Source organism: Loxodonta africana, chromosome 4, assembly GCF_030014295.1.
Source record: "Loxodonta africana isolate mLoxAfr1 chromosome 4, mLoxAfr1.hap2, whole genome shotgun sequence".
Classification (NCBI taxonomy): domain Eukaryota; kingdom Metazoa; phylum Chordata; class Mammalia; order Proboscidea; family Elephantidae; genus Loxodonta; species Loxodonta africana.
The window spans coordinates 137,019,412-137,141,307 of record NC_087345.1 but is presented as its reverse complement, the minus strand read 5'-3'; the positions used below and the strand labels follow the sequence as shown (position 1 = coordinate 137,141,307).

At 39.9% G+C, this 121,896-nt stretch overlaps 1 protein-coding gene across 9 annotated transcripts; it reads right to left on the bottom strand.

The window, feature by feature from the left end:
- Window positions 1–3,593: 3,593 nt before the first annotated feature.
- PARP11 (poly(ADP-ribose) polymerase family member 11) lies at window positions 3,594–63,959 on the bottom strand. 9 transcript variants are annotated; one of them, XM_064284719.1, is made up of 10 exons: window positions 63,736–63,957; window positions 44,209–44,316; window positions 37,348–37,462; window positions 35,667–35,795; window positions 34,215–34,335; window positions 28,595–28,670; window positions 20,014–20,086; window positions 19,800–19,930; window positions 10,319–10,470; window positions 3,594–8,926 (listed from the first exon to the last, which is right to left on the bottom strand). In XM_064284719.1, exons 4-10 carry the CDS (start codon window positions 35,790–35,792, stop codon window positions 8,610–8,612), a joined length of 996 nt encoding a protein of 331 aa, XP_064140789.1. In that variant the 5' UTR covers window positions 35,793–35,795; window positions 37,348–37,462; window positions 44,209–44,316; window positions 63,736–63,957; the 3' UTR covers window positions 3,594–8,609. The 9 variants fall into 9 exon arrangements, with proteins under 9 accessions (XP_064140789.1, XP_064140790.1, XP_023404799.1 ...); XM_064284720.1 differs by lacking the exons at window positions 34,215–34,335; window positions 44,209–44,316 and adding an exon at window positions 20,833–20,861 and having other exon boundaries at window positions 63,736–63,958; XM_023549031.2 differs by lacking the exon at window positions 44,209–44,316.
- Window positions 63,960–121,896: the final 57,937 nt, after the last annotated feature.

Below are 121,896 nucleotides of genomic sequence, written 5' to 3'. Positions count from 1 at the left end.
AATGCAGAACAGAATTTACGATCCTCATGGACCCCAGACTTTCTGGAGCTGTAGAGACTAGATGAGCCCCTGAAATTACTGCCCTGAGATAATCTTAACCACACCTTAAACCAAAAATATCTTCTGAAGTCTTCTTAAAATCAAATAACAGTTTAGCTTAACCAGTAAAGAATGTCTGCCTTGAGCACTGAGCTCTTCTAAGACCCAGCTATATGGGATCAAACTGATAACAGCAACTTAAAAGACAGGAAACTTAGGGGTCAGTGAGTTTATGTTAATGATGGAGGAACAACTGAGAAAATGAGGGTGAGAATGGCTGCACACCTTGAAGAATGTAATCAGTGTCACTGAATTGTACATGTAGAAATTGTTGAAGTAGTATATGTTCTGCTGTGTACATTCTTAACAAAAATAAAATAATTAAAAAATAAATTTATTAAAAATAAATGACTAAACAAGTGGTATTGATATGTCATAGGTTCTAATTTTAAGCAAAGTTTGTGACTCATCTTTTCTGACACACATTTTGCAAAGAGCATATTGTGTTCTGAGGTGTTAACTACACAGCTATAAGAAACTGAGTGTTTGATCTGTGCCAAAGAGGGTTGCACAACCTTGGGGTTCCATAATGAAGAACGACGCGAAGCACACCCAGGAGACTGCGCAGTAGGTAAACAGCTGGGGAGTAAGGCACATAAAAGAGGTTACAGCATTAGGGATTAGGGTTGTTTTTTTTTTTTTTTCTTTTTTTTTTGACCTGAAAAGTAAAGTTTAAGGGGTCATTGTCTTTGTGTTTATAGACTCAGAAAGTGCCCAAATTCTTTGCTGGATTAAATAAAATCTCATATGAAGGAAGGAAAGAAAATAAGATTGAATGATAGCAGATTGGTGGGTTATTCGGGAAGAACTTTCAACAGGCAAGATTCTAAAACATTAGAACAGACTACTACTGGGAAAAAACAGTTGCAACTGAGTTGATCCCGACTCATAGTGACCCCACGTGTGTCAGAGAACTGTGCTCCATACAGTTTTTGACAGCTGATTTTTAGGAAGCCAACTGCCAGGCCTTTCTTCAGAGGCAGCTCTGGGTGGACTCGAACCACCTATCTTTCAGTTAGCAGCTGAGTGTGTTGTTTGTACCACCCAGGGACACCTACTATTGGGTAGGGGCTGACTTTTTCCAGCAACTATTACAAATGGGATAAATACCTTCCCACGTGGGTTTGGGCAGGGACTGTCCCACCTGGCATCAAGGGAATAATTTCTTGTAATTTCTGGAGGTCTACTTTTACTCTGTTCCCTAAAATTCAGAGATATGAACTCAGCTCCCCATGAGGCTGCTGTGACAGTTCTGAAATAAGATGCTGCCATCTAGTGTTTGTTGCTCTCAACCTCAATTATACCTACTTGTCTATCCACTGATCTAATTAGCAAAATCCTCTGTGGCTTAGTCTCTGTCTTGTAAGCAAATAGACCTACATAGCAAAGCCACGCAGAAAATGGAATCAGCATTCATTTACTTGTTGAAATATTCTTTTGGGAACAATTTAAGAGTAGTTAATACAGTGTTGAAACATGAGAATCCAGGGTTCACTTTCACCTTCCCTGAACTGACTATGTGCAGGGGCACTACAGGGAGCACGTGTGGAGCTTGTTCTGTGTGTCTTTAATGGCAGACAAGGACCAAGTGGTGGAAGATACATGGAGAGAGATTACAGAGGAAAGTAAGAATCAATTTTCTGACATTCGGTGTTGTCTGGTGTGGGCAGGAGTTCCCTGTCACTGGAGTACCAGACATAGGCTAGAATACTTCTTTGTGGGAAAGCTGAAGAAGGCATTTAAACCGGCAAAATAGTTGTTGACTGAAACAGACAATGTTTAAGTCTCTTCTTGTCTGAGACTCTGAGTTCCTGGAAGGCCCAGATTTTCACCACTGAAACCTGTGTTAAGCATAGTACCTGGTATATAGTAGATACAGACACCCAGTTAGTGTTTTGTTGAATGAATAAATACATTCACTGGTAATTCCCCGGGAGGGAGAAAACGAGCATAAGTAAAAGTTATTTAACAAATTTAGAAAGAAGAGCAGTCCCTGACATTTAGAAGCTGGCCTGGCATACACAGCAAAGCTTCGTTATTCTCCTACCGAATATAAACTATCTCACAGAGTACCAACCTTAGACACGGTTATTCTGAGACTGTGATAAAATGAGACAAAGCAAGGTCACTTTCACAATTTTGTCTAAGCACAGACAAAAAAATAAGGTCACTGTGCCACCCAGAGAATAACAAACACTCCTTCTCTCAGCCAAAATGAGTGACTATGCTTCTTTACCAATTATAGCTTATTGCGGGGCTAGTCTTCCCCCTTACAGATGATTTATTGAGACACCCAATTCTAGAACTGCCCCAGCTTTCTGACAGCATTCAATCTAGAGGGAAGCCCTACTTCCTTAGACCATTCCCCAAATCACCCAACCAAAGCCCAAATCCTAGAGTAAGTCCTTTCTAACTCCTTCTTACTGGGACACTCTACAGTTCCCATAGTGAGGGTTTTCCATCATTGCAAGTAATAAGCCCCACTTGTCTAACTACAGGGTTGTTCCTGATGGCCTTTAGCTGAAGGGCATTGACCAAGCAGATGTTAAGAAAAAAAAAAAAAAAAAAGATGCCCCAACACCAAGTGCAATATGAATTCCGTATGAACCCCAGATTCATGAGGGTTTTATTAGTTACGGAATACTTCCTGAAAGGGATTGGAGGGCGTCAAATGTTAATACCCACTAACATTTGCTGAGGTGTACTTACTAGGTGCCAGGCATTATCCTAAGCATTTTACAGCCAACTAATTCTCACAACAACCCAGTGAGGTAGGCATTATTATTATCTCCACTTTACAGGTGAAGAAACAGAAGAACAGAGAGGTTAAGCACCCTCCTCGAGGTCAGACAGCTGATAAGTGGTGACCAATCAACCTGGTCATCTGAGAACATGCTTCAGAGGAATAGGACTTTGAAGGTAGAAAGGAGGCGTGTGTGTGTTCTGAGGGGAAGCAGCAAAGGCAGGGGCAAGAATGAACTCCTCTACCTAATAAGAAATTTGATTCTCTTAGTAAATTATATAAAAGCCTACATAACCCCTACTCCTCTCTCCATATGCCCCTTAGCACCAATCCTGGTTCCCTTACAGCTGGTCCCCAGGGCCTGGTGGAGAGGCTGGGGACAACATATTCTGGGTCTTTAAATGGCTGATTCTACCACCCTTAGTTTTAATGGGAAAAAAAACCCTCCAACCTGCCTCTACCCCACACCTTGTTTCTCTCATCTCTTCAAAGCCTGATATGGCACGTATGAGTAGGGACAGGAGACATAAAATCAATCCTTCACCTAATTAACACCTACTCATCTTTCAGGTCTCCGCATTCAAATGTCACTTCTAACTCCCTAAAAAAAATTAATTCCCTTTGCCACAGGCTCCAAGTAACCTGAACTTCCCCTTTGGTGAGGCTCATCACTCTCATCCTTACAGCTCAGTATCTGTCCTCCCTGATAGGCTTTAAGTTTCCTGAGAGCAGAGGCCACGTCTGACCTGCTCACTGCCTGGCACACCACAGGCACAGAGTTGTGAACGTGGAGGGGGGGTGGGGATTTAATGAGGCAGAGTTTCAGGAAGAACCAGCTCAATTCTTTTCCCTTCCTCCTTCAAGCCCTTACTTCTTTCTTAATGAAGCATGCTCCCTGCCATTGTATTTTCTTAACCCAAACTAAAAAAACAAACAGCTTCCTGAGGCAGGTCAGGTGTTGCCTAGAGAAATCTGGCCGGCTCTACTAGGTCTTTTTCTTTTAACAAGAGTCTGATCAGCCATTCACAACCTTCACCTTCTCAAAAGCAAAGCTCTCCCCTCTGGTGAGCTGTCCAAGGTCACACTGAGTCAAATAGCAAAGCCAGAAATAGAACTCAGATCAGCTGGCTCCCAACTGGATGCTTCATCTTATGCTTTAAGAAAGAAAGAGGAAGAAATGACACTGATTCTCCAAACATGGGCTTATAATGCCTGCTGCTTTCACGCGTTATCTAGGAGACATTAAAGTATAACGAGTCCCTCAGGCAAAGGTACGTTTTAAAAAGGATCAGAAAACACAATAAGTACAGTCTGAGTTTATAATTAATAATTTGAATTAAATTCTGGATTGTGACTCTCCTAAGATGGTTTACTGTAGTGAAGTTAGCATAAGTCACAGAGTCAGAATAAGTTTACTGTATAACCTCCTGGTAGATAGTATAGCAAAGGTAGAAAGCTGCAGAAAACCCCACTGTCTCTGGCATAACCCTATGCTCTAGTCTCATGAAAAGTCATTTGAAAACTAGTAAGATCAATGCTAAATTCTTAGATACATAGCCACATAGTGAGATAGTTCAAATAAAAGCGAAGCTCTTAGCCTGCAGTGCTGAGAATGAAAGCCAAGCAATTAAAGCTGAGAAATGGATTACATAATCTTGCAGAAGGAGACTTAGCTATAACAAGGCATTCACTGTCTGGGCAGTAAGAGTAACAAGACATCTTTTTACCTGGGATGAATCTAGTCCAGCCTATGAAGCGGGGTGAGGTAGGGCAAGATAGACTACATGAGCTCCAAGACCACCTTCCATCTTAGAGTCTCTGAACATGAGAAGTTAACTACCTTTGCAAGGGGTCATTGGTTGGCCTTTGAGCTTCTTTCTTAAAGATTTAGAGCTCACCTCTCCTTGTATATATCACTCACACTAACCAGGCAGCCCCCAAATAATTGTGTACTTCATTGTTCTCTGAAATGTTCACTTCTTCCATCTGTGTTGCCCCAAGCAACATCATAAAATTATTTAGTAGGAAAGTGAGGCAGGGCAGCTGGTTTCTTTAAAACTCTTCCTGCATGTAGTGCAAAGAACAAAAATAATCAGTAAAGTGTGTAAAATCACCTCGCCAAAGTTTCCAATCAAAAATAATCTTTGACAAGGCTGTTTATTTTTTCCTTTTCCTGCTATATTTTCGTTGTCTTTTATCTTTCTCTCTTAAAAGTATGGAATGTATAATTTCATCTAGAAATGGACTATTTTAAGCAAAAGAAAATATCATATTTAAAAATAAAACATCCTTCTCCAAGGACAGAGGGACATCTGGGGTCTAAAGCACGATGCTGGCCAATGGAAGACTGTTTCTAGTATCAGGCTGTTTCCTGGCCACCTGGGAGACAACCTCAAATGCTTGGATGGCCTAGGAACAAATTCTGTCATGCTTGTATATCATCAGCCAAAGCTCAATGGAATTTTTATCCCAAGAAGTCTTAAAAATTAGTCCAACATTTAGATAGACTGGGGACAGGATTTTAGTAAGTGAAAAACTTGATTTTTTCCTCCCACAGATAAGTATACATCATCCTGTCCCTCATTTTTCTCAGCTTAAAAATTAGGACATCCATTAATATCTTTCTTTTTGCCAATAGAAGCTTAAAGAGAAATGGAGCATTTCACTGGCTTCAGGAGGGGTAACTGTCAACATACCAGTGTGGTGGAGTTGTCTGGACGGCAGGATGCATGCTCCACGGGTGAGAGGCACCCCCCCCAGAGCTGCTCCTCTTAGCGGGGACGCACGTGGTAGGTCCCAGGCCTTCTTCTGCTTTGGAACTTTCGATAGCTCAGAGTGAATGATTTCCCCCCAGGTTATTTGATTTTTTTTTTTTTAGCTGTTGCTCATGATGATTCAAACTAAGAACAAGAGATTCCTCCCCTCCCCCCATCTGCAAGGGGGTTACCTAAGAGCTATAGGCAAAAAATTCCTTGAAAGCCTATTAATTTTGAGCTGAAAACCCAGGTTTACATAATGCAAGGTAGAGACGGGACACAGAAATCAGAGAAACAAATACATGGCATACACAGACAACCAAGACCTGCCAGGGAAAGCTTTAATTACCACATTTAAAAACAGCATGTTCATGTATCAAAAATGGCTCTAAATTCTTTATCATCATATCACCATCAACAATCTGGAATGAAATGTTACACTAATACAAAACTTTCCTGTTCATAACGAAAAGATTTAAGAAGCTGTTTTTTATAAACATATTTTTTACCCTGAGGCTAATACCACCAAAGTGAAAAACAAAATCTACTATCAGCTGGAAATTTTTCAATGTAGGATTTTTAAAACCATTTACTCATTCATCTGGAATGACTTCTCTTCCCTCCTCCCGCCCACACTACCTGCTGCTGAGAGGAAAAGATGGCAAATGGTTGTGTCCAGTCTTATTCCAGGGTGATTATGTGATTTTCAACTTAATCCACTGACCAAGATCAAGAAATAAGACTTTAACATCAATTAATTCTACACTGTAACATGTTAAAGAATGTATGAAATCAGTTCTTTTTTATAAAAGGGAGTTGTCAGTACACACTCAGACAAAATAACAGCACAGCACTTTCTTACAATGGCTACTGCAGTACACTCTAGAATGTTGACTACACATAAGCCAAATAGTTCAGTTTAGGGTTACATAGATTGCCTTGCAAATACTCAATTCTGGGCTCTCAGTCACCTTGAGATAAGATGTCTATAAGAATAATAACCCTAAAATGCTACAACAGTTATTCCATTCAAGTGATGGGACAAGTATTCATGTTAAATTGGAAAAAAAGACAGTCAAAGGGGGGACTCTGTTAACATTTTTTTGAATGCAAATAACCGATCAATAGAACAAAAAGATCTTCAAAACCTGAATTCCTAATATTTCTAACGTTGTTAAAGAATGTGTCGAAGTCAGCTCTCTTTATTAATGGGGAGTTGGCAGTACATGCTTAGACAAAGTAACAGCACAGTACTAACAAGACAGCCTACTAACTCTTCCTCCAATTATTTCCATGATGATCTCTGGAATGTTTTTAAAATATGTTCTTTCTAAATATTCACCACACTTCATCTAAGCCAACTGTTAGTCTGCACATCTGACTGAGGAAATCTTTGTTGCCACTTGTTTCAAAGTATTCTAAGTGCCATTTCCTCTGCACTACTTACTTTCCACTGTATAATTACAGGTAGCCTGGGCTATAATAAAGATCTGGGGAAATATGACAGTGGAAGGACTGTCAGCCCTAATCCTGCTCCAGACTCTTTACTTTTATTGTTTCTAGACGCCTTCCTAATCCAAACTATCAAATTGGACAAAATAGGCATGAACAATGGACCCTTACCGGATTTTTCTTGAGAAATTAAACTATGTTCATTAAATTTCAGCCAAAACTCAGTAAAGATAATAGAGAATTTAGTGATCAAGTGAATTAGAAAAAAGTTTTTCTGGGAAAGCCTCGATCCAAGAGCTCTCCTTTTCAGGTACAATCATGGAAAATCTAGACTGGAAAGACTCATAACAATTATATGGTCAATCCTTCAGATCATATCTGAATTCCTGTATAACATGCCTGCCAAGTTGTTGTCCAGCCTCTGCTTAGAACATCTCTAGGGTCAGGAAAGCTGTTCCAACACTACTGATTCTTCCTTACAATAGAATAGCACAACAGATGGAGCAGGTAAACAAGTTTCCATTAAATGTGGTTCTGAATTGTATCTGACTTTTCAAGAAAGTTAGTAGATTGTCAGTTGCTACTCAAAAGGTTAAATCAGGTTTGTCTCAAGCATCCTACACTTTCTGTAATGATTCATAATGTGGAGATACAACTTGGAAATGTGAATTTTAGAAATCACTGTTGATAGCTACACGGTGTGGGTAATAAGAATATCTTAGAAATGATCGTTGTAGGGACCCCAAAATGAAAGGGAAAACGAATGTTTCAAATAATAAAAGCTTCACTTTGAAGATGCAATAAATTTGTTTTTGGCGCAGAAAACTCAAGAGCCTTGGTGGATGACTTGTAGGCTAGTTAGAGTCTGCAGCACTTGTCAATCAGATGTAGGAGACAGAAGAGAATGACAGGAGCAAGTCTGAGGCTGCAGCCTGCAATCCCAAGGCAGTGAGAAGCAGGGCACTTGGCCCTGATTTTCCCCTTCTGGCTTGTTGGACAACACTGCAAACACTTTTCTTTCTGATTTCTCTCAAGGTACTCAGCCTGTTGAGGGTTTTAAATTCCCCCTTCTTCCTTCAGAAGACCAACAAAGCAACATGCTGGTGCATAATACCAGAATTCAACTTGCAAAGGATGAATTCCTCTAAAGGGACATATTTATCCCTAAATTTTTATTTTTTGAACACATATATGAATAAATCTATTTGTACTGAAAACATTTATCCTATGAATGCACACATCGACTTTAAAGGCTTGGAATGCCCATGTTATTTGAGACACAGCTGATTCAACTTTGAATGGTACCTTCCACCCCTGTGTGTAAAAATGGCAATATTGTCAATTTTTTAAAAACAGGACTATGCGTAACACACAAAAACAAAACACCAACAAAAAACCAACCTTAATGTCAGTATGTCTTTTTATATGGAGGCCACTTGTTTTTCATACCTGTTTCAAAAGTATCAGATAATTAGTGTTTAGTGGCTAGAAGACAGGAGAGCAAACCTTCCTGCAAGAAAGAATCAAACTTCCTTGACCGCTGAGATTTGACAGTGGAATCAATGAAAGTCTATTAAGTACTCAGGATAGATTTGGTTGGCATCAAAAACCACGAAGATCTTTGGATTCCAGGTGTCATCCACACAGCTGTCATATAAATTCACATAGCTCCCGTCTTTGGAAGGAGGTCGCATGTATTTGGAGTCTCCGTTTATGTAATCTCCAATTAGCACTCGAGCCAGAAACATAGATTTATATGTTCTAAACAGGTGCCGCTGTTGTAAGCTGACGCCGTGAATTTGGAATGTGTTTCCGTGCTTTATGTCATCTTTGCAGAAGCGACTGGAGTAAGCAGCATCTCTAGCAAAATAGGTTCCTTAAACAAAAGGACCCAAAAGAGCCAAGATTACTCCCGAGAATGCATTAAACACGAACAGAAACACTGTAACTGTCAGGGGAACAGACACATGGAATTGTATAACAAACAGAGATGTGGAATTTCCTCATCTGCAGATCTTTAAGAAGAGAACAGAAATCCATCTGCTAAGGACAGCTGTGGTAAAGCCTGCCACAGGGATAATTTGTTGGTATAGAGAAGCCTCCAGCCCCCAAATGCAGTTACCAAAACTGTTTTCAAAAGAAAATTTGAAAAAGAAACCCAATATATAAGACAGATAAAAACACTGTTTCTGTGGCTAAGAGTGAGACAAGGCCTCAGGCTTAACTGCCTGGACTTCCCACTCATTCCTACTTCTGCCTACCTGCCCCCCCCCCTTCTTCCTGCATCCAGCAGGGCTCTGGGGAGCACAACTGGAAAACTACTGGTCTACAGATTATTCTAAACCCCAGAAAACCATATTTCTGTGATACAAGGTAGCCAGTAATATTTCTGGAAAGAAGAGAACCCCATACATAGGAAAAGATTTCTGAGAGTGCAATGTTATTCCTATCTGAGCATTCCAAAAGAACAATTTCACTGCTTCATCTTCTAAATATAAAAACTCAAGAACGCTGCTGACTCTTCCTAAATGGGGGGCCTGAGAGAAGAACATCATCAAGAGAAGATTCACATCAATCCTGACAAGTGTTACCTAACACTTTTCTGATCGTCTTACAGTTAATAAGTGGATGGCCTTTTCCACAGTTATTTAAAATAATTAAGTGGCAGCCAGTTCTCTTGCTGGGCGTAAGGTACAAAGTAAGGACCAGAACAATCAACGTCCATCCCATACCTTTTCTCCTCATCCCTCTCCTTAATTTGCTTGAGTACCAGGCATAAATTGGAGAACCTGGACTTTCACAGCCATTAGATGTAAGGTGAGGTTTTCCACCTATTATTCCTTGTTCCTTATTTATATTCTTACCTACCATGTTCCAAAAATAAAATAAAATAAAACCTAGCACCTGTATCCATGTACAATGTAACAAATTTTTCCTATATTTGCCATAAATCAGTTTAGTGTATAGGTTTGTGCATGGAAAGGACATTGAATAAATACAATGAAAAAAATTAGCTAATACAGACATGATGTCACATCTGGGTGACTGGGACTTTGGGAGCTAGATAATCTGATGGATGTACAAAAGTCTTACTTTCATCTTGTACATGAAAGAAGTGACTTTTCTGTGACTTAAAAACTCTGAGAGTATGCCAGGAACCTAGTGTAGTGACTTTTAACGACTACCAAACTCCTGAATTATAAAACAACCAATTATCCCTCAAGAGAGAACCTAGAACTCAAATTGGACCTGGACTTCTGATAATTACCTTTTCCAAAAAGAGCACCATGTATACCATTTATTCTCCAATCAAAGTTATGAATGCAAATTGCTTCCACAAATTCACTGCTGGTTCCGTGAAATAGCATTTGTTCATTAATCTGAGGCACACCCCTTTTCTTCTTGAGCTGAGCCTTTTTCCTAAAAACACAACACACATATACACAAAAGCACATACAGAAATATACCATTAGTGGCATTTATTAATTTTTTTAAGGAGCAAAGCTCAATAGAAAAGGTGAAATAGAAAACACATCTCTTAATATAAATCATAAATGGATAAAGCAGCTCTGGAAAATAATTTCAAATGCTTCTCTTAAGATGGCACTGGGTTTTTTCTGTTTTGTGCTCTCTTAAGAGGCAGATCATCTCAGCAAATACTGATTTAATACTGAGGCTTAAAGTTGAAAATTATATCCAAAAGCTATAGTTATTCCAGAGTATACCCCAGCATAAAACGTGCTGCTGTGGAGTCAATTCCGACTCAGAGTGACCCTACAGGACAGAGCAGAACTGCTCCCATGGTTTCCAAGGAGCACTGGTGGGTTTAAACTGCGGACCCTTTGGTCAGCAGCCATTGCACTTAACCACTATGCTACCAGGGTTTTCACACCCCATCATAGTGAAGGCAATTGATTTCCAAAACCAGCTAAGCTTTACGGATACCTAAAAAATGAAACTAAAAACAAATAAGGGAATGTTCAGGATCTAAGACAGTGAGTTCCTTGAGCAGCGACCATGTCTTAATGTTTTTATCCCCAGAGACCAGAAAATATTGGTTGAACTGAACTAAAGTTTGAAATCTTAGGGCTGGAAGGGACATTAGGCCATCTAGTTCAACCCCTTTCCCAAAGGACAAATCTCTTCTAATATGTACAAGGATATTCAATGTAGGACTGATTGCAACATCAAGAAAAATCTAAAAACGGTCCAAAATTCTTTCATAAAGGGTTGAAAAATAATATTTATATATAAAAGTAAAAGTAATGAACTAAATCTACATGTATTAACATAGATAAATCTTGAAATATACTGTTGAATGTAAAAAAAGAATTTTGACAAAACAAAATGTGTAACAAAATAATACAGTGTATTGTATATCTACATAAATAGTAAAAAATATAAAAATATGGACAAAAAGGCAACACACCAACCTCAGGAAGAAGGGAGGAGAGCGGGATGGGGGATGGGTAAACCCTTCACCTGTATGTGTAATGCTATCTTAAAAAAAAAAAGACATAAAGATGAAGAAAATGTAACAAATTTAAAAATGTTAAATCTGATTGATAAATGCATGGGTATCTGTAAACTACTGCATTTTTATTTTTGAAGTATTTCATAAAAATATATTTTTAAAAATTAAAAAGAATCTCCTTCCCCCACAACATCTCTGAAAGAGAACTATTTAACACTTGCCTCAATCTGTTCCGCTGTCAGGCGCTCACTGCTTTGCAAGGCAGCACAATCTATTTGTGATCAGCTGTAATTGTTCAAAAGTATATCCATCCCGACACTGAACCACAGTCTGCCTTCCTGCTATTTCTACTGACTGGTCTTAATTATTCTTTTTTGAACAAAGAACAATGTAAACCGCTCTTACACATAACACCCCTATCTGAAAATCCAAAAATAACTACGAACACCAACTAGGCTTCCCTCTCTAGGTTAAATCTGCACCGTTCCCTCAACTCTTCCTCACGGGGCGCAGCTTCCAGGCCTTCCTCCATCCCGGGCAGTCTGTAGTTGACAAGAACCTGATGGATACCTTTCTAGTTTATAATTGGTGGCTGGAAATAGAAACGGAGCTCAGGTATCACCCGACAGCACCGGCTCCGCTGGCACCACTACGTTCATCTCTGTGGCAGTGGCAGCAGACTGCTGACTTACAGAAGCTTGTCGTCAATGAAAACTCCAAGGTCTCTTCCCCCTCACTGCTATCAAGCCAAGCCTCACTGAGCCGGCTGTATACAGCTGGTTTATAAACTAATGCAGTAGATTTATTTCAGCGAAGCTTCATCTTAATATGGTAACTTAAAAGAAATAAACTAAATAACAAAGTAAAATATCCACATCTGAGACTGACAAAATTTATAAAGACAACATTCAATTTAGTGAATGTGTTGGGAAATGAATCCTCTCATTCAGAGGATGATAGGAATGGAAGCTGATGCGATCTTTCTAGAAGGCCCTTTGGCAATATGCATCACAATTTAAAATGCGCATGCTTTGATCAGCTGGTGATAGCTTCGGAGTCCATTAGGCAGCACACTGGAAGAATGTGCACTAAACAAATATTTACATGGGAAAAAAACTGCATGTTCTCACTAAGAATGGATTATGCTAACTTTCATTTTTTAGAATTTTATGTACTTTTTTTTTTAAACAATGAACATTTGTTAGTTTTGTAACTAGGAAATAAAAAAGCTTTTTAAAAAGAGATCATCGTATTTGTTTTGATCCACCGTTTTAACTTTCCAAGGTCTTTCTGACTCCTGATTCATTCACACAATAAATAAGCTACCCCCTTCCAGTTTTCAATCTTTCAGGAATGTGACAAGCAAACCTTCTATATTTGCATCCAAGTTGTTGATAAAAATGTTGAAGGGCCCAAGAAGAAAGCATCCATACCATTCAAGCTTCTCTTTGCACAAGATTTTTAATCAGCTATCAATTTTTTTTGTTTGTACTATCACCTGACATGTATTTCTTCACCTTGTCTCTATTTTAAGAAACTTTCTCATCCACTTTATAGAAATCAAGTTTTACTGTCTAAAGGCCTCATCTATTTACTACTACGGTAATCCTATTAGCTTGGCATTAGCAAATCCATACTGTTTTTTTTTTAACCTAAGTAAACATTTGCTTAATACACATCCTTCTAATGTCAAGATTAATGGTCCGGGTAATCAATCTACTATTAGATATCAAAACAGCCACTCATTTCTACTTTTTAGGCACAGATTAAAACGAATCTTGGTTTGAAAACTCACTAGGGTCTCACGCAGATATTGTAAATGAACTGCTGGTTAAAGAGCCTGGAGTTCAGCCATTGGCAGACACTGGCAGGCATTGAAAAACTGCTCGGTTACTGGACTGGATGTAGCAGGTGCACCCGGTGAAAGCAGAGAAGGAAGGCGGTCAAAGCTTTGAATCCCCACAACACGGTTTATCCCAGGGCCCACTACAAAGGCATCCGTGAAATGTGCACTCACTGGTTTATGTCCCTGGTTTTCCAGAAAGGCTAGCGTGAGCTTCAAGGCTTCCTGGACATTAGTGAAGTCTAAGGGGAAAGTCACAGGATTCAAACTACACTAAGTTCTTCACGGTCCTGCCTACCTTTCTCCATCACCACATTAATGCTGAAACTAGTGAAAATACTGTGGCACTGTCTTCTCAAAGATGCCTCAAAACGACACACCCTCTCAGAAACTAGAGCACCAGAAGGCCTGGACTGTATGCTCCCTGTTCTAAACTGGAGCAGGAATATCTTCACACTCTGTACTAAGATAAGTTCATCGAGATTTAGACGAGGGGTTCTTGGCTGAATATCAGAATCGCTTGTAGAACTTTTTAAAGATAAAAATGTCAGAATCCAGAGATGCTGATTCAGTAGATGGGTGGGTAACAGACATCTCTGCTTGGTCAACAGCTCCACAGGTGACTTTAATATGCAGACAAGGTTGAGGATCTCTGATTCAAATCCACGTTCTTAATGACAGAGCAGCTGTCACTGCTCTTACGTCCTTGCTGCCTTATCTTTCCCAACCCTGAGCCAATCCAACCACCTCCCCTCTCTGGTCTTGCATTTGGACTCCTAAAATAAATCAGACAACATCCCCATGGTTTCCACTCCAAATTCATGTACCCCAACTTCACCTGGGTCCTCAATGCTGGTGGAAATCATATGTTTCCCAAGTTAGCACTTTTTCCTCCATTTCTCACAGTGACCATTTCAAATCTCCCTTTTCCTTTACCTTTCCTGCTTATCCACATTTCCCAATGTCTCATTCTCTGCAGGTGACCTCAGTTCTTATTTCACCAAGGAAACTGAAGGTATTAGGCGGAACTCCCTAACTCCTCCCCCACCTCCACCTCCACCTGTCTGTACATATAACCAGATCACACTTACCCTTCTCTATCTCCTTCTCACATATGTTCTTGAATTCTATCCCATCACACATGTTTAGGAGGCTTAATCCATCAATTACCCCTCCCTTCCTTCTCCTGTCTTTTAAACTCTGTGAGTGTAGGCTCTTTCTTATTACAAGTTAAACACGTTCAGATCTCTCCCATCTTTAAATTTTAAAAACACAACACAAGAAGACAAGACAAAACAAAAGCATCCTCCTCAACCCCACATTACCGGTCTTCTCACATCCCTCATCCTCTTCACTGCCAGCTTCTTAAGACTTGTCGACATTCCCTGTATACACAACATGGCTTCTACCAAAACCGCTCTCATTCAGGTTACTGATGGCTTCTTGTTCCCAAATCTAAAGGACATTTTCAATATTTATGTTACTTGGCATCTCTTCAATGTCTGATGCTGTGGATGACACCAACTGCCTTCTTCCTTTGGCTTCTGTGGCTCCACACCCCATGGATTCTCTTCTACTTTCTATGGCGGTTACTTTTCACTCTCCTCCTTGGGTTGTCTCTTCCTCTGTTGACTTCCAGAGTTTGGTCCTTGGCTTAGTCTTTTCTTAATCTACATACACTCCCTAGTCATCTTATCAGTTCTTATAGTTTCTATTACTCCACATTTCCTAACAAGTCCAAAACCTTTATCCTCAGTCTACACCACTCTCCTGTACTCTCAGCCTACATATCAACTGCCATATATTAACTGTTGTTGTTAGCTGCTGTCAAGTTGACTTGGACTCATGGTGACCTTATGTACAACAGAACAAAACACTGCCCAGTCCTGCATCATCCTCATAATCGCTAGCCATCACGTTTGGGTCCCCCATTGTGGCTACTGTGCCAATCCATCTTACTGTGGGTCTCCCATGCCCTCAGTGGCCCTCTACTTCACCAAACACTATGTCTTCCTGTAGCGACTGATTTCTCCTGATGGCATGTCCAAAGGAAACAAGTCAGACAATGTTCTGTTGTGAGCCATGAGGTTTCCATTGGCTAATTTTTGGAAGTAGATTGCCAAGCCTTTCTTCCTGGTCTTAATCTGGAAGCTCTGCTAAAACCTGTCCACCATGGGTGACCCTGTTGGTATTTGAAACACCAATGGCACAGCTTCCTGCATTATAGCGACATGCAAGCCATCACAGTAGGATAAACTGACAGATGGGTGGTGGGTACATTAACTTCTCCCTAAGCAAGAATTGAATAAAACTTTCCAGAAAGATAAAGACTAAGACTTGTTCCTATGCCTATTTCCTTAGTCAATTAAAACAAATCAGAAACTTGGGGGTTATCCTTCTCATCTCCCTTACCTACTCTGTTCCACACATCAAATCAAGCACCAAGTCCTATCACTGTACATCCTTAATATCTCAAAACTGCCCTCCAACACAGCAGATATCACTTTGTTTCAGGCCACCCAATGTCTTTCAGTTGAATGAATGAAACAATTTCCTAGATTAGTCTCTCTGCTTCTGTGATCCCTTTAAACCAGAGTTTCTCAATCTTGGCACTTTTGAAATTTTGGGCTAGATAATCTTTTGTTGTGGGAGGCTGTCCTGTGTATCATATGATGTTTAGCATCCCTGGCCTCTACCCACTAAATGCTAGTAGCAACTCCCCACCCCTCCCTATGATAATCGAAATGCCTCCAGTCATTGTCAAATGTCCCCTGGGGGACAAAATCACTCCCAGCTGAGATCTACTGCTTTATAACCACAGTATAGCCTGATGAATCTTTTTTCTAAAATAGATTAAAGTCCCAGGATGGCTTTCCACTGTTCCCAGGAAAAATTCCAAACCCCTTAGTCTGGCTTATAAGGCCCCACATGGTCTGGCCCCTGCCAACTCTCTGACCTCAACTCTGGTTCCATCCAACTCAATTAAGGCTACTGAAGAAAAGCACTTTATAACCACCCAAGTGATTCCACTATGAACTCCTGCATGCTTTGCCTCCTGCCTACCTTTCTAGCCTTCTCTCTCACCAGTCATCCTCATTTCCTATTCTCTTTGAAGTTCTCTCAGTATTTATTATATGTTCCCTTTTGTATCCAGACTATGGCCCATGCTGCTTCTGATACCTGTCATGCCCTGCCCTTCTCCTACCTTTGTATAGCTTAAATGACACCTGCTACTCTCCCCTCCACAACACACACAAGCTACACTTTTGTCTGCAAGGGTGGACGGATACCTTCATTTTGTGCTCCTACGATGCCCTTGCTCACCCTTACATTCCTATGTTATAATGGCCTGACTCCTTGTCAAAGCTGTGGTCCTGTACATTGTTATATCCCCACTGTCCAGAACAGTGCCTGTCACAAAGTAGGTGCTAAAATGTATTTGCTGGAAGGGAGGAAAGTAGGAAAGGCCCAGGCAGTGTGTAAACTAACGCCCTGTGGACTCACATGGGCCTGACTGCTTACATGGTGAGTCGCAGGTTACATGACAATGAGACTGATTGGTTATTTTAGTTCTTCAGGGAGATGTCAAAATGACAGGCTGCCCTTACAATGAGTTTCAGTACTTCCTATTGTCATAGCAGGTGGCAAGTTCAATTACCATCACGTATTTCTATAGGCTCACTACATAAAACTGTGATGGGCGTCATCGGAGTAAAATCATTTTCAATGAAATTCTTAGTATAAAATGTTTTGGGGTTCATTGGTATATTTTTACCACTGGAGTTTAATTGAGGATTCAAATTATGAGAGAAACTAATATGAACTCCATTTCAGAGGCCAGATTAAGAACAATGAATTAAATTTTCACCAGATCATTTTTAAAAAAACATACTTTATTCACTGCGAGAATAAAATAAAAGGAGCAGAGGACTTTATCCTCCCCATAAGAATTTTTTTATAAGAATTGAATAAACAAGAATTGAATAAAGCATTCTAAACTCAGTTGAACTGAGTTACTGAAGTAACAGTTGGTTGATGGAAAGACTCAAGACTATAAAGAACACAAGCTGAAAGCCCCTTATTTTACCAAAAGCTATTGTGAGATTCAAATCTGGAATGTACTCAGGCCATATTAACTGACTTACCAGAGCATGAAAGAATTTCAGGTACCATTATCAAGCAAAAGTCAGCCTAATTCTATGAGAATGAAATGAGTTAAGGTCTAGGATTTGCTTCAAAATACTTTGGCAACAGTAATAATACAAAAAATGGGATAGATGATTTGTGGTAAATCTTGATAAATGTTCAGTCAGGTACATGGGGATTCATTATATTTGACATTCTATTTTTTTGCCTATTTGAAATTTTTCTGAATTAAAAATATTAAATGTCAGCCTATATTAAAAAATTAGAAATTAAATCTCATCCAAAAATATTAATAAAAAATATTTCAGAGAACCAGTCATTTTAAGTAATATTTTTTAAAATAATTTTTATTGTGCTTTAAGTGAAAGTTTACAAATCAAGTCAGTCTGTCACATATAAGCTTATATACACCTTACTCCATACTCCCACTTACTCTCCCCCTAATGAGTCAGCCCGCTCCCTCCTTCCAGTCTCTCCTTTTGTACCGGTTTTGCCAGTTTCTAACCCTCTCTACCCTCCCATCTCCCCTCCAGACAGGAGATGCCAACACAGTCTCAAGTGTCTACCTGATACAAGTAGCTCACTCTTCATCAGCATCTCTCTCCAACCCACAGTCCAGTCCCTTCCATGTCTGATGAGTTGTCTTCGGGAATGGTTCCTGTCCTGGGCCAACAGAAGGTTTGGGGACCATGACCGCTGGGATTCTTCTAGTCTCAGTCAGGCCATTAAGCCTGGTCTTTTTATGAGAATTTGGGGTCTGCATCCCACTGTTCTCCTGCTCCCTCAGGGGTTCTCTATTGTGCTCCCTGTCAGGGCAGTCATTGGTTGTGGCTGGGCACCATCTAGTTCTTCTGGTCTCAGGATGATGTAAGTCTCTGGCTCATGTGGCCCTTTCTGTCTCTTGGGCTCATAGTTATCGTGTGACCTTGGTGATCTTCATTCTCCTTTGATCCAGGTGGGTTGAGACCAATTGATGCATCTTAGATGGCTGCTTGTTAGCATTTAAGACCTCAGATGCCACATTTTTTATAAATAAAAAATACAGCACAGCAAATTAATTTGGGCAATTCTTTGAAGTTTTCTGTAATGGGCTTTACTTTCAGGCTAAGGGTGCACTAAGCAATCTCATGGGCCATTTCCAACTTAAATCGAGTGATAAATTGAGATTTTAAATCTTACAACATAAACCCTAGGCTAAGCAGAAAATTTGAAGGTAAGGTTTTATGTGTCCTTCAAGACAAAACAAGCAAAAGACTATAGGCAAGGCAGTATGATTATTAAAAATTTACTCAACAATGTTTTCAGAAACTTCTAATTCAACATAAAAGGCTGAATTGACAAAGTCGTTTCAACCAAAATAAGCAGCTCCCCAGATTCCGTTATAATGCCAATGTAATCTTTAAGGTTGTGTGTCAACTTGGTTGGGCCATGATTCTTAGTGGTTTGGCAGTTATGATGTAGTTTAGCAGTCATAAAAGGATGTAATCACCTCCATGATGAGATGTGATACAATGTGATCACCTCCATGATGGGCTCTACCATGAGCAGCCAATCAGTTGAAAGGGAGTTTCCTTGGGGGTGTGGCCTACACCCAATATAGGTGGACTTTCTGGCAAGGCTCGCGGGCTTTTGCTCGCTCTGGATCCTGCAGCTGGTTCCTGTGCATCTGGCCTCTAGTTCTTGGAACTTGAGGCTAACAGCTTACCTGCTGAATTTAAGATCCACCAGCTTCCTCAGTCTTTGAGCCAGCAGCCTGCCAGCTCACCTGCCAATCTTGGGATTTGTCGGTCACTGCAGCTGTGTGAGTCAGGAGAAGCCTCTAACCTGACCCATGGACTTGGGGCTTTCCAGCCTCTACAACTGCGTGAGCCATTTTCTTGATATAAATCTCTCTCTGTATATATAGTTGCTTCGCTGGTTTTCCTTCTATAGAGAATCCAGCCTAAGAGAGTCAGTTTCAGCCACGATGCACAGCTCTAAACCTTGAAAGAAGAGAAAGCTTCTGGGAGTGGTGAACAGACTTTTACCTCTAACACTGCATTATAATAATGCATGCAAAATCAGTCACATTTACCTTATAGAGCAGCTTCCTTCTACTTCCTGAGAATGCTGAACAAAAGGGCTGAGAGACCAGGTTAAAATATGGCAAGAGAAAAGCACAGCACGTCTGAACAGTTCACATGGCATCATTAAAGATTAATAAAATTAACATTTGTACTTAACTGTCTTTAAGACTATAAAAGTCCTAGAGGCCAAAGAAAGGGTTCAGACTAGAAACTGTCTCACCTGCAAAAGAACTCCCACAAGTCTAGGTTTTGAATTCTCTGAATTCTTTTAATTCGGTTGCGATCCATTGTCTTCCCAAAGAGACTGGCAACTTCATTATATTCATGTGTTTGACTGTGCAAAGGAATGAGCTGGAAAAAGAAGTTTGCATAATTTCATTGGGGTCCTTTCCAAACTCTTTCAGAGTATACACTTAACTCAGTTCTGCACTCACCTGATACGGTACTTCAGTATTCACATTCTCCCAGTGTGGTGGCATGGGAATAGCCTCATTTTCACAGATATAACTTTAAAAAGCAAAAGACAAAACAAAATATTAGAAGCTGATTGTAAATTAATTGTCCCTGGTTAGTCTTTTCTCCCAAACAGAATTTTCATGTTCAGGTACTAGTACAAATATAACTAAGCGCAGCCTTTCACTTCTTTATTTAAAAATATTTATTGAATGTCTGTTGTGTGCTACTTTTTAAGTGCTGAATTGGGAACTTTGATGGAAAACACCCAACCCTAGATACTATCAAAATTTCAAAAACAGTTGTTTGTCTTGTTTTTCTGAAATGTCCAGAATTTCTTTAAAATATAAAGATGGCTTTATATGAAAAAAAAAAGAAAAAAGAAGTTTCCAAGAAGAAAATCAAATTATTGATTAAAAAACCTCTCAATATATTTATACTGCCTACTGATTTTTTTTTTTTTACTGAATTAAAAAAAAAAATCCAAATTCGTCAGCAATATATTCAATGTCCTCCAAGATCTAACTCAAACCTGAATTTGTTCATCACCCCCTATTCTCTTGGTGCAATGGTTAAGAGCTACAGTGAGCTGTGGCTGCCAACCAAGAGGTCAGCAGTTTGAATCCATCCGCTGCTCCTTGGAAACCCTGCGGGCAGTTCTACTCTGTCCTATAAGGTCGCGATGAGTAGGAATCGACTCAACAGCAACAGAGTTTTGGTTTACCACCCCCAGGCCACTGAACGTGAATACTGACAAAGACAGTAATGCTGGGGGTTTAATGGCAAAAGCTGGAACTCACACAATAATCTTCTCTGTTATTGGAGGTTCCTGGAAGAAATTCACAAATCTCAGGCTTATACTTAATTTAGCTTACTTTTTCAAACTTATTTTAATTTCTGAAAAGATAATACAATCAGAAATTAATATGTATAAAAAAAGTACACAGTGAGAAGTATCCCTTCCACTCCAGTCTGTGGGCTGCCCAATTCTTACTCCCTTGCCCCAACCCCAGGTAATCAGTATTCTTCATCTCTTGGGTATTCTTCTAGAACTTCTTTAGGTAAATACAAGCCTTTTTTTTTTTTTTTTTCCTTCTTCACTTTAAAGGTAACAAAAAACATACATTTTTGCACCTGGCTTCTTTCACTTAGCATATTTTTAGAGATCTTCCGTATCAGTACATAAAGAGCGTCCTTATTTCCAGTCCCCACAATAGAGCCTCGCCAATGGAAGACAATAAATATTGGATGAATGGATGAGCATATTCTCATTCACAGATGCATCGGATTCCACTGTACAGATGTACTATAATTTATTTAACCAGTCCTCTATTAATGGTATTTAGCTTATCTTGAGCTTTTTTGCTACTATATTAAGAATGCTTCAAAGAACAAGTCTGTCCATTTGTCTTTTTACATACAGATGAGCCTATCTATAGGATAACCTCTTAGAAATGGAATTTCTGTGTCAAAGAATATATTTATTCAGAACTTTGATAGATACTGCCCAAATGACGTCCATGGAGGTTGTACTCATTGACATTTCCACCAGAAATGTAAAGAATGACAATTTTCCAACAACTTCTCCAATAAGGTGTGTTATTTTAAGCTTTTGAATTTTTGTCAATCTGATAGGAAAAAAAAAAAAAAGGTCAGGTACTGTGCTGGATTGAATTGTATCCCCAAATATATGTGTTGTAAATCCTTACCTCTATGCTTATGGTTATAACCCCGTTCGGGAATGGGTTGCCTTTGTTATGCTAATGATACAGGATTAGTATAGTGGGTTCTTGAGTCAATCTCTTCTGAGATACAAAAGAGATTAAACAAGCAAGGGAAAGCAGCAGAAACAGGGTAAAACAGATGCCAAGACACATTGAGATCTCCAAGTAACCAGGAAATAGAAGCTGAAGAGACAAGGACCTTCCTCCAGAGCCAACAAAAAGAAAGCCTTCCCCTAGAGCCAGCACTCTTAATTTAGACTTCTAGCCTCTGTAAGTGTGAGAAAATAAATTTCTTTTTGGTAAAGCCATCCACTTGCAGGACTTCTATTACAGCAGCATTAGATAACTAAAAGAGAATTCTGTACTGGGAAGTGTGGGTGCTGCTCTAACAGATACCTAAAATGTGGAAGCAGTTTTGGAATTGGGTAGAGACTGGAAGAGTTTTAAGGTATCTAACAGCCTACATTGCCTTGAAGAGACTGTTGGTAGAACTGGACAACAAAGGCAATTCTGATGAGGGCTCAGGAGGAAGTGAGGACAGCCTTAGAGAAATTATCTCTCGTCTTAGAGAATACATATGGCACCAGCAAAAGAGCGTTGCTAGAAATGTGGATGTTAAATGTGCTTCTGATGAGGCTTCAAAAGAAAATGAACATGTGATTGGACAATGGAGGAAGGGTGATGCTTTTTATGCAGTGGCAAATAACTTGTCTGAATTATGTTCAAATACTTGGTGGAAGGTAGAACTTGTAAGTAATGAACTTGGGCATCTCGTTGACAAGATTTCTAAGCAAGATCTTAAAGGAGCCGCATGGTTTCTCCTTGTCGCTTCTAGTAAAATGCTAGAGGAAAGAGATGGACCAAGGATGTGGCTATACAATCTTTTGTTGAAGAGATTAAGCCTGTGATAGATCAAACCAATTACCACAGCAGAAAATCTATCAACTTAGACTGAAGGGGAAAGAGAAATGAATGAAAGGAATTCCTCTTGGAATTCTACAGGCAGGAAAAAGGCCAAAGGAGCTACATCTGTTGCTCTCCAAGAAAAGAAAAGGACCATCCCTGGAGCAATCTGGAGATCAGCTGAACTGTTAGAAACAGCATGGGTAACAGGGCCTTCTCAGTTTCAAAGGGTGGGGCCATGGTCTCCTGGATCTCAAAGGACGGGGTCGCCACTCAGATAGGCTAGGAGAATGGGCCCGCCTAAAACCGAAGGAGCAGAGTTGCCATCCTAGAGGGTCTGGAAGGCAGAGCTTCAGGCCAGGGCCAACAGGCCTCTACCCAGGATCCACAGGGTGTGGCCAACACCCAGAGTCTGGAGGGAGGGGCCGTTGCCTGGATGGTCTCAGAGAACAGAGGATTATTTTCAAGCCTTGAGAACTAATGTAAATTGTTCTGCTGGGTTTTCGACTTGCTTGATGCCTGTTATCCTTTCTTTCCCTCCAATTTCTCTCATTTGTAATGGAAACCTCTACCTTGTGCCTGTTCCACCATTGTACTTTGAAAGTAGATAATCTGAATTCTAGATTTCACAAGTTTACTAATGAAGAGGAATTTTGCCCCAGGATGGAATTTGGACTTGGAGTTGATTTAAGACTTTTGGGATAATGAGACAGGTGAATGTGCTTTGCATGTGACAAGGATGAGTTTGGGGGGACCAATGGATGGAGTGTTATGGATTGAATTGTGTCCCCAAAACACATGGGTTATAAATCCTAACCTCTATGCTTGTGTTTATAATCCCATTTGGGAATGGGTTGCCTTTGTTATGTTAATGATACAGGATTAGTATAGTGTGTCTTGAGTCAATCTCCTTTGAAATATAAAAGAGATTAAACACCCAAAGGAAAAGCAGCAGATACGGGATAAGATAAATGCCAAGATACATGGAGATCTTCAAGGAACCAGGAAACAAAAGCTGAAGGGACAAGGACCTCCTCCAGAGCTGATAGAGAGAGAAAACCTTCCGCTAGAGTCAGCGCTCTGAATTTAGAGTTCTAGACTTCTAAGCTGTGAGAAAATAAAATTCTGTTTGGTAAAGCCATCCACTATGGTCTTTCTGTTATGGCAGCACTAGATAACTAAGACAGGTATTAACTTGTATTTAACTTATTATAGGTGACACTGTAAACTGTCCAAATTCTTTACCCATTTTTCTAACAGGTTTTTGGTCTTTTGCTTATAGATTCCTAGGAGTACTTTATTTACTAGGGAGATTAGCACTTTCACTGTGATAATGAGTAAAAACATTTTTCCCAGTCTTGTTTTTTTTTCTTTCTTTTTTATTGTACCTGAAGTATTGCTTTGCTATGCAAAAGTTGTTATTGTTAATGTAGCCCTGAACCTTCACTAATAGTAAACTCCTTGTCAACAGGAAGCATGTCTATCTTATTTGCCATGCATATAACAAATGCTCAATACACTCCTGCAATAAATAAATGGCCTTCATCACTCAACTGTATTCTAACTAACTGGTCCTCCACTTTTGTTATCTTGCTTATTATCCTCCATTTTGGTTAATTCTGTCCCTCTCTTGTCTTGTTCTACGGTTTGTACAGTCCGTGATAGAACAAAGTGCTTGACCCAATTATGTGCTTCTTCCCCCCAACAATGTATGTCAGCTTGGACTCGCAACCCTATGTACAACAGAACAAAACACTTCCTGGTATAGCACCATCCTGACAATCATGGCTATGCTTGAGCCCATGGCTGCAGCCACTGTGTCAACCCATCTTATTGCAGGTCTTCCTCTTTTTCACTGACCCTCTACTTTACCAAGTATGATACCCTTCTCCAGGGATTGGTCCCTCTTGATAACATGTCCAAAGTACATGAGATGAAGTCTCACCATCTTTGCCTCTAAAGAGCATTCAGGTTGTACTTCCTCCAAGACAGATGTGTTCATTCTTCTGGCAGTCCATGATATATTCAATATCCTTCGCCAATATCATAATTCAAATGTATGAATTCTTCCATTTCCCTTATTCATTGCCCAGTGTTTGCATGCAAAAGAGGTCACTGAAAAAATCATTACTTGGGTCAGATGTACCTTAGTCCTGAAAGTGACATTCTTGCTTTTCAACACTTTAAAGAGGTCTTTTGCAACAGATTTGCTCAAGGCAAAAATATCATCTGACTTCTTGACTGCTGTTGATTGTGGATCTAAGTAAAATGAAATCCTTGACAACTTCAATATTTCCTCCATTTATCATGATGTTGCTTATTGGTCCAGTTATGAGGATTTCTGTTTTATCTATGTTGAAGTGTAACCTTCATCAGTAAGTGCCTCAAGTCCTCTTCACTTTCAGCAAGCAAGGTTATGTCATCTGCATATTGCAAGTTGTTAATGAGTCTTCTTCCAATCCTGATGCCCCTTCTTCTTCATACAGTCCAGCTTCTCAGATTGTTTGCTCAGCATACACACTGAATAAATACGGTGAAAGGACACACCACTGATGCACACCTTTCCTGACTTTAAACCACATAGCATCCCCTTGTTCTGTTCAAACAACTGTCTCTTGGTTGATGTACAGGTTCTGCATGAGAACAATTAAGTGTTCTGGAATTTCTATTTTTTGCAATGTTAACCATAATTTGTTATGGCCCACACAGTCAAGTGCTTTTGCATAGTCAATAAAACACAGGTAGACATCTTTCTGGCATTCTCTGCCTTAAGGCAAGATCCATCTGACATCAGCAAGGATACCCCTCATTCCACATCCTCTTGTGAATCTGACTTGAGCTTCTGACAGTCCCCTGATGATCTACTGCTGCAACCACTTGAATCATCTTCAGCAAAATTTTACTTGCACGTGATATTAATGATATCGTTCAATAATTTCTGCATTCAGTTGGATCACCTTTCTTTGGAATGGGCATAAACATGGATCTCTTCCAGTGAGTTGGCCAGGTAGCTGTCTTCCAAATTTCTTGACGTAGGCAAGTGAGCACCTTCAGTGCTGCATCCATTTTCGAAACATCTTAATTGGTACTCTGTCAATTCCTAGAGCTTTGTTTTTTGCCAATGCCTTCAGCGCAGCTTGGACATATTCAGTACCATTGGTTCTTGATCATATGCTACTTCCTGAAGTGGTTTAAGATCAACCAATTCTTTTTGGTATGGTGACTCTGTGTATTCCTTCCATCTTCCTTTGATGTTTCTTGTGTTGTTCAATATTTTCCCCATAGAATCCTTCAATACTGCAACTCAAGCCTTGAATTTTTTCTTCTTTCAGCTTGAGGATGCTGAATGTGTTCTTCCCTTTTGGTTTTCTAACTACAAGTCTTTGCACATTTTGCTATAATACTTTGTCTTCTCAAGACACCCTTTGAAATCTTCTGTTCAGCTCTTCATCATTTCTTCCCTTCATTTTCGCTACTCTCTATTCAAGAATGAGTTTCAGAGTGTCATCTGACATCCATTTTGATTTTTTCTTTCTTTCCAGTTTTTTTAATGACTTTTTGTTGTGTTCATGTATGATGGCCTTCCATAACTCGTCTGGTCTTCGTTCATTAGTGTTCAATCTGTCAAATCTATTCTTGAGATGAACTCTAAATTCAGGTGGGATATACTAAAGGTCGTATTTTGGCTCTCGTGGCCTTGCTCTAATTTTCTTCAGCTTCAACCTGAACTTGCATACGAACAACTGCTGGCCTATTCTGCCGTCAGCCCTAGCCTCGTGCTGACTGATGACGTTGAGCTTCTCCAGCATCTCTTTCCACAGATGTATTCGATTTGGTTCCTGTGTATTCCATATGGCAATTTCTGTGTGTATAGTCACCGTTTATGTTGCTAAAAAAGGTATTTGCAATGAAGAAGTTGTTCGTCTTGCAAAATTTTATCATGCGATCTCCCGCGTTGGTTCTATCACCAAGGCCATATTTTCCAGCTACCGACCTTTTTTCTTTGTTGCTAACTTTCACGTTCCAATCACTAGTAATTACCAATGAATCTTGTTTACATGTCTGATCAACTTCAGACTGCAGAAGTTGATAAAAATCTTCAATTTCCTCACCTTTGGCATTAGTGGTTGGTGTGTAAATTTGAATAATAGATGTATTAACTGGTCTTTCTTGCAAATGTATGGGTATTATCCTATCACTAACAGTATGTTATTTCAGGACAGATCTTGAAATGTTCTTTTTGACAATGAATGCAATGCTGTTCTTCTTCAATTTGTCATTTCTGGCACAGCAGACTACATGATTGTCTGATTCAAAATTGCCAATACCAGTCCATTTTAGCTTACTAACGCCTAGGATATCTATCTTTATGTGTTCCATTTAATTTTTGACGACTTACAATTTTTATAGATTCATACTTTGTATGTTCCACAGTCCGATTATTAATGGATGCTTACAGCTGTATCTTCTCATTTTGAGTACTGCCACGTCAGCGAGTGAAGGTCCAGAAAGATTGACTCCATCCACATCATTAAGATCGACTCTACTTTGAGGAGGGAGCTCTTCCCCAGACGTATTTTGAGTGCCTTCTAACCTGAGGAGCTCATCTTCCAGCACTATACCAAGCAATGTTTCGCTGCTATTCATAGGGTTTCACTTGCCAATTTTTTCAGAAGTAGACCGCCAGGTTCTTCTTCCTTATCTATCTTAGTCTGGAAGCTCCATGAAACCTGTCCATGATGGCTGGCCCTGCTGGTATATGAAATGCCGGTGGCATAGCTTCCAGCATCACAGCAACACGCAAACCACAAACTGACAGATGTGTGGGAGCAATGTATACCAGATATAATAACATACAATTACAATAACATCTTCCATTCAGATGTCACATTTTTTTTCTCCCAGATTACATATTCTTTGAAGCCAGGTAATCCCTTTATTATATTCTGTGTAGTAAAGAATAAGGATATTATGTAGCTGGTAAGGAAATAATATTCCCCTATATCTCACAGAAATGCTAGAGCATTCATAATATAAGTACTTGAATAACATTTAAATCATGATAATAAAATATAAGCCAAAAGTCTTAAGAAACTGTAAAAAACTTAAAATTTTTCTTTAATTCTTTCATACTATTTCCTTGGAAGTAGCAAATGGGTATTCCCAAAAATTCATATGTTAGCATTTGTTTGTTTCATCTTAAATTATGTGAGCAAAAGAAATTTCAATCCCTGCTTGAGGAATCATCCCAGTTAATAGGAGACATGGTATAAAAATTTTCCCTTCGATTCCATTCACAGGAAAAACAAACACTTATTTTCTCCTGGCATTTATTAACTCCCTTTGTATACTTTCTCCCTTTTCAACTTTCTTTTTCATAGCCAGACAGCAAAAAAGAAAACATGCAATGCAGATCCAGGAAACAGGGAGCTGTGCTACTGTCATATTCGGCTGCCATCTTCCTTAGGTCTTCAGTCACTTTAGGTTTGAAATTACTTCTAGGAGTTGCCCAATGGGGATTAATGGAGGTGGGGACAAAGTAGGAAGCTGCTTTGGATTTATGGCCCAAATAACTAGACGGTTCTTCAATAATTCAGACTTGTCTCAGTACTTTTTTAAAAGATTTATAGCATGGACCATAAGGCAATTTGTAATAAACATACAAAGTGTTCTAAACAATTGAAAAATATAAATATACAAGGGCAGTGCAAAAAAAAAAAAGGAAGAAAAACACTGACAGAAAATAACAACAGTGCTATTTCATCAACAAATGAGAGATTCAATATTTAAAAGATCGATATTAAGATTATTAAATAACCTATCAAAGACTTTCAGTTTATTTCCTTTTCTATCAAATAATAAGAGAAGGGAGAGGAAAAGAAAACCATATACCCTCCAATTCCCACCCTTTCTACCTCTGTTCTCTTTACAATACCTGAAAGCACTGATAGAAAAGGGGGCTCTTTTTACTAAGCGCTGTTTTCCAGTGGTAAGATTCATTTGCTTCATTTCTGTACACAAAGACAGAGATATTAGATGAGTCATAGAAACATATTGTGCTATAAATCGTCATGAAGATTTGTAGCCACACCACATGATAATCAGGAGTCACGGTGCTTTGGGAGTAGCTGACAAGCACAGTATATTAAGGAGAGTTTGCCATGTATCTATTTCTCATGTCATAAATGTGCTTTTCAACGGAGCACAGCTTCACTGCTTGATCTAAGCTCACACATAAAGATACTAATGTCACTGCTCAGTATGTAGGGTATATTCACCTCTGTATCACAATTAAGAGGTTAAACTGATGCTAAAATATACAAATTCTAATCTTAGGAAAATTAGGAGTAGCACAAAGAGAAAAAAGTCACAGTATTAAATCTTTTGGCTGGTTTATTAAGTGGAAAGATGTACTGTGATCTCTTCACAAATTTTGGAAATAAAAAAAAAAGACACATTCTCATGACAAAAATTAGAAAACTCATAGAATTTAAAAAATGGGTACATATCTTGCCTTTTCTTGAAATTGTACATCTTTAAATTGTAAATTTTCTAAATTGTATAAAAAAAAATTGTATATCTAAACAAAAAATACAGAAAACCTAGTTAGGCCCAATAAATATGTATATAAAAGACTCTAGTGATAAAAAATTAACTAGTTAACTAACTAAAGGTATTACAGGCATACCTCAATTTATTGCACTCTGCTTTACTGTGCTTCAAAGACACTGCATTTTTTTTACAAATTGAAGGTTTGTGGCAACCCTGCATCCAACAAGTCTATCAGCGCCATTTTTCCAACAGCATGTGCTCACTTTGGGTCTCTGTGTCACATTTTGGTAATTCTCACAATATTTCCAATTTTTCATTATTATTCTGTTATGGTGCTCTGTGATCAGTGATCTTTGATGTTACTATTGTAATTGTTTCGGGGCACCATGAACCTCATCCACATAAGATGGTGAACTTAATAATGTGTGTATTCTGACTGCTCCACTGACCAGCCATTCCCCATCTCTCTCCCACTCCTCAGGCCTCCCTATTCCCTGAGACATGATAATATTGAAATTAGGCCAATTAATAACCCTACAATGGCCTCTAAGTGTTCAAGTGAAAGGAAGAGCCACATGCCTTTCGCTTAAAATCAAAAGCTAGAAATGATTAAGCCTAGTGAGGAAGGCATGTCAAAATCTGAGGTAGGCCCAAAGCTAGGCCTCCTGTGCCAAAACAGCCAAGCTGCTAACGCAAAGGCAAAGTTCTTGAAGGAAACTAAGAGTGCTTCTCCAGGGAACACGTGAATAATGAAAAAGAGAAACAGCCTTATTGCTGATAGGGAGAACGTTTTAGTGGTCTGGATAGAAGATCAAAGCAGCCACAACATTCCCTTAAGCCAAAGCCTAATCCAGAGAAAGGCACTAGCTCTCTTCAATTCTATGAAGGCTGAGAGAGGCGAGGAAGCTGCAGAAGAAACGTCTGAAGTTAGTAGAGGCTGGTTCCTGAGGTTTAAGGACAGAAGCCGTCTCTGTCACAGCAAAGTGCACGGTGAAGCAGCAGGTGCTGACACAGAAGCGGCAGCACGCCATCCAGAGGGTCGAGCTGAGATAACTGGTGAAGGGACTGCCCCACAACACAGATTCTCAGTGCAGATGACACAGCCTTATACTGAAAGGGGAGGACTTCACCATCTAGGACTTCACCGCCAGGGAGAAGTCAGTGCCTGGCCTCAAGGCTTCAAGGACAGGCTGACTCTCTCGTTAGGGGCTCACGCAGCTGGTGACTTGAAGTTGAAGCCAGTGCTCATCTTCCATTCCAAAAATCCTAGGGCCTTTAAGAATTACACTACATCTACTCTGTCTGTGCTCTATAAATGGAACAACAAAGCCTGGATGATAACCCATTTGCTTACAACATGGTTTATTTAATATCTTCAGCCCACTGTTGAGGCCTACTGTTCAGAAACAAAGATTTCTTTCAAACTGTTACTACTCATTGACAGCGCATCTGGTCACCCAAGAGCTCTGATGGAGATGTATGAGGAAATCAATGTTGTTTTCGTGTCTGCCAACACAACATTCATTCTGCAGCTTATGGATTGGGGAGCAATTTCAACTTTCTAGTCTTATTATTTAAGAAATACATTTTGCAAAGGTTACACCCCAAAATAAAGAAAACAAAAATCCTCATAAATGGACTAACTAGCAACATCATGATAAACAGAGAAAATACTGAAGTTATCAAGGATTTGATTTTACTTGGACCCACAATCAACACCCACGTAAGCAGCAATCAAGGAATCAGATGATGCATTGCATTGGGCAAATCTGCTGCAAAAGACCTCTTCAAAGTGTTCAAAAGCAAAGATGTCACTTTAAGAACTAAAGTGCACCTGACCCAAGCCACGGTGTTTTCAATTGCCTCCTATGCATGTGAAAACTGGACATTGAATAAGGAAGATGGAAGAAAAATTGATGTCTTTGAATTACGGTGTTGGCAAAGAGTATTGAATATACCGTGAACTGCCTGAAGAACAAACAGATCTGTCTTGGGATAAGTACAGACACAATGGTCCTTAGAAGCAAGGATGGTGACACTTTGTCTCACATACTTTGGACATGTTATCAGCAGGAACCAGTCCCTGGAGAAGGACATCATGCTCGGTAAAGCTGAGGGTCAGTGAAAAAGAGGAAGACCCTCAATGAGATGGACTGACACAATGGCTGCAAAAATGAGTTCAAGCACAACAACGATTCTGAGAATGGTGCAGGACTGGGCAGTGTTTCATTCTGTTGTACACAGCGTCACTATGAGTTGGAATCAACTGGACGGCACCTAACAACAACAACAACATAGCTGCCATATACAGGGATTCCTCTGACAGATTTGGGCAGGTAAATTGAAAACTTTCTGGAAAGAATTCAGCATTCTAGGTGCAATTAAGAACATCTGTGATTCATGGGAGTAGATCAAAATATCAGCGTTAACAGGAGTTTTGAAGAAGTTGATTCCAACCCTTGTGGATGACTTTGAGGGGTTCAAGACTTCAGTGGAGGAAGTAACTGCAGAAGTGGAGCCTGAAGATGTGGCTGAATTGCTGTAAACTCATGAAAAAACTTTAATGGATGAGGAGTTGCTTGTTATGGATTAGCAGAGAAAGTTGTTTCTTGAGATTAAATCTACTCCTAGTGAAGATGCTGTGAATGTTGTTGAAATAACAACAAGGATTTAGAATATTACATAAGCTTAGTTGATAAAGCAGAGGCAGGGTTTGAGAGGATCGACTCCAGTTTTGAAAGAAGTTCTACTGTGGGTAAAATGCTATCAAATATCATTCCATGCTACAGAGATATCTTTCATGAAAAGAAAGGTCAATTGATGCAGCAATCTTCATCGTTTTCTTATTTTAAAAAATTGCCACAGCCACCCAACCTTCAGCAACCACCACCCTGATCAGCCAGCAGCCATCGACATCGAGGCAAGACCCTCCACCAGCAAAAAGATTACGACTCACTGAAGGCTCAGATGGTGGTTAGCATTTTTTAGCAATGAAGTATTTTTAATTAAGGTATGTACACTGTTTTTTCAGATATAATGCTATTGTACACATAACAGACTATAGTATATGTAAACATAACTTTTATATGCACTGGGAAACCAAAAAATTTGTTTGACTCATTTTATTGATATTTGCTTTATTGCAGTGGTCTCGAACTGAACCCGCAATATCTCAGAGGTATGCCTGTATTTTGTTCTTTTATCTATGATTCATCCAAGGGAATATTTACCAGATAAATCTCTTCATTTCCAAAAAGGTAAGTAGTAAGTCTTAATAGACAGTCTACCTTCTCCAATTGAAATCATTGGATTCCAAAATAAAGACTTTCACTGCCCAGGCAAATACTAGTTATAGAGGTATAAAGCACGTTCTGGCCCTTCTGTATTCTCCCAGGCTCTGCACACATTGGCATTCCACAGTGCAGAGAAAAAGCAAGATCATCTCAGCATGTGCAGCAAAACCTGTGGTGCCTTCTTCTTATGCCACCTCATTTTGAGTTTACTTTCACCATTTCTATAGAGAACTCAAGTTGACTAGTGGCTGAACTGTTGGGGCTGATAACTTTGCAAATAAAAAAATAAAATCATTGTCATCTAGTCGATTTCAACTCATAGTGACCCTATAGTACATGTAAAATGCTAATACCTACATCCTTAAAACAGTATCATTATATAGAGGGCTGGGGAACTTGAGTTATTATATACAACTCCTCTTCTATGATAAAGCTATTTTCTATTTAACCACACTGTCTGAGAGAAATCTTCCAAAAACGCAATTTATTAGAAAATGTTTCTTCAGAAATGTTTGGCTTGCTGAATTATCTACCAAATGCTTTGGCAAATTTCATCCTCTAAATGAAACCTGATGTCTGTGTATATCATTCTGCCTCAGTACTGCTCCAAAAATAGCATTTATACACAAGACTAAAAATGTCTACCAGACACCTTCTGCTCAGACTGCAGCAGAAAGACAAATGTCAGCGCCCCTACAGGCACCTTATTTGCCTAATGTCATAAAAAAAAAAAGTTACGGTTAGTCAGGCGTAAGAATCTGATAATTTTAACTCTTGTGAATAAAAACAGTAAGAGAAACAACTTCGGAGGGACAGTAACCATTAGATATTTGCTTGCATCAACCTCTGACTGGACAAATCACCTTCCCCATTTCTGGGCCTTGGCTCATCCAAAGGAATTTCCTAGGGTTTCACCCCCTACCCAACCACAACACACAAAAAACTCAGCCATAAAGGTGCTTCTCACAGAAGCTAGGAAAGAATAACTAAAACACTGAGCTGTGTAGCAACCAAAATGCACTCTTATTGAGAAAACCTCCCATCCATGCCTTGTTTGCCTCTAAGCAACAATAGCTAAAGCTAGCAGCTTGAAACCAAAAGGGTTAAATCCAACAGATTTTTCATGGGATTCCTAAAAACATGCCAATATTTTTATCACGCGAAATTCAAAGTAGGGCTGATTACCTGGCTAATACGTGAAAGAGTTAAAGAAATCAGAAAATGGAAAAAGGCAATACTCATTTAAAGAAATCATTTTCTGGCAAGGGTACCAGGGGAAGGGTCATTCAGCTGAACTTTGGTCTTGAAACTATCACCAGCTACCTATACAACTCTGACTGTCACTTAGCCTCTCAGTTTGATCCTTAAAATAAAAAGGCTCATACTTATTTCCAAAATCCTACAGAATGATGAATAAAATAAGAGCTATAAAGTGCTTTGTATTCCTTAGAAGAGAAAAATTACATAAACTCAAAATATATGAGAATCTTCACATACATTAATATCTAAAGCACATAAACACGCCTTTATAAAAGGCAATGTTGTTCAAGGAGATTTTAAATCTTGAATTTGTAGAGAGGTATTTTGTACATTACTAAAAGGATTCACTTCACTATTTGCAAATATATCAACTACTCCTGATCCTCAGAGCTATAGATTTTACCATATCAATATACTAAAAACACACAACTATTAGGGAAAAAAACATACCTGCAAAGTCTATCTTGTAGCTGAATTTGGAAGTAGTAAAAGAAATGGAGCCACAAGGGTTTGTTTTGAAGCTTTTTTCGATATCTTCACTGCTAACTGAACACTGAATGTTGGTATCCGGCTTTAAGACAAACCAGAAAGTTTCATTTACCAGCTGTTCACATTAATGGCTTGGCCACAGAAGTGGTACTATGGTCACAGAAACAGAATGGAGGGACCAGAGAAACTTACTGATCTGTTCTAATTCCCAACACACAGGGAGAATCGCAGCTAAGCCAGCATATTAAAGATGGTTTGATTTTCAGCCAGGGCTTCAAAACAGTTCGAACTGGTTCAGTCACGGACGACGAATCTAAATCGGAACAGACTCGAATTTTTTAAATTTGAATGAAGCAGAACAATAACGGGAACCAGAAAAAGTACGGGTCTTAGCCCTGGAATGGGAGGCTCAAAAGGAGCATAGTGCGCCCCTTCAGGAGCCTGACGTGAGAGACTGCGTTATTGCCAGGGCTGTGGAATGCAACACACATTCAAAGCAGTACAGTTGGCCACCACCTCTGAGCAGGGCACTGCTGTTTCTGATTCTGCCAGTTGAGAGATTTGGTTGCTATGCAACACACACACTGCCCTTGTTTTCTAAGATGGAGACTAAGTTTCTAGCAGCCCTTCGACCCATAATTTTTCCCATTCTGGTTATTGTTCTGGTTCACCCACATTTTAAAAATTTGGGTCCATTTGGGTTTCACTTCGTCAGCCATGACTGAACTGGGAAGAAATCGGTTTGAAACCCTGTCTTCAGCAAAGAAACTTCAATAACTGGTTTTAGTCACTTTTTCCAAATTATTACAACTTTTTATAGTCACCTTCCTAAGTGGAGCAAATTAACTCTTCTTTAAGCAGCCTTATAAGGTAAAAAAGAGCACAAGTCTTAGAGTCTGGCTTCAAATTTCAGCTTACCCATGAACTAGCTGTGTGGCCCTGGACAAATTACATTAGCTTTTCTGAGTTTCACTTTCCTTGACTGTAAGATGGGGTGTTAATATCTGCCTCAGAATTGTTGTGAGGATAAAGGTGAAAATATATGTACAGCACCTAACATAATACCTGGCGTACAGAAGGTGTTTACATATGGGCTTGTTTTCTTCCCTTTCTCTTTGTCCATCAAATCAAACTTGGAGTTGCTCAGATGTACTGATACCATGCAACTCTCAGTCACATCGCCCTCTGTACACACAGTAAACACATACTGTTTCTTCTAAACATATTATTGTGAAAACCTGGGGAAAAGAAAAGGAAAAGGACTAGAATTTCTAACTTTTCTTTTACTGAAGCTATCTGATTTCCTTAAGGTTTGATTTTTTTCAGACTGTACATCCATATTCATTTCATATATCAGCAAGATGATGCTAAGTGACTCAACACCCCTTCTGCGAAATCAAGGAGAGGAGATACCTGGAACATGTGCCACTTGCCACATTCCGCCAAGTAAAACCAGCCCCACTGGGTATCTGACGTGTCCATCTCATCCATCTCGCTATCTGTCGCTTTGGAGAAGAATTCTTCTGCTTTATGAAACATCTCCTGAAATGCCAGAAAGAGGCAGAGGAACAAATATTTCTATTAATAACCAATGTGCTCTTTACAGATCATTTTTCTTCTTTACAAAGAGCTATATTCCAAGTGTCTTTCCCACAATGACATTTTAAAAACTCTATTCTATCTTGCATATTGGCTCTGCAGATAAACATTTTAAAATATTGAACATGATTTTTTAAAACACAACAGACAAATGACAATACTCTTAGGTAGGATATATCAATGTCCATACAACCATTTAAGTAATCTATATCAGCATCTACAAGAACTTGAAATTCTTGGGATCATGCCAAGAAATTTCTTAGTATGTGTTCATGTATTTGGTCAAAAGGATTCATGCTATCACTAGTTAAGAACAAATACATCTGATTCTTGTTTTAACATTCATTATTTCATTCAATGGCATGGGAAGAGGTTTATAACACATGGCGCTGAGACAACAAAAAAATACAGTATGAAGCAATTTTAATAAAAAATACATCTATACCCATGAGAAAATATACATATGTATATATATATGTATGTATGTGTATAAAGTATAATTATATATACCTAGAAAGAAGTCTGGATGAATATACAACAATTTATCACAGTTATTTCTGGGTACTGGGACAATAATAATCATAGTTAACCCTTACATAGATCTTACTAAGCTCCAAGTGCTGTTCTAAGTACTATATAGAAAAATAACTCATTTAGGCCTTATAACAACCCTATAAGGTAGGTACTATTATTACCCCAAGTTTATAAATGAGGAAACTGAGGCACAGAGAGGTCATATAATAGGGACGTCAGGATTCAAAAACAGGCAGTCTGGCTCCAGGATCTGTGCTCTTAACCACCATGATATACTAGCTTATACGTCATTATCAATAATTTCATAATTTTAACTATACTGAGTAACTTATGTACACATTATCTTTGAAAAGTTTTAAATATTTTTGGGTGGACATTGTGATGGAGAGGAGGTCACTAGGAAAGGAGTAAATGGCTGGTCAAAGGAGATTAACTTTATCTGAAATGTGGCTTTCTGTCCTCATTCTTTATAAGGTTTTTTTAATTAGTAATTTAAATTTTCACAACTAATACATGAAAACATTCTCCCTGTAAAAAATCAGACCATTCAAGATAAAGCTAAAGAATTTTCTGACCTTCACTTCCACTCCTGGTACCTTCTCACCCTCCTTCTCCAAGGTTAACCAATAGTATTAATTTACTACTATGTATCTTCCAGACTTTTAGATATGTGTCTGTGTTTGTGAGTATGTGTAATCATATACACACATATGATGATTTGTTACAAATCTGAGTTTCTACATTTTTACAAAGAATATGCACTACTGGGGTAATTATTAAAATAGTTGTTTTTAATTTCATTATTTAAATGTACATCCTGTTTTTGTCACCTGGGATAAGGCCCCATTAACTTATCTAGGTCACAGTTTCCTCTTCATAAAATGGAGATTAAAGAGTCCTTCCTCATTGGGTTTGTATTAGAAATGAATGAGAGAATGCATTAAAGTATCAAGTACAGTACCTGAGCTCAATGAAGGGGGCTTGTTATTTTTTATTCATGTTTGGAAACTCTCTCCAAGGAATGCGTTATGATAATTTTCTGGATTTTTCTTTCATGTTTTAAAGTTGACTGGCTGCTGAGAAATGAAAAACAGAACATTCTAGAATCAAGAGCTTCAGGTTTAGGACCCAATATTTACCTTATATACTTTTTAACCAGAAAAATAAAGGCAATGACTTAAAATTTAGGATCAATTGTCCTGTTTAACTATTCATAATTCCTGCTTCCTCCTTCTATTATTATTCATATCTTTTGGAAATTTTACTGTTTGTGGAGAGAGAGAGCACCAGAGAGTGAGAGAGCAAGCAATTTAATAATTTAGCAACCTATAATTAATTTTTATTCTGAAAATAACACAAAAAGTCTGGAAGGATGAGTTTGAAATGAATAGTTAAATATTTGGATTTAAAAAAGAAAGAAAGAAACCCATTGTCTTCAAGTTGATTCCTTCTCATAGCGACCTTATAGGACAGAGTAGAACTGCCCTATACATAGGGTTTCCAAGGAGTGGCTGGTGGACTCAAACGGTCAGCCTTTTGGTTAGCAGCCAAATGCTTAACCACTGCGCCACCAGGGCCTTATAAAACCCAGTAAAAACCCTATAAGTTCTACATATTTTCTCTATTAGAAAAGGTAATGAGAAACAGAAAAGTATCTTTTATACAGTGTACCTGTAATATCACCACTTCTCTTCTACCTGTAATATGTGGGTTTTGGTAAGTCACACTGTCCCTAAGATCATGCTTTAGGCCCATGTTATAAGTAAAAGTATTTTACCAAAGTCCTTTAATAACTTCCTGTGATAAATAGTTTTGGGGGGAAGCTAAGACAGGGCCATACTTATTCTATTTTAAGAAGGACGGCACTACAGGCATGTACCAATGTACTAAGCATTCCTAAAGCACTTCAAATTTTTATGAAATTCCTTGTCAATTTACTAACTTTTTTCTCCACAACCTGATGTACAGGATAAGTTATTATTCTCCAAACAGAGTCAGGGGGAAAAAAAAGGAGCAGAGAATAATAAAATTATTTTGTCTAGAACCACAGAGTTACCAGTACAAAGATTAAAGGAACACCCAAGGCCTCCTGGGCATGACTTCTTCCCTAAGCTGTCAAGCCTCACTGCCTCATTTTCATATATGGACAGTTATTCCTTCTCGTCTCTGTTGCCAAGGCTTAATTTAATTGCTTAGCTTCACAGATGCTCTGGCTTTCTTTCAAAAGATTCATTTCACAAGACTAAAACTTAAGATTTTCTACAACAAGTTTCTCTTCAAACGAATGGGTATTCTGTATAATTAGGCTCAAGCAGAAAGTCAAGTTTAAATTTAAAATACTGTAACCATAGCAATAATGGCTCTAGATTAGAACACATTTACAGACAATAAAAAGAAGGTATGCAAGTTATCAGTCATTGTGTAGGCACTTAATAAATGTTAGCTGAATGAATTAGTTCAGCTACCATGCACGCCTTGATTTTCCTGTTTTTAATTGGCAGATAATGACACTTCCTGCTCATCAGGCTGCAAGAAGAAAAGCTAGTACAATGTGGCAAAGCATTTTATAAATTTTGAAGTGCTATGGGTATGCTGGTGGAGCCTGTCTGTGATGCTATCTACTCCAAAGGGAATTTTCATTTATAGAGCCTAGGGGCAGTCAGTCTATGAAAGTCTATGGGGAAAATGAGTTTAAAAGTCAAAATATCCTGGTCTATATAAAGAAAATAATGCTGCCTTCTAGACTGCTTAAAAGCTTTTTGATGTTTATTAGAATAAACACAGTATAATTAATTTTGTTAGTGCCTTGAGGAAATCACATGTGATAACGAAAACTCCCTTGGTTCTAAAAGAAGAAAATTCAAAATCTGATATTAAAAGCTTTAAAACAGGCAGACAGAGTAAGGGACTCAGTGGTCCCTCTCCCCAGGAAAATAACATCTTAATGGATGAAATTAAAAAAAAAAAAAGTTTAAAGTCTCTGGAAATTGTCCTAAGGGCATGCAGGAAGTGGAAAAATATCTCAAGATGATCTACTAAATCTCAGTAAGGACAGGGGCCCTGTGGCACCTGCACCACGGCCTGCCCCGTCACCTCCCTCCACCAGATCCGTGTTAGGGAAGCTGCGCCACTGGCATGTGCAGCCAAAGAGACAGAGGATTCCTCTCCCTCCAGCAACCAGTCTGGGGCTACAGCTGCATTCCGGGAGCAACAGAGAGTTGCCATTTCTCATCCCCTCCGGCCTTGAGGGGTACCTGGGCAGTACAAGAGTTAAGTACTGGGCTACTAGCCGAAAACCTGGTGGTTCAAACCCACTCAGAGGAGTTTCAGAAGAAAAGCCTGGAAATCTGCTTCTAAAGGGTCACAGCAATGTAAACCCTAAGGAGTGCAGCTCTACTCTGCGACACGAGGTTGCTGTGAATCAGAATAGACTCAATGGCAACTCGTTTGGTTTTTTTTTTTTATTATAAATACATTTAGAGAACTAAATGAAACCATGCTTAAAGGAACATAAGATGACAATGTCTCATTGAATAGAGAATATCAATGAAGAGTTAGAAATTATTACAAAGAACCAAATGGAAATTCTGGAGTTGAAAAGTTCAATAACCAAAATGAAAAACCCACTAGAGAGGGTCAGCAGTAGATTTGAGCTGATAAAAGAAAGAATTAGGGAATTTGATGATATATCAATATATACTTTACAGTTTGAAGAAGGAAGAGAAAAAAATCAAGAAAAATGAACAGAACCTGAGAAATGTGAGTTATCATTAAATGCACCAAGATACACATAATGCAAGTACTAGAAGGAGAGAAAAGGACAGAAAAAATTTTGGAATAAATAATGGCTAAAAACTTCCCAAATGAAAAATATTTATCTACACATTGAAGAAGCTCAACAAACTCTAATAAGGACAAACACAGAGATCCAAATGCAGGTACATCATAGTCAAAATGCTGAAAGTAAAAGATAAACATAAAATCGGCAAGAGAAAAACAAGTTACCACATAGAAGGGAACCCTAAGAAGATTAACAGTTGACTTCTCATCGGAAACAATATAGGCTAGGGGCAGTGTGGTGACATATTCAAAGTGCTAAAAGTAAAAACCTGTCAACCAAGAAACTATATCCAGCAAAACCATCTTTCAAAACATGAAGGTAAAATAAAAAATATTCCCATATAAAAACTAAGAAAATTCACTGCCAGCAGACCTGCCTTATAAGAAACACTAAAAGAAATTCTTCAGGCTGAAAGCATGGGGCACTAGACAGCAATGCACGCACGCACACACACACACACAAGAGCACCAGTAAAGCTAATCATGCAGGTAATTTAAAAGACAGTGTAATTGTATATTTCTTCTTTCATTTCTTGACTGATTTAAAAAACAATTACAAAAAACAATATGTATTTAATTACATGTTAATACAGAACTATAATATATTTGGTAATAAGAGCATGAAGGAGGTGGGTGGGAACAGAGCTATACTGGAGTAAGGAAATGATTCCAGATGGTAACTGAAATCCACAGGAAGAATGGAATGACAAAGAGTAAATAAGAAGGTTAATGTAACTAAAAATACACTTGCTTTCCTTTACTCTACCAACTTCCTTAAAAGATTTTATTAACTGAAAATAATAACAATGTATTGTTCGGTTTGTAACACATACGCATAATATGTAGAATACTAATTCAAACACACAAAAAAAGGGAAAGAATGGAGCAACATAGGAGAGAAGCTTCTGTATTTCACTGGAAATAAATCAGTATAAATCTGAAGTAGGCTCTGGTAAGTTAAGATCTATATTGTAAACCCTAGAGAGCAACCTCTAAGAAATTAACTCCAAAAAGTAATTTAAAAAAATTTTTAAAAATCAAAATGTTACACTAGAAAATATCTGCTTAATACAAAAGAATGTAATAAAAGAGGTATAAAGGACAAAAAAGACATGAGAAATATTGAAAAAAGCAAAGTGGATGTAAATCCAACCACATCAATAATAACATTAAATATGGATGAATAAGACTGCTCCTATTCATAAGGTTTTCACTGGCTAATGCTTTTCAGAAGTAGACTGCCGGGTCCTTCTTCCTAGTCTGTCTTAGTCTGGAAGCTCAGCTGAAACCTGTCCTCCATGGGTGACCCTGCTGGTATCTGAATACCGGTGGCATAGCTTCCAGCATCACAGCAACACACAAGCCCCCCGAGTACAACAAACTGACAGACACATGGGGGGAAGACCAAAGAAAAACTGACACCTTTGAATTGTGGTGTTGGAGAAGAATATTGAATATACCAAGGACTGCCAGAAGAATGAACAAATCTACTTGGAAGAAGTACAACCTTAAGTAAGAATTCTCCTTAGAAGCAAGGATGGCAACACTATGTCTCACATACTTGAAGCATGTTGTCGGGAGGGATCAGTCCCTGGAGAAGGACATCATGCCCGGTAAAGTAGAGGGTCAGCGAAAAAGAGGAAGGCCCTCAATGAAATGGTTGACACAGCGGCTGTAACAATAGGCTTAAGCATAACAACAATTGTGAGGACAGCACAGGACCAGGCAGTGTTTCGTTTTGTTGTACATGGGGTCACTATGAGTCAGAACTGACTTGATGGCAGCTAACAACAACAACAATAAAAAGACAAAGATTGTCAGAATAGATTTAAAAAAAAAAAAGATCCAACTGTTTATGAGAGACAAACTTCAGATTCAAAGGTACAAGTAGGTTGAAAATAAATGGTATACATATATATACGTACATGCTCTGTAAATGACAACCACAAGAGGTAGAGTGATATACTAGCATCAAACTAAATAGACTTAAAAAAAAAAAAAACTACTAGAGATAAATAGGTACATTTCATTACAAGAATCAATGCCCAGAAAGATACAATTACAAATATATATGTAACTAACAACAGAGTACCAAAATGTTTGAAACACACCTGACAGAATCGAAAGGAAAAATTGACAATTCAACAGTAATAACTGGAGATTTCAGTATCTCACTTTTGACAATGAAAAGAACAACTAAACAGAAGATCAGCAAAAAAGTAGGCCATTTGAACAACACTGCAAATTAACTAGACCTGTCAGGTATCTATAAACCACACAATAACAGACAGCAGAACGCACATTCTTCTTCAGTGTACACAGACTATTCTCTGAAATTAATCACATGTTTGGCCATAAAACAAGTTTCAATAAATTTAAAAGAAGTGAAATCATACAAAGTATGCTTTCTAACCACGTGGAATTAAATGAGAAATCAAGAACAGAAAAAAATATGGGAAATTCACAAATCATGTAAAAATTGAACAACATACCCCTAAATTATCAATGAGTCAAAGAAGAAATTACAGGCAAATTAGAAAATATTCTGAGATTAATAAAACAGAAATACAACATAATAAAACCTACAGCATGTTATGCAGCTAAAGCAGTGCTCAAAGGGAAATTTATAGCTGTAAATGCCTGTATTTTAAAAAGACCTCAAATCAATAGTCTAATATTTCACCTAAAGAAATGAGAAAGAAAAGAACAAACCAAGCCCAAAATAAGCAGAAGAAAGGAGATAATGAAGACTGTTGTTGTTGTTGGGTGCCTTCAAGTCAGTTCTGACTCATAGCAGCCCTATGTACAATAGGACGAAACACTGCCTGGTCTTGCACCATGCCCACAATCGCTGTTATGCTTGAGCCCACTGTTGCAGCCACTGTGTTAAATCCATCTCATGAAGGGTTTTCCTCTTTTTTACTGATCCTGTACTTTACCAAGCATGATGTCCTTTTCCAAGGAATGATCTCTCCTGACAACCTGTCCAAAGTATGTAAGGCGTAGTCTCACGATCCTTGCTTCTAAGGAGCATTCTGGTTGGACTTCTTCCAAGACATTTGTTTGTTCTTTTGGCAGCCCATTGTATATTCAATATTCTTCACCAATACCACAATTTGAAGGCGTCAATTCTTCTTCTGTCTTCCTTATTCGCTGTACAGCTTTCATATGCATATGATACTATGGAAAATACCACGGCTTGGGTCGTGCGCATCTTAGTTTTCAAGGTGACATCTTTGTTTTTCAACACTTTAAAGAAACCCTGGTGGTGTAATGGTTAAGTGCTACAGCTGATAACCAAAAGGTCAGCAGTTTGAATCCACCAGGCGCTCCTTGAAAACTCTACGGGGTAGTTCTACCCTGTCCTATAGGGTCGCTATGAGTCAGAATTGATGGCATTTTTTTTTCTTTAAAATAATCAGGATTAGAGCAGAAATAAATGAAGTAAAAGATAGAAAAAACAAAGAAAATCAATTAAGCTGAAAGTTTGTTATTTGAAAAGAAAAACAAAATTGACAAACCTTTTGCTAGACTCAAAAAGGAAAAAAAGAAGACTCAAAGGTGAATTAAAGAGAGGGACATCACTACTTACCTTACAGAAATAAAGAAGATTATAAGGGAATACTATGAGAACTCTATGCCAACAGCTTAGATAACTTACATGAAATGGATAAATTCCCGCACAGATACAATTTACGAAAAATAACTCAAGAAGAAACAGAAAATATTAATAGGCCAATAACAAATACAGGTAGTCCCTGACTTACAACGGAGTTCCATTCTGACGACTTCATCGTAAGTCAGTTCTGATGTAAGTTGAATACTTTTTTTTTTAGTTTTCATTATTATTGCCTTTTATTACCACTATCTTTATAAATCTGATCTATATTTATCTTGAGAGGTTGGAAACATTACATACAAACTTACAGATATATTTTAATAACACATACATAAAAAATATATACAAATCATAAAAATTTACTCCAACAATGAAGAAATGGAGGTCAGTGGTTTGTCAGTTGCAGTAATAACTCCACTTGTGGAAGGTTCTGGATCATGCGAATTATCTCTGAGAATGGGGATGCTGCTCCTGGTCAGAAAATTAGTGAGAGTTGTCTGTATGGTCCTTTTCTTTTTCTCTTCAGGTATTTCATAGTAACGCCTCACTGTTTCCCCAATCTACCTACCAACTTTGGCAAAGTGATCAGTGTTTGGGTCCATGTTTTCATGCAACTGAAGACCCTGATTTAGTTTAGAAATGTATATCTATATATCAGTGTTTTGAACAGTAATCATAAAATTGAACATCTGAGAGTGAGAACATCAGCAAATCATGTGCTGCAGCACTGTATGTAGGACATATAACTAACAATAAGATGTACCAAAAAAAAAAAAAAAGGTGGTCGCAAGTGCAGTTCATCATAACTGGAATATGTCTGAAATCAGGAACTACCTGTAAAGATATCAAATTAGAAATTTAAAAACTTTTTACAAGGGAAAGTACAGACCCAGATGGCTTCGGTAGTGAATTCCACCAAATATTCAATGATAATTCAATACCAATGTATCACAAAATCTTCCAAACTATAGAAGAGCAAGGAAAACTTCTCAACTCATTCTATGAAGCCAGTATTACCCTGAAACCAAAACCAGAAAAAAAAAAAATGACAAGAAAACTAGAGATGATTATCACTTATGAATAAGTAAAAGAATCCTAAACAAAATACTGGCAAACTGAATCCAGCAATATATAAAAAGGAGATTACACCACTGTACAAATAACTTAAAATATAAGAATCAGCACAAAGCCAATTCCTATGAGGCGGAGATCATATAGATCCCAGATTTCTACATTCCCCAAGCTTCTGTACCACTCCATCTCTGACACTGGCTTCTCTCCCTCCCGTCAGCACTCTTCCCTCTCCCATTTGGGTTCGGCAATTCACTGCAACATCTCAGGACTCATGAACTATACTTAACAGTTAAGTGTTTTATTAAGGCAGTAAGAGGGTACAACTTAGTATAAGGATCAGGAAGCATTTAGGCAAAGTCTTCCTTCTTCAGTGCAGTACACCTCTCTCAGATCCTCTCAGCCCCCTCAGGACAGGCCTCATCTCAGTCCCCTTAAGACAAGCTTCTCTTGGCCCCTTCAGGGCTGGCTCTTCTCAGCCCCCTCAGGACAGGATTCTCTTGGCTCTACCATCTGTTACCACCAACTCTGCTGTAGGGCCCCTTCAAGCCTGTTGCTGCCAGCTCTGCTTCTGGGCCCTTCTGGGCCTCTCACTGTCTATGGTTGTACAGCCCTTGACTTGTGTTACAGCTATTTTAGGAGGTTCTTTGCCTCCTCTCTCTCTCTTTCTCTGTCTCTGCTTCTTCTCTCTTTTTTCTTCATTCTGCTTCTCTTCCTGCTTCTTTCTGTCTGAAAACCCTCTGTGAGGCTGGCTGCATATATATATATGTATAACTCCCTGTCAATTTCAAGGCACCACCCCTCCCAGCAGGGGCCACAAGCTGACCAATCCCTCTTGGTAGGCCACAGACACTTCATTTGCATAGTATATTGACCAATTCCTGCAAGGTGCATACCAATCAAAGGGCCAGACAAAAAGTATCAAACCAAGTTGTTTACAGCTTACCCAGTAAATGTAACAAAACATCTGGGTTAGAAAACTACAGCAAAGGAAACTCCTCAGGGCTTAAGGGAAAAAATCTTTCCGGGTGTTTTTCCAAAAAAACCAAGGTAAAAGGCCACATAAAGACACTCATTTCAAGTATTACCAAGTGGATTTTTTTCCAATAATGTAAGCTGGTTTAACATAGAAAAGTATCAATTAACGTAGTATACCATATTAATAGAAGACAAGAACCATATGATCTTCTCAAAACACACGAAAGAACCATCTGACAAAATCTAACACCTTTTCATGATAAAAATGGCCAACAAACTAGGAACAGAGGGGAATTTCCCCATTTTGTAGATGATAAAGGACATCTACAAAACACTGAAGGCTAACAACATAGCAGTAAAAGGCTGAATGCTTTCCCCTAAGAGCAGGAACAAGATGAAGATGTCTCCTCTCACCACCTCTACTTCAAATTGTACTGGAGGTTCTACCCAGGGCAATTAACTAATAAAAAGAGATAAAATGCATCCACATTGGAGAGAAAGGAGCAAAACTATCTCTATTTACAGATGACATGAGTTTATACGTAGAAAACCCTAAAACCAAAACCAAACCCACTGCCGTCGAGTTGATTCCAACTCATAGCCACCCTATAAGACGCAGTAGAACTGCCCCATAGGGTTTCCAAGGCTGTAATCTTTAGGGAAGTACACTGTCACATATTTCTCCCCTGGAGTAATTGGTGGGTTCAAACTGCTGACCTTTCAGTTAGTAGCGGAGCATTTAACCATTGCACTACCAGGGCTCCTAGAAAACCCTAAAGAATCCCTAAAACACTATTAGAACTTAGCAAATGAGTTCATTAAGATTTCAGGATACAAGTTCAATATACAAAAATCAACTCTATTTCTATACACTAGCAATGAATATTCAAAAAATGAAATTCAGAAAACAATTATCAAGAAGAATAAAATATTTAGGTATAAATTTAACAAAAGAAGTGCAAGATTTGCACACTGAAAACTTCATAATAATATTGAAATTAATGAAAATCTAACTAAATTAACAGACATCCCATGTTCATGGAGCAGACTTAGTACTGTTTACATGGCAATACTTTGCAAATTGATCTACAGATTCAATGCAATTCCTATCAAACTCCCTGCTGGCCTTTTTACAGAAATTGATAAAACTATTCCTAAAATTCATACGGAAATGCAAAGGACCAGAAAAGTTAAAATGATCATGAAAAGGAACAAAGTTGGAGGATTCACACTTCTCAATTCCAAAACTTACTATAAGATAGTGTAGTACTGGCATAAAGACAGGCATATAGATCAATGAAATAAAGTGGAGAGTCCAGAAAAACAAAAAAACTTACATTTAGAGTCACTTGATTTTAAAGAAGGGACAATTCAATGGGGGAAAGAATAATCTATTTAACAAACGGTTTGGGGATAACTAGAAATCCCCACACAAAAGAATGAAGTTGGACCTCTACCTCACATTGTACATAAAAATTAACTCAAAATTGATCACAGCTCAAAAAATTTTTTTTTCTAAACATAAGAGCTAAAAATATAAAACTCTTAGAAGAATATATAGGACTGAAGCATTGTGACCTTGAGTTACTCCATGGTATCTTAGATCTGACACCAAAATTATAAGCGAAAAAAGAGAAAAATATATAAATTGTAGTACAATAAATTTAAAAGCTTTTGTCCTGTAAGTGATACTTTCAAGAAAGTGAAATGACAACCCACAGACTGGGAGAAATTTTTTGCAAATCATATACTTGATAAGAGACTTATATGCAGAATATATAAAGAACACTTACAACTGAATAATAAAAAGACAACCCAATTTAAAAATGGGCAAAGGATTTGAATAAACATTTCTCCAAAGAAGATACACATTACACAAATGGCTAACAGGCAAATGAGAAGTTGCTCAAGATCATTATTCATTAAGGAAATGTACATTAAAACTCCAATAAGATGATAACTTCACACCCACTAAACCCCAAAACCAAACCCATTGCCATCGAGTCAATTCTGACTCATAGTGACCCTATGAGACAGAATATAACTGCCCCGTAGGGTTTCCAAGGAGTGGCTGCTGGATTCGAACTGATGATCTTTTGGTTAGCAGTCAAATGCTTAACTACTGGGCCACCAAGGCTCCTCACACCTATTAGGATGGCTATGATTAAAAAGAGAGACAATAACAAGTGTTGATGAGAATACGGAGAAACTGGGACCCTCATACATGGCTGGTGGGAAAATAAAATAATACAGCTGCTTTGGAAAGCAGTTTGGCAGTTCCTAAAAAAGTTAAACATAGAGTTACCTAATGACGCAGCAATTCTACTACCAGGTATATACCCAAGAGGAATGAAAATATGTGTCCACATAAAAACTTGTACACAAATGTTCACAGAAGCATTATTTCATAATAGCCAAACAGTGGAAGTAACTCAAGTGTCTTCCAGCTGAAGGGTGGGTAAAGAAAATGTGGTATATTTATACAATGGAATATTTTTCAGCCACAAAAACGAATGAAGTACTTATAAATGCTACGGCATACATAAACCTTGAAAACATTACACAAAGTAAAAGATGTCAGATGCAAATGTCACATATTGTATTATTCCATTGATATGAAATACTCAGAATAGGCAAATCTATAGAGACAGAGAAGCCCTGGTGGTGCAGTGGTTAAGAGCTCAGCTGCTAACCAAATGTTGGAAGTTTGAATCTACCAGCTGCTCCATGGAAACCCTATGGGACAGTTCTTCTCCGGCCTATAGGGTCACTGTGAGTCGGAATCAACTGGATGGCAACGGGTTTGGTTTCTTTTTTTTTTTTTTAAAGAAACAGAAAGTAGATCCGTGATTGCTTAGGGATGGTAAGGAGGGGGAGAATGAGGAGTGACTGCTCACAGAGATGGGGTTTCTTTTTTGGGTAATAAAAATGTTCTAAAATTAGAGCGGTAATGGTTGCAAAACCCTGTGAATATATCAAAAAACATTAAAGTGTACGGTTTAAATGGGTGATGTGTCTGGTGTGTGAATTACATCTCAACAAAGCTGTTTTTTAAAAGTCAATAAACAACTAAGTGGACTCCTATTGCCAAGTAAAAAAATGACAGACATTCTGAAAAGATGCTCCAGAGGCAGATTCTAAAGGAAACAACAAAGAAATTCCAGAAAAGGTTAGGTGCCTGAAGAGAGGTGTGAACAAAGAGAAAATGCCTAAGAAATTGTAATTAAATTACTTGAAAGGCTTTTCTAATAAAAAAATAAAATCAGACCAATAAGTAAAGTCTTTAGGGAAGTCTCATAAGATTCCTCTCCTACCCGTTCTGCAAGGAGTGTGCTTCCACGTGAGACCAGAGGATCTGTGACTTAGCTCCAAACACCATGAAGACTCTTGTGACATTTTACTTTCCAGAATTTGTATTACAAAACAACAGGTATTTTTTTTAACAGTGTTATTGAGGAATAACTGACAAACAATAAACTGCACAATTGACACTATAAAAATTGGTACATTCTGACACATATAAAAACCCATTAAACTGACACCACCATCAAGATAACAGATCTATCACCCCTACGAGTTTCTTCATCTCCTTTGTAATCTTTCCCTTCTATCCATCGGCACTATCCCCTCTCTAGGCAACCACTAGTCTACTTCCTGTCACTATAGTTTGCATTTTCTAGAGATTTACATAAACGGAGTCATACGGTGTGTACTCTTCTTGTCTGGCTTCTTTCACGCAACACCATTATTTTGAGATTCATCCATGGTATGTGTATCAACTGTACACTCCTTTTTATTGCTGAGTAGTGTATGGATATAGCTACTGTGTGGACATATCTACTGTGTGGATATATCTACTGTGTGGATATATTTACTGTGTGGACATATCTACTGTGTGGATATAGCTACTGTATAGATATATCAGTTTGTTCATTCACCTGTTGACGGAGAACTGAGTTGTTTGCAGTTCTTTACTATTACAAACAAAGCTGCTATAACTTTGTATACAAGCCTTTGGATCTATGCTTTCTTTTCTCTTGGGTAAATAGGAGTTCAATGGCTGGATCATATGGGAGGCGCGTATTTAAATTAAAAAAAAAAAAAGCAAACTTTTTTAAAGTGGTTGTATCATTTTACCACTTCTCTGTCAGTTTGTTGTACTGTGGTGGCTTGCGTACTGCCGTGATCTGGAAACTATGCCACCGGTATTTCAAATACCAGTAGGGTACTCACGGTGAACAGGTTTCAGGAGAACTTCAAAACTAAAGACAGACTAGGAAGGGGGACCAGACGGTCTACTTCTGACAAAATCAGCCAGTGAAAATCTTATGCACTGGTGAAAAACTAGGCTCCAGGAATTCATAGAACACCAATGGAGATGTTTTAACCAATGGATGCAATGCTGGACACGCTCGCTCGTTTTTGCCAACCAACTGGAAGAAATCCATATTTGTGCCCGTTCCAAAGAAAGGTAATCCAACAGAATGCAGAAAGTATCAAACAATATCCTCAGTATCACACAAAAGTAAAACTTTGCTGAAGATCATTCAAATGCGGCTGCAGTATTCTATCGACAAGGAACCACCAGAAATTCTAGCTGGATTCAGAAGAGGACATGGAGCCAGGGATATCACTGCTGATGTCAGATGGATCTTGACTGAAAGCAGATAGTACCAGAAAGATGTTTACCTGTGCTTTAGTGACTGCAAAGACATTCAATTGTGTGGATCATAACAAATTATGGATAACATTGGGAAGAATACGAATTCCAGAACACTTAATTGTGCTCATGTGGAACCTTTACATAGACCAAGAGGCAGTCCTTTGAACAGAACAAAGGGATACTGTGCGGTTTAAAATTGGGAAAGGTATGTGTCAGGGTTGCATCCTTTCACCATACTTATTCAATCTGTATGTTGAGCAAATAATCTGAGAAGCTGGACTACATGAAGAAGAACGTGGCATCAGAATTGAAGAAAGATTCATTAACAATCTGTGATATGCAGATGACACAATCTTGCTCGCTGCAAGTGAAGAGGACTTGAGGACATACTAATGAAGATCAAAGACTACAGCCTTCAGTAAGGATTATACCTCAAAATGAAGAAAATAAAAATCCTCATGACTGGACCAATAAGCAACATCATGATAAAGAGAAAATAGTTTTTAAGATGCTGAGGATTTCATTTTACTTGGGTTCACAATCAACACCCACAGAAACAGCAGCAAGAAATCAAACTACATAGTGTACTGGGCAAATCTGCTGCAAAAGGTCTTTTTAAAGTGTTATAAAGCAAAGACGTCACTTTGAGGACTAAGGTACCTGATTCAAGGCATGGTATTTTCAATCACTTCATATGTATGTGAAAGCTGGACAATGAATAAGAAGACTGAAAAACTGATGCATTTGAATTATGGTGTGGGTGAAGAATACTGAACATACCAACGGACTGTCAGAAGAACGAGAAAATCTGTCTCGGAAGAAGAATAGCCAGAGTGCTCCTTAGAAGTGAGCATGGCGAGACTCCATCTCATGTGCTTTGGACATGTTATCAGGAGGGACCACTCCCTAGAGAAGAACCCCATGCTTGATAAAGTAGAGGGTCAGCAAAAAAGAGGAAGACCCTCAATGAGATGGATCAACACAGTGACTGCAACAATGGCGTGAAACAGCAACGACTGTGATGACACAACACTGGGTAGTGTTTCGTTCTTTTGTACATGGGGTTGCTATGAGTCGGAACCTCAACAGCACCTAAGAACAATGACATCATTTTACATTCCCACAAGCAGTGTATGAGAGTTTTAGTTGCTCCATATTCTCACCAATAGTTGCTATGGTCAGCCTTTTTTATTCTAACCACCCTTATAGTTGTATAGTGGTATCTCATTGTGGTTTTAGTTTGCATTTCTGTAATGACTAAGTCAGAATCTACTTAAGGGTACCTAACAAGGACGATGATGTTGATCACCTTTTCATGTACTTGTTTACCACCTGCTTGTCTTCTTTGGTAAAGTTTCTGTTCAAATCTTCATTTTTTAGTTGGGTTGTTTTCTTTTTACTGTGTATTGAGAGTTCCTAAAATATTCTGGATACAAGTCCTTTACCAAATATATGCTTTACAAATATTTACTCCAGTCTGCAGCTTATCTTTTCATGCTCCTACCACTGTCTTTTGAATAGCAGATTTTACTCTTGATGACGTTCAATTTATCTTTTTTGTTTTTCATGGATCATGTTTTTGGTGTCATATTTAAGAAATCTTTGCCTAACGCTGGTGGAGTAGTCATTAAGAGCTATGGCTACTAACCAAAAGGTCTGCAGTTCAAATCCACCAGGCGCTCTCTGGAAACCCTGTGGGGCAGTTCTACTGTCCTATAAGGTTGCTATGAGTTGGAATCAACTCGACAACAAGGGGTTTGGTTCTGGTTTTGGTTAATCCAATGTCACAAAGATTTTCTCCTAGAAATTTATAGTTTTAGGTCCATGGTCCATTTTGAGTTAATTTTTTAATATGGTGCAAAGTACAGATTGAAGTTTATTTTACATATGGGTATGCAATTGTTCTAGCACCATTTGTTGAAACAACTGTCCATTCTCCACTGAATTTTAATTTGTAAAAAATCAGTTGTCTAGGTCTCCACACCTTCTGTTGGCTCAGGACAGGAACCATTCCCAAAGCCAACTCATCAGACATGGATTGGACTGGACAATGGGTTGGGGAGAGATGCTGATGAAGAGTGAGCTACCTGCAGCAGGTGGGCACTTGAGACTATGTTGGCATCTCCTGTCTGGTGGAGAGATGGGAGGGTAGAGGGGGTTAGAAACTGCCAAAACGGTTACGAAAGGAGAGACTGGAAGGAGGGAGCGGGCTGACTCATTAGGGGGAGAGTAAGTGGGAGTATGTAGGAAGGCGTATATAAGTTTATATGTGAGAGACTGACTTATCTGTAAACTTCCACTTAAAGCACAATAAAAATTATTTTTTAAAAAATCAATTGTCTAAATTTTCCTCTATTCTGTTCCATTAATCAATTCTAGTCTTGCTGCCAATTCCACACCATTGTGATTGGTGTAGTTTCACAATGAAGCTGTAAATCAGGCACTGCTAGCCCTTCAACTTTGTTCTTGTTTTTCAGAATCGCTTTGCTTATTTCAGATCTTCTGCGTTTTGACTGCGACTGCGCTGAATCTATCGCTTGACCTGGGAAATTAACATCTCAACAATATTAAGTATTCGAACCAATGAATGAAATACATCTCTCCATTTATTTAGATCTTCAAATTTTTAATGATTTGTAGTTTTCAGTGTACAGGTCATGCACATTTCCATTTTAAACTTCAATTCCCAGTTGTATGTTGCTAAGACACATAAGACACACAGAGACACTGACTTTTGTATATGGATCTTATATTCTGAAGCCTTCCTAAGTTCTAGGGCTTTTTTTTTTTTTTTGAGATTCCATCAAATTGTCTACATAAGCATCATACTGTCTGAATAAAGGCAGTTTTACCCCATTCTTTCAAATCTAGATGCTTGCTACTTCTTGTATCTTACTTACTGCACTGGCTAGAACCTCCAGTACAATGCTGAATACAAGTGGTAAGAATGGGCATTATTGCTTTGTTCTTAATCTTACACAGAAAGAATTCAGTCTTTCACCATTAAGTATGGCGTTAGATGTGCAATTTTCATAGATGCCCCTTGTATCAGGATTCCCCAAGACCACCCTCAGGTGGTTGATGATTTGCTAAAAGGACTCACAGGACTCATAAGTTGTTATTCTCATGGTTACAGTTTATTGCAGTGAAAAGACAGAGTAAAATCAACAAAGGGGAAAGGCCCATGGACTGAAGTCCAGAGGAAACCACGTGCAAGCTTTCAAGTGTTTCATCCTAGTGGAGTCACACAGGACACACTTAATTCCCCCACCAACAAAGTGTAACAACATGTGCAAAGTGTTGCAATCAGGGACGTTCACACAAGCCTAGGTGTTCAGGGTTTTTATTAACGGGGTCAGTTACGTAGGTGTACAATGCCTGTGTGAGTGACCTCAGTTACTAAAGCTTCAGACCTCAAAAGAGAAAGCAGGTATTGACCGTGAATCACACCGTTTGTATAAACTACCTAGACAAACTGGTGTAGCATGGCCTCAGGCATGCAAATACACTCACAGCAAACAAAACATTCTAAGAGCTCAGTTGTTCAAAGCTGGCCATAGGCCAGTCATGGAAACAAGCCTTTCTCAGCAATGTGCAGGGCTCGAGCAACCCAAGAACTCGGAGTTAGCCCTTTCTTGAACACTTCCTTATAAGGTTAAGCAAGCTCTATTCTTAGTTTGCTCAGAGTATTTATCAGCAATGGACACTGGATTTTGTCAAATGCTTTTTGGCATGTATTGAAATGATCACATGATTTTTTATTTCTTTTTTTATATAGTGAATTACACTGACTGCTATTCAAATATTAAACCAACTTTGCATTCCTGGATAAATACCATTTGGTCATCCTGTATTAATGCCTTTATATATTGTTAGATTCAACTTGGTAACATGTTGTTTAGAACGGTTTGCATCTATATTCACGTGAGATACTGGTCTCCAGTTTCTTTTTTTTTGTAAAGTCTTTGGTTGGTTTCAGTATCAGAGTCATGACAAGCTCACAGAATGAGTCGGGAAGTAGTCCTTTCTCTTCGGTTTGCTGGAAACTTGTGTAGAATTTGTATTATTTCTTCCTTAAATGTTTGGTAGAAATCACCGGTGAAGCGATCTTGGCCTGGACCTTTCTTTGTGGGTACGTTATTTTTTAAATACAAATTCAAATTATTTCATAGATATTGGGCTATTAAAGTTTACCGATTTACTCTTCAGTAAGTTTTAGCAATTCGTGTCTCTCTAGGGGTCTGTCCATTTAATCTAAATTTTCATATTTATTGGCATAAAGTTGTTTATTACATTCCTTTATTAACCTTGTAATGTTTGCTGGATATGTAGTGACATCACCTGTCTCATCCTGCTATTGGTAATTTGTGTCTTCTCTTCTTCTCCTGATACCTCTGGCTGGAGGTTTATCAACTTGATAGATGTTCTCCAAGAACCAGCATTGGTTTTGTTAATTTTCTCTATTGTTTTGGTGATTTCTGCTCTGACCTTTATTATTTCCTTGTTCCTGCTTACTTTAATTTACCCTCTTTTCCTAGTTTCCTAAGGAAGAAGCTGAGAATGCTGATTCATCACGGTTCTTCTTTTCTAATATAGTTATTAATTTAGCTAATAATTTCCTTCTAAGCACCGCCTTAGCAGCATCCCATAAATTTTAATGTTACGTTTTCATACTTTTCTATTTTCCCTTTTTAATTCTTCTTTGACACATGGGTTATTTATGGGTTATTTAGAAGTGTGTTATTTACTTACCAAATATCTTGGGATTTTAAGGTATCTGTTATTGATTTCTAATTTAATTCCATCTTGTTTAGAAGACATATTTTATATGACTTGAATGCTCTTAAATTTATTGAGACTTGTTTTGTAACCCAGAGTATGGTCTAACTTGTTAAATGTCCTCTGTGAGTTGAAACGAACATGTATTCTGCTGTTGTTGGGTGGAGTGTCCTATAAGCGCCAATTAAGTCAATCTGGTTAATAGTGCTGTTCAAGTTTTCTAGATCCTTGCTCATTTTCTATTTATACCATCAATTAATGAAAAGAGGAGTACTGAAATATCCCACTATAACTATGGTTTTTTAAATTTCTCCTTGCAGTTCTACTAGTTTTTGTTCCACGTATTTTGAAGCTCTGTTACCAGGTACATAAACATTTAAGATTGTTATTAATTGATCGTTATCGCTAGGAAATGACATTCTTTATCCACGATATCACTTTCCTTGATATCTTTAATATTAACATATCATATTAAAAGTATTGTGTATCTGTGGTAATGATTTCCCTTTAGCATTTAGTTTTTTACTATTTGTGTCTTTATATGTAACATCTGTTTTGGGGAGACAACCTACGTTGGGTTGTGCTTTTTTATCCAATTGGAAAATTTCTGCTGTTGAATTAGAGTGCTTAGAGCATTTACATTTGGTATGGCTATTTGATATCATTAGGTTTAAGTCTATTATCTTGCTATTCGCTTTTTATTCCTCACATGTGTTCTTTGCTACTTTCTCCCTCTCTTTCTACCTTCTTTTGGAATGAATATTTTGAGACTTCTCTTTTATCTCATTTGGTGGTTTATAAACTATAACTCTTTGTCCATACACACTATGTTTACTTCTTTACTCTCCATGTTCTCTAAAACTCACTCTAATTTAGTTTTTCTGCTTTTGGCCCAAACTCTTCCAGCCCACCACTAAAAACAAAAAACAAACAAAAAAAACACTTGCTTGAGCTTCATGTTGCTACATCTCATAGACACTTTTCAGTCTCATCCACCTTGATTTCTTAGCAACATTCTACAGTTTACCCTTCGTTTTGAGTTACTCTTCATTGGTTTCCAGGGCATCACACTCTCCAGATTATCTTATATTTTGGGCCACAAATTCTCAGTCTCCTTTGCACCCTGACTTCTACTCGACCTCTAACTTTTAGAGTTCCTCATGGCTCATACGTCTTCTTTTTCTTCTCAGCATCCTCAAAGCATGGTCCTCAAGGACTATGAAGTAGTTCACAGTCATTTTCAGAGGAAAAAGTAATGAAAGAAATTTGTTCACAGAGAGTTTGGGAAGTTAAAATATAAGATTAATGATGATTTTCACAAAAATCCCTTTATTTTCTTTAAAGTTACCATTCACTATAATGTCCCATTATGTTCTTAAAGGTTAAACATGCACCACAAGGTCTGTGTTGATCAATTCATATCAAATAGCATTCAGCAAATATGGTGGTGTAAAACCAAGTAAACTTTCACATCTTTTCACACACAGCCAGCTGATTAGCAACCTTAATTCCATTTGTATACTTAATTCCCCTTCGCCACATAACCTAACATTATTCACAGGTTCCGAGGACTAGAACATGGATATCTTTGGGGGGCCATTATTCTGTCTACCCTATCTTCTAATACGTAACTCATTTTCACACAGCAGCCAGAGATCTTTCTAAAATCAAAAATCTGTTCTTATTACTTCCTGTATAAAATCCTTTAAAGGCTTGTCACCCTTCCAAGGATAAAGTTCAAAATCCTCCATGTGTGCCACAAAGCCACACATAGCCTGGTGCCTATTTACTCCCTGGCCTCATCTCCTGGTTCACTGTGCTCCAGCCACACATAGCTTCTCTCTGGTCCTCAAGCACCAAGCTCCATTCTACATCAGGGTCATTATTCACACTATTTCCATTGTCTCAACAGTCTACCTCACCTCCCAGCGAATCTTTACTCGGCTAACTCTTGTTCAATCCTTTGGATATCTGTAAAAGTTACTTCTACAAGGTAGCCTTCCCCCCTGATCTCCCAGTCTAGCACTAGCTCCTTTTATTATACATGGTCTTTGTGTGCTTTTCTCCTTTGTATACAGTTTTTATTACAATTGAGATTGTTACTTGTTTGCCTCCCTCTACCAGACTGCAAATCTGCAAAACCTGTGACCTAGTCTGTTCTGTTCCCCAGTGTAAACTCTGAGACTTGGAACTGACTGGCTTATAGTAGGCACTCAATAAGTAAATTAGTGCCATCAGAAGTCCTCTCAACAGCATACCTAATTCTTAGAAGCTGAGTCGCGTAAGCCAAAGACCTCAACAATCTGCTTTTACCATTTTACGCCAGGTAAGTCACACTCAGCGTATTCAAATCATTCATTCAAATACCTACTACAATCATGTGCCTGCAGCCTGTATCCCAAACTCCATTTCCTTCCCTGATGTGAAAACTATTGGCTTACTTCCCCAGCCTTCTGCTGTATCTGCCACGCCAATCCTGGGGAAGGACAATTATCTCTCTTCTCCTGCTCACCTGCATCACTAGAAAAAGTTCTAAAAACATGGACAGTTGGTGCCATGAAAAAGTCATGCTGTCAGTGGCTCTCAGCAGCTCAGGAATCCTTCCTTAATCTCTAACTTCCTGTTACTTTCCTGACTTTTCTACTCCCCTCAACTCCTATATCCTGTGTTAGACTGCTGAGTATGCGCTCTGGAATCAGAAAGTTCTAGGTTTAAAACCTCGTTCTGTTCTTATTCAGAAAGTTCACCCAACTTCTTGGAGCCTTAGTATTGTCCGTAAAAACTGAAGATAATAATTCCTACCTCTCAGAGGCATTAGACAACCTAAATGTGGGCACACTTTGCTTAGTGCTGCCTCCCTGGCCACTAATCACTGGCACGTCACACTACTCTCCTCAGTTCACTCCTGGGTGGACGCTCGTCTGCTATTAATATTCTCTTTTCCTGGTGAAAGGTTTATGTTTCCCAGCAAATAGTAGAATTGTTTTGAGCCTCAGAGTGATATCGGTCATGCTCTAAACTTAGCTAAATCCACTATTAGAACAATTACACAGAATTCCAAGAAGATAAAGATATTAGTAAATAAATCCCTGACTGGATATTGATCCTAGGTAATAAATTACTGTCAGGGACCTATCTTCAGAGACAGTATGTTCTCTATAGTACTCTCATTTCCAGCAACACATCCTGCCTCCATCCCCGCCCCAACCTGAAGGTGTATCTATAAAATACACCACCTGATTCAGAGTAGACATTCCATAAACGTTAGTCACCACCGTCCCCAGCCCCTGCATCCTTATTCTCCAAGATGCCCGTGCCTCATAAGTTTGCTGAGACTTTAATCACCAGAGACACAGTTTTTCCACTTTATTCCTTTATCCAAACTGTACCTGCCATTCTCGTTCACTTTTGTGAGCTTGGTCATTTTGCTTCCTTGACTTTCCCATAAGACCACAAATGTGAACAATCTATAAGTGGAAGGCTTAGGTCCAATAATAAACCTTCCTCTGGTATCACTTTCTCTTCTCAAACTGTATTGATAGCCCCCTGTGAGGCAGGCTCTGTCTGATTCAATACATGTTTGCATTACCCGTCTGCAGTGTCTAGGTGTTTTACATGTGTCACAGTGTTTTACATGTGGTAGATACTTACTAAATATTTGTTGACTGAATTAACTAAATAATGAATAAATGACTGAATGAGTTCCGATTAGACATATTAACTCTGGACTATCAGAAGGGCAATCAAGTAGAGTGATCCATCACCCAGCTCAGAGGATGGGCTGGAGCTAAAGACATACATCTGGCAGGCATAGTCACAAAAGTTAATATCTGAGTCCTTGGAAAAGCTCACCAAAAAAGGATGTGCTGAGAGAGAGAAAGATTAAGGGTAGAACATTTCAGGGGTAGAAGGCAGTGTAGCTAAGTCAAGATTATGACTCAAAGATAAATTATAGAAAGGGGATGAAATTCAAAGGAATACAGTTCCGAGGAAACTAAAAAAAAAAAAAGAATTTTGAGGAAAATCCCTGATGGCATCAAAATTGCAGACAGATGGAAGAGGCTGAAGGCAGACAGGGTGGCACCATATGTAGTCACTCAAAGGTTCTTGGTGACCTCCTAGCAATAAACTGGTAAGGGTAGAAGCTCGGCTAATGCAGTCAAGGCATGAGTAACGACAAAAGTATAAGACTATTCTTTTAAGGAGCTTGATAGAAAAAGGACAGAGAGCTCCAAGGGAATTTGGAAGCAACTATGACATAAAAAAGAGAGAAAAAGGTGCCTCAGCCAAGTAAAGCACTGCACTAATATACAAATGTCATCATTGCTACCAGGACAGAAAGGAGTCAGGGGACTTGGGTACTATTACATTTCGGTTACTCACTTGAGTGATGTTGTGAAAATCATTTTCCCCTGCCTTAGCTAACTCATCTGATTAATCTAAGGAGTTAATAAATGGAATAGAATTTTGGAAGTTTATCACTTTCTATAAATTATTCCTGCAATGGCTGGTTTGTAATCTTGACCAGATGTTTGTCACTTTTCATTCTCCCTCACCAATGTAACAGAAGCCAAAACTCCTTTGTGTGTAATGCTGAACTACCTGTTCCAATCCCAGCAAAGTGGGATATGACAATGGCAAAGATACTGAGAAAGGCAAGATAAAGTCAGAATACACAGAGTAAAAGCAGTGGTGGCAACCCCCCCGCCCACCACTTATTTCTACAAAATTTACTGCTTTCTTAAACTGGGGAACTATTAGTCAAGGGCTACCGCTCCCCCAGGAGGATGGAGAGATGGAGAGCCAAGAGCTCACATAAGCACTGGGGACTGCCTGCTGTTTCTGTCAATCTGGCCTCCCTGAAAGTCATCACAGACCTCACGACTATCTTGAAAAAGCTGTAACTGTCTGCTAACGTTTACTTAGAGCTCTTTGGTTATCTTGGTGTTTTCCCTCCAAGAAAACGACGATGGGTCAGTGATGATTTTGCACTTGCCAGCCATTTCATGGACTTTCTCGTGAAGGAGTGGCTGCTTCTGAGAATTACAATAACTTGGGTCAGTGTAACATTTTCTGAAAACTCCTGTGAGGAGGGGACATCTAAGTCAATTGGCATAATAAAATCTATTAACAAAACATTCTGCATCTCACTTTGGAAAGTGGCATCTGGGGTCTTAAATGCTAGCAAGCGGCCATCTAAGATGCATCAATTGGTCTCAACCCACCTGGAGCAAAGGAGAATGAAGAACACCAAGGACACAAGGTAATTACTAGCACAAGAGACAGAAAGGGCCACATAAACCAGAGACTACATCAGCCTGAGACCAGAAGTGCCTGGCTACAACCGATTACTGCCCTGACAGGGAACACAACAGAGAACCCCTGAGGGAGCAGGAGAACAGTGGGATGCAGACCCCAAATTCTCATAAAAAGACCAGACTTAATGGTTTGACTGAGGCTAGAAGGACCCCAGTGGTCATGGTCCCCAGACCTTCTGTTGGCCCTGGACAGGAACCATTCCCAAAGCCAACTCTTCAGACAGGGATTGGACTGGACAATCGGTTGGAGAGGGATGCTGGTGAGGAGTCAGCTTCTTGGATCAGGTGGACACTTGAGACTATGTTGGCATCTCCTGCCAGGAGGGGAGATGAGAGGGTAGAAGGCGTTGGAAGCTGGCAAAATTGACACGAAAAGAGAGAGTGAAGGGAAGGAGCAGACCATCTCATTAGGGGAAGAGCAATTGGGAGTATGTAGCAAGATGTACATATGTTTTTGCGTGAGAGATTGACTTGATTTGTAAACCTTCACTTAAAGCAAAATAAAAATTAAAAAAAAAAAGAAAGAAACACCTGTGAGTGAAACACAGTATTACACAGACAGTATATTTGCAATACAAGTAAAAGGAGGTATATCTGCAGGTCAGAGGTGACATATTAAGGCCATGGATGCTACCAAAAATATACAAGGAGAAACTAGGCAGAAGTCTTGAAGTAAAGCTGTTAACAATGGCTTCCTTCACAAAGTAGAGTGGCCTCGTTCAATGAAAGAAATGGTAAACAGTGAGTTAATGCAAAGGTCATCTGCATTTATCTTTAGGATGGGCAGTAGGTTTTTTTTTTTTTTTTTTTTTTAACACCTTCTGAATTGTGTTAAGCTTAGGGTAACATTAAAATTATTTTTTATTCCAGGAGCTCAGCCAGACTATCCAGATGCCCCTTATAAACTCACATCAGAATGTTGTGTTTTTAAAAATTAACCTGTTCTTATTCATATGGTCATAGGAAGAAAAACAGAACCAGTAAGTAATAAAACATAATAGCATCGAGGTCAAAAGAAAAATGTGGGATTATATGTGGAAGGATCACCACTATTAACAACAGTGGGCCAGCTCTACTGAAATCATGCAATATCACTAGGGTGATTTCAGGGAAAAGTGTTTCTTACAAAGTGACTTAATGACATAATGAGGCAAATGTATGAGACACTCATTAATACCTTTATAATCCTCACAAACATGCAACAGCAAATTCTGACGTATGTGCAAAAGAGGAGGGAGCGTGAACAGTGGGGGCAATCTAGAACTGGTTCAATCACCTTAGCTAAGATGATTCATTAATCCAACAAATATTTATTGAGTGCCTATTATGTGCCAGGCTCTGTTTTGTAGTCTGAGGATAATATAGTAAACAAAATAGGCAAAATCCCTGCTCATATGGAGTTTACAGTATAGCGAAGGATTTAAAACATGTGATTTTAAACAAGACATGTACTTGAGTGACTGAAGGGTATGTTACGGAAAGCTTGTGAAGAACTGCTAATTAAAATTGGAGAAAAAAAATATCCATAATGAATTCTGCTAATGACAGATAGTGAAACTGAGTATTTAAGCAGAGAACATATTTTCATAACTCCAAATTATTTTGGCTAAAATCAAATACCAGTAGTTACTTTCCTCTAACGCGCCCTGATATTGGAGGATTATATGTATGTACCAAAAAAATCTTTGATGATGACTACTTTTACATTATAGGCTGGGATGAAACTGCAATGTGCAACCATCAAATTCAGACAAACTAACTCTCTAACTTATAAGGAACCCAGGTGGCACCACGGTTCAGCACTTGGCTGCTAACCAAAAGGTCGGCAGTCGGAACGCACCAGCCTACTACATGGGAGAAAGATGTGGCAATCTGCTTCTGTAAAGATGACAGCCTTGGAAACCCCATGGGGCAGTTTTACTCTGTCCTATAGGACCACTATGAGTCAGAATCGACTCAAGAGCATTGGGTTTGGTTTTTATCCAGCTAATACTGGAAATACATTTCAGAAATAGAAGAAAAAAAAGGAGTATTGATTATAGCAGAGTTATTACAAGAACGGAAACCAAACACTATAAAGTAAACGTAGGCAATCAGCATATGCGGTTAAAAAAAAAAAATTGCCATCGAAAGGATTCCAACTCATAGCCACCCTATAGGACAGAGCAGAACTGCCCCATAGGGTTGCCAAGGAGCGCCTGGTGGATTTGAACTGCTGACTCAGCAGTTGTAGCTCTTAACCACTAGGCCACCAGGATTCCCAGCAAATGGGGTAAGTTCACATGTTCAGTTCAACAGCTTGCTGAAACGTGACTGCCATTTTTCCAGTCAACTCATAAGGTGTAAATAGTGTACATTTGCCACGTTGCCAGGTGATTTCAACTCTAAGAAGAGACTGATGGAATACTCTTGGTAAACTGATCCCACTCTTTAAGGGCTACACTTTAAATGAATGTATAAAAACAAAGTAGAGAAAAATACATGGGGACATAATGCAAATACTGCAGTCAAACAAGGGGGGAAGCTGACTTGCAGTTGAAACGTTCCCAGGCATCAGCTCTGTCCACTGAAGGAAAACATCTACAGAACTGCACCATTTAGAGGCCTAGGATATAAAATCGGTTCCCCAAATTTTAAATGACTCTCCACCAAGAAGAGAACAAGAGTAATAATGGCTCCTTTTAGGCCCATTCAAGGCACGGGGGCCGAATCCCCTCGCTTTAGATTGGTGGAACTGGCAGGTACACCTGAGATAAAGGAAAAGTAACAGATTCGGAGCCCAGAAACCCAAGTAAAAAAAAAAAAGCCTTAAAGAGTGTGAAGGGAAGCGGTGAAACCACAACAAGTAAAACAAGTAATTGTAATAGGAAAGCAACACAGCTTTGGAAAACCCACCGAGCCATCTCCAGCGCTCAAAAAGGCAGAGACCAGAGAGGCCTCAAGGGCTGGGATCTTCAGGCCTCCGGAACTCAAGACCCAGCCTAAAGCGGGTGAGGGGGAGCAGTTCCCGGGAACCCCCTCCCCGCCCCTCTTTCATCAACCCCGCCCAGTGGGTCCGCCCCGTCCCGCCGGGCTACTCACCGGATTCGCTTCCCACATAACGGTGGCGAAATCAAGCGGAGAGAGCCTGGGGGAAGGGGCTAGCCGCGGGACCAGGGTGTTGGGTTTTTTTCTTGAGGGTCCCCGGGAACGAAGGGTTGGAGGCAACCTTTACACAGGCCTCCCTTCTCCCCCTCCCTGTCACAAACCAGCGTCCTCCGACCACCGTACTGCCCGACTTCCGCCCGAGGCCGGCCAACCAGCGCTGGCCCCGCCCCACCCCCCGGAAGCTCTCCCGCCCCGGCAGCGTCCCTCCCGGCTCTCGTGGGCGGGGCGTAATGGGCGGGGCTTGCGGATATCTGCCTTGGAAATGAATTTATAGAGCTTCTAATTCGACCGCCCTTTCATGCTAAATCTCTACAACATCCCCACCAAGTGATCCTCAAGCCACAGCTGGTTGTATTTCCTTCCTGCAGAACCGATATTTACTGATCACCGCATAGTAAGTGTAGTAGCCCATAGTGAAAAAAAAAAACCTGTGAATGAATCCCAGCTCAGGCAAAGGGTTTTGGGGACAAGGTTCATGATCTGAGCCTCAATTTCCTCATCCTCAAAATGGAGATAATACTACTATTTACCTAAGGATATAGTGAGATAATGCAAAGCGCTTAGCACAGTATTTGGCATATAGCAAGAGCTCAATAAATGACAGTTATTTGCCAACACTGCTAGGGCCTGTAGTGAACAAGATTGATCCAGATACAGCCCCTGCCCTCATGGAGATTAGAGTCTAGAGAAGAAAGTAATTTTTTTCAAAAATGTATAATTTATAGAAAGTATGGCAAGTACAGGGTTCTATGGGAGCATACTTACCTAGGACAGGATGTCTGAAAAGCCCTTCCCCTCTCAAGAAGTTTAAGCCAAGACCACTAGGGTGTACTCCTATTGGGGTAAAGAAAGGGCAAGAATCTTCCAGGATCTACCTATAGAAAATGAAAAAGAAATGGCTATACATCCTTCCAGACTTCTCTATACTTCTGCACATTAAACAAGAACTACACAATGTTATCAAAGAATACCTACAGACTTAGAACCTCCTTTTTTTACTTAATGTGATGTGGATATCCTTGCATTCCAATGCATTTTTCATCATTTTAAAGTTAACTTGTGGCGTTCCATAGTTACAATCCACTGTGATAGACGGTTCCGTAGTTTTTGTTTATTATTCAAAAATAACTGACTACAAACATCTTTGTACAGACATTTCTGCTTACTTGTCCATTTACTTTCTTGGAATTAATTCCCAGAAATGGAATTCTTCAATAAGAGATTATGAAAATGTGCCAAACTATACTCAAGAATAGTATATAAATTGGCAATCTCTAATTTATTTTTGTAAATTGAGGTAGGGATCCTCACTTATTGCCAAATGGATAACCAGTTACTCAAATATTATTTATTGAATAATCCAGTCTTCCCACTACTTTGAAGTGCCAACATTAATAACAAACTAAATTTCCATGGGTATGTATGGTTCTTTCTGAACATTCTAGTCTATTCTAACTATGTGCCTGTTTCTATGCTATACCACACTGTTATAATTATTATAGCTTTTTTTATAATTTTTTTTTTTACAGTTATTACATTTGCTCTCTGGTAAACCAAGTTCCCTCCTAATTTTCTTCTTTTTCAAAATTTTCAAAAGCATGCATCTTCCCATTCGGGGACCTATGTCTTCATGTATTTAGATCTTTTACATCTTTAAGAACACTTTTAAAATCATTTTTTCACATTGATTTGCACAATTCTTATTAACTTTGCTTCTGGATATTTTATAATTTTTGTTATTGTGAATGAGATTTTTTCCCTTTGTATTTGCTAGTTGTTCATTGCTGTAATTTAGGAAAGCTATTGATTTTTTGAGCATTTATCTCGTATCCTATCACACTCTGAAAATGTCTTATTTGTTCTAACAGCTTGTCAGTTCATCTCTCTAAATTTTTATATAGACAGTCATACGACCTACAAGTAATGCCATTTTCTTCCTTACTACATTGGCCAAAACCTCTGAAATTTTTGAGAACTAAAGGGGGAGGTAATAGTCTTTGAATATCCTTCTGGGTTCAATTTGTTAACCTTTTATTTAGGATTAAAATTTATTTACTACTAATGAAATTGGTCCATTGTAACTGGTGTTGTTTTGTAATTGTCTTTGACAGCTTTTGTTCTCAGAGTAATGCTAGCCTTGAAAAGTGAACAGTAGCAATTTAAGTAATTGAAGAATTAACTCTTCTTTAAGGTGGAGTGGATTTTTACAAAAGAAGTTTAATTAGAAAAATTAGGGCCAAGTTCTCAACCTTTTGTGGGGTTGGAGCTATACTTTATTTCTTTGAATCCTTAGTATTGCCTGGGTGGGAAGGTAGGAAGGAGAGAGCACAATTGGTTTAGATACATATCAGGTGAATAAGTCTTTAAAATATATTGGTGTATCCCAACGTACTCATGGGATCACCATGAATTGGAATCAACTCAGCAGCAACTAACAACAACGTCCTAAAGTAATATGAAGGGAAGCATTTCATAAACTGAAAATAGCTATGCAAATGTTAATGATAATTTTTTTCTTAGAATTACTGATTGTTGTTGTTAGTTATGGCTGAGTCGACCCTCAACTCATGGCAACCCCATGCACAACTGAGCAAAATGCTGCCCGGTCCATCCTCATGATCAGTTGTGGATCAGATCCTTGTGATCCATAGGATTTTCATTGGCTGGTTTTCAGATGCAGATCACCGGGCCTTTCTTATTAGCTTCTCAGTCTGGAAGCTCCCCTGAAACGTGTTCAGCATCATAACAGTACATAAGTCTCCCCTGATAGAATGGAACGTAACCCAGGTCTCCTGCATGTGAAGGCAAGCGTTCTACCACTGAACCACCAATGTCACACAGCAACAATTACTGAGACCACTGAACTAGAGAGCAAGTGTGAGAAGTAGCCTTAGCAATCATTTAGTCCTGCAGTCACAAACTGATAGCTAATGAGCTGTAGCACGCACAGAAGATTTTAAAAATTTTGGTCACCATTTTAAAAGTGGGAAATTAAACAACAGCTTCCTTACACACTGTATTCCCATGCGATGCCTTTAGCCTGGGAATGGGCTCTCAGGTTTACCTCAGTTCTTACCAGGCCAACGTCTCTCCTCCTCATTTAAATTACCTACCCGGGCCCTTTAGGAATTTGGGTTTGTCACTAATGATAGAAAAAGAAAGCCATTGCCATCAAGCTGATTCCGACTCATGGCAACCCCATGTTACAGAGTAGAACTGAACTCCACAGGGTTTTCTTAGCTGTAATCTCTACGGAAGCAGATCACCAGACCTTTCTTCTATGGTGCCACTGGGTAGGTTTGAACCGCCAACCTTTAGGCTAGTAGTCGAGAGCAAACTTGGTGCTACCCAAGGATCTTAAAACCAAAACTAAACCAAACCCGTTGCCCATTGCCATCAAGTCGATTTCGACTCACAGCAACCCAAATGTGATACGGTAGAACTGCCCCATAGACTTTTCAATGCTGTAAATCTTTATGGAAGCACGCTGCCACATCTTTCTTCGCCAGAGTGGCTGGTGGGTTCGAGCTGCCGACCTTTCGGTTAGCAGCTGAGCACTTAACTACTATGGCACAAGGGCTCCTCAACCTAGGGACCTTAACTAATGATAAGTCACCTCTTATTTTACTGAAGAAATGCAGTGGATTTGGGACTTCCTAAAACATGCTCACAGAAAACAAATTCAGTGGGCTCTCCCGTAACTTCCTCAGGGGTGGGCTCAGTCCTTGAAGCCGAACCTCTACAGTCCTTCAATAGATTCCTCTCTGCCCATGATGCCTGAAATATTCCCTGTTACACAGAGTCTGGCACAGGGAAGGCTTCCTTCTGCATCATAGTTCTGGGCAAAGTGCCACAGCAGTAGAAACTATGCAAACTGACCATGGTCACTAGTTTTCTCAGGAAAACCTGACAGATGGAAGACATCTTACTTTAACTTTTATATTTCCTATGAGTGTTTTGGATGGCAATATCTTAAACCATGCCAAACCCAATCCAGGATGGTACTAATTATACACATACACACACACCCCTCCCAGTTGAGTTCATCAAACGGTCCTTGAATGCTGGGAGGGGCAGGAGGAAATAACCAATGGGAAAGGAGAAGGGGAGAAGGAAAGGAACAGAGAAGACCCCTCACTAGATAGCATGAAAAAAACAAGATAGAGAAAACAAGTAGATGAATAAAGAGAGTGGCAAGGTGAATTTGTAAAAAATCAGACTCCCAAAAGAGAAGCAGGACAGAGTATTGTTATTTTAATCTTATTATCATAATTGTTTTTATTTTTAAAGGCCAGATTAACAACCAGAAATGGGGGAGAGCTAGGAAGGGATATGGGAGACAGGCTGCATTAGACAGAAAGGAGAAGCAGGAGACCGGAAGAAGGCTTAAAAGGAGAGACGAGGGGCCAGGAGAGGGTAAAGGAGTAAGGGAGAAAAAGCTGCATTTGTGCCATTGGCCTTGAATATAAAGCCCCAGCCTCAGTCTGAACAAGAGCCAACAATGAGGCAGTCCCAGAATCAGCCCTGCTGTTGAAGTCTGACACGTTAACAACCCCAGCAGGAATTAAGAGGTGAAACAAGCAGATAAAACATTTGCTGAAGCCGAGATAAGCATTCCTGGGAAAGAATTTTTCAAAAAATCAAGACAAATCCCACAGCTCTTCCTAATTAGGAAACATGACAAGGAATTAAATTCAACCTAGAAAAATGAAGTGTTAAATAACTCGGCCGAGCTAAATGGGATTGCTCTATTGAAAATACCACTGATTATGAGTTTTAGCTGCTCAGGGAAATGATCGAGGCACAATGATGGGCATCAACATTCAGCTCACAGCAGCAGTCAAAAGCAGCAGCTGAGATGTGTGGCCATCCTAATTAGAGGATGGAGAATTCTGAAAAGACTCTGGAGCTGTGACATTCCTGGCTGGGGCTTTCCTTCCAGGAATGCCACATTAGGGTTTTGGTCATCACATCTCAAAAAAGGACTTAATAGGAATGATCCCAAAAGGGACAACAGAAATGACTTAGAAAAGAGTATGAGAAGCTTTGAGGTTAAAAGCAGGAAAACACTTCCCTAAGAAATAATTTCAAAAATTAAAGGAGAGAGAAGCAAATAAAAGCTTTGGGGGATAGAAGGAGCAGCCCTAGGGATTCTGCCTGGACTTAAGTCACCCCATACATGTGGGGGTTGAGCCTGTTCTTAATGAACACATCCAAGGACGTCAGGAAATTAGAACAGATTATCTAATACGAATCACTAGCCTCTTCCATTCTTCATTCAACAAATATTTAGCAAGCACCTTCCATGCTCCAGGCACTGTCTCTAGACTCTTAGAAAATATCAGTGAACAAACAGATAAAAATCCCTGCCCTTGTGGAATTTACATGCTAGGGGGATGGCACAGGCCTTGGGTGGGGGGGTGGGTAAGAGAGACAATAAATAATAAAATTCTTTTTAACATAACCACAGAAAAAAACATACATTAGGGTAAGAGACACTGGGAGTGGATAGGATGGTCCTCTATTAGAAAGTAACATTGAGAGGAAACTTGGAGGAGGTGAAGGCGTAAGGCTAAGAGATATCTGGGCAAAGAGTACTACCCTATGTAGAGGGAACACCTGGTACAAAGTTCCAAGCAGGAATATGCCTGGTACATTAAAGAAGAGTGAGGAGGAATAGGAATGTGTGTGTGTGTTTGGGAAGCAGGGGTGGGGGTGGGGCAGGAGGAGATGCAGATTGAATGGTGTCTGGTACAATAATTAGCAAATGCTTACATGGCACTAAGTATGTGCCAGACACTGTTATAAGCTCTTTATCTGTATTAAAAAATGTAGTCCTCACAACAACCCTATGAAGTAGGTATTCTTACTATCCTCATTTTACATATAAGGAATCTGGGGCATAGAGAGGTTAATTAACTTGCCCAAGGTTAAGGATCTGAACCTAGATGTCTAGCTAGAACCAGAGCCCCTGCTCCTAATCACTACTCTATGCCATCTGTCATGGATTGAATTGTGTCCCTCAAAAATACGTGTCAACTTGGCTGCGCCATGATTCTCAGTGGTTTGGCAGTTATGTAATGATGTAATTTGACAGTTATGTAATGATGTAATCATCCCCTATGATGTGATCTGATGTGATTAACCAATCATTTGTAAGGGGGTTAGGGTGGGATGCAACACCCTTACTCAGATCACAGTCCTGATCCGATGTAAGGTGAGTTTCCCTGGGGTGCGACCTGCATCGCCTTTTATCTTATAAGAGATAAAAGAAGAGAGAAGCAAGCAGAGAGAGAGAGGGACCTCATTATCATCAAGAAAGAAGAGCTGGGATGGAGTACATCCTTTGGACCCAGTGTCCCTGCACTGAGAACCTCCTAGACCCAGGGGAAGATTGATGCCAAGACACATGGAGATCTCCAAGGGATGCTGGGCCCGCAGATGTTGAAAGGAGACAAGGACCTTCCCCCAGATCCAAAAGAGAAAGCCTTCCCCTAGATCTGACACCCTGAATTCAGACTTCTAGACTCTTAAACCGTGAGAGAGTAAATTTCTGTTTTTTAAAGCCATCCACTTGCGGTATTTCTGTTATAGCAGCACTAGATAACTAAGTCATCATCTTTCAATATGGCTTTAACCCGACTACTTCTGACACCAGCCCCGATTACCCAGCCTCAATTGTATTCGAGCAGCTCTTAGGATACATTTACGTTCTTTTTAAAAAGGCAATGTTGCTTACTGCTTTGTCATCTATGACCCTTTCTCTGCCCCTTTGGTCCCTTTCCCCACTGTCATAGATTGAATCGTGTCCCCCCAAAATATCTGTCAACTTGGCTAGGTCATGATTCCCAGTATTGTATGATTGTCTACCATTTTGTCATCTGATGTGATTTCCCTATGTGTTGTAAATCCTATTACTATGATGTTAATGAGGTGGATTAGTGGCAGTTATATTGATGAGGTCTACAAAATTAGATAGTGTCTTACGCCAATCTCTTTTGAGATATAAAAGAGAGAGGCGAGCAGAGAAATGGGGGACCTCATACCGCCAAGAAAGCAGTGCAGGGAGCAGAGCACATCCTTTGCACCTGGGGTTCCTGCATGGAGAAGCTCCTAGTCCAGGGGAAGATTGATGAGAAGGACCTTCCTCCAGAGCCAACAGACAGAGGAAGCCTTTCCCTGGAGCTGACATCCTGCATTTGGACTTCTAAGCTACTAGACTATGAGAAAATAAATTTCTCTTTGTTAAAGCCATCCACTTGTGGCATTTCTGTTACAGCAGCACTAGACAACCAAGACACCCATCAACTCAAGAACTGCTTTTTTCTGGAAGTTAATCACTGGGTTCCATTGCTTCTGCTTAGCAAATCAAGCAAATGTCTATGGACAGAGCTTTGGTTCAGTTTGTATGTGTGTGTGCGGGGTGAGGGGAGGGTTCTTTTGTGGGTTAATAATGTCGTACAGGTCACTAGGAGGCAAGACAGAGCATACTTTGAGTTTTAAAATGAGGTACCACTGTTCCTTCCATGCCAAAGAACACTGTGGAGGGGGTGTGTTTGTAACACAGCCATAACCAGCTCCTCTCCTCTCCTGTCACGCTTCTCGGTGCTGTTCACAGCACCTTTATACTAATACCCATTGAACTGTACACTTGAAATGAATGAATTGTAGGTATGTGCGTTACAGCTCAATAAAGTTGTTAAAAAAAAAAAAAGAAAGAAAGAAAAAGTAAAGACAGAACCTTGGCATTCATCTCCCTTGTTCACCCTCCTCCTGATGTCTATCCCCATTCACATAGCTGTAGGGGGCCTAGAACCACACCCAGAAAGATGTTCACCACTAAACTCCAACCACTATACCAACAGTTACTACTCTGTTCTGACTCCAGTGATTATAGCATTATGTTAAGGAAAATAAATGACTCTTTCCTAGTATACATTCCGTACCTATTTTCCTTACTAGAATATAAAATTCTAAAGTTTTATATTAAAGCAAACATGTATATACTATGGGATGTTGTTGTTAATTGCCAGTTGAGTCGATTCTGACTCACGGCAACCACGTGTGCAGAGTAGGATTGCTCCATAGGGTTTTCAAGGCTGTGATCTTTCAGAAAGAGATCGGCCAGGCTTGCCTCCCAAGGTGCCTCAGGATGAGTTCGAACCACCAACCTTTCAGCTACTAATCAAGTGCTTAACTGTTTTCGCCACCCAGGGGCTCCATATTGTGGGCTAGACCAAAACCAAATTCATTGCCATCAAGTCGATTCTGACTCGTAGCGACGCTATAGGACAGAGAAGTGCTCCATTGGGTTTCCAAGGCTATAAATCTACGGGAAGCAGGCTGCCACAACTTTCTACCATGGAGCAGCTGGTGGGTTCCAACTGTCGACCTTTTTGGTTAACAGCCAAGCACTGTAACCACTGTGCCACCAGGGCTCCTTATATTGCGGACTAGAAGGCAATATTCACACACATGAGGTTTTGAAGCAGTTTCTCAATTGTGGATAGTTGCTTCCAGCTGGTGGCAGTGGGGCACATGTTCTCTGTTATTATCTGGAGAAGAGCTTGAGATGCAGTATTAGTGGCTAAAACAGGAGACTCAGGGCACTGACCCAGGCTCTGAGCCTCACTCTCTCCAGTTGCCATGAAGTCAGTTTTGACTCATGGCAACCCCGTGTGTGTCAGAGCAGAACTGTGCTTCATAGGGTTTTCAATGGCTGATTTTTCAGACGTAGATCACCAGGCCTTTCTTCTTAGGCATCTCTGGGTGGACACTAACCTTTATGGTTAACAGCCAAACATATTAACCGTTGCACCACCTATATCAAATAAATCACATCCCACTTTTGGGTCTCGGTTTCCCATCTGAAAATTGAGATAATTAGACCAGGTGATCTTCAAGGTTGCTTCTCGTTCTCAGTCAATGATTTGGTCATAATCAGACAAATCAATGCTAGGCCAGATACTGAGTATTAGCACTAAAATGCTCAGAAAAAGATAACAGTCTTTACCTTTGTGGAACTTTTCATATATTGGAGGAGACTAAAGAGATAGTCACTTGGAAGGAAAAATTCAGAAACGGTTAATGGTAATGGCTGAACATGACGAATGTAATTTATGTCACTGAACTATACATGTGAAGATTGTAGAAATGGCAAATGTTCTGTTACCTATAAAACCCCCATTGCGTCAAGTCAATTTCAACTCACAGCAACCTGTAGGACAGAGCAGGACTGCCCCATAGGGTTTCCCAAGGCTGTAATCTTTGCAGGAGCAGACTGCCACACCTTTCTCCCATGGAGTGGCTGGTGAATTTGAACCACTGACCTTTTGGTTAGCAGCTAAGCACTTAACCATTGTGCCACCAGGGCTCCTTCTGTTACCTATGCTTAACCACAAAGACAAACAAAAGCCACATGTAAGACTTGAGAAAAGTATAAAGTAAATATACAAACCATTTGAAAAACACAAGGCATGAGAGATAACAGCCGAGAATATTGCATAGTCAAATCTACAGTCCAAATCACAGCGTCAGTGAGCGTGCATTCCTGTGAATCACCTGTAAAACTAAAGAGGAAAGGAGGCTCTCACTTTGCCAATCCCAGCGTCCTTTGTGCCAGGTCACCCTGACACAGAATAAGAAACCCTCAAAGCAAAATAGGGATCTTAGCGATCAAACCATGCCCCTCATTTTATATCCAAGTTTGGGGTTAATGCTTGACTCACGGTTACATTTTTACTTGCTACAGGATTCTTAAATATTCCAAATCCTGAATAATTCTGAAACTAGAACAAGAATGCATACAGTGTCTTTTTCACAGCTCAATGAATAAAATAGGGAATGATTTTAAGACATCTTAATTATTAGCATACAGCTGAACAAGATCTGTATGGCAAAAATAAAAAATTATTGTCCATAAAAAAATTGTGTTCTTACCCTATGTTGAAGTGTGCTTACAGTTTTCTATTTCCTCCTGCTTTAGATCCGCTCTAACTCACAAAGGCTATTTCTGAGCATTTCCACAGGTCTCCAGTCACATGCCTTTGCAGGCTTTAAGATGACAGGAGTTGGAAGAAAGTGAAACTAAAAGGAAAGAGAAAGGAAAAACCACTTTATCCCATTCAACTGTTTTGTTGTCATTTGTCCTGGGAGGATTTCTTTCATTCCCAGCCTCTTGGATTTAGGCTTACTCTGGGAACTAGACTAAAAGCCCCATATCTCTGGAAAAGATCTTGGGAAAGGGCTGCAGGAGCATTAAATCTTTGACTTCTGAAGGTTTTTTCCAATCCAAATATTCTGCGGTGCAGATAGGAGGGGGAGTCCCTCAAAGATTGTCCCGAATGAGTTTATTTCCTCCTTGGCTGGAAAAATGTGCTCATTCTAACACAAGATGGCGCTGGCACACAAGCAAGGACAGCTCCGATTTATTTTAAAAAAAAAAAAAAAAAAAGCACAAACTTTCTAATAAGCCAGAGAATTCCTTTGTTTCCGGATGAGCAAGATCAGCTTTTGTCAAGCACATTTTAGAATAGCTTTTTTCTGGAGTAGCAATGATCTAATTGTGCCCCTTTACCCTAAATCAACCAAATGGCCAAGACTGAATGAACACAGGATCAGGTCTTTAGGAGCAAAGGTATTTAAAAAGAACTACAATCCCTTAACTCCGTAGTGTGAAAAACAGAGATTAAGTAGCCGGGAGACTTAGCTGCACACAACCATCAAAGGTGATAAGTCTTAAATCTTCATTCTGATATAAGATGGGTATTCCCTCCTAAAATAATGCTAATATGGAATCGGGCAGCTTAAAATCAAATGAGCGGCAGTTATAAAGAGCACGCTTCAGCTCAATCCAAATTGTTTTAACTTATTTAGATTTATCTGAAGATTATTTAATAGATCATTCACTGTTTGAAATATAACCACCAACCAAGTGGAGATAAGCCAACATCTAAACTGAGCCTTAGAATTTTGTATTTGGCGAGAAGCTACATGGCCTGCGCCTTCCGGCCGCAGCACAAAGGAATCCCTCCACGTTAACAAGTGCTCGCATGGTCCGTTTAAACGTTGTAGTAACAGCAAGGTTTCCACTCGAAGAAGCAGCCCATTACTTTTCTACACAGTTTCAATAGTTACAAAGTTCTTCCTCAGATTGAGCCAAAGTGTGGCTCTTTATATCTATCGCTCATTTATCTAGGTCGTTCCTTTTAGAGTAATGTAGAATAAAATTGCGCTTTTGTATGACCGTTCTTAAATGAATCGATTCAACGGCAATGGGTTGGTTGGTTGGTTGGTTAGTTCGTTCCTTAAATACTTGATACTTCAGGGCTTCCTAGCCTAAGCAGTACCCGTTTCTTTAATCATTTTTCATATGACATGGTTTCTAGATCTATCTTGTTTACCTTTCTCTGCTTTATCTTAAACTGTGCTCTGATCACGTAGCCAGCAGGGCTGTTAGCTGCCTTGATTTAAATGCTTTCCTTTTATGAATAGGACCAAGATTTGGTTAACTTTTCTTCAGAACTTAGTCACACTGTTTTCTCTTTAGTGCCTGTAGTCAACCAAAATTCCCTGGTCATTCACAGGGACATGTTGGATCAGATCTGCCCAATTCTTGTATGTATAATTGATTTTTTAAATTAAAATACGGGTGTTAAGCCCTAATACATCTTGTGGATTTAAGCTCAATGCTGTGGCCTCTCAAAATTATTTAGAGTCATTTTGGTGCCAGACATACCTGTATTCAAATTTTTGCTCCTCCTTTCGCAAACTGTGTAATCTTGGGCAAAAGACTTAATCCATTAAAACATGAATTTATTATCTCTAAAATGGAGATAATATTACTACCTCACCTCACAGGGTGGTACTATTTAAATGTCAAAATTTTGTTGAAAAAGTGTATTTATTGCAATTAGGCCATAACAAATGCCTACTAAGTGTTAGTTGTTATTATTAATATTATTCTATCATCTTTCATATCTCCTTGTTCATGCCTTATGAAGCTCTGATAAGCATGTCCTCTAAGGCACGGACCAAAATATTATCACGATAGTGGAAAAGAGAGATCTCCATGACTGCTCACCACAGTTTCCCTTTAGGCTGTTATACAGGTAATAATCAGCATTTTTTACGTATAATTCTTGCCCCAGCCGTGGTTGAACCCACTGGCTATTGGCCAGTTCCTGTCTTATCCACAAGGTGATTTTGACAAATCTTGTCAAGCACCATGCTGAAAGCAAGTATGATTTTGATGCCTCTTCTCACTACCAGTCTCATATCCCTATCAAAAAGGGAATAACATGAAGACATGTTTTGTTTTCGGAGATTTCGGGTTGGCTCTGAGTGATCCTTGCTTTTCTAAAGACTTACAAAGAGTCTACTTAATAATCTGTTCAGTTGATGGGTTAAAGTGGTGAAATTGTGGGTTATTTCCTCCTTCGTTTCTATTATTATAATAATGTTTGTGCAGTAAATAGCTTTTTAAAATTCTGTTCTAGAATTCTGCCAGGAATAATTGTCAAGCTGACTGGCTTATAGTTTTTATAATATGCCCCTTTCCCCCTTATTGAGAATCAGGACAACTTTGTCCTTCTCTTGTCTGTTAACAGCTCTCCCATTCTCCATGCTTTTTCAAAGATTATTGACAATGGTTCTGGGAGTTCTTTGAATAACCTGGGACGTGACTTGTCTAAGTCTGGAGATTTGAATTTATTAAGGGGGGTAGAGAGAACACCAGACTATTTCTAACTCTAGCCTTGCCCGCTCACTAGCAGAGTGAACATGGGCAGCTTTTGATTTCATTTTAGTCTCAATTTCCCCATCTGTAAAATAATGCTTATGGACCAGATGAAGTTGAACATCTGTTCCTGGTCTGATGGTCCATGTCCCGTGTCTTAAGTAATCTAGTATTTTCTTACTATCATTTTATCTTATTGTTTATCTTGGCTCTTAGTTTCTGCCCAATAAAATTTGTCCTACCCTTTTTTATTTTGAACAGAAATTTTGGTTTAGAATCCAAATACCTTAGAGTGATACTCAGAGTCCAACATTAGCTGGCCCCAACATTTTATTCTAATTTATCTCCTACTCCACCCAGGCACATACCTTCTCTCCATCCAGATGGGCCTTGCCATTCTTCCCGAATGTGCCATTTGTATGCCCAGCTCTGTCCTTTTGCTAAGATCTCTTCCCTAAGGTGGAATTATCTTCCCAGCCATCCCTTTCAGTCAGACTCTACTCCTCCTTTAAGGCTTCATGCGTGACCATCCTCTTTTTGGAAGTCCTTCCTGACCACTCCAAGCCACAGCGAGCTCTTCATTCCCTAAACGTCTAATGCATTCAGTGCCAGTCTCTTCATCTGACCCTTAATCCCGATAATGCCTTGGGATATTTGAATGTGGGTGTGTCGGTGAATTATATTGCTATTGATTTCTGAGTCTTGGGTTCCCTCTTCCTACCCCCCATGTTGAGTACTGTCCTGGATGCATAGGGAATGCTCAATAAACTCTGGAGGAATGTTGGATGAATTCAAAGCCATCATCAGTTTACCTAATCATAACCTTTAGGTAATTATCTGATACATGGAAATTTCTTTCTCATCTTAGGAGTCATAGAAGAGTAACCCATTGCTAAATTAGCTTAATACTATAAAGACACTTCATTTAAGGACAAGAAATGGATTTTATTATACAGTTGCTAATAAAGTTTAAACCAGATCGTGTTCCTCCCTATTCTACACAGATAAGGGATTTGAGAGAAACGTTGCTGAATATATAGAAAATCACTCATTAGTTCAGGACCAAGCCTAACTCACCGGTGCCTATTCTATCCTAATCTAACCTTCCCTATATTGGCCAAACAGCCTAAGTAGGATACATTAAAAGTAGCTTCTCCATAACTAAGAGCTATAAGCCTGAACTCCAGCCCAAAGTCTTAGGCAAATATATTTAAAACTGGCACTTAGCAAGCTCGTAATAAGTGGAAGTGTTTATAACTTTTAAAAAATAAAGACAACACTGGAACTTCTTACAGAAAAGCAAAAATAAAAGTGTAAGGAAGAAACACTCCAGCCACACACATTGCAGGATACATCATCAGGCATGGGAACGTACATCCCAGCTTCCTTTCACAGTCATCCAGAAATTATACCACTGAAGCCACTTCTACTTTTCCCAAAGAGTTCTGTCTAATCTTGTCACTTTAAGTAAAGTTCTTTCCCTTACTGGGAAACCTAGCCCTGTGAAGCCATCTTTTTCCCCCACCATGTGCTGAACCCCTGAATTGTTCCACCCCAGGCCTTCATCTAGCTAGATTCCAGGCCAGCCGATTATCTGAGCAACGGCTTCCCCACAGAGTTTCTCCTCACCTCCTGCTTTGTCATCTCCGGACGACTGGGTGGAACTCCTTTTGTCTTCACTCCTCTGATGAATCCCTTAGGAGAGGAGAGGTGTGGCCCCCGTAAAGCTGGGCAGAGGAGGCCACATCATGACTCTTTCAACCTGAAATGAATGAAGCCCAAGGAAGCCTAGCCACCTGTCCATGGTCTCACACTTAGTAAGAGGCTCAGCAGAACTTGAGCTCTGGAAGTATGACCCAGGCCTACTTTCTCAGCCTCTGCGCTGTCTGCGTACACTGCCTCCCACCAGTAGGAAGCTGGGCCTCCACCCATGGAGGTTCTCAGTGACAATGAGGAATTTCAGAGGAGGTTTAAGCTCCCTTGGCACAGAGGCATCATTTGGTCCAGGAGGAAAGGGATGGACTGGAAGATTTCCCAAAGGTCTTGCTCCTACTGGGAAAGCCTCACCATGACAACTGTGAAGTCTAGGCAGCCACGTGAAAAAATGCCCACTAAATAATGCTAGGTGATTCCAACTGCATAGAAACACGTATTAGATGGAGCAGATTGGGAGTGGGATGCCGGCTGTGTCACTTACCACCTCCAGGTCTTGGGCTGCTGAAGGTCTCTGAGCTTCACTTTCTGTATCTATAAAACAGGGACAATAAACTTCATCAACTTTTTTTGAGAGCAAATGTGATAATACATGTCAAACATGACATAATGACTGGCAAATTTCAAGTACTCATCAATATCTGCTTTATTCAGTGATATAAGTGGAGAGGTGATTTCTTTTTAAAATTAATAGACTATTTTTAGAGTAGTTCCAGGTCTACAGAAAATTTAGTTTTTATCACGAATGGGTGTTGGAATTTGTTAAATGCTCTTTTTGCATCTATTAATATGATCATACGATATTTTCTTCTTTAGTCCGTTGATGTGATGGATTACATTAATTGATATTTTGATGTTGAACCAGTTTTGCATACCTGGAATAAATCCCACTTGGTTGTGGTACATAATTATTTTTTATAAATTATTGGATTTGATTTGCTAATATTTTCGTTGAGGGTTTTCGCATCTATGTTCATGAGAGATGTTGGTCTATAGGTTTTCTTTCTTGTAGTGTCTTTGTCTGGTTTTGGAATTCAAACAATGCTGGCCTCATAGAGTGACTTAGGAAGTGTTGCCTCTGCTCGTATATTCTGGAACAGATTGTACAGAATTGGTGTCATTTCCTAAATATTTGGTAGAATTCATCAGTGAAACCATCTGGATCTGGTGCTTTCTGTGTTTGAAGGTTATTAATTGTTGAATCAATTTCTTTGAGATATATATAGGCCCATTCGCATTCTCCATTTCTCTTTGTGTGAACTCAGTAGATTTGTGTCTTTCAATGAATTGATCTATTTTATGTAAGTTATCAGATTTGAAGCCACAAGGTTGTTCATAATATTCCTTTATTATCCTTCTAATGTCTCTGGATCAGCAGTGATGATTCCTCTTTTACTTCTGATATCAATAATTTGTGTTTTTGCTCTTTTTTTCTTGGTTAGCCTGGTTAGATGTTTATCAATTCCATTAATCTTTTCAAAGAATCACCTTTTTGTTTTGTTAACTTTCTCTATTAATTTCCTGTTTTCAGTTTCATTGATTTCTGCTCTAATTTTTATTATTTTTTTTCTTCTGATTACTTTGAATTTGAGTTACTCTTCTTTTTTTCAGTTTCCTAAGGTTAAACTTAGGTTATCAATTTTTAGATCTTTCTTCTTTTCAAATATATGCATTGAATGTTATGAATTTCCCTCTAAGCACTGCTTTTGCTGCATTCCAAAATTTTTGATATGTTATATTTTCAACTTCATTTAGTTAAACATATTGTTTGTTTTCTCTTGACACTTCTTGATTCACATGTTATATAAAATGTGTTGTTCAATCTCAAAATATTTTGGGATTTTTTAGCTATCTTTCTGTTATTGATTTCTAGTTTAATTCCATTGTGGTTTGAGAGCGTACTTTGTATTATTTTATTATTTCCATTCTTTTAAATTTATTAAAGTATGTCTTATGGCCCAGAGCGTGATCTACCTTGATGAACGTTCCATGTGAGCTTGAGAAGAAGGTGTATTCTATTGTTGTTGGATAAAGTATTCTATAAATGTCAATTAAATCTAGTTGACTGGTGTTTCTGTTCAATTCAACTATATCTTACTGATTTTCTGCCTGTTGGATCTGTCAGTTACTGATAGAGGGATATTGAAGTTTCCAACCAAAAAGTGAACTTGTCTCTTCCTCCTTGCAGTTCCGTCAGTTTTCACTTCATGTATTTTGATGTGCTATTGTTAGGTACATACACATGGAGAATTGTTATGTTTTTTTTGAAGAATTGACCCTTTTATCATTATGTAATGCCTGAGGTGATTTTTTCAAAACTTTAGTTTCTGAACTTTGATGTTAACTTTATGTATATATATACACATAAAGAAGTTCTTTTCAGAGTAAAAATTATGACTGGCACTTCAGCTCTGGAGGCATAACGGGATCTTATTTAAGCATGTAAGGGGAATAAATAGTAGGCAAGTTGGTTGATGTCTCTGAGTGTCCATAAAGACCTTTCTCAGATGGTACTAACAAAAGCCCAAACTCATTGCCATCAAGTCAATTCTGACTCATAGTGATCCTATAGGACAGAGTAGAACTGCTCCATAGGGTTTCCAAGAAGCAGCTGGTAGATTCAAACTGTTGACCTTTTGCTTAGTAGCCTTGCTCTTAACAACTGTGCCACCAGGCCTGTCCGGTGGTGCTTGGAGGATGTTTTTGGGCCAGAGCACAATGCTCTAGTATTCCCCAAATGCTGCAGAAGCCAGCTCTGAAGGCACCACCCCAAGAGAAAGCTCTTAGACTTGATTAGAACTCTGTTAGAACACATCTTAGAGACACAATGTTTTATCCAGACTTAGAGGCATGTGGGAATAATAAAAAAGAAAGGGAATGTGGAAAGCAACATTAAGACTCAATATCTACAAGTTCTGCTCAACATTGTCTCCTTCAAAGCATAAAAGCTCCCCCTACGGATGGGAAAGAGGAGGAAAGAGGGAGTTTTTGCTTAGGGGGCATCGAGTTTATTTAATGGTGGTGGAATGATCTGGAAAAGGATAGCGAGAATGGTTGCACAACTTGAAGAATGTAATCAACGTCATTGGATTGTACGTGTAGAAATTGCTGAGATGCTGTATGTTTTGTTATGTATATTTTTGCCAAAAAAAAAATTTTTTTTAAAGCTCCCCCAAGAGAGATCTGGGGAATTTTAGTAAAAAGTACGTCTCACTTTTCCATGCCCTCATTTCATTATAGAATCTTGCCAAGAGCCTATGGGACAAATAGTACATCAGAAAATGTCCTTCTGAATGCCATATGATGCTTCCAGTTGCACTACAAGGAAGGACTAAGCAGAAATGCCCTAAGAACAGTGTGTGGGCCTACCTTTATCCTGCCCTTATACCATTATCATGGGTGAGTTGCCCACGCTCCTTGTAAATGCCACCCTCCCAACATGTGCACTAGATCCCATCCCTCTGATTTACTCAGACATTGTCCTAGCAATTTCTCTGTCTCTCCTGAATCATTGTTTTTCTTTCTCTACAAACCTGTCTGTTGAGCGTTCAGACATGCTCCCATTTTAAAAACAAACACATAACCTCTTTTAACCTCCAGCTACTATTCCATTTCTACCCTTCCCTACACAAGAAGCTACTTTAAAAAGTTGTTTGTACTACTCTCTCTGATTTCTTTTTTCTCATTCTCTTTGTTTTTTTTTTAATTTAATGTTTTATTGAGTTTTTGGTGAAAGTTTACACATCAAATTAGGTTCCCATTTAACAATTTCTGTACATATTGTTCAGTGACAGTTATATTTTCCATATTGTGTTTACATTCTCCATATTTCCATCCTGGTTGTTCTGCTTCCATTAATCCAGTTTCCCTGCCCCCCTGAACTTCTCATCTATGCTTTAGGATAAATGTTGACCATTTGGTCTCACAAAAATGATCTCTTTTTTTTTTTTTTTTTTAAAGGAGCATGGTACTTACGGGTGATATTGTTTATTTTATCAACCAATCTCTTGTTTAGCTGAAAGGTAACCTTTGAGAGTAGTTTCAGTTCAGAGTTTAAAGGGTATCTCAGGGCAATAGTCTTGTGGGTTCCTCTAGTTCTACCAGTTCAGTAAGTCTGGCTTTTTTGTTTTGTTTTGTTTTAATAAGAATTAGACTTTTGTTCTACAATTTTCTCCTGTTCTATCTGGGACCATTTACTGTGTGGATAGTAGTAGCTGGGCACCATCTAGTTCTTCTGGTCTCAGATAAGATGAGGCCCTGGTTTGTGCAGGCAGTTAGTTCTGTAGATTAGGTTCTTCTCTGAGTCTTCACTTTTCTTCTTTCTCTTTTGCTCCAGACGAGTAGAGACCAATAGTTGTACCTTGGATGGCAACTTGCAAGCTTTTAAGACCGCAGATGCTACTTACCATACTAGAGTGTAGAACATAAGCCTTATAGACTACTTTGTGCCAATTAACCAAACTATCCCACAAAACTATGATCTGGTACTGGGTGAAGCCTTCAAATCCAGTAAACCAATTTTACGAGGTGTTTGGTTATGTGTGGGAGGTAACTATGACTGTGTCCCCTATGTGCTTTATTGTAGATATGAATATATGTTGAGTACACACAAACATGTATATATCTATGCCTACAGGTACACCTATATAGGCACACATATATACATACATATACCTTGCTATACACATATATGTATATATATCTCTACCCATGTAACCACTCACTTATCTTTTTGTTGTTACTGCTGTTGTTACCAAACTGTATATGCTATAGCATTTACCAATGAAGTCTCTTAATCTTGCGAATTTCTTATTGTCACCATTTACCTTGGTTAAGTTGTGCATACTTCACCCACATTCAGTATTGCCTTTCCCATCACCAAAAATAACAAGTGTCTACTATCTAGAGAAAGATTCCCCAATTTCCCCCTTCTGTTCCTGGTAACCACCAAAGAATGTTGATTTCTGTATGTATACATATTATTGTCTTTTTATACAAGTGGTATCTGGGCTTTTTTTTTTTTTATCATACGATATTTGTCTTTTTGTGCTTGACTTATTTCACTCAGAATAATGTCCTCTAGATTCATCCATGTTATGTTTCCTGGACTCATCATTATTCTTTATGGTTGCACAGTATTCCACTGAAGACTAAGGTGCACCTGACCCAAGCCATAATATTTCCAATCACCTCATATGCGTGCAAAAGCTGGACAATGAATAAGGAAGACTGAAGAAGAATTGATGCCTTTGAATTATGGTGTTGGTTAAGAATATTGACTATACCATAGACTGCCAGAAGAAGGAACACATCTATCTTGGAAGAAGTACAGCCAGAGTGTTCCCTGGAAGCGAAGATGGCAAGACTCTGTCTCACATACTTTGGACGTTTTATCAGGAAGGATCAGTCCCTGGAGAAGGATATCATGCTTGGTAAAGTAGAAGGTCAGTGAAAAAGAGGAAGACCCTCAACGAGATGGATTGACATAGAGGCTGTAACAATGGGCTCAAATGTAACTATGATTGTGAGGATGGCGCAGGGCTGGGCAGTGTTTTGTTCTGTTGTGCATAGGGTCGCTATAAGCTGGAAGCGACTAGATGGCACCTAACAACAACAACAGCAGTATTCCATTGTACGTATATACCACCTTTTGTTTATCTTTTCATCCATTGATGGGCACGTAGGTTGTTTTCATCTTTTTTTGCCATTGTGAACAATGCCGTGATGAACGTAGGTGTGCATACGTCTATTCCCGAAGTTGCTATTAGATCTCTAGGGTATATACCTAGGAGAGGGATTGCTGAATCATAAGGTATTTCTAGCTTTTTTAAGGAAGTTTCATACTGTTTTCCATAGTATTTATGCCATTTTACAATCCCACCAGCAGTGGATAAGAGTTCCAATCTCCCCACATTTTCATCACCATTGTTGTTTTCTGTTTTTCTGATGAGTGCCGTTTTTGCAGGAGTGAGATAATATCTCTATTAAGTTTTGTTTTGCAGCCTATTCTCTTTTGAACTAACTTTGACTAGGATGTTATAATACCCTGCCCTTCCACTCCCTCCCCTCCACACATACCACCACTACCAAAACAGTTCTTATCAAGTTTACCAATACCCTCTTCACTGTCATGTACCGTGGTCATTTCTAAGTCCTCATTGTGTTGGACCCCTCAGCAGCATTCAACACAGGTGATCACTCTACTCTTTTTTAATATAATTTCTTCACTTAGCTTCTGGGAAGCCACCGTCTTTGGAGTTTTCTCCTTCCCTCCTTCCTGGATGCTCTTTTTCTCTTTCCTTTACTGACTCCATCTTATGTCCCCACCTCTTAATGTTGGAGTATACAGGGCCCAGTCCTTAGACCTCTCCTCTTTTCTAATTGCATTCCCGTCTTTGGTGATCTCATCCAGACTATGGTTTTAAATACCATCAAGGCATGTATGATGCTCACATTGCACACGCACATACCCAATCTGCCTATTCAGAATCTCCATTTGAATGTCTAGTAGGCATCTTGGCATGAAAATATCCACAACTGAACTCCTGGTCCTGACACCAAACCTGCCCCTCCCACAGCTTTCCTCATCTCAGTTAATGGCACCTGCATCCTTCTGGTTTGCTCCAGCTTAAAACCTCAGAGTCCTCACTCTCCCTTTCTCTCCCCCCTCTCTTCCTCTTTTCTCATATCCTATTTTGGTCCTTCTGCAAATCCTATTGTCTTTACTTTCAAAATATGCTCAAAATATACCACTTCTCACCAATTCCAAGCCTACCAGCCTAGTCAAGCCACTGTGTAATAGCTTCCTGACTGGTCTCCCTGCTTTTACCCTTGCAGCTTACACTCTATTCTCAACAGAGATGTCAGAAGAATCCTGTACATCTGATCATGTCACTTTCCTGCTTCCCATGACAATCAGAGCAAAACCACAAAGTGTTTGCAACAGTGTGCAAGTCGTTTTGCAATCTGGGCCTGTCACCTGTCCTACCTCATTTCCACCCACTCTCTCCCATGCTTACTTGACTCCGGGCACGCTGGCCTCTGCTTGACCAGAAATGTGCTTGGCAGGTTCGGCCTCAGGGTCTGTGTGCTCACTGGTCCCTCTGCCTAGAATGTTCCTTCTCAAAGAAATACATGGCTTGCTTCTTTACCTCCTTCTGGTCTGTATTCAAATATTACCTTCTTGGTGAAGAGGGCCCAATTACCCTATTTAATTCTTCCCCAGCCCTAAAGCTGCCTAACTTCCTTACCCTGCTTTATTATTTTCTATAGCCTTATCACTGACTGACATAATGTATATTTATTCATTTGTGGTCTGTCTCCCCCTACTAAAATGTAAGTTCCATAATGGCAAGAATTTTTGTCTGTCTTGTTTGCTTTTGAGTTCCTTTTGCCTAAATGCCTGGCATGTAGTAGGCACATAATAAATATTTGTTGAGAGAATGAATGAATGAATTTCTCCCTTCAAAATGACTTTTGGATTCTCTCTATATTCTTCATTTTAACTACCAGCCCTAGTGTTGGTCTTGCCTCCTGAGGTCTGTGTTACTATAATGTCCTACCTGCTGATGTCCCTGTAGTACCAGAACCAAGACTAAAACAGGTTTCCTGATTCCCTATCTAGTTTCTCTCCACTGTACAGTCCATCTAGTCCGTATATACATGTACGCACTGTACACAGACACACATATTTTTGCTGTTGTTAGTTGTCATCTAGTCTACTCCGACCCATGACAAAACATTGCTGAGTCCTATGCCAGCTTGGTGATCATTGTTATGTTTGAGCCCATTTTTGCAGCTATTGTATAGTACCTTCCAACCTGGGGGACTCATCTTCCAGCACTATAGAGGACAATATTCTGTTGTGACAGATGCCTAGGTGGCGCAAGCGGTTTGCAATTGGGTGCTAACCTAAAGGTTGGCAGTGTGAACTCACCAGTGGCTCTGCAGAAGAAAGGCCTGGCAAACCAATTCCATAAAGATTGTACCCAAGAAAACCCCGTGGAAAAATTCTACTCCAACACACGGGCTGGCCGTGATTTGGAATTGACTGGGCGACAATAGGTTTTGTTGTTTTCTTTCTTTCTTCTGTTGTGATCCATAAGGTTTTCATCGGATCATTTTCAGAAGTAGATTACTGGACCTTTCTTCCTACTCTGTCTTACTCTGGAAGTTCTGCTGAAACCTTTCCGCCATGGCTGACCCCGCTGGTATTTGAAATACCCATGGTGTAGCTTTCCACATCATAGCAACATGCAAGCCACCACAATATGACAAATTGACAGACCAGTGGTAGAGAGATATATATACTGTTTGTAGCGTCCAACCACAAAGGCAGGGTGGCTTAGCTGGAGACTCTGGGAGGAAATGGACTTCAATCACACTCAAGAGCTCTGTTTAGGCAGTCATACAAACAAACTCATTTGCTCACTCTTGGAGATTTTAAGGTTTAAATGATCTTCTCATTAGACTCTGTGACTTAAGGAACACAGTACATTGTATTGGCAAATGTTTTGGTGTGTATATTTTCACCTCAATAAAAAGTAAAAAAAAAAAATTAGAAGAAATTCAGTATAGAAAATAAGTACATTATTGGGAGTGGTGACGCTGGGAACAAGCAAAGTAAAACAAGCATGGAGTTTTATGATCTTCTTTCTGGGAGCCCTTTTTCCAGGGGGAAAATCCTGCTGACTTGGGTGTAAGAGACATATCTTTGATTTTCATATCCTTTGTTATCTTCTTTTTCATGTGGCAGAAGGCTTTCTCTCTGAAACTGGGAAAAAACAAAACAATGGAACAGCAGCATGGTATAGGGCATCCCAAACTCAAATACCTAGCAGAACCAAGGAGAGATTACAGATGCGGAAGGAAGTGGGGGGTATGGCAGTCTGGGGAGTCATGATCTCTCTAAGGGATCTTCACTACTCAGCTCGGCCAGTGATTGCTCTGGGGGAACTGTGGGTCCGGAGATTTTCACAAGAAGCTAGAAATCTGGAATTCGATGTATAATCCCCTAAACTGTAAATGCTGACAATCAGTTCAAATTTTTAAAAATGCTCTGTGGTCCAAAAAACATGTCTCTGGGATGAGTGGTCCTGTGAGCTGCTTATCTGTCGCCTTTAATGCTGGAGAAAGAACAAGAACGGCAGAATCGCACTGATTGGGTTTGACTCGTGGCTTTACCTACTGGATCACGAACAAAGTTATTTCAAGGTGCTTAACCTCAGCTTTGGTTTTCTCATCTATAAAAACAAGACATTGCTTACCTTCCAGGGCTGGTATGAAGATTAAATGAAATAATGTAGTTAATAGTCAATGTTAATTTCCTTTCTTTCCTTAATCTCTTCTCTCTCTTATTGCACAATGAACAAAGAACAGCTCCTCCACATTCTTGTCTGAAGCAAATTAAGTAACACTTTTTAATCATTTGTCCTGTTTTCCTAGGAAAGTTCACATGATGAGCTTAAGATGCAGAGTTGCTAATTGGACCTCCTTTGCAGCTGTAATATGACCCAAGAGTAAAAGGTTTGTTGTTGGTGTAGTTTTGTTGGTATTGTTTATTAAAGACAAGAAGACAGAGGGTGTTTTAAAGAAACGTTCTTTCCAAAATTAAATTCTGACAACACAATCTCATGTGTTCCTGTTGAGGAAGCAAAAGGAAGACCAAGAGCCAGTAGGGGAAGCCTTTCAGCACTCCTAAGTTTTCAAAGAGCCTTTTCAAAGGTGGGAAGAAGGGGCACATAACCAGAGAAGAAAAGCAGAGTGGCAGAGACGTGACGTGTAGCCGTAGTGTTAGCAGGGCTCGGGGTCAGAATGAGCTGAGATTTGCAAAAAAAATGCTCAGAAACAGCAAAAAGAGCTTTGCGAAAGTATGTTCTGAGCAGGAAGAACAGGGAATGGCCAGGTTCAGTGCTTGGGGCAGATGGAGTAATGCTAGCAGATGACAGATACAAAACAATTACTCAACTCCTACTTAGCTCCCATCTTCTCTATCTCTGAGAATGATCTTCAAAGTGGAAAGAGTAGTATAAACATGGTTAAGAGGAAATTGCAGTCCTAGGTGAGAAGCTCCTTAGAAAATAAATACCTGGCCTCTCTAAATAAGCTCAAGTCTCCAGGCCCCAACAAATTACATCCCTGGGGACTGAAAGAACTTGTAGATTTCATCACAAAACCATTGTCAGTAATCTTTCAGGAATCTCAGGAGTGTTGCCAAAGGATTAGTGATGGGCAACTGTCCGAGTTGTCAAAAAGGGAAAAAAATATAGGTTCTGGAAACTTTGTACGACTGAGTTTAACTTAGATCCCCAGCAAACTCTAACCTGAGTTATTAAAGGGCTAGATTGTAATCACTTAGGAAAGGAAGTGGTGTGATTCTCTAAAAGCCAGTACAAGTTCCAGTACAACAAGCCACGTCATACTAACATCATCTCATTTTTTTTTGAAATGTTACCAAACCTCACAAGATTGTTCCAGATGTAGTGAATCTTTCAGCAGGGCTCTTGATTAAGTTTCTCATGGAAAGGTAAAGAGGTAGCGACTGGATGATCTACAGGTAAGTGAAGTCCCAGCTGGGTGAGCCGTTGTATCCCGAAAGCACTGGCAGGTTGAGCCAAGTCAATCCCGAGAGAGATACAGAACAAGATGCTGCTGGTACTTGTTGTGGACTCTCTTTTGTTAAAAAGCTTTCAATGACCCAAAAGATATGCCTTCATATCAACAAGAGCTGACCCAAAATGGAGAAGTAGTATAAGTAATATGCTACATGACAGGAACAAGATATGATTTGTCTGAACAAGGAGCCAAAACAAACACAATGGAATTTAATGGGAAAAATGTAAATTCTTCATTTTGGCTAAACACAATGAGAGAAAAAACTCAATTATTCAAACTATTGACAATAGTTAATATGGAGAGATTTTGGAAATTTTACTTAGCAAAAAGCTCAATATGAGCCAAAAAATTCTGACATGATTACAAAAAAACTAATGTGACACTTGAAACTATGTGGGCATCTCCTGTCTGGGGCGGGGGGAGATGAGAGGGCCAAGGGGTCAGAACCTGGTGGAATGGTCATGAAAAGAGAGTGTAGGGAAGGAGTGGGCTGTCTCATTAGGGGGAGAGCAATTAGGAGTATATAGCAAGGTGTATATAAATTTTTGTATGAGAGACTGACTTGATTTGTAAACTTTCACTTAAAGCACAATAAAAATTAAAAAAACTAATGTGAGGCAACACTGGTTAAAGTGCAATGGACAGAGCAAGTGGTGAGGGCGCCACTGGTCTCCTGGCATCAGAGCATGGGGTTTGTTTTAGGTACCACACTTCTTCACTTTAAACTTTGTGGGGCTCTGCCTTTTTTTTTTAATTATAGAAGCCAAATATATTCACCGTAGAAAGCTACTTAGAAATACAAAAAGATATAAAGAAGAAAACACATTTATCTAACTCTCACCATTCAGAGATAACCACTGTTATTATTTTGGTATAGTCCTTCATAAGACATGAAAGCATACAGCGGGGAGAAGTTAAAATGTGGTTTTTATAGAGTATTCCGCTTTTTTTTTTTTTTAATCAACATGATATCCTGCATTATTTCCCTAAATCATTCTCTGTTATTTAAAAACACAGTTTTAATAGTTACACTATACACTATTATATGGATACGGCTTTATGCCTTCATTTGCTTAAATTTTCTCACTGTGGGACATTTGAGTTGTTTTCATTTAGAGGCGGTGGAAGGGAAGTGGCACCAGATTTTAATGGGGATGCTGACAAAGTAGTAAGCAACCCAGGGAGGTCAACCAGTTTAGTGAAGGGTCTTAGAAGTCATGTCATGTGAACAGCAGATAAAAACACTGAGACTGTTTATCCCATGGAAGGGAAGACTTAGAGAGCCCTGATAGCAGTCTTCAAACCCTTGAGGGGCAGTCAACTGGGGAAGGGAGTGAATTAGCTTTGTGTTGCCCTAGAAGGTAGAACTAAGACAAATGAAAACAGGTTGGAATGAGTCTGATTTAAGCTTCATTTATAACAGCTCCTGCTGTTCACCCATGGAATGAGCTGTTTTGTGAGGGAGTAAACACTTCCATCATCGGAAGTGTTCAAGCGGAGACAGGATGGCCACCTGGGTCAGGAATTTGTAGAGGAGATTCCTACATTGAGTGGGAGACTGAAATAATAACCTCTAAGATGCCTTCCAACTGGAAGATTTGGTTTTTCTTTCTAAGTGATAAAACTACCCTTCTTTGACCTTGCTCACTTGAAGAATTTATGGCAGGTAAGGAGCAATTTTTTTTTTTTTTAAGGAGCAAACAGGTCAAAGTCATTAATTTTACTGCTGAAGTATTGTAGCTCAAGGATATAAGTCTTTGAACTCTATATTCACTGACATCTAGGTAGTATTTTACAGTCATCTAAGTATTTTCCATATACGCCTTATAATTTAATTCTTATACTAGCTTTGTGAAGGAGGTATTGTCATTATCTCATGGATGAGAAGATGGAGGTCCAAAGAGCTAAACTGACAAAGCCATGTCCTCCAACTCTAGTTCCCAGCCCCTTACACAACCCGAACCCACTCTTCTCTGTGTGAGTCCTTGGGTGGGCTCTTTTATGGGCTACCAAACATGTGTATTTTTTATCTTCTCAACTAGATGTTTAAACCCTTTAGGACAAGATTATACCTTATTTTCTTTTATATCCCATCCTCTTGCTGCCCAATGATCTCCCTACAATGCAAATCTGATTGTGTCATCCCCCTGTTTAAAATTCTTCTTTGTTTTCCCATTGTCTCCCACAGTGACTCTTAACCCAGTTGGGAGGGAACCAGGGAGAAGGGAGCCTTGCACTTTTCAGAATTTGGGGAGGAAGTGAAGTACGGTTTGAAGCAGCAGAAGAAATACAACATTATTTGAGAAAAGAAACATTAAAGCAAATTGGCTCATAAATACATTTCCTGCTTGGTAGAGATATATAGGCAATACTATAATTCTCAACCCTCTTAAGGAGAGAATATTGTTTTGAGGGTGGGGAGGAGTACATGCGATTTTTATTTTTACCAAACAAGGCCTTAGATTTTATTGTTGTTGTTTGAGAAACATTGACCTAAGGGGTGAAATAATGTCACTTCCGTCATATATCAAATTTCTGTAAGTGCTTAGAACTGTTTCTGGACTCTCTAACTTCTATTGGACTGTGGTTCCTGTGCTAAATATGGCTTTCTAAGATGTTTTGATCTCTGATAGGACAAGAGCCCTCAATTTGTTCTGTTTTCACCAAAATTGTCTTTTCTCCTCTTGCCCCTTTGCTGTACCATATTAATTTTAGTATGAGTTTTTCAAGTTCTGTAAAAAACAACAAAAATTTGTTCTGATTTTGACTGGAATTACCTTGAATTCATATGTTTAATTGGGGGAGAGCTGACAACCTAATGGTACTGAGTCTTTCCACCCATTTACTTGGGTGTGGCAGAGCCTGTTGATTGCCAACTCAACAGCAGCCTACCCCATGCCACTCTTGCTTGCTGACAGGACATGCCTCCCATGATGTAGTCTGAAAATATAAGATAATTTCCCTGCCTCCGTTGCTAGTAGGCATAGATAGGCTCATGGCTAATCCTGGGCAATGGGACTTGAGGTGAAGTTTTCTGGGAAAGTTGTTTCTGCTTGATAGAAATGGGTGTGTGAAGAGATACTTCATTTATTTGCTTTAGAACAGTGCTGTGTGGGGAGGACTTTATACATAGACTCTAGCAAAGACCACAGCCTTCAGTATGGATTACACTTCAACATAAAGAGAACAAAAGCCTTCATAGGTGGACCAATAAGCAACATCGTGATAAGCAGAGAAAATATTGAAGTTGTCAAGGATTTCAATTTACCTGAATCCATAATCAACGCCCACGGAAGCAGCAGTCAAGAAATCAAAGTATTGCATTGGGCAGATCTGCTGCAAAAGACCCTCTTTAAATTGTTGAAAAGTAAATATGTCATTTTAAGGACTGAACTGTGCCTGACCCAAGCCGTGGTATTTTCAATCACATCATATGCATGTGAAAGCTGGACAATGAATAAGGAAGACCGAAGAAGAATTTATGCATTTGAATTTATGCACCCAGAAGAGTTAACAAATCTGTTTTGGAAGAAGTACAGCCAGAATGCTCCTTGGAAGCGAGGATGGAGAGACGTGTTATCAGGAGGAACCAGTCACTGGAGAAAGACAATATACTTGGTAAAGTACAGGGTCAATGAAAAAGAGAAAGACCCTTAATGAGACGGAATGACATGGTGGCTGCAACAACAGGCTCAAGCATAGCAACGATTGTGAGGATGACCAGGACTGGGCAGTGTTTCTTTCTGCTGTACATGAGTCACAACCAACTCAATGACACCTAACAACAACAACAACAAGACCTCTGTCCTGCAACCACGAGAGGACAAACCTGAGGATAAATGCCCTGCTGGGGATGATGCTGTAGAGAGACAGAAGGAGCCATGTTTGACTGACATATTTGAGTTGCAGAATTAACTAACCCTGGACTTCTATGTTGGACTTCTTGTTATGCAAAATAGTGAATATCTCATATTTAAGACACTTCTGGTGGGGTATTTTTTACTTGCAGCTGAAAGCATGTATCAAGTCTTATTTCATGTCCTTCAATAATGTTTTGTAATTTTTTCCATTAAGCGTCGTTCACATTTTTGTGAATAAGACACTTTTTAAAATTATGTTTCTGATATTTTATTACCGGTGATTAGGTAGGCTACTGATTTCGTTTGTTGTCTTATGTTTAGCTTAGTGAACATTCTTATTAATTCCAATAGTTTATCTATAAAATCTCTTACAGACTATCATACCATCTGCAAATAAAGACATCTTTCCTTTTCCTTTTAAATTCTTGTAGCTATCACTTATTTTTCTTATCTTATTGCACTAGCTAAGACTTCCAGTACAGCGTTGAACAGAAACAGTTATAGTGAGCAGCTCTGTTTCCTCCTGACTCTGATTGATAGGAATTCTTTTCACCTTTCGGAAACCCTGGTGGTGTAGTGGTTAAGAGCTACGGGCTGCTAACCAAAAGGTCGGCAGTTCAAATACATCAGGCAGTCCTTGGAAACTCTATGGGGCAGTTCTACTCTGTCCTATAGGATCACTATGAGTCAGAATTGACTCGATGGCAATGGGTTTGGTTCTTTGATTTTTTCACCTTTCAGGGCCTCTGCAAGGCACATCTCCGGCAAGCACCATTCACGTTACTTTGCCATTACGTGTTATTTTAGAATACATTTTTATAAATATTCTTTATTAGGTTAAGGTGTTCCCTTATGTACCCATTAGGATTAGGCTTGACTGCAAATAACACATAAAGTCTAAATAGTGGTAAATCATACACGATAGAGACTTATTTTTCATATTCAGGGTATCTCAGACGTAGTCTTCAGGAATAGAATATTGTTCCACAGTGACAGAGATCCAGGTTTCAGTTATCTTGTTGGTCCACATTTTTAATAGTAAAGATTGAAAAACATAAGGTTTTATCAATAGATGAAGAAAAAGCATTCAACAGAATTTATCAGTTAGGATTAAAAAAAAAACTCTTAGTAAACTAGGTTTAGAAGGTATGGCAGAGATTTCTAATTTCACTCCAGTATTCATTTTCTCCTTACTCTTTTGTTTAAAAAAAAAAAAAAAGCAATTCTTTTTTCTGATTTTTCAAATTATTTGCCTAAATTGATTCATTTTCTCTTATAATTTGTGCAGTCGCTATTCTAGATGTGGTCAGCTCCCTTTTTTGTTCTTAGTATTAATGCTGCTTCCTTGTGCTTTTTGTTCTGATGGATTTTGCTAGAGATTCGTCTTTTATTCAAGGGCACACATTTTTATCTTATTGATTTTTTGTATTGTTTATTTGTATTCTAATTCAGTGATATCTACTTTGTCTTTATTACATATTTCCTTCCTTCTCTTTTTAGGTTCTTTCTGGAATTTTTTTGTCCCAAGCATCTGGAATTGAATAGAAACTCGTTTACTTTTCAACTTTCTTCCTTTTAATAAAGAAATTTGAAGTTATAGTTGTGCCTTTTAATTTCACTTTAGCTGCATCATACTTTTTTATATGATCCTCTCTGTTTCACTTAGTTTTAAATATTTTGAACTTTATGATTTCCTCTTGAACCCAGAGCTTACTTAAATGATGGCATTATTAAGTTTTCAAATATGCATTTTTTTTTTTTTTAACTCTCCTCTCTGCTAGTAGACATTGACTTTCGTTGGATATATGTGATACAAATTCCTTGAAAATTGTTAAAATATTTTTTATTTGGTCAGTTTTTGCAAATGTTCTGTGTTAATATGAAAAAATATACAATCTTTATATGTTAGGTTCAGGGTTCTATAGAAAGCAAATTCACTTTCCAAATATTTTCTATAGATTTTATTTTTGTCTGTTTCGTTTATCATTTTCTGTTAGAGGAATGTTAAAATCTCCTACTATAAATATAAAATTGTCCATTTTCCTCTATTATATAATTTGAAGACACGTCGTTAGGTACATGCAAGGTCATGATTGTTAGGTCATCTTGGAGGCTCCAGATGAAACTTTTTTCCCTATTCACTCATTTCCCCTATTCATTCTTTTTGGCGTAAGAGCCATTTTTCTGTTATTACCATCGTTGCCCAACATTGTTTTGGAATTTGCCTAATCTCGTTCTCCACCTTTTATTCTTAATCTTTCCTATTGCTTTAGGTGTGTCTTTATTGTCAATCATATATAGTTGGATCTATCTATCTACCTCATTCATTCATACTGATAATTTCTGCTTTCAATTGTTCAGTTTAATCCATTTATGAGTGATTATCTTCTGTTTACCATGCTTTTTTTCCTTCTGTTTTTCTACGTACTTTTGGATTAAGAAAGTTTTTAATCACTATATATTTTTAACCTTAACATATTTAACAGTCATCTCAACATTTTTTAACAAAACTAAACCTCTTTGTTTTTTTTGTTTTTCTCCTGGCTACACTGTACCTATTAAACCCGTCCTTCTCCATCTTGTTTAGAATTTTACTTTTGCTTTTTTATAAACACAAATAAGTTAGTATTCTCTCTAGAGCCAATAGTTATTACATTTAATAACGTATTTTATTAATTTCTGTACTCACTATTATTTCTCTTGTATTATTCTTTCCTTTATCTTTTTTCTTCTAGTAAGTATTCGTGGGTGGTAAGATTTTTGGTCTGTTCATGTCTGAAAGGTTTTTATTGTATACTGATTCTTGAATGAGAGTTAACTACATATAAATTTCCATGAATCCTTTGAAGATATGTTGATTTTTATTGCTACTGATGAAAAGTTTAATATGTAACTTCAGTCTAATCGTTAATCTTTTGTAAATAATCTATTTTTCCTCTCTGGTAGCTTTAAAGAGTTTCCTTTTATTGATAATGTTCTGAAGTCTCACTATGATATAAAAAAAAAATGATATAGACGTATCTTTATTCTGCTAGGTACTCAGAGTGCACTTTTCATCTGAGTTCTTGTGTTTTTTTTTCAATCGGAAAATTCTAAACCAAAAAACCCAAACCGCCGTCGAGTCGATTCTGACTCATAGCGACCCTATAGGACAGAGTAGAACTGCCTCATAGAGTTTCCAAGGAGTGCCTGGCGGATTCGAACTGCCGACCTCTTCGTTAGTAGCGATAGTACCTAACCACTATGCCACCAGGGTTTCTGGAAAATTCTAAGCTACTCTATTTTCAAGTAATGGCTTCTCTATCATTTATCCCAGTCTCTTTTTCTTTTTTCTGGTCCTTAAATTAGAGGTGTGTTGAAGCTTTCAAGGGGCGCTGGTAGCACAGTGGTTAAGCACTCAGCTGCTAACCCAAAGCTTGGTGGTTCAAACCCAGCAGCCACTCAGTGGAAGACAGATGAGGCAGTCTGCTTCCGTAAAGATTTACAGCCTTGGAAACCCAGTGGGGCAATTCTACTGTGTCCTGTAGAGTCCTTATGAGTTGGAATCGACTCGATGGCAACAGGTTTGGTTTTTTGGTGTTTGGAGATTTCAGTCTATCCTCTATGTCTGCCTAATTATTGTGTGCAGCCAACTCACAGATTCATATGAAATATTACGGGTTTGTTTTTTATGCCACTAAGTTTTGGAAGGGTTTGTGATGCAGCCATATGTTATTGATGTACTGCTTATTCTTGTTTAGTTTCTCACTGTTTCATTTCATAATTTTTTGTCATTTTTTAATGGATATAATTCCTTTTTCATTTTATGAATCATCTTAAACTTACCGTTTAAGTTTTTGCCAGACTGCTTCATAAAATTATTCCCAGCTGGAGTGAATTTATGCTCTGATCATTGATTTTGTTGACTGTCTTTCTTAGCATTCATTTTTTACCTATGTTCTGGAATGTTTGCTGGGTTTTTTGTTTGTTCGTTTAATAATACTTATTGTGTTTTCCGTGAAGACTTCCACAGCAATTTAGGTTCCTATTCAACAATTTCTACACAAATTGTTCAGTGACATTGGTTACATTCTTCACAATGCGTAAACAATCTCATTATTTCTGTTCCGGTTGTTCTGCTTGCTGGCTTTTTTTAATGAAAGGTTTTTGTTTTGTCTTTTGTGTGCTCTCTCTTGCACCCAGTTGAGAAGTTTTGTGGAAGTGCCCACCCAGTGACCTGCGCCCTCAGTCCAGAGGCAGGTCTTATGATAGTCTTCTGTGGCTCCTGCCCCACAGTGATATTGAGAATATTACAGAGCCTGTCAAAGAGCCTGGATTAGTTCCTGGTGACCGAGTCTTGGGTCTTCTACTTCATTTGATCCAAGGTTTGTGAGAACACCTGACCCTAACTTCAGACTACCAGCCTGATTCTATCCTCTCTTGCATAGATACCTTTAGCTTCTATTACTTCCTGACACTTCTTCCTTGGCTGGGCCCAGAGCCATGCAAGCCGGTGGCTTCAGCCCCACTCACTGCTTTGCATTTCTCTGCCATTCTGGTCCATACAGATTTTTGTTTTTCTCATTTTTGACTTTGGCTATATCTTATTAGGTTTTTTTTTGTTGTTGTTGTTGTCTTTCATTGCTTTGTACTTAGAGCACAGAGAATGAGATAGGCTCCCTAACATTTCTTCCTTGGTTTGAGCCCAGAGCTGTGCAAGCCCAGAGGCTGTGTGGAAGTGTAAACTTAAGGGAAGCCGCCTGGTCTGGAGGTCCGTTTTGTGTTTTGTTTTTTCAAAACTAATATATGAACTTCTTAGGATGACGTGCAAGGTCCTTCACAATTCAGACCCACTTTTCACTCCACTGCCAAGCACTCACATCAAATTACCTGCTGTTCCCTGAACATGGTATGCCCTTTCAGTCTATGTTTTTGCATATGCTATTCCCACTGCCAGGGCTGCCCTCCTGCCACTCTTTTAATCTTCAAGACCTTGATCAAAAATCATGTCAACTATAAAGTTGTTTCCAGAGTCAACAGACTAAGTTAATATTCCTTCTCCGTGCAAAGATCATGCTGTTAAATTCCTCTATGTACATAACATGGATGAATCTGGAAGGCATTATGTTAAGTGAAATTAGTCAGTTGCAAAAGGACAAATATTGTATGAGACCACAATTATAAGAACTCAAGGAAAGGTTTAAATGCAGAAGAAAACATTCTTTGATGGTTACGAGGGTAGGGAGGGAGGGAGAGGGGAATTCACTAACTAGACAATAGACAAGAATTATCTTAGGTGAAGGGAAGAACAACACACAATACAGGGAAAGTCAGCACCACTAGACAGCCCAAAGCTAAGAAGTTTCCTGAATACAACCAAACACTTCAACAGACAGAGTGGCAGGGGCAGGGGTCTGAGGACCATGGTTTCAGGGGACATCTAGGTCAGTTGGCATTACAAAGTTTATTAAGAAAATGCTCTGCATACCACTTTGGTAAGGGTGTCTGGGGTCTTAAAAGCCAGTGAGTGGCCATCTAACATGAATCAATTGCTCCCAACCCACCTAGAGCAAAGGAGGATGAAGAACGCCAAAGACACAAGGAAAATATGAGCCCAAGAGTCAAAAAGGGCCACATAAACCAGAGACTCCATCAGCCTGAGACCAGAGGAACTACATGGTGCCCGACTACCACCAACAGCCACCCTGACAGGAACACAACAGAGAGTTCCTGATGGAGCACGAGAAAAGTAGGTTGCAGAACTCAAATTCTATTAAAAAGGCTAGACTTAATGGTCTGACTGAAACTGGAAGAACCCCATAAGACATGGTCCCCAGACTCTCTGTTAATCCAGAACTAAAACCATTCCCAAAGCCAACTCTTCAGACAAAGATTAGACTGGACTATAAGACATAAAATGATACTCATGAAAATCATGCTTCTTAGTTCACCAGTGGCACCAGTTTAAGTAGACACTTGAGACTAAATGGGTAGCTCCTGTCCAGAGGAAAGATGAGAAGGCATAAAGGGATAGGAGCTGGTTGAATGGACACAGAAAATCCAGTGTGGAAAGGAGGAGTGTGCTGTCACATTATAAGGATAGCAGCTAGTGTCACATAACAATGTGTGTATAAACTTTTATATGAGAAACTAACTTGAGCTGTAAACTTTCACCTAAAGCACACACACACACACACACAAAAAAAAACCTCTATGTACTGCTTTCTGTATTACTCTATATTGCTTTTCTGTACACTACCTATGCCACCAAATTGTGAATGTTTAGTACTTGTTATCTTCCCAGCCAGGCTGAGAGCTTCCTGAAGGCAGAGAGTATCTTACTTTCTGGAAAGAGTGAAGGACCTGGCACAAAGTATGCACTCAATATATGTGTACTAAATGACTGAATGAATCCTATGGTATGCAAGGTAAACATGCATGTGGTTTATTGCCATATTGTTACCTCCACAGCCAATTGCTGTTTATCTAAGTATCTGCTCTGAGTAACTACAATGTACTGTATTTACCAATTGCCTTTAAAACCAAACAATCCAAACCTGTTGTCGTGGAGTTGATTCCAACTCATAGCGACCCCATTGGACAGACAGAGTAGAACTGCCCCCATAGGGCTTCCAAGGCTGTGATCTTTACGGAAGCAGACTGCCACATCTTTCTCCCAGGGAATTGGGCTGGTGGGATTGAACCGCTGACCTTTTGATCAGCAGCCAAACACTTAACCACTCTGCTACCAGGGCGCATTATTGCTTCCAAAAATAAAGAGAAAGGAGCGGACAGATTTTTTTCCCCTTAACTTTTGCTTATATGACGACCATTAAGCCAACCCTGCATGGAGCCATTTGAGATACCCCAATATACCTTTTGTGAAAGTGTGGCTTTGACAGCTATTAAGGTAAGACAATTTAGGGACAAGCAGTCTCATTTTCTTCCTCAATTTCATGGGATCCTTAAAAAATGGAGGGAAGAAGGATGTTAGCATGGGCTCTATTGTTTTTCTTTTCAGAAAATTTAAGATGTAATAGAAAAGAGCTTAATTACTTCAATCTCTAGTACGTTTAAATGGTTTAACATCTCCAAAAACCCAGTTCTATCTTTCTATCAATGATGATTCTATCTCAGGAGAAAGGTTACTCTTTTGGTCTCCTTTTTTTTTTTTTTTTCATGGAAAAAATAAAAATTTATTAGACTTTTACACTTACTTTCTGTTTTTTTGTTTGTTTGTTTGGGGGGCTATCATCTAATATTGCTTCACTGAGGCAATATTGTTGTTGTTAGGTGCCGTTGAGTCGATTTTAACTCATAGCAATGCCATGTAACAGAGTAGAACTGCCCCCTAGGATTTTCTTGGCTATAATCTTTTTTTTTTTTTCCACCATAAAATTTTTTTATTGTCATTTCTTCACAATACTTTAATAAGATATTTTAGTGTAATTGGGCAAAAGTAGTTTTTATTTTTATTTTTTTGTGCTTTAAGTGAAAGTTTACAAGTCAGTCTCTCATACAAAAACTTATATACACCTTGCTATATACTCCTAATTGCTCTCCCCCAAATGAAACACCACACTCCTTCCCTACATTCTCTATTTTCATGTCCATTTAGCCAGCTTCTGACCCCCTCTACTCTCTCATTTCCCCTCCAGACAGGAGATGCCAACATAGTCTCATGTGTTTACTTGATCCAAGAAGCTCATTCTTTATCAGTATCATTTTCTATCCCACAGTCCAGTGCAATTCCTGTCTGAAGAGCTGGCTTTGGGAATGGCTCCTGTCTTGGGCTAACAGAAGGTTTGGGGACCATGACCTCAGCGTCTTTCTAGTCTCAGTCAGACCATTAAGCCTGGTCTCTTTATGAGAACTTGAGGTCTGCATCCCACTGCTCTCCAGCTCCCTCAGGGGTTCTCTGTTGTGTTCCCTGTCAGGGTAGTCATCGGTTGCAGCCAGGCACCATCTAGCTCTTCTGGTCTCAGGCTGATGTAGTCTCTGGTTTATGTGGTCCTTTCTGTCTCTTGGGCTCATAATTACCTAGTGTCTTTGGTGTTCTTCATTCTCCTTTGTGCCAGGTAGGTTGAGACCCATTGATGCATCTTTGATGGCCACTTGCTAGCGTTTAAGACCCTAGAAGCCACTCTCCAAAGTGGAACGCAGAATGTTCTCGTAATAGATTTTATTATGTCAATTGACTTAGATGTTGCCTGAAACCATGGTCCCCAAACCCCTGCCCCTGCTATGCTGGCCTTTGAAGCATTCAGTTTATTCAGGAAACTTCTTTACTTTTAGTTTAGTCCAGTTGTGCTGATCTTGCCTGTATTGTGCATTGTCTTTCCCTTCACCTAAAATAATTCTTTTTTTTTTATTATTAACTTTTATTGAGCTTCAAGTGAACGTTTACAAATCAAGTCAGTCTGTCACATATAAGTTTATATACCTCTTACTCCGTACTCCCACTTGTTCTCCCCCTAATGAGTCAGCCCTTCCAGTCTCTCCTTTCGTGACAATTTTGCCAGCTTCCAACTCTCTCTATCCTCCCATCCCCTCTCCAGACAGGAGATGCCAACACAGTCTCAAGTGTCCACCTGATATAATTAGCTCTCTCTTCATCAGCATCTCTCTCCTACTTTTGGTCTCCTTTTGACAAAGAGAAGATAATTTATCAAGGAAAATGCTACCAAATGGCATGTTGTTTGAGCAAAAATACTTGTTTAATTGTTTGACTTTTCTGGAATCCTTCAGGACACTATTTCCTCCTCAGGAAGAGAATGAAGGCTCTGTGACGTGGAAGAAACACAAAAAAGTTTTCAGTCTGATGGGAGTTACTTGTGCTTTCTTTTCCTCCAGCTCAGTTGCACAGCTATGGAAAAAACAAACTCAACTGAGTAGCATTTTTGTTCTCAAAGCATCTAAAATTTATCTCAAATTTGTATCTCTTCTGGGGAGAGAAACTAAATCCATTCAACAAGTAATTGAACAAACAAACAAAAATCCCCTAAAACCACAGCCTCCCTCTGGTGCCTGTCTACGCCCCCTTCTCTCTCCCTCCCCCTGCCCCCTCTCCCCTCCTGTCCTATCCAGTGAACTCCTCCTCCACAAGCCCATTCTCACCTGGTCCAGTAATCATCAAAGTAAGGCTCGTTCTTTTGGCAAAACTTACATATGAAAAATGTGGGTATGAGAACTACAAAGCAAGCATGAGGTTACGATCATCCAGTTAACTTCAGAACTCTGTTCTGACTTAATGTCATTGTCATCAGCATTTTCTGAAAACTTAAACTTATATAAGATTTCTTCTCCCTAGTGATTCAGTAAGAAAAAAAAAAAGTCTCTAAAATTTTTCTCCAAGTTACTGTTTTAGTCCCCATTTCTAATTTAAGCTCAAGGCTTTATTTCAATTAACTTCATTTAACAGAAAATTGTTAATTACTTCCTCTGCTTGATGCTGTATTTCCTATGGATATAGACTTTGAACCCATGATTGACTCTCAGAAAGCTTTTAGAGTTTAGATAATTTGGAATTTCACATCAATTTCAACATCTACAGAAGGGACGCAAAGTTGACGAATTGCCTTTTTTCCTTGTACTTGACACATTGTGGAACATCCCAGATAAGGGGATAAGGGAGAGGAACATGAAGTTATCTTATTAACAGAAAAAAATATCTGGAAGTATCTTTTGACTTACTGTCTTGATCTTTTATGCCAAGTAACTGTGAATGTTTGAGAAGGAAAACAAAAAATAGCCACTAAGAGGAAAAAAAAAAAAAAACTGCCAAAAGGAACTATGACAATCATAGCTCTTGTACACAGTTTATTTCATTTCAAATCACAGTTATGAGCCTCTGCTATGTGCTAGGCAGTGAGTTAAGTTCTAAAACAGTGCTGTCCAGTACCTCCAATATACCTTAATAATGTATAAAATAGTATAATACTGTACTTAAATAGTGTAATACCGCAAGCCACATATTGTGATTTAAAATTTTCTAGTAGCCATATTAAAATGACTAAAAAGAAACTGGTGAAATTAGTTTTAATAATATATTTTATTTAACTCAATACTACCAACATATTATCATTTCAACATGTAATCAATAAGAAAATAATTAATGAGATATTTTACTTTTTTTTCATAGTCTTCAAAATCTGCCAAGTATTGTACACTTACAGCACACCCAAACTTGGGCTGTGATATATCAAATGCTCTAGCACCATGTATGACTGAGGCTACTGTATTGGAAAGTACAGCTCTACAGGGGCAAATATAAATGAGGACAGTGCTGATTGTACAGTTTCTGGCAGTCTTGGCCCACTAGTAGGAACCATCGCCCAAGGGGAAGAACTAGAACTACACACAGTCACAGTCTCAGTGTGATATCTGCATGTGTCTGTGTTATGGGAATGCAGACGAGAGAGGGACTGTTACCAACTGAAGTGTATGTATGCTGGGGGAAGACATGCAAGCCATTTTGCTTGAGGTCCATGAGAACTGCCTTATCCCATCCCAAGTAGAGGGGTAAAGGTCTTTTCGCCAGGATACACGTTGTTTGTCCTTCCACCTTTTCGGGACATTTTGACCTCATGGCCAATTTGAAATGCAAAGTGCAAAGGATGTAACTGAGGCTTTTTGACAGCAGCAGAAAATATTTCATGAACAAACCACTGAATGTTCACCTTTTAAGTATTGTTGCTAACTGCTGTCCGGTGTCCTCCCAACTCAAGACAACCCCACACACAACAGGATTGGAGTGCTGTGATCCATAGAATTTTCATTGGCTGAAATGAAATAGTCTTTTCTTAATCTGGAAGTTCCACTGAAACTTGTTCAGCATCATGGCAACACACAAGCCTCTGCTGACAGACAGGTTATGGCTGTAGATAAGATGTCTTCGCTGGGAATTGAACCCGATCTCCCACATGGAAGGCAAAAATTCTACCACTTAAACACCAATGCTGTAAATCCCTTGTCCTCACCTCACCCGTAACCCTCTCCTAAATAGGTGGAAGTCAGCATAAAGTGGAGGGTATCCTTCACATTCTGCAAACCAACAGCCACAGTAATAAAAACAGCTACTTCAGTCTGTGTATTGCATAGCTCCTCACCACCACAGGTTACATCCACACCAGTTCCCTAAAAAGACTGCAGCTTTACTTTTGACCTAGAACCCACAAGACTTTCACGTTGTACAGTCATCATGGGTTTTAAAATTTTGAAGAAACTATTTAAAAGATTAGGCTCCCAGCTCAGTTCCCTTCCAGTAGAATCTGGATTACCTGGGTTTCAGTCCTTGGTCTTATATTTCCCCTATTCCTCCCCATCTCACTTCCCCTCTGCGGCATGGTACCAGGCTAGACATTCTGAAAACCTCAGGCATAGGACCTTGAGGGCCCTGGCAGGGAAACAATCAGGACCATTAAGCAGGAATAGCCCTGAGAAGTCAGGTGCTTCGTTCAGTGGGCATCGGGAAATGCATGCCCTGAAAGCTAGATGCTCAGACTTTCTCTCCCAGCTCTGAGACTAGATTTGAGCAGAACTGGCAAATAAGTGAGGTTTGCTCCCACTACTCTTCTCTACCGCGATGATCCTTACTTTCCCAGTGCCATCCCATGGCCCTCCAGCTGGACTTGCCAGCATGCCCACCATGGCCCATGATCCCCACCAAGGCATGCCTCCCCTTTTGTGTCGCTTCCTCTTTCTTTGATTTTGGATAGCTGCCATTTGCTAAAGAGTGATGCAGTAACATCTGGTAGGAGCTGGATGTTTCCTCAATATCCAGGAGGCCTTGCACTCTAAGATATGAGGAATAACAACTTCATCCAATGCTGAGCAGGTTGCAGTGCAGCTGCCAGATTAAGACAGACTAGGAGGAAAGGCTTGGCAATCTACTTTCACAATCAGCCAGTAAAAACCCAACAGATCACAATGGCCTGATCCATAACTGATCATGGAGATAGCACAGGACTGGGCAGTGTTTCTTTCCAATGTGTATGGAGTTGCCATAAATTGGAGGCTACTTGATGGCCCGTAAGTCAGCTAACAACAAAAACAAACCTTCATCTAGTTGTATAGATTATAGAATGAGATCTAAATGGTGAAGTTTTGGGCTCCATAACAATAGGACTGTTGTCCATGATTGTGAGGATGGTTCTCTACACAGGACTTAAAGACAAGGGAGTAAGTGAGATCGTAAATCCCATCTTTACTCCCCACACTGTGCACCGTGGCACAGAACTGTGTCCTCCTGAAGGAAAGAACGCCTCTTTCTAATTTTCACAAAGCCACTCTATTAGTTAGTAGTAGCTTTGGGCTAAAGGGGCCTTTTGGGAGAAGAAGAGGAAGGGAAGGGGGCTTGCCAGATCCTCTTGAAACATGTCTTGCAGGTGGACCCCTACACCGTCTTTGTAAAAGTTCTGTGTAGTTTGGGGGTGTGTATATTTGTTCTAATTCTTTCGGCTTGACTACGAGATCTTCCCAGGGAGAAACAGAAAAAAAAAATAAGTCAATCATTTCAATAAATCTTATCCTGGGCCCAATGTGACTTGTCTGCCATCATGACTCTGGTTTGCTGGCATGCAGATGGAGTTTTCCACAACAGCAGGAAGCTTGGGCTTCTGCCTCATGCTTCCTCAAGAGTGGTCTTTACTAGGAATCAAGGAGAACAGAGTCGCTGCAGATATAGGAAGTCTTCTGGAGAAGGGTCTGAGGGTCACAGCCATTGAAAATCACTACCTTGGTGCTATAATACTGGTCTCTCAATATCACCCATACCCCATAAACTCACACCATTATTTAAAGAAAAAAAAAAAAAACCTACTCATTCAAACAGCATTAGAAATCCCCAGAATGGCTCCGACCTTTCTCACAGCCCTTTCTCCCTCTTGGAAATTCCATATGCCATTCGTCCATTCAAGAACTGTTTTTAGTGAATATTTAGTGACAAAACAAGACAGTCTCTGGCCTCACAATGCTTAATGCCTTGTGGGTTTCCCAACAGGAAAGTTAGCCCTCATATAGTCTCTAGAAAACAGATGGTCAGGTTTCCAGAATCCCTGGTTCCCCTTTCATGTTGTATGACATGTCCCTAAATACCAAAGGAACTTAGTTCTAAAAATACTGATTATATGCAAAGGAGAAGAGAGTGCCCAGCTCTCCTCAAAGAAATGAAGCTGTCTTTCCTGTGTTCTCCCATTATTTGGTAAGTACATTCAGATTTCTTAGACACCAAATCAGACACTAACCTATAAGACAGGACCCCAGCCCCACACCTTCCTTATCATACCTTCTCTCCAGCCTCAGTTGTCAAGCCCACCAGGGTTTTGATACCACCTGTAGCCTTTCATTTATTAATTCACCAACAAATATCTGTTGCTCACCTGTGTTAATTTTGCAATGAGTTTGAATAAGCAGAAAAGGTGATAAGACATAGTCCCTACCATTTTTGAACTCACAAACCTGTCCCATGGGGCTCACTCACATGGCTGGAAAGTCGATGCTGGCCATTGGCAGGAGGACCTGTGCCTCTCCACAGGGCTGCTTGGGGGCCACTATGACATGGCCGCTGGCTTTCCCCAAAATGAGTAATCCAAGAGAGCAAGGAGGGATCCACAGCGACTCAGCCTTGAAAGTCACACACTGTCACCTTTACTGTACTCTACTGGTCACAGACTACCCCTGATTCAATGCAGGAGTAGACTTTGCAAAGGTGTGAACACCAGGAGGCAGGGATCACTGGGGGCCATCTTGAAGCCCAGCTATTTCAGTGCTCCTTCTGGCCCTCAATGATTCACATTCCTACAATATGCAAAATATATTCACCCAAACGTCTTATTCCACTTCAGCATCAGCTCAGAGACTAGAGTCCAGTATCTAAATTATGCCCAGGTGCAGATGGAAGAGGCATCTCAGATGAAATTCCTCAAGTACAGCTTCTCTAGTATAATTCCTCTTTATCTGACGACCTGTGTTTTAAAAAGACAAGGTATCTGTCCCCCTTCCCCATACACCTCCAACATACAAAAGTGGTACAGGCATAGGATGATTGTTACAGACACTTCCATTCAAGAAGGGGAAACACGAGAGACACACAGTAGTCACTGGTCTAAAGCAATTCTGAAATCTAGCAGCGCATATGTTGTCAGTTACATGATTAAGGATCAAGACCTGGGAATTATTCACTTGGTTCTGCCCTCTATGTCATCTTTTTTCATAAATGATTGCAACTAATTTTCTCATACTGTTTTCAAGCAATAAAAATTTGGGGATCCAAGGTTTAAAAATAATTTTTATTTTATTGTATATTTTTTCTCTCTCTTTTAGTCCTAGCTAGTAGTGTTTCCACTAGTACAATTCTCTTAAAACCTTTGGGAGCCTCCTATGAATCTAGTTGCGTTCCACTCCTCTTAGTTTCCTAGTACTGCAGTAACAGAAATACCACAAGTAGGTGGCTTTAAAGAGCATAAATGTATTTTTTCACAGCTCTGGAAGCTAAAAGTCCAAACCAGGGTCACAACCCTGTTATTTCCCTCCTTGTTGGTAGCCCTGGGCCTTCCTTGGTTCTTGGCGATCCTCACATAGCATTTGTATTCCCCAATATGTGCACCTCTCTATCTAATCTGCTTTTTATATAACTCAGAAGCGATTATGTTTAGGACACACCCTACATTGAAATGGCTTCATTAACATAAAAGAAACCCCTATTCTCAAACAGGATTATATCTACGGGTATATGGGTTAGAATTCTAACACTTATTTTGGGGGACACGATTCCATTCCTAACGACTCCTTTAAAAAAAAGGCCACATCTGCAAATCTCTTCATGGTAACCTATTCTCTAACTTGGGCTTCCGCTGAGGCTGCTGAGAGGTCTTCAAACTCCTGTTTTTATTACTTAAACAGTTCTCCAAGGAACTACCTTAATCTTTCTAAGATCTTAGCAAAGAACTTTACAACTATACCCACAGTTTCATCTTTAGACCATGTTTTCCTGACCATTCCTTGAATTTTATCTTGGTCCAGAGCCATTTCTTAATTTAGCATTGTTTGCCATCTGGAGAGGCACGAAGTTTTCAAACTTAGCAGATTCTGGCTCCCTTATAAATAGCAATTTTTTTTTTTCTTCAGCTTATCTCCCTCCTTTCAAATTTTATTACAAGTAGCAAGAAGCTGGGTTCGCCTTTAACAAACAAACAAGCAAAAAAAAAAAAGAAAGAAAACAGTTGTTGTCCAGTTGTCCAGTTGTCCACCTGTGTGTCGGAGAAGAACTGTACTCCACAGGGTTTTCAGTGGCTGATTTTTTGGAAGAAGTTCGCAAGGCCTTTCTTATGGGGTGCTTCTGGATGGATTCAAACCACCAGCCTTTCAGTTAGTAGGCAAGTGCTTAACTGTATGTGACACCCAGGGACTACTTCGCCTTTAACCCTGCCTGGAAATCTCCTTAGCTATATCACCTCATTCATTAGGTACATTCTCTACTTTCCACATTTCTGCAGGAAACAGTATTGCTCAACTTTCTGCCACTACATAATGGATTCTCTTCTTTCTAGTTTCCAATAGTATTTTCCTTTAATCCTTGACTGAAAGATTTCTCAGGGGACATCAGACTTCTGCTAGCAGTCTCTTTAAGACACTTGGATTTTTACTAATACTCTTAAGTCGTTCCAGCTTCTGCCCACCACTGGCCCCAAGCCACTCCCACATTTTTAAGTTTTCTGCTTTGGCAGCATCCCCCTTGGCTCACACTTTGCATCTGTTCTTCAGATTTCCACACCTATTTATGAGTCCAGGGCAACTTATTGATCATCTGCTAGATGCCCCAACTACTGCTCATCAGGTCTGCTTCTGGTCCCCACCCAGGCAGAAGGTATGCAAGCTTCTGCCTGGAACTTCTGCCCCTCCTACAGGTCCTGAGAAATAATTCTTCATATCCCTCCAAGATTAGTTCCCCAAAGGAACTCTCTCAGGAAAGATGTAAGATAGGGTTAGTGAAAAACTTTATTTGACGTTGTCTTAAAAAACAAATACATAAATAAACAAAAACCTTGTCAGGACAATAAATATTTCATCTGGAGAAAAATATCAAACTTCTGTGGGAAACATTGTCAACACTGTTTGAGGGCAAGATCCAGACAATGACATCTGTGTCTAACATTCTAGGAGAGAGGAGAATGTGAGATTAAACTTATGTTAGTAACTAATGTGAGTTTCTATTGTTTTACTTTTATTTTTATTTAAGTGCATTAGCTCCACAGCAGAAGGAGCACACAGTAGAGTGAGAAAGGCTAGAGGCTGAGGAGCTCTGCAGACTTAGATTTAAACCATGGTTCTGCCGCTGACCGAGTGTGGAACCTTGGGCAGGGTACTTAACCCCCATAAACCTCAGTTTTCTCATCTCTAAAGTTGGTATTATAATTACATCATAAGGTTGATGTGAGGATTAGAGGTGACCTATTGTTAAGTAACCAAACAGAACATCTAGCAGGTGATGAATAAGTTATCCTGGACTCATTAATATGGCAAGCACAGAAATGATTCCTTGTGGTTCCTCTGAAGCCTCCATTTGGCTTTCCAGAAAAATCTGGAATCAGAAATCTATTCTGACTTCTGAGGATGGAGTGGAAAGGAAGGAGTAGGGGGCAGGGCAGCCTCTTTCTTGTTCTGTGAATTAGGTCCTCTCCCATACTTTAAAAAAAAAAAAAAAAATCCCAAACTTAGAACTATGGAATGTGAAACTCTCCAGGGGCCCCATTAAATCTTTACCCAAATATTTCATGAAGAAGCAAGACCAATTTAATTTTATTTCTGCTTTAAATCCACCCCGGATCTCATCTCCCTTGGTTTCTCTCCTTCCCAGTCCAAATCTCCTTCTTCCTGCTTCCTAGGAAGATACTTTAACTCTTTCTCTTGAGTAGAATGGAGTCTGTGGCTCTTGCGGCAAGAAGCTGGAAGCCAGTTCATCCCCTGCAACAAGAAGCAAGCCACAACTCCCACTGCAGTGTCAAGCTAAGAAAAGCGTGGGATTGGAATAAGGAGAGAAGGAAGAAAGTGGAAAGGAGATTTGGAGGAGAAGGCACTTTAAGAGATCAGAGAGGATAATTAGCTAGGAACTATGGTGATGTACGTACCTCAGAGGAGGCTATGAGGGGGAGACTTGAGCAAAAGCCAAGACACAAGGGGATGGAGCTTAAAGGAGAGGAGTTTGAAGTATACTTCAGGGGGAAGAGTGAGTTAGAAGGAAGGAGTTATTAGGCCTGCTAGAATTCAGGGATGCTTCCTCTCCTCACTCTTCCCACACTTTCCTCTTTAGATGAGTCTACCTTTTTATATGGTCACATCTGTCTTCTTTGCTTAGTTCAGTACAGGTTGTCTCTTGCCCTGGAGATGGCAACAGCCTCCTAACCAACTGGTCCCTCCATCCCACACCCTGCCTGGCCCCACCAATCTGGTCTTCATTCCACAGCTTAGTGACCTTTCTTTAATGGGATCTTGTTCCTCCCACCTCCCTACCCCACGCTTATAACACTCTGGTGGATCCCTGTACTTCAGGATCCAGTCTAAACTCCTCATCCTGGCATATCAGGCCTTCTGTGATCTGGCCCCTGCCTACCTCATGTCTCTCTCACATTCTCTGCTCCAGCCTTTCTAGACAACAAGTCATTCCCACAGCTTGCCTTGCCTGTATTGCTTCTGCTCTAGCCCTTACTCTGTGCTTTCTTTTTTATCAATCCAAACTTCTGTGCCTTTGAACAAGGTACTTCCTTTTTGTCAGATCCTTTCCCTTCTTCTTCACCTCATTCCCATTTGGTTTTCATGTTTCAGCCCAATCACTCCCTTCTCCTGGAATCCTTTCCGGCTGTTACCATACCTTCACACACGCACACATACCACATCTCCTCACCCGCCTCCCCACAAGTTGACTCAGGCACACTTGTGCTTTCTTTGGTCTTAGCACTTACCTCAGCACTAGTTTGTCTGTCTCTGACACTAGGAAGAGAACTGTCTGAGGACAAAGCCTGCCTTATTAGCATCTAGAATGTCTTGCACACTTCCTGGAAGGCAGAGGTAGAAGGAGTCCATGATGTTGACTGAGTGAATGAATGGATGGATGAATGCCCACTGGGTGGCAAAGAAGAGGTAGCTGGAGGGATCCAGTGAATGAAAGACATTTGGTTAAGGAGAAAAGTATGAGAAAATATAGAGAAGAAAGCAAAGTGTTTGGGTGAAAGAAAGGCATTTACTTTTTCTGGGGATGGTGATTTTTATTTTAGGAGGAAAAAAAGTCACACGCAAGAAGCATGTTGTCCTCTTCCCGCTGTGTCTGAAGGAAGAACAGGGCCGAAGACTAGGCGACCAGCACTGCTCTGGAACCATCTACCCCTAAGGGCCTCTCTCCCAGAACTTCCCAACGTCTAACTTCCCTCCCTTGATACCAGCTCTGTCCCTGTCACTCCACGCATGGCACCCCCAAGCCATCATCCCACCAGCAGGGACGGGTTCCCCGAGTCTTTTCTCTCCCTTTCTTCCTCCACTTCTACCCTGCCTTATTTCACATGCTCACTCCAACCTCCACAGCCTCTCCCATGTCCCTGGAGCCCAGGCTATTTGTTTTTTTGCCCAAAACCCCCACCAAAGGCTCACTGCCTCCATTTTTCAGCTTCCTAAACTTACCAAGGACTCCCAGGGTCTATTAAGACAATCAGAATATTTATGGACAATCATTTTTTTAAAATCTGCAAGGCACTAATTGCATCTACCCAAGATAGAACCTTGATCAACCTTCTCTAATGTTCCAAGACATGCCCTGTAGCTGAAGATTAATGTCTGGGCTTCTTGAGGATCAATTACTCATGGGGTTTTATCAGAGTAGGCCAAGTGGAAAAAGTAATGGAGAACTAGATCAAGGGACCTCCATCCCTCCCCCTCCATCCGCCTCCCCATCCTCTCTCTTTTGGTGCAAACACTGTCCACAGAGCTGAAGCACCATGGCTTATTTTTATCTGTTTATTTTGCAATTAACAAAGAGAAGGGGACTCTTTTTTGATGTGCTGGCTCAGGGGTTCAAAGTGTCTAGCTACTTTGACCCCTTTACCAGCCTCCGACGTCGCAGTATGGCCGCCCAACTACGAAAGATTTATACTTATATTTATATAATGGAAAACTCATTGCTGGACATGGAGTTACTCACTTTGATTTGTTTTCTTTGGAAGAAGCGGCCGGCGGCGGCGGCAGCGCCCCAAGCTGGGTCATTAACATGGCAGCAACAGCAACAAAGACCTTTACAGCCGCTGCCTGTAAACCGTGGATAAAGTTCAAGCATTTATTCTGTTTGAGGCCTCCCAGTGTCTATAAAAGCCCAGCACGATTATATGATCAGTGTCAAGACCCACTTTCCCCTCTTTGTGCTCCGGGATGCATTTCCTTGCCCTGTCCCTCCGTGTTGCCACCGCAGCTGCTCTGGCTTTAATAGCAATCCAAGGCACACACTATTGGAGTGTTCCTTGGGCTTTGTTTTAAACATGGTTTTCGCTTGTGTTAACTACCGCCTGGCTCTCTGACACCCGTGAATGGGGCTATGCGGAGCTGTCAATCAACAACAATAATAATGCCATCTGGGTTTGAATAATACTAATGAGAAGAAGAAGAAGAGGGGTACTGTGTATTAACATAGCACCTTTGTCCCAGAAGCTCAGAGGGCGTTCAGGATAATAATTCATTCATGCTCCAAGCATTGCTTGGCGGTAGATATTATGATCCCGCCGCGGGAGACTGAGACACAGAGAGGGCAAGTGGCTGGCCCCAAGGTCACACAGGAAGTCAGAGATGGCATAAAACTGTGTTGATGGGAGTCCCCCAAAGTACTGGCTCTGCAAGATCACACTGAACTGTGACTCTGTGTGCATCTGTTTTTAAAGTCTATCCAAAAGGAGCTATAGGCCCTAGGTGCTCCACACCTTCTGGGATAAAGAGAAAGGGGGAATGAAAAGAATGTTCTAAAGAGGAGGAGAGGCCTTAAAGATCCTCTGCATCAAAGGAGAGTCTGTTCGTGCTACAGGCAAGGGAGGAGAGGGTGATGAGGTGGAGGCTGGGATTTCTGTGAGGCAGGAGCACGGTGGAAACATTTTAATTAAAACAGAACTGATGAAAAGTGATCTCCCACGTGCGAAAGAAAGGGAGCTTATCACAAGGCTGAAAACTCACGGAGGGCCAAATAAGATGCAGCGGCCATCCGGAAGGAAGGATATTTCTGAAGGCACCAAGAATTTCCCGTTTGGTCTAAAATCCCATTCTAATGATAAAGTGTTTGCCCAATGCACTTTGCAGATCACGTCAAGGTGCTGGGGTCCTCTCCCTTCTCTCCAGCCTCCTTAGCACACAGGCTCTCAAGGGTCTGGCTGCCTGGATTCAAACCTGATTTTGTCACTTCCTGGAGTAGAACCTTACCCGCCTTCTCTGAACCTCAGTTTCGAACCCTGTAAAACTGGTTAATAATATTATCTACCTCATTAGGTTATTAACCACCCTCTGTGAAATAAATAAATACATATAATACTTTTAATGCTTAGTTCATGATGCATAGTAGGACCTCAATAAATGTTAGCTATTAGTATTATTGTTACATTATAAGTAGTAGTAGGATTGTCGTTGTCCTCCTCATCATCATCGTCAGCATCATTCCCTGGCTTGCTTACTGCTTCTTCCTGAGCAGAAAGGGAATAAATAAGTCCCCTTGGAGGGACAGTTCAGTTGTATACCAGTTACCTTCAAGCTGATTCCAAGTCACGGTGACCCCACGTGTGTTAGAGAAGAACTGTGCTCCACAGAGTTTTCAGTGGCTGATTTTTTGGAAGTAGATTGCCAGGGCTTTCGTCGGGGGAGCCTATGGGTGAATTTGAACCTCCAAACTTTTGGTCAACAGCCAAGTGCGTTAACCATTTGCATCATCCACAGGGGGTTGCTTTTTGGTTAGGGACTTCTCGGTTGTATAAGGGTATATGATTAAACCAGCAGTGTCTCTTTTCCTTTTCTGTGCTTGTGTTGTTTTTAGTAACTGCACTCTGTAGATTAGCACTTAGGTATTCTCAGTTGTTCCGTGTGCTGATTTTGTCTCCTCAAATAAACTATAAACAAATGCACGGTAAAACATCTAATTCCCTGATTCCTGGCAGCACCTACCACTCCGCTTGACATGCAACCTTTACTCAGAAGGTACATTTTACCTTTCCATGATTTCCTGAACACCTGCCATGTGCTAGCCTCTGAGCTGAGGGGCTGCAGGACGTATTAGGGATATAAAACATTGTGTGTATTAGGGACGTATTAGTGAAGGATACACCAAGAATATACTTCCTCTGTAAAAGGGACGAGCCAAATGTGAATAGTTCTTGAACATTAGCATACATCAAAATCACCTGGAAGGCTTGTTAAAACACAGAATGAAGAGGTAATAACTTTGAATGCCCATCTAGATCTTAATTTTATTCTTTTTCGGGGGGAACTATTGAAAGGGTTTAAGAAGGGAAGTAATGACATTATTACCATGTAATCCCAAAAGATCAATCTTGCAACAAGGTAGAGGACAGATAAGACCCGGGAGAAATTGACATAGGGGAACTCAATTAGAAGTTACTGCAATATGCTAGGTAAGAGAAAAGTGTGGAACCGAAGAATTGATTGATGGCTTGATTTGAAGTCTTCCAGACCTCTGACCGAATCACTCCATTCCTGGTTCCCTCTCCCTGGTATAGCCTCTAAGTACTTGAGCTGACAACTTCTGCCCTAAAAGTTCATTATTTATGGTATCGTCTGTCCTTTGTTTTTGTCCCTGACCCAGTTTAGAGGCACTTTATCACTGGGACTGAAACTGAGGCACTCTGGTTTCCAAGGCAAGCATTCTTTGGCACTAGGCAAGCAGATTTACAATTCCTCCTCCAACCTTCCTCTCAGAAAGGCTCTGCTTTCACATCTTCACGAGCTGGAGGCAATTCTCCCTCTTCTTCCTCTCTCACCACACGGAAGGTTCTGAGCTCACATTTGATATTTTGCCTCAGGTCGTCTCTTTGTGGGTGGACTCTCAGCTTCTCGAGGACAGTTGTTATACCGTGTTTTTGTGTACTCATATTTGGATGAGGAAGACAGATTCCTTTTCCTTCCATGTAGAAGTAAGCCAGTGGGATATAGTGGTGAAAAATAAGCAAATATCTGCTTCCAATTCACAGCCCCTTTTCAGTAGAGTGCCTGACACAGAGGAGGTGCTTAAGAAGTAGTTATTGAATTTTTTTTAAGACCATAAATTTAATTTAAAATATCTAACATAGCTCAAATCCACCAGGTGCTCCTTGGAAACCCTATGGGTCAGTTCTACTCTGTCCTATAGGGCCGCCATACATCGGAATTGACTCAATGGCAACAGGTCTGGTTTTTTCTTTTATGCCGGGGGGGTCGTTAACACAGTTCATGATGCAGTATTAAATGTATATATCTTTGTGAAAGCATCTGGCTTATAGGATTTCTCTTTCAGACAGAATCTATTATATCTACATCAAAGGACAGTATGTGTAAGGTCTGCCTTCAAGAATAAGAAATGACCTCATTAAACAGAATAATTTAAAAAAATGAATCCCTACTTCCTTCCTTCCCACTCTTTTTCCCTTCCTTTCTTTTTTCTTTCCTCCTTTTTTCCCTCTTTCCTTTCCCTCTTCCCTCCCATTCTTCCCTCCCTCCTTTCCTTCCTTCCTTCTTTCTCTTCTTCTTTTCCTCCTTTTCTTTCTTCCTCCTTCCCTCCCTCCCTCCAACAAATATATGATGACTGAGTGTGAAGCACTACACAAGATACTGTGGGGTATTGGTTCCTGCCTTTAAGAAGCTCAAAATCCAATGAAAGGCATACAACCACTGATAATGTAAAAGTCTAATGAGAGCAATGACAGAGGTACAGACAGCAGAGTGCAGGCATGTGGAGGAAAGGAAAAAGGGATTGTGGCTTACCGGCACTAGAATCTGCGATAAGTGAGTCACTCTAGGTGGACAGGCTACATTTCAATTGACAGAGAAGGGAGGGGAGGGCTTAGCCAGCTGGAGGTCCAGCACTGAGGGTGTGGAGAGCTCAGAGAAGGGTGAGCAGACCATGGGGAGTGAGAATAGACCACAAGTGGGCAGATGAAATGTGGTAAGACGGAGGGAGACAGTGACGGATCTTAGAAGCCTTAGTGAGGGCTTTGGATTGTACTTTCAGGCAAAGAACAGCAATTGGAGCTTTTTGAATGGTGCCAGGTACTCCAAATTTAGCTTCGACAAGGCAGTACTGGCCCAGATGGCAAGCCAGCCATTTGCCCTGTGGCTTGGGGTTACCTGTACTTTCCACCTTTTCTCCTAAGGCTGCAGGAGAAAAAGGAACTCTAGCCTGAAATGCTGGACACTTTCCTCTGTGGCCTAGTGTCTGGAGACTCATCTGGCCTACCAAACTTAAAAAAAAAAATTGCCATGGAGTCCACTTCAACTCATGGCAAGCCCATGTGTGTCGGAGTCGAACTGTGCTCCATAGGGTTTTCAATGGCTTATTTTTGGGAAGTAGAACACCAGGCTTTTCTTTCGAGGTGCCTCTGAGTGGGTTCGAATCAGCCAATCTTTAGATAGCAGTCAAGTGCTCATCTTGCTCAACCAGCTGCCACAGCATCAATTCTGACTCATAGCAACCCTATAAGACAGAGTAGAACTGCCCCATAGGGTTTCCAAGGTTGTAAATCTTTATGGAACACACTGCTACTGTTGAGCAGACTGTTGAGCAGCTGGTGGGTTCCAACTGCTGACCTTTCGGTTAGCAGCCAAGCTCTTAACCACTACGCCACCAGAGCTCCCCATCCATCTAGGTTAGAAGTAGGCTTATTGATCCTTGGAGCTCTTTCTTGAGAAAGGGGTGGTCTCTGAAAATCCTCTCTTCCTTCCCTCTCCTCATCCTTAGGATCGTCTTTACATTCAGCTTGTGACTGAGCTAAAAGCTCCTTTGAACCTACACGCTTTGAACTCTCGATTAGGCTGACCACCATATGGGGCAGCAAACCCCAGACGCCTGCCCGCCTCTCCGGCACACCAGCCAGCCCATTCCTCAGCATGTCAAGGATTTTCCTGGAGGGAAACAGCGGATGCCACACGGTCATGGCTTGAAAAGATTCCACGCTGTCTGCACAAACAGAGACTGGAGCCTCCGGGAACAGCCTTGCTCTCACCTCGCTCCCAGAAAGCCTCCTTCCCTGGCCCATGCAAACAGGCTGTGAATTGCTGCTCTCACTTCTACACACTGATGTACTGTGGGAGTGAGGCTTGGGGGTTTTGCCTTAAAAAAAAAAGAAAACTCTCCATCTCCTTTCTACATTGGACATGCTTGTCTTCAGAGACCATTCCTTCCCAGACAGCCCCAAGCAGCACAGACAAGAGGATTCCTGGGAGGGACCTGACCTAGCTGCAGGCAGCCAGACATCACCAGTGTGGTTTGAAAACACGGTGAGCCGACTCCCACCAGCACCACACCCCTTCTACACTCCCCCAAACACTAAACTGTTCCCCACGCACTGTCTTTCCACATTCCAGCCCCTCTGCTCAAAATGCCCCTTCTTTCCTGCTCTACTTGGGGAACTTCTACTCATTGTTCAGAGCCATGGTAGTGCAGTGGTTAAGAGCTATAGCTGCTAACCAAAATGTTGGCAGTTCAAATCTACCAGCCACTCCTTGGAAACCCTGTCGGGCTGTTCTACTCTGTCCTATAGGTTTGCTATTCATTGTCCAACGCTGAGCTTTAAGGCTGCTTCCCCTCTGAAGCTTTCCCTGGCTCCCAAACAGAGGGGTGCTGGCTTCTTTCTTCTTTGTCCCCTTTGGACGTGCCTTGGTGATAGTGCTAATAAGACTGAACTGTCATTTTTTGTTTAGACACCCAACTAAGACTGTGAGCTGCCTGAAGCCAGAGATGTTGACAAGGGCCTCAACATACAATTGTACAGGTTGCCCACTGCTTCACACTGTAGGATGTCATTCACATTGTAGTATAAATACAATCTGCCCAATCCTAAGCAGCAGCTTTGGAGATAGTTAAATTTTATTTTCACTAGGGCCTAGCACACAAAAAAAGTTTGTTTATTTAACCTGATGCAGGTCCACTGCTCAGATATCTCCCTGGTCTTATAAAAAAAGGATGAAATACAAGTTCAGCCACAGCTTTGCAGTGAGAAAATGTCTGGCTCCCCTTGGGGACAAAACACGGGTTCTAGATCTAGGAAGGAACTCAAGAAGTTCCTTCTGGTCCCCTTAGGACTTCAGAGAGCTAATGGCTGGTCCAAGGATGTCAAGGGGGTTTATCTGATGGGCCAGATAAGACTAGGAGGTAGTGACTGCCTGAAACACTGAATTGAGAAAGCATGCCCCGATTGATTAGTGATGCCTGCTGTGGGTGTGGGAGTGGGGAATGTAGGCAGGTGTGCCATGAGGCTGCCATTCCTTGTAGTCTGTTTTGGGTCTAGTGGCATAAGCTGTGTATCAAAGGACTCCCTGTACTGTCTTGCTGTCATATTCTCAGGGTCCTATGAGTAGGACATGAATTTTTTGTCCCTGTGCTTCAGTTTCTCCTCTACATAATTTTTTCAGGATTTTGGACGGGGCGAAGTAGAGGGTCATGGACGAGCTTGGAATTTCCCCAGTAAAAGAAAAGGACCATAGAGGAGACAGAGATGCCCAGAACTCCTTCAAGTCATCAGACACTACAGAATACCACCCCATCCCAGCTCCGATGTCCGTTTTTCATTGCTAGCCATATGTACTCCCTCCTCACTGTGTCCTGAGGTTAGGAAAGAAAGTGACAATGGGAGAGTATGAAAGGACTTCTGGAAGGCAGTTGTAATAATAACAATAATTATTACCTAAAGAATAAATGTCTTTCAAACTCAGTAAATGGGCATTAGGGGGTAGGGAAAGGGGTCTGGTTTACCCTACATCACTGGAAAGAGATTTAGAGAGTCATGATTAGAATCCTAAGCTCTGAAACTCCACTGCCTGAATTCAACTCCAAACCAAAAAAAAAAAACCAAACCCAGTGCCGTTGAGTCGATTCCGACTCATAGCGACCCTATAGGACAGAGTAGAACTGCCCCACAGAGTTTCCAAGGAGCGCCTGGCGGATTGAAACTGCCGACCCTTTGGTTAGCAGCCGTAGCACTTAACCACTAAGCCACCAGGGTTTCTGGATTCAACTCCACTCTCTGATAACCATTAGCTATGTGACCCTGAGCAAGTTGCTTAACCGGACTTTATTTTTCTTGCCTATCCAGAAACCCAGTGTCGTCGAGTCGATTCCGACTCATAGCGACCCTACAGGACAGAGTAGAACTGCCCCATAGAGTTTCCAAGGAGCGCCTGGTGGATTTGAACCACCTACCCTTTGGTTAGCAGCCATAGCACTTAACCATTATGCCGCCGGGGTTTCCTTTCTTGTTTATACAAAGGCACTAATCATCACACTTACCTCACAGAATTGTGAGGATTAAATGAGCTAATAAATGTGAAGTGCTTAGAGCAGAGCCTGCTAATGCTGAGTTTCCATCATTACTATTGCTAGTACTGTTCCTATTGTATGGTGTTGTTCTCCCAACCTAACGAGGAAGGGGAGATGGACTTTGATGATGTAACAGAAACTTGAAAACAAGCTAATGGCCGCACAGTAGAGAAACATGACCCACTTTCATCACATCGACATCAAACTCCTTCCTCTTATTGTTCTGGCTTTCATGGAGTTAGCTAGTGCTTTCTTGACCTCATGTTTGAATCCCTCTTCTCAGGGTGGCCTATGAATAAATGAATGCTCAAGTGCCTCCCTGTGCTAGGCATTCTGCTAAGAACCTTCACAGTCATCGCAGTCTCAGACGCTCTGTTTTGGAGCCCAACCAATTCATAAGTGCATATGGAGGCACTTGCATCCACAGGTTTGCCAGTCCCCTGGACAATTCTGTGAAGCGCTAGGCTATTTATATGTTCCTTCATTTATTTATTCATTCTTTCAGCAGGTGCTAATCAGCTATGTGTTAAGCGTGAGAGCAGGATCCTGGAGGAAATGAGAGGGGATCCTCTTCTATCTCTCCATGCATTCACACATACTAATCCCTGTGCCTGGAATGCCACTTCCTCTCATGTCTACTGGTCAACCCCTATCTATACCTCCAAGCCTACCACAGCTGTAACCTCTTCCATGAAGCCTTCTTTAACACCACCCAACCCCCAAGCAGAGTTAGTTAATTTTTCTTGTGAATTCTTTTTGCCTATGTTTTATAACAGCCTTTCTGACATGATGTTTTAATTGCTTATTTCACTGTGAGCAGCCTGAAGACAAAACCCAAAACCAAACCTGTTGCCATCAAGTCAATTCCAAACAACAATAACAAAAACCAAACCCATTGCCACTGAGTCAATTCCAACACATAGCGACCCTATAGGACAGAGTAGAACTGCCCCACTGGATTTCCAAGGAGTGCCTGGTAAATTCAAACTGCCAAACTTTTGGTTAGCTGCTGAACTCTAAACCACTATGCCACCAGGGTTTCCAATTCCAAACACGAGCATCATAATTCACCTTTAAATTCCTAGAGCCTGACATATAGCTTGGCACACAGTAGGTGCTCGGTTGTGTTTAGTGAGTGAGGCCCTTTCAGCCTTTTTGGGGTCATGGGTCCCACAGGTTTAACACCTGCTTTCAGATTGTGAACAGTGGGCCGCCAAAGGAATTAAAAGATAATATGAGGAAAGAGTTGTCAGCAATTAGGGTAATAAACTCTGAAACACATTACCAAAAAGATTTTGCAATCCTTTTCTTGGATAAACTTTACAAGTGATGGATGATGATTTGGTCATGATCCTGTTTGGAGATGGTCATAGACCAATTGGCTCTCCATTGGCCTTCTCAGTCCCTGGAACCTTTAAGTAGACTTCTGGACATATGTAGACTGCATGTGGATGATTCAAACTGCGGTGTCCCTACGTCCACACTCTCACTTGTTCCATTACCCTGCTCAGGATGCCCAGTCTTTGCCTCACTACCGAAGTTATACCCTCTTTCCCAGCTAGCTCAAGGCTCACCTTCCCCACACAGCCTCTTCTGATGATCCTAGTCCAAGGTGAAATCTCCTTCCTCTAGATTCTGGATGCCGTGTGTGAAATTCTGGACAGCGTATCATTTAACTATTCCAACTCAGGGTGACTCCGTGTGTGTCAGAGTAGAACTGTGCTCCACAGGGTTTTCAATGGCCAATTTTTCAGTAGATTGTCAGAACTTTCTTGTGAGGTGCCTCTGGTGTAGATGCAAACCACCAACCTTCCAGTTAGCCAACGAATGCTTAACCCTTTTGCACCACCCAGGGACCCCTAGTGTGGCAGTTACCAGTCCTCTAATTGGTTCAGGGACATGTTGCTTGACTTAACAGTGGGAAAGTTTTTTGAGAGAAGTTATTTCTCTTAGCTCCCTTGTTTCCTTCTCAGTGCTGAGAAGTTTGGGACGTGTGTGTGTGTGCGCACACATACAAATGCATTGGCATGACAACACAGTGTGTATAATCCGAGCCAGAGATCCTGGTCTCATACATCTGGAACAAAACAAACTCATTTATGACATCTTCCAGCATGTACAATGTCTCAGAAACATAGAGATCTCAAAGAAACAAAACAGCTCCAAAACAGGGTGGGGAGCTGACATTCTTGCCCTTCCCCCTGGCCCACCTCCCCATATACAGAATGGAAACTTTCAGGGGAAAAGAATTCTAAACAGCTGTTGTGAGAGACCACACAGACTTCCCCACATCTGCTAGCCCACAGCCGGTGAGCTCATTTCCCCGGGACTCACAGTTGAGTCTGTGGGGTCCACTTAAGTACACCTTGGGAGGGGTTGTGGAGGGAGGAGGAAGCAGCCCCAGGTGGAGGGGGAACTTGCTCACATCAGAAAATTCACTGGAGACAGGCTAAAAGGTGAGTGATCCCACAGACTCCTTCTTTGACTAGTTTGCTTTCTAAAAAGCCCCTTTTCCCATTATGATTAAAAGTAGGCAATATCAAATTTACAATTGGTTTTACAAAGAACCCTGACTGTCATCAAATCTTCCTTCCCCCTGCTCCAAAAAGCCTAAGTTGAAAAGCAGTTGCTGGTTTAGAAAATACTCCACAAAGGAA

Excerpts from the sequence above, each read along its gene's own strand:
- PARP11 (XM_003410626.4), bottom strand. Across the intron at positions 20,087-28,594 it reads TTTTCTATCAGTGCTTTCAG|TTATATCTGTGAAAATGAGG; the intron begins GTATTGTAAAGA and ends TGCTTTTTAAAG. Across the intron at positions 8,927-10,318 it reads TGGTGCTCTTTTTGGAAAAG|GAACCTATTTTGCTAGAGAT; the intron begins GTAATTATCAGA and ends CTTTTGTTTAAG.